This window comes from Ochotona princeps, chromosome 1 (assembly GCF_030435755.1).
Source record: "Ochotona princeps isolate mOchPri1 chromosome 1, mOchPri1.hap1, whole genome shotgun sequence".
NCBI lineage: Eukaryota > Metazoa > Chordata > Mammalia > Lagomorpha > Ochotonidae > Ochotona > Ochotona princeps.
Genome location: NC_080832.1, coordinates 31,114,598 through 31,258,776, shown reverse-complemented (window position 1 = coordinate 31,258,776; position 144,179 = coordinate 31,114,598). Strand labels below are relative to the sequence as shown.

Sequence of the window (144,179 nt, the reverse complement as noted above, 5' to 3'; positions counted from 1 at the left end):
AGAAACTTCTGGAACAGTTTCAGATGAAGCACTTGATGGATAGTCTCACTCTTGGCATATTTCATTTGCAGCACAGACAAGCTTCTCTTTGATTATTATCTGTTCTAATCCCTCTCAGTTGTGGATGTAATGGAAACTGAACTTGTAAATAAGAAAACATCACATCAGACTTTTATCATACTGATCTAAGGAGAATTTCTTTTTTGTCATGGCATAAGTAAAAAGTCTTGTTTCAACTGTGACACTCGTGTCATTTTTTAACCAAATATTGCATCTGCACTGAAGATGTAATGAGAAGGACCCAGAGCTACTTGGAATCCAGCATGCATCTAGAAGATACTGTGTTCTGCAAGCCACATTAATCCTGTTGAACAAAACAGTGGCAGAAATATTGGGACATCTGTCGTTGCATGAAAGGAAAGAAGGATTTGGCTTAACACATTTTGAAATATTTCCCAGGTTTTTGGAAGCATTTCTGTTTTTCCATGTGTGATGACTCCATTACTTTAATGTAGCCAAAATGCAGTACTTGAAGGAAGCAACACTGGGAGTTGCCTATGCCTATAGGAATTCAGATCTTACATGTTTTTATGTTCTCACATACAAGTTAAAACGTGGGTCAAACCAAGAGAGCAATTATTACCAACCCATTACATTTCTGGGCTGCTAATTTTTGGTGTGTCCAAGTATTCAGCTAACAATGGTGAGGTTGTATGAAATGGTGGCTAGAAGAGTTTTCCAACATGTAAAACAATAATGTCCATTTTTTCAGTTAGTTGCACATGTTACCTTATATGATACAGAGTCTATACACTCCTGGAAAAACTAAAATGTTTTAAAAATATCACATAATTATATGATGTGAATATTTTGGATTAAAAGTGGGAACAATAATCTACATTTTGTGCAAATAATTTGGAGTGATTTAATTATTTTTAAGTTAAAATTGCCTTCTTTGAGTACATTGTTTCACATTGGGTGCCTAGCATAATGCTCTGCATGTAGTGTAGTTATAAATGTTCATAAAATGAATAGTATTTATAATATGAGACTTATTTTTTCAGACTTTATTGAAAAATAACATAGAAGTATATATTAGCCCCTACATTCCTGAGCACCTAGGACTATCATTAGAAGATCCACTTAAGTGCAAAATTCATTTGAATGGATACTCTTACTTTCTAGATCCATCTTGGAATTAATATGGTCACTTCTTATAACAATTATTTTCATTATAATGACAATATCTTGCTATTACACAGCATATCTTGGTTTTCAAAAATATCTGCCAGGAAATGCTTCATCTGGAATTCATAGTAAAGGAGGTATTTCTTTATAGAAAAGATAAAATGTTTAGGTAGGTTATGACATTTCTAAAGTCAAGCAATTCATAAATGGAAGACAGAGCAGGATTCTGCACAGGACTGACAATGCATGCTGGACTGATGATGGCTGAACAAGTGGAGGGATGGAGCAATGGATGAGTGGATGGATGAATGGACCAGCTCTACATAGTTTAATCCTACTGATTTTCTATTATGGCAAAAAAGACAGTATCATAATTGAATATTGATATTTCTTTCAAGTTTTTATGATGTTTGTAGACATGCATGAGAAAAATACTTACCATATTTGAACAGCAAGCTTACTTGCACACAGTCATTGGAACCCTATCTTGGCAGTACTTGGAAGTAATATCCTTGGCCGTTAGGAAGAAATAATATCTTAGAAAAGTTCATGCTGTATTTGGCTATTGAAGAGCACACATAAGAATCATTCAGCAGAAAAAGTAATGTGATTTTCCTGGTTATTGAAGACTTATGGAGAAAATAAAGTAGGATAACAAGATAAGAATGAAATATAATAGCATATGAGTAGACACTAAGGCTTTCCCTGAGATAACTGGATAGAATTCAAGAGGTAAATGCGAAAAGACAGATATTCTGAAGATGCTGAACTACAACATTATATTTTCTCTCAACAGATCTTTGCAAATAATTTTAAAATATCTATACTTACATAGCTCAATATACTTACATAGTTCTAGCATTCTTCCAATATTTCCAATATAAAATGCTTTTTAAATCATTCATATCAATTTATATAGCCTTTAGCTTTGGTCGCAACAAAAGCAGTACACAACACGGAATGCCAAGGTGAGCTTGCCTGTGTCAGATGTAAATGCAGCACCCAACCAGCACACGTGAGAACCAGGAAGGGAGGGGGCAGAACCGGCAGGGGAATAAGGGGTGGTTCCCTTGCTGGACAGCTACTCCCACTGGAGAGCATGAGCTGGGATGGGGGTAGAACTGACTAGGCAGGGCTATAACACCTGTGTGCCTCATGTGGACCAGATCAGGGAAAAACCAGGCTGGGCTGATTATTCCTACTGGTGCAAACAGAATTAGAGTGGGTGAGGGTTGTTGGGGCTTAGCCACAGCATCAGCTGGCAGAAGCTGGCACTGGGGGCTAATTCTGTCAAATCAAACCACAGAACCACCTGGAGAGTGCACAATCTGGGAGTGAGAGAGGCCTGGGAGGGAAATAGTGGGCTCCTCCCTCTTGGGGTACCATTCCCACGGGGGGGTGGCACGAAAACTAGGACAGGGGCTGGGGTGGCTAGACAGAGAAGCACCCAACAACATCCATGAGGGCTGGATAGTTGAGCTGGTTAGATGGAACTAAGCTTTAATACACATCAACATGTATGAGAGCCAAATGGGATGTGGGACAGACTGGACTAGTCTGCTACACATACTGGCAAACCAGGGTAGGAGGCAGGTCTGGTGGGGGTTATTGTGGGTCACTCTGACTGGGCTGCAGCTCCCACTGGTTTATGCGAGGGCCGAGTATGTGCTGGGCAGAACCAGGCTGGACTGCAAGACCCGCTGGTTCCAGTGCAAGTCGGGGCTGAAAACAGAACCAACCCAGCAATTGCAACCACCAGTTGATCGGGGCAATGGACTGTGGTGGGCCTTGTACTTGCTAATACATACAAGAATCTGGTCTGGGAACACCTCAGACAAAGTTTCTTTGGGGATCTCCCCAATCGAAATGCGCTGGACTCAGAACCCTAACCAAGAAAAGACAGAGGACCGAACAAGTCAATCAACCATCTCAGCTATATGTTGGCAGCGAAATACTGGGCAAATGGAGACTCTATGATGGACTATATTAATCAGTGGACTCTACAAAGACCTCATCGTGCTTGGAGTGGAGAGATTTACAGTGACTTATGACTGGAGAACTATTAAAACCACTTGAGCAAGAATCTCAGAGCACGCCCCACATCCGGGACCTGGGGTGGGTGGGAGACCGGGTGGGGCTTCTCCCTCAATATCCCCCTTTACTTCATTCAGATACATGAAGGAAACCAAAATGGAAATAATAGTCTTACCCACTTTTCTATAGCCCTTGAACCTTTTTACCCTAATTAGCTATGTAAAGATTGTCAAAAATATAATAAAAAATGAAAAAATAAAATCCTACTTATTCTATTGAGTATTTAACATACACCAAACACTGTATCAAGATCTATTTTATCAGCATCTTGTGAGCAAGCCCAGTGTCTAGCATGCAGTGTACAGATCATAAACGCTTTCTGAGTAAATACAAGTAAAATGAGCAATGGTTGAAACTATATACACCAAAACATCTGAGTCATAATCTAAATTCAGTCATATTTATTTCTCAATTTAAATTTCTTTTTATCAATTTTTATTTAAAAGGGAGGAGGAAGAGAGAAACAGAGGAGAGAATTTTCCATTCTCTTGTTCACCTACATAATTTTCTGAACAGCAGAGTCAGCCAGTCTGAAGTCAATAAGCTGAAAGCTCAGATTTCCTACTCGTGCGTTACAGACTCACCTACTTGAGAAATCACCTGACGCCTACCGGGGTGAGTGATAGCAGGATTCTGGGTCAAAAACAGCCTTGATTTAATCCAGGGACTCTGATATGGGATGCAGGTGTCAAATTCCTGCCATAGCTTCCATGTGTGTATTTACTCTTACTATTTAAACTTGCTTGGATGTTTCTACACACCCAAAACTGGATTTTGAAATTTCCTTGTTTAAATTTTTTTTGTATACGTTTGTAACAAGTTACTATAAACTTAGTGACTTGAAGCAATGCCTTTCAGGATTTCCCAATTCCCTAGCCCAAAACCTAAATCACTCCAAATGGCTCCTCTGCTCATTATTTCAGAATGCTGAAAGCAAGGTATTCCTGGGGTGGGCTCTTAATTGTAATTATAGAGCAATCATTTCTATATAACTGTATTCAGTAGTTGAATCTAGCATCTGGAATGTCTCTGACATTTGTTAGGCCCCCAGTTAATATACATTACATAGATTAATAATAATCAGTATTCCTGTTAGAATGAGGTAATGGAGTATATCATGAGCCTCTTCCACAGGCACATAATGAGAATTGGATATTTTTATCTCCTTATATAAGAGCACTTCACTTGATTTAAAACCACATAAGTCTATTTTTACCACATGAGGGATAGGATGTGTTCTAGGATGACAGGCTTCAACACTGTAAACAGAAAACTGGTCTATCAGCGACACCCGCAGAAATAAATCAGCCTTGGAAAAAATCTATACCATGTCATTTAAATGTCTGCATATGAAGACATATTTCAAATTTCCATAGTCTCCCTGAGTCATCTCTTTCAATACATGGCTAATGCTCCCTGTTCTAGAAGCGCTAGTTTTGAATATATTAGCTATCCCTAATACATCAGGCATTCCTGATGTGGCTCTTTTCCACTGTAATAGTCATGCGAAATGTAATTAGTTCAACTTTAAATCCTTATCCAAAATTTAAGGGTTGTATGTTTTTAAAAAATGAAAAGCAATGACCTCAATAAGTGGGTGGGCATTAGGTTGGGAAGGATTAAGAGCAGGAATAATGACTTCCCTCAGGTACCAAAAAGTGCTTATGCCATAGAGTTAAAAAAATCAGCTGAGTAAAGAACATGAGGTGCTCCGCGCAGTTGCCTAATGGCTAAAGTCCTCGCCTTGCATGCACTAGGTTCATGTCCCGGCCACCCTGCTTCCCATCCAGCTCCCTTCTTGAGGCCTGGGAAATCAGTAGAGGATGGCCCAAAACCATGGGACCCTGCATCTGCTTCATGCGGGAGACCCAGAAGAAACTCTTGCTTCCTGGCTTCTACCAGCTCAGCTCTGGCCATTGCGGCAACTTAGGGAGTGGAAGATCTTCCTATCTGTCTCTCCTCCTCTCTGTGTATTTGACTTTCCAATAAAAATAAAAAATAAAAATATTTTCTTAAAAAAGAACATGCCATGAGTTTTGCATTTCTGCGCCAAATACAGCATCACATTTCCTTAGGCTCTTGCAATGCATTTAAAACCAAAAATGTTTCAAATACTTGAAAACAGAAATGGCAAAAATGTTGGGTAGTGATTAAAATCATCCTTGGGACTTTCACTTTCCATATATTAATTCCTGATTTAAGTGCTGACTCTGTTTCACTTGTTTATTTATTTTTTTTTTAAAGATTTATTTGATTACAAAGTCAGATATACAGAGAGGAGGAGAGACAGAGAGGAAGATCTTCCATCCAATGATTCACTCCCCAAGTGAGCTGCAACAGGCCGGTGCGCGCCGATCCGAAGCTGGGAACCTGGAACCTCCTCCAGGTCTCCCACGCGGGTGCAGGGTCCCAAGGCTTTGGGCCATCCTCAACTGCTTTCCCAGGCCACAAGCAGGGAGCTGGATGGGAAGTGGAGCTGCCGGGATTAGAACCGGCACCCATATGGGATCCCGGGGCGTTCAAGGCAAGGACTTTAGCCGCTAGGCCACGCCGCCGGGCCCCACTTGTTTATTTTTAAGCTTTATTTATTTTTATTGGAAAGGCAGATTTACAGAAAGAAGGGGAGACAGAGAGAAAGATGTTTCATTTGCTGATTCACTCCTGAAATTGCTGAAATGGCCAGTGCTGAGCTGATCTGAAGCCAGGAGCCAGGTGCTTCTTCCAGATCTCCCACATAGGTGCAGAGTCAGAGCTTTGAACCATCCTCCATTGCTTACCCACATGACAATCAGGGATCTGGATGAAACAGCTAGGACACAAACCAGCAAGTGTATGGGATCCTGGTGCTTGTATATGGAGGATTAGCCAATTGAACCACAGTACCAGCCTCCTCCTCCTCCCCATCGCTCACCCCGGTTCTGCTTCTGGTTTAGCCTCCTGTATACTACTCTTGGAAGACACGAAATAAATTGTGACTCAAATATACAAGTCTCTACTGCCCAAATGAGACACAAAGATGAACTCCTTGTCCCTGTCTTTGCTCTGGCTTTATGTCAGAGTCAGCAAATGTGTGGAAAATCTCTCTCTGTTTTTCTGTCTGTATTTCTGTCTCTGTTTTTCAATAAAATGAAAGTAAGTAAATAAAATTTACTACTGTACTAATTTGATGCATCTACCTAGCAGTAAATTTGGGCATTTTGAGCAACAAGGTTATCACTGCGGCATTTACTGTAAAAACTAAAGGCTATGAGCTTAGATGAAGGTTTTAAAGTTGTTCTGTCTGGTTTTAAAATGGCTGCACAGATAGTGCTTCCCAGAGGCACATAAAAGTTTGTTATTCTCTTTAGTATCCAAATGGTAATTTCCAAACCAGCCTGAACCACTGGAATTAGGTGGATCTTGAGTTCTCTTCAGTTTGAAATTGTTGTTTTGTGTTTGAACCTTTGGGTGCTTTGTAAAGAGAAAGCATTGATGAACTCAAAGAAAATCATACGTGCTTAAAAGCAATGATAAACATTGATCCATATTTTTTAGAAGAAAACCAAATTCAGTTATCCAACTAGTAATGCTTAGCACTTCAGCCAAGCAAGCTGATCTTGAGGATTTAGAAAAATAGACAAATGGGCTTTTCTAAGATAGATGTATCTTATACAATGAAAGACAAATACTCTTCAAATGACATGGGTTGGATTTCTCATGTATTGTGCTTTGATTCACTTCTTATTTGGAATCTTTTTGGGTCAAATGTACTGACTATCATCTGCCATTTAACTGTCTTCTCTATAGACATTCTTACGTCCAACAGCTACTGTCTTTAGCTTTATGTGGTTGTTCTAAGACCATGCCATGCCTTTAAAGGAAATACTCTCCCTGTCTTAAAAGAGATAATTTAGGAAAAGTAAAAAAAAAAAAATACAGACTCCCTGAAAATGGAATATGGACTACTTTTACTCAGAACTTCAAAAAAAAATGTGATTCTTTTTCATTCCAAAGGACACAGACAACATTAGTGTTTGTACTGTAAATGCATAAACTGACTGCCAATCATCCAACCTGGACATCAGTACCATCAAACCACTTGTTTCTGTTGTTGATTAGCTTTTTTGTTTTGTATTTGATTCCTTATTGTCACATTGTACAGTTGAAACTTGTCTTCATTGCCTATAAGACATTAATCTTAAAGCCCCAATTACTCTTTAGTTTCCTGTTTAGCAATCATAGATTGAGCAGCAGAATCATAACTGAGCAGTGGGCAATGTTTTTTAGAAGAATTATTATGCAATAAACAGAAAGACTAAGCAGCAATTATTCAATAGAGGCATGACATAATAAATTACAAATGAATAAGGGTAAGTAATTCTATCATAAAATGCCTTTAAAAACATGAGGTTCAGAATCAAATGCAATTCAACAAGATGAAAATTATTCAACAGGAAGGCAGTTGACATGTTGATTAAGCTGCTACTTAGGATATCCACACTCTTACTAGACTGTCTTAAGCTCTGGTTTCCCTCACAATTTTAGTTTCCCACTGGCACACATCCTGGGAAGACTGCAGTTGAGGGTTCAAGTGGTTGGGTTTCTGTCACCCAAGTGGGAGACCAGAACTGAATTGCTGGCTTCCAGACTCAGCTTCAAGTCAGGAGCTTTTGAAGTAATTTGTGGAATCAACAAAATAATGAGATCTTTCTCTCTGTCTCTCTCTCTCTCTCCTTTGCAAACAAAATTAAATGAATGAATGAATGAATAACATTTTTAGAGAAGGACAACATTAAAATTGAAGCCAACTGCTACAGGTGCTTGAATGACTAGTAATGAAAAATGATGCAGAAGCCATGGGGGAGCAAGAAATGTCACTGGTGTGATGAGCTCATAAGCATCATCAAGCCTTAGCTGCAATGGCACTCCTTCTTGGTGATTTCATGTGACCCACCAATTTCCCAGAGAAGCCAAAAATCTACTCCCCTCGTGCTTTATCTTTGTGCCATACTTCATGTGTAATTTATCTAGTTCAATTACAGCATTGTTTTGCAACTCTATCTATCTCATCTATAAGACTATGAATTATTTTTAGTTAGGAGTTTTTCTGTTCAAATGAGCAACCCCCAGATTACAACACTTTTTATGCCCAGTATTCAGTAAATGTTGGTTACAGTGATTCAGTAGAGGTAGACTTATTAAGAAGTAAGTTTTCAGAAAGAAAATTTTGAAAAAAGAGCTATAACAAATTTTAATCAGGTTAATAGACAGCAAATTAATTTCATTGTAGTAGCAATGTGGACTCTTACTGTATTACAAGTCATTATTCTAGTCTCCGAGTGTAATTATATGTTCTCTCAACACTATTTGTATAATTGTGCTATTGTTTCCAAATCTCCCATATAGTGCAAGCACACGGATACCAAGATTGTGGTACTCATGTACCTGAAGGGGACTGCAGAGGTCCATGGAAATGGAGTAAATGGAATTAAACAATTTATTTTGCTGTAAAAAAATCGAAATCTATAAATAGATTTTTCGTAATGTGTTTTTATAAACTTTTTGAAGGTTGTTTTGTTCATGCTGAGCGGCTACGCAACACCCAACATATACAGTAAGAGCGTAGAGAGAATGCAAGGAAGAGGAATAAGAAAGAAACAGCTGGAAAGTCCAAAGATAAAAATTTAAGACTGGATTTTTAAAATACCACAAAAGAAGGTCTCCCTCACCCCCTCTTTTTTTTTCCTCTGGAGTTGGAAGGATCTTGTCCAAATAAGACACTCAGACGTGCAAGAGTTTCCAGGTTGCCAGTGCTTGAGCCAAGAGAGAACCTGAGAGTATCTCAGGTGCCAAACAGCCATCTGACTCACGTCAAAACAGAAAGCTGGACTCCACACATAAAAATGTGCTGGCAAGCACTGCCAGTGACCTTTAAGAATCCATCATTACAAATAGACATTCAACCAAGAGGAAATGACCCTAAGCTGGGCCGTTCCTCACTACATGGTGTGGAGGCGGGAGTGCAGTTAAGAGCAGCACAATTCTTGTTTTTAAGCTGCCGGCCCAAACCTTCCAGTATTTTCCATAGCTTTACTGCAAAATATAACAGTAGGCTTAACAGGATGTGAACACTTCCTCCACGTCTTGAGACCGTTTCCCTCTTACGCTACTTGGCTGCTCAATCTGTTGTCCTCATATGCAAACCTGTGTGATTTACGTAAATTGTTTTAACGGGAACATATCAAGGGCAAATATTAGACTTCTTTCTTCCTGTATCCCTGCATTTTTCCCTTATCCATGTGCAGCTGGCAGTGCACTATGGAGCAGAAATGATGCCTGGACTGTATTAGCTCAGTGTGGGTAAACACAGCTGATCAGCAGTCTTCCTCCTGTGCTCAGCCTTCTCCTTCCTTTTTCCAAGTTTAGGGTCCAGCTGTGTTACTTCTGGCAGCTCTTTCGTGGAAGCTCACAAAGAGTGGGTGTCAGACATCAAACGATACCTAGCCAGACTTTTACAATCAGATGGAAACGCTACTCCTCTGGCAACTCTTAATGCTGCTTATCCACAAGCTTCCTGAATTTTGCTTCTGAATAGTTCATGGAAATTGACAACCACCGATTCTCTTTAAATGAAGACATACACATGTACACTGGCTTCAAACACCCATAGCTTTCGGCAAAAAGCATGTTTGACTTGTCCTGGAATAAGGAGGATGACGAGGTGGGGAAAGCAACTTGCGTTATTTCATAGGATATTATTACTTAATAATTTTAAACATTGCCTATTTTCACTTCTTATGTACATAATATATGCTTACTTAGTATTTGTTTTAGAGTAGGGATATTGATAACATCTGATGTGCAATTTATGATAAAGACCATAAAATGGGGCAAGAAGAGGACATTATTTTGTAAGCCGGATAATTCAACAAAGACAATTTATAATACATAAATTATATATCAAATATTGTGTCATCTATACTTTTTAAAATGCACATATGTGTGTTTGTGTATATAGTTCCAAATATAAGAAAAATGTGTGGAATTTGCTTTTCTATGTCTGATTTAATTTGCTTGACATAATGATCTCCAGTCCATCCATTTTGTTGCAGATGTCACTGGTTTTCAAAAAATTAGAATTTATCAGGTCAATGGAAATAATCATTTTTTTCCTAGAAGGCTTTTGCTACAAATATAGGAGGTTAGCTAAATGCAAAGTGAAAGGGCAAATGTGACTCTGCAGGTGAAGAATTAAAGTGAAACTGAGGCCCACCACAATGTCCAATTAGCTAGTCCTCCTCCTTCAATCTCTGGGATCCCATATGGCAGCCAGTTTGTGTCCAGATGTCCCACTTGCTATCCAACTCCCTGCTTGTGGCCCTGGGAAAGCAGTGGAGGACAGGCCAAAGCCTTGAGACCCTGCACCTGCGTCTCCCAAAACCCAGAAGAAGCTTCTGGCTCAGGATTGACTCAGCTCCGGTCATTGCAGCCACTTGAGGAGTGAGCCAGTGGGTGGAAGATCTTTCTCTCTCTGGGTCTCCTCTCTATGAATTTGCCCTTCCAATAACAAATAAATAGATCTTTAAAAAATGAAATGAAGCTGCTCACTAAACCAATTGTGATCATCAGATGACCAACTTCAGATGTAGTGTTCTGTTACTGCTGATGACAAGTAGGGATCTCAATAAATAGGTTTACACATCAATAGTAGTGAGCCTAACAGTATAACTAAAATCCTACTGTCGAAAATACTTTCATGTTTTGAACAAACCTCTATACTATAATACATACAATAGACATTGTATATTTCACTGCAAATAAAATGCTTATGTACATTCCTTTGGATATAATTCTAATTTGTGTGACATTCTAAAAATTATGTCAGCATTTTTCTGTTAAATAATATGTCATGATAATACATTTAAAAATTCCTCATCTTTGCTTTCTACTGTTTTTTATTTCACTTAACAAATCAGCTGTGGATTTGTTTTCAGGAGCATATGAAGTTTATTCAAAAAGATGAGGAAAATGAAAATACAGAATCCTCCCCCAAAAAGTTTGAAACTCACGTAGTTTTTCCAGAATTCATGTAGTATTTTCTTTATCCAGGCATCAGTGGATGGGCATCTGGGTTGATTCCACAGCTTAGCTAGCTATTGTGAATATGCTGCTATAAATATGGGACTGCAGATAAGTGTTTCATATGCTGATTTCATACTGTTTAAACCAATTCTCAGAAGAGGGATGGCTGGGCTTATGGTGCATATATTCTCAGATCACTGAGAAATCTGTTTCCATAGTAGTTGTACTAGTTTACATTCCCACCAGCAGTGCATTGAGCTTTTTTCTTACATCCTAGCCAGCATTTATTCTTTTCTCATTTCATATGATAGCTGTTCCAACATTGGAGAGATGAACCCTCATTTGCATTTCCCTGACAGCCAGTGTCTGTAGAAGTTCATGCTTTGAAAAATACCTCTTCACATTTTTACCATTTCTTAACTGGATTATCGTTTTTTTTTTATTTTGTTGTTGTTGTTATTTTCTTGAGCTCTTTACAGAATCTGGATATTAAATCTTGTCTTTTCATCAAAATGGATTCAGACTGAGAAACATTATATGCAGTGAAGTATGCCAGTCTCCAAAAGATATATATCATATGTTTTCCCTGGTTTGTGTTAACTGAATATAAAACATGTGATCTGTATGCGCAACCTTGACATGTGGGATTTGATTCTTATTGATAGTTGTTTTCTATACTCTCGAAAAACAGCGTGCTCTTTCTGCTTGCTACTTATTGAATTCTTTACCTAATGAAGAGTTAAGCCCATGATTGTGAAGTAAACTGAAATCATAGCATAATAAAAAGCAAAAAATAATAAGTGAGGAGAAAGAGTGGGAGAGTGGGCAGGAGGGAAGATAGAGTGGGACGTATCAAATGCCTCTAAATCTGTGTTGTGAAATACATGAAATTGATTTACTTTATATAAATATAGTAATAACAAAGAGGAAAATATGTTTTACATGAACCCTTTGAAGATCTATAGTTTGCATTGATTTTTAATTATGTACCTTCAAAATTAACTTTAAATTCCATTTTCATAAACTTTTTGAATCATCCTGGTACAATTATTTGACAGTCTTTGTCTTTGGTCTCAGAGTTTGTTCAAGCAATGAAAGCATGTTTTAATGGCTTGATTCAGATGATATTTGCTCCATAGTACTGTTGCTATTGCTCTGTGGACTTCATCCACAATAGACATCACTAAATAAGGAAACTCCTTTTTCCAGCACGGGATAGAACTGAATCAGCGATGGAATTCCAGGTAGTAATGGGAACCTACTTCTTGGTTGTATCACAGAGTTGGAGGAAGTCAATTCTGTTTTCTCTCAATGTTTTATTGTGGTCCCAACTCTCAGGATCACTCTGGAAATTGGTAGGACTTACTTGATAAATACGGCTGTGTCATGATTAGCTGCTATGCTGCCATGGTTCTGTAAGAGAAAAACATGTTTGACCTCTCCAATTTTATGAGTCAGAGAACTTTCCAGAACATTAATAGTATTGGAAAAGACACTGGTCCTGGAACAGCTAATGTCATTACAGAGGGCTCAGTAGCTACAGCAGAAGCACACAATGTTCCTTTTGAGAATTAGCCAGCCAGACCAAATAGAATGGGGCACCTCTCCTTTCTGCAGTTGTATTCCATCCCAAACTGGACAAGTACTCCTGACATATGGTGCTTCCCCCAGAGAAATAATTCTCAAGCCCTGGTTCAGCAACAACACTTCTACCTTCATCCCAGTCCCTGCAATTTCTGTCCTTGACGTTATTAGGAATTCATTATTGTCTGTTAAATGTATATATTTGTAACAACAGCCAAAATGCAGAGATTCTAGTGTACAGAGCTTTTCATTGTACTAATTTGAGGTGAGGGCTAAAAATAGATTGGTTTTGTACATTTCCCTTCCATGGGCCCCATATGCCATTTACGGTCTGAGCCTTAGGAAACCTAACAGGGAAATAAATTCTCCCCATGCTTGTATCTGCCATCTATTGGGTCTCCCATCTAATAAGGATACGTTTTGAACAAAGGTGACATTTTTCTAATAAGCAACTCATTAAGAGGACTTGAAACGGAGAACAGTTCAGAACCTCTAAGTGCTGGCCGCACATCTCTGGAGACCACCTGTATCTGCAGAGCAAGGAGACCTGCAAGCAGGAAGCTCACTGCATGTGACAGCTTCCCTGCTTCTGCCTGCTTTCCTAGAATGTCAGTTGGTTCAATCAGAGACCATCTTGGGCCACTGAGGCCGGCATCCATCTCACCTCCCCCAACCTGGCTTCAAGGCCTGACAAAAATGTTTAACTTGGCTCTTCTTTCCTTTGCAGTTTTGTAGGGTCAAATGTAATTGTTTTTGCTGTAAATCTTATCTTTTAGTACTTGCTAGTTATTTGTGTCTCTCCCAGTAAGTTCTTGTAATTCATTAGTTGATCATCCATAAGAGATGAATTGCTTGTAAACACTTGAGATTGTAGATGTTCACTTCAACACTGTTTTGCTAAACATTACGAATAATGAAGGTCTCGTTTTTAATTGTAATTCCTCCAGCACCACAGGGATCATGCACTAGCATCTATTCCTACACGAAGGTTTTCAATTCTCATTTTCACCACTCTTGAGATGCATTTTTATTTTTGATGAGTGTTTGTTAACTTCATGTTGATGAAAGTTTATTATTTTCACTCTGTTGTGGACTGTGCTCACTGGTTCTGTATTTTAGGAAATATATAATAGAAGTGGAGCGGAGACTGATATGTTCAGATATGGAAACAAAGTGCTGTATGTCTATATGCATACAGACCAAGGTTGGACTTCCAGTAAAAGAATTGAATACACCCTAATGGTATGATGATGGGCTCTCTGACAATGTCCATGCCTATATTGTTGGGAAACACATCAATAACAGCATGATGGACTTGTGACTGTTCATGAAGGATATCCATTGTGAAACTAGAGGGAAACTCAGTGGCGAGGGTAGGGGGAGGATCTTGATGAAGGGCACAGACAATCCCAGAGTGTCAGAAACCAGCTCCAGTTGAATTCAGAGCTCAGGAATGATGCATAAATTGGCCAGAAAGAAGAAGAGACTTGGACCGCTATAGCATGATGCGCACAATGGACAACTCAAAAAAGCTGCCTTCTTTATTTACACAGAAGTCATCACAAGCTTTTGCACAACATTCAATTGTTTCATTTTTACTTCATGGTTAAGAGAATATAAAAGCAATCCTATAAAAACATTATTATTATTTTACTTCAAAGAAAACATTTTCAGCAAACGCTTACTCATTCAAACCTGCATTCACCTGGCTGAAGCCAAGAACTCCACAGTTGGCAGTACATAGGGTTACATAGTGACAGGTGATTTACTTATACACAAAATCCATTTTCGTTAAACCAAAACTAATATTACTTAAAATATCAAGAGTACAGAATTAAAAAGAAAGTTCATAAATGACAGGAATTTATAAGAGTGTATATCACAGATTCTTTATTAAATATTATAATCAGTCATATACTAATTACTATCACCTTCACCTAGTACTGACTCAATTGTTTTTTGTTCTTTTGTTAAACGGCAGTGAAAAGGATCAGGGCAACTCAACCTTCCCACAGAGGGCCTTTACAGGAAACTTCTTTTATCTTATCAAACTATTTTATTTTCCTAAATATAAGTGTCAATGTAAGGTAGAAGTCTTAAACCATTTTTCTTTGGGGGTTCACATTTATCTCCCTTTAGAAGATGCCCCATATACTTCCTATTTTCTGAGGTGAGAAACCAAAATGCATCATTTCAAAATGTGTTGTAACAGTTCAACACTGCACAGTAAACAAACTCTTTGTACCTCCATGATTGCCATTTGTTCCAAGAGATATTATCAAGCCATTTCTTAAGGAAAACATTATTTATATTAGGGCAAGCTCCAGGATCAAGGTGGACACATAACAGGATGGTTGGGGACAATGTGGGTTCAAACGTACTATTGTATGTGTTTAGCTGTGTTTCATTGCCTTCAGTTGCTAAAGACGCTTTTACCAAAACATGATTGATCGGGCCCGGCGGCATGGCCTAGCGGCTAAAGTCCTCGCCTTGAAAGCCCCGGGATCCCATATGGGCGCCGGTTCTAATCCCGGCAGCTCCGCTTCCCATCCAGCTCTCTGCTTGTGGCCTGGGAAAGCAGTTGAGGACGGTCCAATGCATTGGGACACTGCACCCACGTGGGAGACCTGGAGGAGGTTCCGGGTTCCCGGCTTCAGATCGGCTCGCACCGGCCCGTTGTGGCTCACTTGGGGAGTGAATCATCGGACGGAGGATCTTCCTCTCTGTCTCTCCTCCTCTGTGTATATCTGGCTGTAATAAAATGAATAAATCTTAAAAAAAAAACATGATTGATCAATTTGAGGTGTTATACCAGTCACAGGAATCATTTTACATTTATAGAAAAACAACAACATCCTGTGGAGAATTCTCAGATGTATCGTACAGGTGACAGAGTGTCCATAAAACGGGGTGAGATAGCAATGAGGTGATTAGAGATATTCTGCCAAGCCTTGCCAAGCAGTTAGAAACTCCTCGTAGCCTTGCTAACCGAGGTGCTATACTCATTACTCCCCCATGCCATCTGATCCAACTGCTTGGCCCCCCACAACAGAGTCTATGGAACTATATCACAAAACAAAATATTTTTAAATTAAAAAAAAACTCTGGACCCATTCACCCCATCACTCTCTCTTTGACTTTCACTTTAATCTGAGATGACATCCTGTCTTCCAATCAAGTCTGTCCCTGGAGCCTTTACTAAGCCAGTCCTAGTGTGTCTCCTACATCACACATAGATATGTAGCCCTGTCTTGCTGCTGACAAGATGTGTCCATACCCTGTGATCATTTCTTCCTCAACTCCCAGTGTCCTTTTGGAGCTTTAAAAATCAATGTTTGATTCCTAGAAGTCAGAAAGCTGGGACAAAGTATAGTCTCCTTTAGAATACTAGAGAAGAGGCCCTGTGTGGTAGCCTACCAGCTAAAGTCCTCACCTTAAATATGCTGGAATCCCACATGGGTGCCAGTTCTAATCCTGGCAGTCCCGCTTCCCATCCAGCTCCTTGCTTGTAGCCTGGGAAAGCAGTTGAGGACAGCCCAAAGCCTTGGGACGCTACATCCATGCGGGAGACCCAGAGAAAGTTCCTGGCTCCTGACTTCGGATTGGCTCAGCCCCGGCCATTGCAGTCACTTGGGGAGTGAATCATCAGATGGAAGATCTTCCTCTCTGTCTCTCCTCCTCTCTGTATATCTGACTTTATAGTAAAAACAAATAAATCTTAAAAAAAAAAGGAATGGTCAGTGAGTGCCCAAACAAAAAATTGAAGTCCCACTTTTTCATTTTTATATAAAAAGCTATAAACACTTAAGTTCAGTGAAAAAGACATGCTGAAATCCAATATGGACCAAACGCTAAGCCCCTCTCATCAAACAGTGAAGTTGTAATGGCAAAGGAAATTAAAAGAGCCACTTCAGTGAGTACATGAACAGCCTGATTTCTGTTCAGAAAGTTTTATTCTCTGGATGGAAGATCAAATCAGTTACAATTTTCTTTTACATTTAAATCTAACCCAGAACAAAGTCATGATGATTTTCAATGAAGAAGAGTGAAGAAGACATTTTGAAGCTAGAAAAGTTTGGTTCATGAGTTTTAAGGCAAAAAGCTTTGCCCTAACATAAAAGTGCAAGGTAAAGCAGCAAGAGCTATACGAACTACAGTAATTTTTCCAGAGGATCCAACCAAGACTACTAATGAAGGCAGCTGTGCTAAGGACTTTCAGTGTGGAAGAAACAGTCTCTGCTGGAAAAAGATACCACTAAGAACCTTCATAGCTACAGAAACTCAATGTGTGACTTCAAAACTTTGAAGGACAGACTGACTAATGCAGCTTGTTGGGCTAATGCAGCTGGTGACTTTATGTTGAAACTCATGCTTATTTACCATTTTGAAAATCCTAGGACCTTTAAGAATTATAGTAAATCCACTCTGCCTACACTTTATAAATGAAGTAATGGGTCCTGATTCATAGTGCATCTGTTCACAACATGGCCCCTTAAATATTTGAAGTCCACTGTGGATGCCTACATGTTAAAACATACTTTCCCAGTTATTATTGCTTATTGACAGTGCACTGGGTCACCCAAGCAAGCTGATGGAGATGTGAAAGGAGATTATTATTGTTCTCATGCCCCCGAACTAAGTATCATCCATTTTGCAGTATCTAGATTAAAGACCAATATCAGTGTTTAAGTCTTATTATTTAGAAAATATATTTCTTAAGTCTGTAGCTGCCTTTGACAGTCATTCTTCTGATGAATCCGGATAAACCCACATTAAAAGTCTTTGGGAAAGAGTTCACCATTCGAGCTGCAGTTTAGAATAGCCATGATTCATGGTAGGAAGAGTTCAAAACATCAACATTACCAGGAGTTTGGAGAACTAAATTCCAACCTTCATGGATGACTTTGAGATGTTTGAGTTTGTGGATGTCAGGCAAACAGCAAGAGAACCGGAACTAGAAATGGAGCCTGAACACAGCATTCAATTGCTACAGTGTTACAACTCTAAAGATTTATTTGTTTGTTTGGAAAGTCAGATTTTCAGAGAGAGGGATCTTCCATTTGCTGGTTCACTTTCCAAGTGGCCACAGTGGCCAGAGCTGAGCTGATGTGAAACCAAACGCCAGGAACTTCTTCCAGGTCTCCCATGCGGGTGCAGGCTCCCAAGACTTTCAGCTATTCTGTACTTTGCCAGGCCACAGGGAGGGAGCTAGACAGGAAGTAGAGCAGCCAGGACACAAACCAGCACCCATATGGGAGCCCAATGTGTGCAAGATGTGGACTTTAGCCACTAGGCTACCATGTCTGGTCTGGTGTAACTTTAATGAGTAGTTAATTCTTATGGATAAGCAAAGAGCACAGTTTCTTGACATGAAATTTACTCCTGGTAAAAAGGCTGTGAATCTGATGAAATGACATTTAAGTGTCTAGAAAAGTCAATGAGCTTAGTTGACGGAGCAGCAACAGGGCTTGGGAGGAACTGCTTTAGCTTTGAAAGTTCTACTATAGAGACTATGCTACCCAAAAGTGTTGTATGCCACAGAGAAATTTTTCAGGAAGAGAAGAGTCAATTGCAGATGCCAGCTTCACTGTGTCTTATTTTGAAAAAATGCCGCAGTCACACCATTCTTTAGCCTGGGGTGAAGCTCGGGTCAATGAGCAGTCATCAACACTGAACATTTTTATTTTTCTTCAAGAATTTTTCCCATTACCTGCACAAGTTGGCTAAGTGATTCAAGAGGTTCGGCTTCTGGCTTGTCCTGTCTTTTGGAATGCTTTCCTCACTGAGTTTAGCGTGATTTTACATAGCATCAATCATCCTGGTGGGTGGCAGCCATACACACGGGAGCAAGACCTTTCACTAGGTAAAAGACTACAACTTGCTAAAGATGGAGATTGTTAGCATCGTTTAGTGATAAGCCAGTTTTAGTTAAGGGGTATACATGGGATTTTAGACACAATGCTATGAAATATTTGATAGAATGCAAACATAATTTTATTCATTTATTTATTTTTATTTATTTATCTTAAAGGTAGTTACTATGAGAGAGGGAGTGACAGAGACAGAGAAACATTTTTCATCCCGATTCACTCGCCACATGGCTACTGACGTCAGGAGCCAGGAACTTCATCTGGGTCCTCCACCTGAGTGGCAGAACCCCAAGCACTTGGGCCATTTTCTCCTGCTTTCCTAGGAACATTAGTAGGGAGCTGGATTGGAAGTAGATCATCTGGTACTTGAACCAGTGCCCATATGGGAGGTCAGCACTGCAGGTGACTTAACTGAACACACCACAGCACCAGCTGCCCTTGTGAAAAATCAGCAAAGTCTTTCATCTCCGTTTAACGCAATATGTTTCTTTTTGTGTTTTTGTGGTCCAGAAAAGAACCTGCAATTTCTTCGACAAAACATTTGTCATGTTAAATGTACCTTAGGTTCGACTAAGAAGTCCCCACACTGAAGAAGCAAAAGTTGTGGGATATTTTCTTCTGCAGAATCCAATTCTCTGAGAGTTAATCTACTAATATTCAGGCCTTAAGTGTCTCCCACAAAGGAACAGATTAGTTCACCCAGGTCAATTGAGTGGAAGTCAGTGCTACCTATTGTGCACTGAAGATTTTGTAGGAGCTTTTTCAAAGTTAAATGTTTGGTGATCTCAAATCACTGCCTTCTCTAACTATTTAGAAGGTAAAAATAGACCTCACTGACTGGCTACTCTATGCAAATTATTGTATATTGTATATTAGCTCTTTTTTTTCTTTATAAATGTATTTTTTCACTCCATTTTTCCATGTGAAAAGATTCATTAAAAAATACATCAGGGGTTGGATTGGTTTTGTAGTGGAGTGTAGTTTGTCTGTAATACTGACATCCCATGTGGATGCTGATTAGAGTCATAGATGTTCCACTTCCAATCCAGCTGTCTGCTTGTGGCCTAGGAAGACAGTGAGCGATATCCCATGTTCTTGAGCCTCTGAACCCAAGTGGGAGACCGAGAGGAAACTCCAGGCTCCTGGCTTCAGATCAACTCAGCTCTGGCTGTTGCAGCCATTTAAAGAGTGAGCAAGCAGATGGAGGACCTCTGTCTATCCTCCCTCTGCAAAATCTGTCTTCCAGATAAAAATAAATAAATCATATTAAAAATGATTAAATAAAAACAAAATATACAGCAGGCATTAATTCTAAATTAACAGCATAAGTTTTTTTCACACGCATATGATTATAAATTTTTTTCTACTTTACTTACCTAAGCTTCCTACTTAATAAGGATTATATCTGAATTAGAATTAGTAAACAGCACACTGTGTAGTTTTCTATTCATTAAGCAATATTCAGTAAATTCAATATGGTTTTATTATGTCAGACACATGGCAAGCATTCATATTCTTGAGATGGATAGTTTAATCTGTATTTTTTATAAATGGACATGAATAATCCATTGGAATCAGTTTTATTGTTGATTTAATACTTTTTATCTGGGATGGGTAGACACAATTGGCCATGTCATTGCTCTCAATGTGTTTCACTAACATAAACAAGACACTGCAAAGAAGATAGCATTTGAATTCAAAACCATTTATTTGTTACCTATTTTACTCATGACTGTAGTAAGATGAAATTTCTTGGCCTTCTTACATAATTCTAACACAAAATATGAAATTTTGTTATCAGTGCATTCAAGATTTCCTAGATAAACACTCAAATAACTCTCACCAATGTGATCTTATTACAATATTTTAAAGTATTTTATATACTTGAAGTCTTGTGTTGAAGACAAATTTACCTTTTTTAGTGACAAAAGTTCCACAAGATGTCACTGTGCTCCTAACTCATTCAAAAAGACACTAAGATTCAAACAGGCAAACAGGAGACAGTTTGCCTGCCTGCCTTCCTTCCTTCCTTCCGTCTTTCTGATGAATTGGAAATATAAAAACCATTATAAGCCAGTTATATTGATGACAAGGAAACAAATGTTAGTAACTGTTGCTTTAATACGTCAATTCATTTCTTATTTTCGCCACATGATGGCGCATCTTCCTCAATTATAGCTTTGCTGCCTGAGTCCAGCCAAATGACAAATTTAAACAAAAAGTAAAGCTTAGAATCTGACAGGAAATGGCTAGCGTGGATTTATTCATACCTCACTAGGTGGGACACAAAGATTAGTCACTCCTCATCATGGTGTTGAAGATTTCCCTGCACACCCCTCCAAAAAAAAAAAATGTTCTGCACCTTAATTGTCGACAAATGTCTTATTAGAGTTATAAGCCAGTCTAGATATTCCAAAATCCGCCAAGTCCAGCAAAATTATACTTCAACACAATAAACGGCTAAATACTAAAATGAAAATAGATGCGAGACAGCTGAATAGTACCCTATAGCCGTTTTAAGGGGTATAACAGCCGGATCTATATATAAACTAAAATTGAAATATCAATGAGCTAATCACAGGATGTGGCTAAGAACTTGCATTTTTTTCTTTTTTTTTCTCTTAACATATTGGTTATTCAAAACCATGTCAATTCCATAATGGTGTAAATCGTTGTTGATGTTATATCGGGATTCTTAAATGACTGGGGCGATATTCTACCAGTTCTACCTTCAGATCAGAAATGGTCTCCCCAAGAAACTGTTCAACTTATCTGGACAATAAAATGCTGGACTCTATACTTGGCATAAGTTTGCAAGGAAAGAATCCTGATTGAATTTGAACTGTAATATTGCAACAAGGTGGAGGAATCCACCATGGGGGAACGGTATGGGGAGGGGATGGGGGAGGGGATGGGGGAAACCCAGAGCCTATGAAACTGTCACATAATGCAATGTAATTAATTTAAAAAATTGTATCATTTATCAGCACTGTCATTTTGACAATGTAAAATGTCCTAGAAGCTTTGCTTGGAAATCTTGGAAATAGTTATTTTATTTGTTTTCATGTAGTTATTAAAATTTTCTACTCAGTGAATATGTTCCTATTAAAGATGATCAAATGGTGGAATGAAACAGAGAACTCCTTCCATATCTGAGGATTTTTATCAGTCTCTGAGCCCAGGTTCTATTCGACATACATAATGCTGATTTTCGCATTGTTGTGGATTTACACTAGCTTAGAATTCTCTCAAAAAAAAAAAATCTCTGGTTTTATTTCAAATAAATCTACCAGTAAGAATCCACCATCCAAACTATGAAAAACTTAAAAACTGTTTTGGAGGAGCTGACATGAACACTGTCAATCTTTACTTACAGATAGCTGCATTGCAGCACCTTTAGCCATGGTTTCTCTTCATTGTATGAGAAAGAGAATAGAGTAGCAAGTATGTCCATGGGTTTATACAGAAAATAATGGCCTGATCTTATCGTTAATAAGAACAGTGGTGAATACCCAGCGCTATGGCTCAATGACTAAATCCTCACCTTGCAAGCGCTAGGATCCCATATAAGCACCTGTTTGTGCCCAGTCTGTTCTTCCGTGCCAGCTCCCTGTGTATAGCCTGGGAAAGCAGTAGAGAATGACACAAAGCTATGTGACTCTACAACTGTGTGGGAGACCTAGAAGAAGCTCTTAGCTCCTGGCTTTGGATTAGCTCAACTCCGGCCCTTGTGGCCATTTGGCAAGTGAACTAGCAAAAGAAACATCTTTCTGTTTCTCCTCTCCAAAGATCATATCTGTCTTTCCAATAAAAATAAATACATTTTGTAAAAAAAAAAAAAAATGGCCTTGCTACCTTGAGAGGAGTGTGAGTTTAATCAGAATTGTGGGTTTTTTTTTTTTTTTAGATTTATTTATTTTTATTGAAAAGTCAGATATGCAGAGAGGAGGAGAGACGAAAAGGAAGATCTTTTGTCTGCTGATTCACTCCCCAAGTGACTGCAGTGGCCAGAGTTGAGCCAATCTAAAGCCAGGAGCCAGGAGATTCCTCCAGGTCTCCTAAGCGGGTACAGAGTCCCAAGGCTTTGGGCCGTCCTCGACTGCTTTCCCAAGCCACAATGAGGGTGTTGGATGGGAAGTGGGGCTGCCGGGATTAGAACCGGCACCCATATGAGATCCTGGGGTGTTCAAGGCGAGGACTTTAGCCACCAGGCCACCGTGCTGGGCCCTGTGAGTGTTTTTAAAGAACCGGCACAGTGGGTTAGATGTTCTGGTTCACTCATTAGATCGGGCTTCATTCAGTGGGTGTGAAACAGGAGTTAGAATCTTTACTTTCACAAACTGTCCCAGGTGATTCTGACTCAAACCCTGATGTTACAATCACTGATAAGAAATCTATAAGGAAAGATGAAATGACAGATAGAGAGAGAGGCTGAGTTAAAACCTTTAGTGAGGAGGTATTACACAGGGACTAAAACTGTGGATTGATGGATGATGAGTGATGTCTGTAATGAGTTTGAATTTCGGAATGGGCAAGGGATAGGTTCATAGTGACAGTTAACATGGAGAGTGAGCATGGGATTTTAGAACAAGCTGAGTTACACTGATGATATAATAAGTTCAAAGTGAATGTGTATCAGCAAGATATACATCTGAATCAGCCGAACCCAATGTTAAAGCCCATGTGGAAAGCAGAGGCCCAGTGCACTTGAACTTGCCTGGAAGGTGCTGAGTCGCTTCAATGCAAGCTCCAAGAACACATCAGAACCTTTCCGATCAAATAAATAAATAGATCATTGCTTGAGGCTTATGTTCTGTTTTTGGCAGAGAGCCCTTCATTCTAAATTTTCTTTTCATCAAGAGTGCAATTTACATTACAATCTTATTTACCGACGTTGCTGAGTTTGCCAGCCCAGATTTCTGAAGTGGGCAGAAACGATGAAAGATTGGGAAAGAACAGCTGGTGGTGAAAACCAAGGCATGTACAGAGTGTCAGAGATGGTTTTGCAAAACGCAACCGAGAGGCTTGAGAAGTGGGCCTCAGAAGCAACCTGACGCTTCCTCTGACAACTCCTGTGAGAAATGTGTTTATCCAACGACTGTATGCTGCGGACCTTCTCTGTACCACGTAACATATAAGGAACAAGTAAGACATTACTAATACGACCTTTATACTTCATGTCTTCCTGGAATTTATAGGCTAAAAGACAGAAAATATCGATGGAATGTATGGGAATAAATCCATTGGAAAGGGCAAGTGTGTGGTGCCACTGAGCCACGGACAAGGAGTAGCTAATCCAGTTCTGAGAGCTGGCAAATGGCAGGGAGTTGGCTGGTGACAAGGGCTTGACACCTGGAGCTGGCCCCTTCCGCTTGGAGGTGTGGCTGCCCAGGGCTTGGCCAGCTGGCCTCCTGGGGTTTTCAGGTCTTCCCGGTCAAAGTGTTCTGCTTTGAGCTGGCTCCAGAAAACAAGTGGGAACTTTTTGTTCCTTCCCCACTCCTAAGATATCCCATTAGTCAGACAGACACTTTTCTTCTTACAAAAAGAACTTGGGAAGAAATCAAATTCCTTCAGGTATAAGCAATAATTAAATTTTTGACATGTAAGCTTATGGAACCCATGAATACCCATGGCATCACACATACTCAGAATTTCCTCCATTGAGGAGACAGAGCTGGCATTTCAGAAATGGCAAAGTGATCGCAATTCACAAAAACAGAGTCAGAAAGGAGGCAGGTATACAAAGAGGAACTTGCTGGGATCTGCAGGGATTTCCAAATACTCAGTGCAATATTGAGAAGCCCAGGCTAAAATCAAGGGCAAAAGCTACATGGATAGAATGGAGGAAACTGTGCCTCGGGAACACACTTGACTGATTACAGTGCTGACCCTTTACCCAACAGGCAAAATGGAAAATTTACAATTTACTGAGATTTGTTAAAATATTCTTGCTTCTTCCTACAAGAGGGAAATATGAGCCCTTAAGACTAGATATCTCTATTTTTCCACCAACAGAACTTAAAAACAAAGAGCTGGACACCATATTGTATGCAAGTAACTAAAGATAGTTCAGACTGAAAATCAAGAGTATCTATGGTAATACAAACACATTCAGCAGTAGATAAGCTAAATTAAAAAAGTGTTTGATATTCAGTAAGAAACTACTAATAAAAAAATCCTGCAAATAAATTAGAAAATACAATTCAAACTGGGGAGACAACAATTGCAGTTATTCTTTGTTTGGTTAGTCCTCTGTGGTGCCTTGCTTAAATTCTAACTCATCTCAGCCCAAGCTCTGGGAGCCACTCCCAGTCCGTAAGGCTGCAACAACAGCCCTATGTACTGTAGGGCTACAATCTCTTGATGTTAGAATTTGCAGCAGATACGCTAGTGCCCTCTAGTGGCCATCAGCCACCTCAGTCTCACCCAGTTATTTCCAGTGGCTTTCCTTATTTTTAATTAGTATGATAAACTTGTGTTAGGACCAATAGGGAAGTTTAGCCTTTCTAGATATATTCTAGTAAGTAAAGACCACTTATAGAATAGTCGTGGTGCATAAATCTATATTAAATGTGTAAGAAAAAGTCTCACGAAGCAACAATAAAAACCTTAAAGCAATTTGTGTAAAAACTAACTCATAAAAGCCAAGAAAGATGGATTCAGAAGTTTTACTAGCTTTTTAAATAAATATACAGTGATTTTTACTTTTTTGAAAGGCATATACATGGAGAAGGAGGGACAGAGAGAGGTATTCCATCCACTGCTTCCTGCTCAAATGGCCATAAAGGCTGGAACTGAGTCAATCCAGAACCAGAAGCAAGAAGCCAGGAGCTTCTTCCAGGTCTTCCGCATAGGTTCGGGGCCCAAGGATTTGAGTTATATTCCAGTGCTTTCCCAGCCATAAGCAGGGAGCTGGATCAGAAGTGGAGCAGTTGGGACAAGAATCAATGTCCATAGGAGATGCCAGTGCGGCAGGCTGACTTGGCACGCTTCACAGCACCTGCCAGCCCCGTTTCATTAGCTTTGAAGAGAGCAAACTCGTTCAAAGAGGAAAGCAGGCTTGAAATAGCATGTATTTCTTTTTCAGAACTGTGAGACCTAAGAAATACAAGCCAGTGAATATTTTCCAGTCATGTCCAAATGCACTCAAACCTATATAGTTTATTGACTAGGTGCCATTTGCTGAGCAGAATTGGTTCAGTTAAAGGCAAACTTCAGTTAATTCTATCTAAAGGTTGGTATAGACAACAAAGAAAGCCTACATTTGCTGTCAAGTATTGTGTGCCTTAAATGTGTAGCTTGCAGAGGTGGGAAAAAAAAAGTAATGGCTGAGCTCCATATGCCAGGTGTGTAATCTTCCTTATCACATTTAATCCACAAGCAGCTTTATAAAGTTTGAAATTATTATCCCTACTTGACTGATTAGAAGACAGAAACTTATTTAAGTTTTGATCTAGTTTCTATACATAGTTTATAAAGCAATTGGAATTTAGGATTTCCAGAATACTTGCAGTAAAGCATGCTGTCTTCTTAGCTTTTTGGAATTGACACTCGTTTATGAGAGTAGTTTTAAGTATCAAATGAGAATTTTTGTGAAAATGCTTGGTAAGTATCAACATATTGCATAATGTATGACATTTTGGCTTATAATATTGGCTTTCAAAATATTAAAGGGGGCCAGTTCCAATAGCCTAGCAGCTAAAGTCCTTGCCTTGAACATGCTGGGATTCCATATGCATTCCAGCTGTAATCCCGGCAGCCCCATTTCCCACCCAGCTCCCTGTTTGCAGTCTGGGAAAACAATCAAGAATGGCCCAAAACCTTGGGACACTGCACCCGCATGGGAGACCTGGAAGAGTCTCTGAGCTCCCGGCTTCTGATCGGCCCAGTTCTGGCCATTGCAACCACTTGGGGAGTGAACTAATGGAAGGAAGATCTTCCTCTCTGTCTCTCCTCCTCTCTGTATATTTGATTTTCCAATAAAAATAAAATAAATCTTTAAAAATTATTAGAGGCCAAAGTGGACGAATTTGTGCTTGTATACTACATTTATAGATTATTGCCTACACTATTTTTCCAAGTCATTTTTTCACATTTCCCACACCATTTAATAGGAAGACTAGAAAACAAATGTTTTCACTAAATGAGCTTTTAATTGAAGCCATGGAGTGCATATGCTATTGTTAATAAGAGGATAATGAATGGAACTCAGACGAAACAACTTTCACTTAAAGAGTTCCAACTTAGGACCCGGTCTTCCTTATGGCAGAACAATTCAGCTATATGATAATGTCCACACAATTTACTACAAATACCTTACTGCACGATGAAAGACAGAAAATGAGCAAAGTTGTTGTATGTGGAAAAATCTCCGTTATAATGCATCTGATGGGTCTAGCTTTCTAGAATTTTATGTTTCCTTGCTAGTCTGTGAGGCATGTTCATCTTTTCTTGAAGAATAATCTATAGAACTGAAACTTCTCAAATTTTCATGGTCTTATTCACCAATATTTTATAATACTTTATGCAATGGGATTCATTTTAGGATATTCTTTTTTAATTGGATAAGTTCTATTCTATTGTTTGTGAATTGTGCCACTCCAGATAATAGAAAAATAGAATGTCTGTCTGTTGGCAGCTACAACAGGAAATAAGGAGTGGATCGGTGAACCCACAGGGAGAGCTATGTCTATTGGGCTTTGCTTTGCAGTTGTTTGTGAACACCTTGAGAGTTTCAGAAAATTTGTGAAGTTAGCTCATTGTAAAGTTAGTTGAGTGTTCCATAGTTTAATCCCAGAGGAACTGCTATTCAGTTACAATATAGTGCAGTAAATGAGTCTAGGAAATTTGAATACTGAATAACTTCTCTAGCTCTTTCAAATTCATATTTACAGGAACTGTGCACAACTCAAATATTCTCCATGAACACAGGGCTGGCCTGAGAAGAAAGGAGTGCTCTAAGTCTAATAAATTAACTATTAGTCAGTCACAGACTATCAGTTTAACTACGTTAGGTTCGTACACAACATCAAGCAAGGTCTTTTAAGGATAAGGCCCTCTTGCGTTTCACCAATGCCATAACACTAACCTGAGTGCAAGCGGAAGTGATTTCTGTCATTTCCGAATCAAAGCCTTCTTCACTAACAAACCTACTGCAGGTGACACTTGGGCGATAGGGGGAGGAGGGCAAAGGATCCCTCGCAGAAAAAGGTAAGCCCTAAATAAATGAATCACAGACATCAAACTATTAAAAATGAAGTAAAATTTATTGTGTCAATTTGGAGTTCATTTCAGAAGCTAATGAACTAACAGATGCATCTACATTTGCACGTGGATACACACAAACACACACTACACTGACATGAACTAAAAGCATATTTACCAGAAACTTAAAAGTTGTATTCTCTAGGCAGTAGGATTAAGTTTTGTTTTCAAAGTTGCTGTATTTCCTATTTTTTTCTACAAAGATATTACTATGCACTGGGTTTACAGTTGGGGAAAACACGAAATAAATGTTAGATAATTTTAAGTGATTCCTAGTGGAAAGGTCTCTTTCTTTGTTTTGTTTTAGTTGGGGTAATCCTTTCTTACATCCGAAATGCTTCATATCCTTTCTCTGATTTGGATCCCCAGATAGGACACCCATTTCATCTTCAGTCAGAACTGGCACAATGACAGTCATCCAGCCTCCTTTCATGGACACTGAAGAGCAATTCCAAGCTAATTTCTTTTGTTCTAACCACTAAATGAAGAGGTGCTCCAGGAGAAAGAAAATTTACCTGATCACTAACTGTATATACATCTTTATGTAGTTCATCTTATTAACTTTTTATTTTAAAATAATTGTAACGATGATATAAAGAACTCTGGACACATCTCCCACCAACCTCTTTGCAACCATTTTACCATATTTGAACTAATTTTCATTCTCTCAGTTAAAGTAGATGACACACAATAGATGACATATGATATGTAATGGGTAGACAGAGGAACAAAGATATATTCATACATACAGATACACAGATTACACAGATTATAGATAGATAGATAGACAGATGAATTTCCATGAACCATTTTAGAATAACTTGAATGTGTATATCAAAATTCTTCAAAATGTGCAGGATTATTTCTGTAATTCTACTTACAGTAACGTAATCATAAGGAAACAAAGACATGAGGAACTTTTCATTAGAAGAATGTTAATCACCAGCATCTATCATATCAGGAACATAGAGATGGTCTTTATGATTAAATATGCATTTCCTGATCTAATTTTATAGTTGCATATACAGACCGCTTTCAAATGTCGTCTGTAACCTCAAGATAAAGTTGAAAGCTCTTAACACCCTGTCTCTGTTGACTGTATCAGTGTCATGAACTTTTGGATTCCTTGGAATGTGCCTTAGCCTCAACCAGAAAAAGGAAGGAAGGAAGGAAGGGAGGAAGAAACTCAAGATAGCTTCAACCTCACAGGGCCTGAATGAAAACTGGTGCCGTTCAGGCATGTTTGCTCCATCGTTTCTGCAGTGAAGGGTCAAACCAGGTACTACGATAAATGGAAGCTGCTTTCTTGCTCAGAGCTCAACTGTTGCTGCCTGAACAGAAGCAGTTGATGTGCCTTGCCCCACAGTGGCAATAAAAGTCCTTCAAGGGAAAGGAGAAAGAAAGGCGCTTCAGCTTATTTGCAAAGTCTGCTCAATGTAAGTGCAAGTAAGTTAGAAGTAACTGAAATTCTATGGAACACTCAACAAATAAGCATTCTTAACTTCAAATGTGGCATCAGTTCTTCAAAGGAAGACAGATTCACAAGAATCCTGGGAGAGGGAGAATGCCAGCATTCTTCTCTTCTATGAAAACACGAAGCCCTTCCTGGTGGCCATGTTCACTGTTCATATGTAGAACAAGGAAAACAAGCATCTATGGCATCATTTCCAAAGGAAATCATTCAGAATTCCTGAAGGAAAAATAAGCATGAAATTTCAAATAGCCAGTGTTTGGGATTATCATGTTACTCAAAGAAAAAATAGAGAGGAGAAATCATATGATTTGATATCACACTTTACACAATGAAAAGAAGCAAACACTAAAATATGCCTCATAAATTATTCAAACATTTCACCAAGTGCACAAATTGTAAGACTCAAGAAGGAAACACTCTAAACATAATATTTATTTAAATGACAACATAGTCTGTGTTGGGGACACCATGTGAAGAATAGAAAGAACTTCAGAATACAGTTGGAAATGCAATGTTCTTAAATAATTTTACTGACAAGGTAAGTACAATTACGTTTTCTTCTCTCAAGGAGTAAGCCATCACATGAAGTCAACACCATTCAGTTTATTAATATGATCAAAGCAGATTCAGATCAAGAATGGAGAACAGGACAGAAAACAAGATTTTGCTTACCCAAGAGAACAAAAAGTGGTAAGATTTTCAATTAGTGATGCTTTTATGTGTCAAGTTAGTTTATTAACTAAGAAGAAACATCCAGAATAGCAACCATGACTCACAGTCAGCCCACGTGTGAAACACCCAACACATCACTGAGGAACCTTGAAATCCATTCCCCCCTTTACTGCTTGCTCTGTCAGAACTCGGTCTGGCACCTCATGAAGGACCCCTCAGGGCACTGGGCTTGCAGCCAGCTCCATTTGCTCCTCTGCATACAATCGATTGCACCTTGTTTTTGTGTTTTCCATAACTTCTTTCTTTTTGGTGAGTGGCAGAACTCCACTGGCCAGGATGGAGTATGGAAGGGTTGAGGAAGTACTGTGAATGTGAGGGGGGGGGGCATTTGAGAGCTGCAAGAGACTCAGCTAAGCAAGATGTTGCAGTGAGCATTCCCCTAAGTCACCAAGCCAGTGAGTCCATGAGTAGAACAGCAAGGTCCACTGGGACACTTGGAAGGTCACATGCATAGAACAATATTGAAGGAGGCAACTAGAAAGGAGTGCAGCCATATATATATATATGATGAAAGCATTTTTAAAAGAAACATAAAAGTCAAAATTCAAAAAGATCAAGTCATTACAGTGAGCATTTAATAATATGGGATAAGGAAAGAGAAAGAATTCTTTTATTTCCACTGAATAATTCCAATGCGTTTTTAAAGACCAAATTAAGGCTGATTTTGATTTACTTGGACATCTGTATAACACAGGAAGCATTTTGGAGGCAAAAACAAAACATAAGTGACATCTCTCTGATAAGCCATGAAGGAGGCAGGGACAGGAAAGGGGAGTGAGATGAAAACTTTCCACCCCCTTCACAGCCATCTCTTCATGCCCAAGGTGGAAAAAGTCTTTAATCTGTACCTTAAACAACAGGTTCAGAAGATGCAGATCTCAAAAAAAAAAAAAAAAAAAAGCCACCCAGTACAGCAGAATTAGATTAATCATAAGGACTCGGTGATCAGCGTGCTGCTGAGAAACACGAAGCCTGTAAGCAACTTGAGGGAGAAATCTTCGTTCAGAGAAGAGGAAGATGACGTTCCACAGGCCAAAGGCTCAGCTTTATAAGGTCTCTCTATTTCTGGAGGTAATGCTGTCATTCCTTGAATCTGGAAAGAAACAGCAGACAGTGCAAATGAGCAAGTGATTTAATAGCTAGGCAGTAGCCATGCCTGTTCAGCCATCCACACTGCTACAGGTGCTAAGGAGGCAGGGGACACTTGCGAAAGGCTTAAGCCATCAGGAGAATCAGAACTTAGAAATCCAACACTACACATCCAGCTCTATTGCTTTCTGAAGCTCACATCAAATTCCTTTTTTTCTTTTTTTAATTGGAAAGTCAGATAAACACAGAGTAGAAGAGACAGAGAGGATGATCTTTCATCCAAAGACTGACTCCCCAAGTAGCCGCAACGGACGGAGCTGAGCCAATCTGAAGTCAAGAGGCAGGAGCCTCTTCTGGGTCTCCCACATGGGTGCAGGGTCCTCGACTGCCTTCCCAGGCTACAGGCAGGGAGCACGGTGGGAAGCAGGGCTGCCACGATTTGAACCAGGGTCCATATAGGATCTCGGCATGTGCAAGACGAGAACTTTAGCCACTAGGCTACTGTGTCAGGCCTGCTCACATCCAATTCTGTTCCTGCTCACATCTGAATGTTCATTTCAGATGGTGGAATCAGAAATTTTCGGTCAGCCCAAGTAATCACTGAGCAATAATTATGAGGCATATCGAAAGGCACCTGGGCCATCAGATTTACAGACATGTGTCTGTTACGTAGATTGCCATGCTACAGACTTGGTTAAGATGTGACGTCTAAGTTCTCATAGGTTAAAACAATGTAAGGCTTACCGACCACTCTGCATTGTCTGTCTTGGAACATCTCACGTTCACTGGCAGGCTAAGAACAAGCTTGTTAAATGCGAGACCCTCCTTTTTAGTCCATTTAAACTTATTCATTGCATCCATGAAAGAAAGATTTTTGTACTGTTTGGGACTTTTGATAATGAAAGGCCAGGTCCTAAATTAAAAATTAACAATCACAATTACAATCAGAATAAAATTACATGTGTCTAACTTTTCTACATACTAAGAACTTATAATTGCACACTTTTGCACCCATAACCAATCTAGGTAAAGCCCTTATGAACTCAACAACAGTTGCTAGAGGATATAACATGCCAAGGAAGAAGTCTTCTAAGAGAGTTATAATACTTGTTTCGGTAGCAGATGAGTATGACTCAGAAAGCATCCTGTAGCACAATAATGCATCCATCTTTTGTAATCAGTATTCAGATTTTATGGGAAATAAGAGTTAGGCAGATATATTAACAGTATTATAATAATGAAAACACATTTCTACAAGTCTGAGAAGTGTGAACAAGTCTTACACAGCATCATACATAAATAAAAAGGTAATATTTTTATAACACTGTAGTTGAGAATCATAAGTTGTGTTATTCTTATGATTTAATATTGATCAGAATTTTTCTTTGTAAATTCAATTTAAACTCTGAAATGCACTTTTTCTAGGTAGTTAACAAAGTTTATCATATCCGATGATAGAGTCAATTCTAATTTTGCAACAAATATAGAGCAATTTATATATTTTTTCTTTTTTCTTTTTTTTAATTGTTTCCTTCATATATCTGATGTAAACGGAGATTTTAAGGGAGAAGCCCCACCCAGTCTCCCACCCACCACAGGTCCCAGATGTGGGGCATGCTCCGAGGGTCTTGCTCTAGTGGTTTTGATAGTTCAACAGTTTCTGAATTACTGCCACTCGCACCACTCCAAGTATGAAGAGGTCGTTGGAGAAATCCACTGATTGACATAGTCCATCATAGAGTCTCTGTTTGCCCAGTATTTTCATTGCCAGCATATAACTGAGGTGGTTGACTGACTTGTTCGGTCCTCTGTCATTTGATAGTTAGTGTTCTGAGTCCGAAAACTCAATTGCGGAGATCCCCAAAGAAACTTTGCCTGAGGTGAACCCAGACCAGATTCTTGTATGTACTAGCAAGTACAGGGCCCACCACAGTCCATTGCCCCGATCAGCTGCTGGTTGCAATTGCTGGGTTGGTTCTGTTTCCATCTCTGTCTTCCACTGGAACCAACGGGTGTTTGCAGTCCAGCCTGCTTGTGCCCAGAACATACTCAGCCTTCACATAAACCAGTGGGAGCTGCAGCCTAGTCAGAGCAACCCACAATAACCCCCACCAGGCCCGCCCCCTTCCCTGTTTTGCCAGTATGTGTGGCAGACTAGTCCAGTCTGTCCCACATCCCCTTCTGCTCTCATACATGCCAATGGGTATTGAAACCTTGTTCCATCTAACCAGCTCAACTATCTAGCCTTCATGGATGTTGTTGGGTGTCTCTGTCTAGCCACCCCAGCCCCTGTCCTAGTTTTCATGCCCTCCCATGGGGGGTGGTACCCCAAGAGGGAGGAGCCCACTATTTCCCTCCCAGGCCTCTCTCACTCCCAGATTATGAACTCTCCAGGTGGTTCTGTGGTTTAACTTGACAGAACTAGCCCCCAGTGCCAGCTTCTGCCAGCTGATGCTGTGGCTAAGCCCCAACAACCCTCACCCACTCTAATTTTGTTTGCACCAGTAGGAATAATCAGCCCAGCCTGGTTTTTCCCTAACCTGGTCCACATGAGGCACACAGGTGTTGTAGGCCTGCCTAGTCTGGTCTACCCCCATCCCAGCTCATGCTCTCCAGTGGGAGTAGCTGTCCAGCAATGGAACCACCCCTTATTCCCCTGCTGGCTCTGCCCCCTCCCTTGTTGATTCTCACATGTGCTGGTTGGGTGCTGCTGTCACATCTGGCAAGGCAACCTCACCTTGGCATTCCGTGTTGTGCACTGCTTTTGTCGTGACCAAACCTGGTCGACCCACACTCTGTTCCGGTGTTTGGATTTGCCAGTGGATGACGTGAACTGATTCAGCCTGGTCTGCCCCTGACCCATGCCAAATGTATGCCAGTGGGACACTTTCCATGACCTCTTCTGGGCTGTTTCCTTCCATGCTTCTTGCGCTTACCTGTAGGTTATGTGTCCTGCCAGAGGAGTTGCCCAGGCTCCTCCATCAGAACCCCTCCAAGTGCCAGATTTCACGCATACCAGTGGGTCTATGAGCCAGCACTAGTCAGTTCACCTCCTGTCCTAGCAGGAACAGTGGGTTTTCCTAACTGGCCTTCAACCCATTCTGGTTCTTGCTATTGGATGTTTCAGCCCAGCAACGGCTCGTCCACACTCACATATAGCTCAAACATGGCTCAGTTGGGGTTGAGACCTAGCTTATTCCATCCTCCAGAACACCAGAATGTGTTGCAGTCTGACCCGGCCTGGTGTGTCTTGTCCCAGTCCACACTTGTGCCAAGGGAGGCTACAACTGTATCCTGACCAGAGTGCAGCCCCCTTCCAGCTCGTACACCCCTTGGTGGGAACCTCCACCCAGCTAGGGTGTCCCCTTAGCCCCCCAACTGGGCCTGTTCCCAGCCATAGATCATACAAGTCAGTGGTTGCTCTGACTCAGCTTGGCACAGCCCCTCACCTGTCGCGATCCCTGCTTTAGACACTGTGGCTCACCATCTGTGGTTCACGCAGACCAGTTGGTGCAAAAACCTAGCTGGGCATGTCCTGTGCTCCAACCTGGTTTCCAATCTTACTTGTCAGCTAAGGTACAGCAATTTATGTTTATGAATTCAGATTCACCAATGAAAATTTAAGTTTAATGTCTTCAATGGCTGGCATCTTTCCTTGCTCTCCATAAACTGAAAAGCAAATAATGGAAGATAATGTGGCTCCATTTCTTTTTGAGCCACCCTGGATGTGCCACTTCAGTTATAAAGGTTTCATTTTTGGTGTCTTTTCTTGGAGTAGAAGAAAAATAGATGGAAAAATCCAGCCAAGAAACAGTGTCATGCACACAGAACCAAATGAGTTAACTCACAGATTCCGATCAAAACTAATAAAACAAACAAAACTTAATTAGCAGACATCCATTTCTGGCCACATTGGAATAATTTGCACCACATCTATTCTCTTACTATAAAGCACTCATAAACTAAATGAAATAGCCAGTTTTGGACTAGAGCACTGGTAGTACAGAACTATGCTCTCCAAAAAGCAGGGAACAGTGAAATGTTCCAGCACTGTGTTCATCTTAGCTTTTTGCCTGACAGAACCTTCTGGAATATCACACACAAAGGAATATTTTCAAGCAGAAACATGATGATCTCAATGAGCTAAGGGAGACAGAAATCAGAGCTCATGGATCCTGAAGCAGTTGAAAATTTCAAGGTAGAGCAAGAGAGAAGAAAAAAAATTACACATAGAACGTTAAAACATCATGTAAGAATCACCTTAATGTGTGGATGAGTAATGAATGACTATATTTAGAACAAAATTCTACAAGGCTGTGCAAAAAGTCACTGGGAGTTTGATGGCCAAACATTTCCCAGCGCTCATGGAAAGCTGGCAGCTCTTTGAACTCCAGCCAGTCAGCCAGGATGGAATATCTCTGTTGACTATTCAACAAAGAACTGAGAATGGGAAAAACTTAATAAGAAGCTACGTAAGCCCTAAATATTGATCTTAAAAGGGGAAATAAGGCTCTTAAACATAGAAACAACCTGGTACCAATCAAAATAAGATGCATAATGTCCTGTGTCTGTATGTAGTCAAAACTGGAAAAAGTCAATCAATCTGCCAAGACTCAGCAATGAGAGTTGAAAGAATTAGAAGAAAAGGATGTCAAAGCATGAAAATAAACATTAATACATGGTGTAAAATTTTTGCATTGAAAATAAAGACTGAGAAATGAACTTAATAGTAAGTGTAAAACCATTTTACACTCACAGAGGAGAAGCCTCAATATTATTAAGATGCCAACCCCCTCAAACTGACATAGAAAATCAAGACAAGTCAAATAGAACACTAGGGCTTTGTAACAATTACAAACTGACATATATATGTGTGTGTGTGAAAAAATACCAAACCCAGACTATCAAAATAACTATAAAAATAAAAAATATGACGAAGTCTTGCTTCAAGGGCAATACCCATGTGGTATATGTCTAATAATACACATAGTCCAGAGGTAGTCAACATACCCTCATATAATATTCTAATATCTCAGAGTAATTCATTAATAATAGGGTAGCTTTCTTTAATCAAATGATTCTTGAATGACTTGATACTCATGAATCTTCACCATATATCCAAAAAATATTCTAAATGGATCACCAACCTCAATGTAACAGCTAAAACTGCAAAGTAACTAAAAGGGGGTTAATCTTCACAACCTTGGGTGAACCAAGATTTCTCACCTGATGCAACAGGCACTTGTTGTAATGGCTAAGACACCACTCAGGATGCCCTCATCCCATATCAGAGAACTTGGGCTTCAGCCCTGGCTCTGCCCACTAACCCCAGCTTCTTGCTAACGCATACCCTGGTAGGCAGCAGGTGATAGCTCAGATGCTTGAGTTGCTGCTTCCCTTGTGGGAAAACCAGATTGAGTTTCAGACTCCTGGATTCCTCCTGGCTCAACTCCAGCTGTTGTGGGCATCTAGAGAATGAATCCTCCAGTGGATGGAAAATATCTGTCTGCCTCTCTGCCTTTCAGATAGAATAGAATAGAATAGAATAGAATAGAATAGAATAGAATAGAATAGAATAGAATAGAAATCTTTCAAGGTTTACTACTTAATGGTAAGAAAGTGCCAGTCTGAAAGAAAATATAAGCTTATAATACTTGGGAGATCAAAAAAAGATCCCTCTATAAGGTTATCTAATAACAAACTCTTTAAAACAGGGGCTCAACTACAAGATTTTTAAAAATTGAATGGGGTGAAAAGGAAGTATTCAGAATAAAGGAATAAGCTTAATATAAAATACATTTGGGCCCAGCGGCGTGGCCTAGTGGCTAAAGGCCTCGTCTTGAATGTGCTGGGATTCCATATGGACGCCGGTTCTTATCCCGGCAGCTCCACTTCCCATCCAGCTCCCTGCTTGTGACCTGGAGAATTAGTCGAGGACGGCCCAAAGCTTTGGGACCCTGCACCCGTGTGGGAGACCCGGAAGAGGTTCCTGGTTCCTCGCATTGGATCAGCGCGCATCGGCCTTTGCGGTCACTTGGGGAGTGGATCATCAGATGGAGGATCTTCCTCTCTGTCTCTCCTCCTCTCTGTATATCTGAGTTTGTAATAAAAATAAATCTTTAAAGAAAAAAAATATAAAATACATTTAGCACCCAAAAAAGTATAAAAATAAGATGAAAAGGAGAGTTCTGAAAAATTATGAAAGAGTATGCTTAGAAAAAAACTATAAAGAAAAACTATAAATGCAAATTTCATATATATAATACAAGAATTTTTGTCTGAAGTAAAAAAACATATGAATACATGAAAAAACATATGAATATGAATTTTATTGAGATGTTCAGTGCTAAAGTCCATCCAAATCTACTTCTGAATCTTACAAGCAAGAATTCTTCATTCATCCATGAGACTTCATAAGAGAGAGCACAACACAGAAATATTCTCATCAAAGTGCTGTCCAAAGAAATGTGTAGAAATTCTCAAACACGAAAAAAGTTGGGGCAAAAGCTCCAAGAGTCCCTTCTTGATTAAACAGCTGTAGCACACAATTGAGATGTCTCAAATCAAAAGAAAATCATATAATACTTGACGTTATCAATAAGTCAATTTCAGCATGTTTATAAGATAATAAGTATTGTGAGACTAAGGCTTCAGAATTAAATATAAGAGCTAAAATTATTGAAAACTGGAATATGATAATAATGATAATAAATATTTGGAAATGTGGAAAAAGAAGGTTGCAGAAATGGCAATTTGAATGTCCTTGTCATTCAGGAAATAAATTGAAACTTAAATTTTTGTTTTTAAATATTTTTTGAAAGTTAAATTTTCAAACAGTGAATTAAACATATTCATGTCTTTCATGATTGATTTTTTAAGATTTGTTTCTTTTAAAGACCTCTTTTTCAATATTTGAGTGTCTTCATAAAATATTTTCTCACAGTTAAAGCCAACAGCAGATATATTTATTTGAAGTTCAACAAAGTGTAGTTTTACTGCAGCTTATCCTTTTTATAATAAAAACAATCCCATGTTTTTGTATGAAACAGTATCCAATCTATGATCTGTGGAACAATATTTAACCTATTCACCTTTATGACAATGCATTAAAAAATAACTTCCATAACATTCGATTAATGATAGTAAGGATTGTCTCTAACATAATTTGAAGTAACTGCTTTTGCCTTCTGTGTGAACACTTGTGGTGTATAACTACTATTTATAAGGAACATGGGAGATTTTTAAGTAGTAAAAACAAAATATTTCTTCCTGCAAAGACAAGAGAAGTTCTTCTTGATTCTTCTTAAGAAATACTGTTGAGAATTCAGGAATTTCCCATCGCATAGCCGCATGGAAACCACATATTCATGGTTGACATATGGTGTAAAACAGAATGCATGATTTATTGAAACTCATGGTCTATCCTGTTATCTGATCTTTGTGAGATTTTCAGTTTTTCTTAAGCCTTGCCACATATGTGGGAAGCAGAGGAAAATTTTATTCCCCAGAATAGACAATAAAAGATAAAACAGAATTCTATCTATTTTTCTATTAAACTATCCTCCGAATCCTAGGAGTGATCTAGAATGCTTACCACAAAACAAACAGCTAATGAGCTGTGTTATTAAAAGCACAGAAGAGAATATTTAAGATCATATGTTATACATTCCCTTTATTCCTGTATCCTAAAAACACATTAGTAATATTCGTTTAAGCAAAACGGAGAAGTAGTGCCTAAACTGTATCTCTTTTTGATCATCCAGCCAGTACCTTTGGACTTCATTCTCATTTACGTCACTAAGTTGATGAACTAGATTTGAAAGTTTTAGTTAGAAACTAAATATGTACTTTAAAATAGAGGCCCTTTTACAATATTTTTGAAGAATAAATTTAACCATGAAGTTAAATGATTTTTGTTTGTTTGTTTGTTCTGTGGTCCCTGACATCTCAAAACTGGCCTTGTAATGTGAAGCAATTCTGTCTGTCTCTCCAGGTGTTGAACCACCCCCCTCCAGGAGTTCCTGGAGATCAAAGGTATGAACACAGGCAGGGCTCACCAAGGAACAGAATGAGGGCATTTTTGAAAGTGTCACACAAGGGCAGCAAAAAAATAAAACAACCAGGCCATAGAGTATACTTCATTCATCTTATAAAACATGCTGCTTTAATTATCCACTTATTTTTATCCACATATTTGGTTAACACATCTTTGATTAGGAAACATCTCTATTTATCATGTGAAAAAATATTTCAAAAGAAAGAAAAAGTACTTAATTCCAAATAGTAACAAATTAATATCAGTTAAATGTGAGATTACAGTCTAGTGTTTTAATACATTTTATAAACTGCTTTGATTTTGCTAATTGTATTTATTTGCATGCATAATTATTTAGTTTAGATGCCTTTTATCCACATATTTATTAGTTTATACTGAAGCATGTGTGTCTCAGAGGACAGAGTGTGAACTTCAACTCCCCTAGTTACCACATACTCTGTAATGTTGAACTGTTTCTTAATCGTTTCGTTTCTGTTTCTTCCTCCCTAACGTTGAGATTACATGTCCTTTTCTGCCTGTTGGAACTGTATAAAAGTAAATTAAATGAAAGCATGTATGTGAAAATCCTAGTGAAACACAAACCAACTGATATAATCATTTTAATAGTCTTTTGTTAGTTACAGGTTTGGAAAGAACTAAGTAAGACATCTCCACAAGTGACAAATTTAATTTAAAATAAGAGTGTTTTTAATTCACAATGTATGGCCCCTGCAACATAATCAGCCCATATTCATATTCTTCATCAGGTTCTTTCACTTGTCATATCTTCCTAAAGTGTTGAAAACATTGTTCTTAAATATACTGCTTCCAAAATCCCTGTGTGTATTTTGTTTAATTGCATCTTTCTCTTTCATTTTGAAAAACCTTAATCATTAAAACAATCTTTCTTTTATTAAAACAAACCTTCTACTCCCAAGTTTCCACCAGGAATTCTAAATCTTCTCACTCATGTTACTAAGAATAGGTAAATTTTCTTTTAACATTAATATTAATGTAACCCAAAGGAAGTCTCCATGTCTCCTTCAAACATGTTCCCTAACACTATATACACATAATTACTAAGTCGCTATTCCCTTCCCACTTCCCAGAGATATGATCAGTTAACAAATCCTCTGGTGTTCTTTGAAAAAGTAACCAGATTGTAGCCACTCTCAACTCCAGGGCCCACTTTTGGTGCAAGGCATGCTCGTCTGTCAGTTGGATAATCATAATCATCCCGAGTGTTATTATTTCTTTCCAGTCTTGGCCTCTTGCAATGCTTTCTCAACAGCCCATTTGACACACTTATATCCTCAATGATTTTTCTTTCCAAATGAAAACCTTATATTGCCCGTAAAGTCTGGCCCCATATAGTCTCAGACCACCTGAATTTTTCACTCTGCTCCATCCAAACACACCTTTTTGTTGATCTTCAAACCATAGTGGCAATGCAATGGCTCTTCTCTCACGTGCATGCATTTACATTTCTTTCAACAGTTGACTTCTCAGCATGCAGGTCCCTGCTCAAAAATCACCCCCCCACACCGAGGGCTTTCACCATTCTATTGACAACTACACATTTCCTTTATTATTTGAATATTCTTGACAATATCTCTTATGATTGAAATTTTGCATTTGGGAGATGAGCAGCATCTAAGGTGCTGCTTGAAATGCACATCACACACCAGAATGCCTGGGCTTGAAACTGTGCTCTGCTCCTGACTTTGGTCTCTTGCTAATGAGCATTCTGGGAGGTAGCAGTTGATGTTCTTGGGTCCTTGCCACTTTTATGGGAGATCCAAATTGAGGTCTGAGCGCTTGGTTCAACCCCAGCTCTTGGAGGTCCTTGAGGAGTGAGCCAAATGATTAAAGATCTTTCTCTCTGTCTCCCTTTCAAATAAAATAAAAACACAATGAAAGCTGTATGTCTTTATTTTATGTTCCCCACTCTAGAATATAATCTCAACAAATGGTGAAAAATTTTATCTTATCTATGATTTTATCTTAAGTAGTGTCTATTTGATAAGCTGATAAGCGAAGATGACAAAGAGTAAGTAACAGTAGGTCTGAGACTGTTAGCTTGAGAATCATCTGTTTCTAAGATTAACTCTTGGTTGGCATCTGGAAACTCAAATAGGAAATAACTTTGTATTTGTCTATTAATAAAAGTGACTCATTGAACATGCAGTATCTGTATTAAAAAAAAATGCAGCGCATGCTAAAAATCTGGTTTCTATTGGATTTGGGAAGGCGTGCTAGGCCTACTAATCCCCTGTGATACTTTGGAACCTTCCTCAAAAGACTGCATTTCAACACATGAGGTCTTAACTTGATATGTGTGTTATTAAAGATACTATGTGACTCCCCTGGGCAAGGCCTCTCAGAAGCTTGTACTTGGGTTGCTGCTGACCTTACACCACAAACCTTTTACTTTGTCCTTTTGTCTTGTCCTTTTGTCTTTTTTTTGTACCTTTTCACATTAATAATTATTATCAGTGAATATAACTATATGCCGAGTCATTTTATATCTTGTACAAAATCAATGAGCCTCGGGGGGAACCCCAGAGCCTATGAAACTGTCACATAATGCAAAAAAAAATAAATAAAATAAATAAAATAAATAAAATAAAAAAACAAAATCAATGAGCCTAGGAGTGATTTTAATGAATCCTAGCCATAGCAGCCAACAAGTTTACCGGTCTGTGCTTTTGACAGTAATCCAATAGAACAATATATGAGAGAATTGTACAAACATGTTGATTAATTTAATAAAATGCCCACCATTCTCTGCGGCAGATTACCTGCACTATGAAATCCTTACATTACTTACGTGACAGGTCTATAGATCTCCTTAACACCAATGAACTGAAGCTGCTCCATGATGTCCGGAATACTTGCACAACGAGTAAGGTTAATTCTTGGATAATAAAGAAGGTATGAGAGACACATCTCATTTCTGGTGCTTAGTCCTCCCTGAAAATGGAGATATTTTATTTAATATGTGCTTCACCCATTTAGATATTTACAATATCATATTTTCTTTCAATGCTGAAATATAATGATCTTTTAAAAAATTATTTATTCATTTCAGAGGCAGACAGGAATAATTATAAACGGAGAGTTTCCAAATTCTGGTTTACTCCCCAGGTGCCAACACAACCAAGGTGGGCCCAGGGCCAAAGGCAGGTGCTCGGAGTACAACCTAGGTCTGCCATGCAGGTGGCAAACTATTAAGCCAAACAGAGTCATCTGTTTGAGTCATCACCTGCTTTCTTACAGTCTTCCCTGGTAGAAAAATGGAGTCAGACTCTGGAGCTGGTGCTTAAACCCAGACACTCCAGCTTAGCACATGAACATCTTAACTCTTAGGCTAACTGCCTGTTTTGCAAATAGAGTAACATTTAGAGATTCTTGCTAATGCTAATCCGGGGAGGCAGAGGACTATGATTCTTGTACTAGGATTTCTAAATAGATCCCCGGGATCCTGTGGCTTCTGTTTGGCTTAATATTTCGTGATATGCACACCTAAAAAGTCAATCAGTGGATGAAAAATTCCCTGCCTCTCTCTCTCCCTAATATCCATCCTCTCTTTTGATTTAAAAAGAAGAAATAAAAACCTTTAAAGTAAGTAAACTTCTCTTACCCAATATCTCTTTAAATTTCTGCTGATATGATACAGACTTATCAATACTTTAGACATTCTAAAGAATAATAAGGATATTTAGTTAACATGAGGCCAATCAACCAGTTTGACGATATTTTTGTCTGAGTGAACTGTGTTTTCCACAGTCTTGGCATCACGTCTATCAACATGTAGCCACATAGCACAGAAGAAATGTTCAGCACTTTGAAGCTAGATAGTTAATTATCTACTACAAAGTTTTTAAAATGATTGAAGACCCTAAGAAGAACAGAGTCTTGAATTTCTACAACAAATTATCTAGGTTCAATTATGGACCAAAAATTATTAAACATAAAAAATATATAAAATTATGATTTGTCACTGAGGATGGAAAAGTCAGGAGGAATGAACCATGACAAGATGCAGATGCTAGGTTTAGTAGACAGAGACTTAGAAGCAGACATAAAAATGTTTGGAGTTAAAGAAAAATGTGCTCAAATAATTAAGGGCAATATTAAAAATGTCTAACTCTGGAATGGTTCCAGAGAATCATTTTCAAAAATGAGTCAAAGGTATTCTAGAGTGGAGAAAACTGCACAGGATGAACTTGCATGCATATTTGAGATGACACAAGGAAGAAAATAAATGAATTTCAGAGTTTATCAATACAAATTATCCCAACCAAGGAAGAGAGAGAAAAAAAAGTTAAAAAAAAAAAAGATAAATATATCTCAGAGATCTGTGGGACAATATTAAATGTTCCAACACACATATATTTTAGGTTTCCAAGAGAAGAGGAAAGGGAGAAATTGATTTAAAAATTTAAAGATACAATGTCTAAGCTTGTGCTAAATTTAGAGGAAAAGAGGGCTTGGTGCGATTGCTAGTAGCTAAATCATCACCTTGCTATTGTCATTGGGATTCCAGCCAGTTTGAGTCCTGGCTGCTCCACTTCCTTCCAGCTTTATGCTTGTGGCCTAGGAAAGCAGTAGAGGATGGTCCAAAGCCTAGGGAACCTGCACCATGTGGGAGACCCGAAAGAAATTCCTGCCTCTTGGCTTCAGATCAGCTCAGCTCTGGTTGTTGTGGCTCCTTGGGGAGTGAACGTGCAGACAATCTTTCTTTCTGTCTCTCCTCCTCTCTGTAAATCTGACTTTCCAATAAAAATAAATAAATATTTTAAAAATCAGTGGAAAACATTAGTTTGCAGATTCAAACAGCTCAACAAATGCCAAAGAGAAATACAAAGAGAACCATACCTAGACACATCATAGTCACACTGCTGAAAGCCAAAGACAAAGAGAAAATCTTGAAAGCAACAAAAGAAAATGAAACATCACATACAGGCAAAGATACAACTGACACCCAGCATTTTATTATTCATAATTTTAAAAAAACACAAAAATATGCAGGAATCACACAATCAGTTGTTACATGTCAGCTAAGGAATGCGTCCTTTAAAAAGTAAAGATCAAAAACTTCCTGGTACATTCCTGGTCATAAATTAATGTAGTGGCTAATATACAGATTTTTATTATTTGTAGAAACATAATTGCCTACACTTGCTCAAAGCAGTACTAGGCAACAGGAGAAGCTGACCTATTAAAAGGTTGCTATTCATGCCTCAGCAAATATATTTCACATATTTTTCAGCTGCAGTGGCTATTCAGAATTGTACCAATTTATAAGAAGCAAGTTGAGCTTTTGAGCTTTTGTATTCACATTTTAACTCATTACTGGCTACTGGCTGCTCCAATTTAAAAAATGTGAGCATTCTCTGATTCTGAGAGCAATTCCCAATGTGAGACACAGATATGGGGCACATGTCATCATCTAATAGCCCTAGTAGCTGCAGTTCAGATGTATTACACTGAATGGGGTTTCAAGATGGATTCAAATACCCACCACAACAGTCATATTTATTATGTGTTTAATAAAACATCTCGGGCCCAGCGGTGTGGCCTAGTGGCTAAAGTCCTCGCCCTGAATGCACCAGGATCCCATATGGGTGCCAGTTCTAATCCCGGCAGCTCCACTTCCCATCCAGCTCCCTGCTTGTGGTCTGGGAAAGTAGTCGAGGACTGCTCAGTGCTTTGGGATTCTGCACCTGCATGAGAGACCTGGAGGAAGTTTATGGCTCCAGGCTTCGGATTGGCACAGTACTGGCCATTGAGCTCACTTGGGGAGTGAATCATCGGATGGACGATCTTCCTCTCTGTCTCTTAAGGTACATTCATGTTAACATGCAGCTTTAGTTTACTATTTTCATAACTGTCTACTATTTCATTCTATAAATATATTATAATGTACTTATTCATTCTCCATTTGACAAGTAGGTGAGCTGTTCCCAGGTTTTTTTTTTTTATCTTGTACTATATGAATACTTTACATAATGCTTTCCTAAAATACATGTTGCAAACATGGACCAAGAAAAAATTTACACAAGAATAATGGCATGGGAAGAGCTCCAACATTACTAGAAAATATTATGCTTTTACCCAAAGTGGCTTTATAAATTTACATTCCCTTCAGTAGTATATAAGTGTTAGAGTGTCTGTATGTTGAAATTCCAAATTTAAGCATTACCAAATGAAAGGTGCAAGGTAAAAAAAAATCTCATTCTGCTTTATGTTCTCATCATGTCATTTTTCTGAAAAAAAAAAAGTATTGTGCCCTCCATCATCTCTTTTAAAAATATTTATTTTTATTTGAAAGGCAAATTCGTACAGAGAGAGGAGGGGCAGAAAAAGAGATCTTTCATCTGCTGGTTCACTCCCCAAATGGCTGCAACAGCCAGAGCCGAAAGCTAAGAGCTTCCTCCGGGCCTCCTATGTGGGAGGAGGGCCCAAAGGCGAGGCATTCTCTACTGCTTTCCCAGGCCACAAGCAGGGAGCTGGCATGGTGAGTGAAGCAGCCAGGACACAAACCAGTGCCCATATAGAATGATATGTCTCCAAGTGGAGCTGCCACACCAGCACCAAATGTTTCTTTTCTAATTGCATTGTATTTCTGTAAAATGCTTTTGTCTGGTGTTGTTTTCTATCAGGTCTGCTTGAAGCTACTTGTCTTCTGTTACTGAGCAATGGCACTTTTTTCTTTCTTTTCTTTATTTCCTTGGGGTTTTTTTTTGTATGCTGAATAGTGTGGTTTAACAGTGGCTTCTGATAAATAAGATCTTTATAGAAGTTATTTTATCATTAGACAGCATGTATTTTTACATTTTGTGCAAAAAATTCTTTAAGATCATGAAAAAATATTCAGAATTCTTCTTTCAATGTTTTTAAAATTTCTTCTCCACATTTAAATATTCCATCTGTTGGAATTTATTTATTTTGCATTATGTTAGATAAAAAAATTAGGGGGCTCAGGCTGTGGTTTAACAGGGCAAGCCTCAGTCAGTAGTGCTGGTACCCCATATGCACACTTGTTACTGTCTCCACTGCTCCACTTCTGATCCAGCTCCCTGCTAGTGGCTGATAAAAGAAACAGGATAGCTCAGGACCTTGGGCTGCTGGATCCTTCTTTGAAGTGGTTCAGCTCGGACTGTTGCAGCTGTTTGGGGAGTGAATGAGCAAATGGAGGATCTCCCTCTCTCACTTTCTCTCACCTTCTCTCTCTCTCTCTCTCTCTCTCTCTCTCTTTCTCTCTCTCTCTCTCTCTCTCTCTCCTGCCTGTAAATCCTTCAAATAAAAATAAATAAATCCTTTAAACATTTTTTTTATTTTTGTCATATGGATACCAAGTTGTACCAGAACCTTTTAATCAAAAGCCCATCCTTTCCTCTTTATCTGTATGCCCTATCAGAAACCACGTTTCCAGATACAGGATTTGAAGATGGATTTCTAGGACTGTTTTTATGTTCCACTGTTAGAACTCTGGATTCAAATTACCCTGTATTAAAGCTCTTGCATCTTATGGATTATTTCCTATATCATTTTTTGGTACTGTTTTTCCTATTCTTACCTTGTTGCTTTTCTATGTAAACTTTGGAGTAAACTTGCTCCATGTTAGAACTAATAGTGTTGAATTATCACCAAGTTTCAAGTCTTGGAAATATTAAGAAAATATTTAAAATTAGATAAAGGTTTCTTAGTTAGAACATTCATGATCCCAATCATAAAATCCAGCAAATTTATAGATTAACTGGAGTGAAGGAATTTTTTTCGGAGCCCTTTTATCTATTAATGCAGTAATTCTTAATTTTTAGGTGTTCTTTAATGTATTTATAATTTTTCCATAAAGATCAAACAGATGCAAAGTTAGATGTTACTTCTAAATAGCCAGTCATCTTAAATTACATTTATTGAGATAATGTATTATATTCCAAAGTGTAGTTAAGTTTAAATATCAATCCTGGGAGAATTTTGATGCAGAAAATTACAGTAGCACTGATTAATGTATTTTATTTCTTTTTCTTTCAAAACTCATTTTACCATTTTTTATTCTAATACAATGTTGAGTAGAAGCAGTTATAACCAATATCTTTAAATTGAAATATGTTATGTTTTCAATTTGTTGAAATTTGTTAGGTTTTCAATTTGTTAGGTCTTAAATTTGTTAACAACTATCTTTAAATTGACAAATGTTAGTTTTTTTTTGATTTGTTGTTGAAGATATTTCTATCAGCTGTAGGTTATCAGTTTCTTTTCTGAGTTTCTTGTGACCTTTTAGAATTAATAGTGCTAACCTTACAAAATGAGTTTGTGGAAGGTATTCCTTCTTTTTATGATCTTGGAAGAGACCAAGCAAATCATGAATTATCTGTTTCTTGAATCCATGACAGAACCACCCATAAACGTACTTGGAAAAGAGGCCCTGATATCACAGAGTTCATTCTTCCTTTGGAAGTCTGGATTTATCTACGTCCAGACTCAAGTAGACAGGCAGTTAATAACAGTGTACTTTTCAACTGCAGTGAATACAGCTATAGCATCATTAGTTAGCTTGAAGTCTGATAAAATGCTTAAAAAGGCTCTTAATTCAGCTTTATAAAATTTCATGCTGAAGACTGGAGAATTTTATTTCTAAGTTGTTTTTCCTTTTTCTTTCAAAAGTCAAAGTTTATTCCTTCACATCCACACATGAACTTTAATAATAATAAAAAGACTCTTACCCAAGTCATCCCAACTCTATCTTTTGTGTTATAGCGACATTCAGTAATTAGGTTATCACCCTAAAACATAAAAGTAAAAGCTGTCAGATAAAAGCTTTGTGTTTTTATTTACCTAATACATTTGTAGAACATTAGTTAATAGTTGGAAAACTTTCAGAAAATGGCATTTTGACAGTTTATTTATTTTCTAATATAAAAACCGAAGAAATAAGCTCATCTGTGTTCATACCAGATTCCATAATAATTTAGCTTGATGACCAAGGTAAATAGCTCAGTAACCTGGTCACAACTTGTTGATCTAAATGAAATGACAGAAGTTATAGCATGTGTGTTATAATTGGTAAAGCTTGTGATACTGTGATCCCATATGGGAACCACTTCCTGTCCCAGCTGCTCCATTTCAGGTCCTGCTGATAGCCTGGTAAAAAAGAGTGGAAAATAGCCCAAGTGTTTGGGCCCCTGCCAGCCATGTGAGGAAGCTAGGCGAACTTCTGGCTACGTGTGCTAAACTGGCCCATTGCTGGCCACTGTGGCCATGTGGGGAGTAAAGTGAATGAAAACCTTCTCACTCTTAACCTCTCTCTCGGTAATTCTGACATTCAAATAATTAAACAAATTTCTTGAAAAAAGAAAACGATAAAAAATAAACATTTTACATGATTGCTTTGAAGAGATTAAATGAAATAATGCATATCAATTCATTATTAGAAATCAAATACCTAATAAAATGATAGCCATAGAAAATGGTTACTGTGGTAACTTCATTTATATTAAGATCTTTAGTCGTGTTTTATGTTGTTATGACAGAAATATGAAGCAAATAATAATAATTGATATAATATTTTCCTCCTTTTGAACATCACAGCATATGGGAAATGATTTGTATATGACTCCTCTCTAAGGTAAGTAGATGGAGCAGTTCTTGGACCACAGCCAGCCACCCCGGTGCCTGCTCTTTGCCTCACTCTTCTGAGGACTAGAGATCAGTATCTAAGCACACTTAGATCCTACCGCTGGCACACCCGTTAGAAAGATCTGAGATCATTCTGTTTGGAAAATACCATAAGAGAAAGTATAGGCTTTAAAGAATCTTGAAAAGGCCATTGTTTCTCAAATGTCATCTCCTTACTTTGAAGGCATAACAACAAATTATTGCAAGAAATACAGATCTAGACTGTGGACTTAAATGATAGTCATGAGGAAGTCCTCATAACTGTCTTCTTCAGAATTTTTTCAGCATACAACATATTGTGCTATGTATTCTCATCCCACTTCTTGGCCTAAAGGTTTATCCATTTATTTGAAAGAGTTACAAAAGAGAGTCAGAGACAGAGAACTTCCATCTGCTGATTCACTTCCCAAGTGGTGACTGGGCCAGAGCCAGGAGCTTGGAACTCCAGTGGGTGTAGGAGTCCAAGGACCTCAAACATCTTCCAGGGCTTTCCCACGTGCATTGTGGGGAGCTGGACAGGTAGCAGAGCAACTGGAACTTGAAGCTGTCCTCACAAAAGATGCCAGTACTGCAGGTGGTCACTTAATTTGCTGTGCCAACTTTCATCCCATTTCAAACAATATGTCTAGCATCATGTAGAACAATATTGCTATTACTGTCATCTCCTAAATAATATTATAAGCTGACATGGATGAGTGGAGTACGAATAGGAAATTATGTTGGATAAAAGTAGAAAATTGTGATTTAGATTTAATGATCATGGAGCAAAAATTTTGAATGCATGAAATATCACAAACATTTTAAAAAGGTTTTCAGTAGTGTAAGGGATAAGTTTATTGCCAATTTTTGCACCATAACTCCAAGCTTTGATTGAAACTGAATGGCACAGCACAATAGAAAGAACTTTGTTAACTTTGTTAAATGGAAAAATATACTTATTTTCATTTTTACTGAAATAAAATATTTAAACATTATCCTATCTTTTTAAGATGGCACAAGGCAAGCTCTGATTCTACCATTACCAAAATTGCAACTCAAAGAATCTCTGAGAAACAAGTGAAAAAAACATGCTTAGTGTTTAGAATCTGGGAGTTTTGTTTTATGGTTTGTTTTTTCTTTTTTCTCAACTAGTTGAATTGCTTTTGGGGATTTTGGAAAACAGATTAAACACATTCCATCAGGGTTGTGCAACGATCACATTGGGTGGCTTTACTGATGTGAAGATGAATAATTCATTTCACTATTATATTTCAATAGGCTCTTTACTTTCATTAAATAAAAATAATCAAAAGGTGCATACTGGCAAGATTGTTTGTTCTTCCCGTAGATATTGGAACTCCTGGAAATTGAAGTCAAAATCATCATCATAAGCGAGCAGTTTCATTTCAGCCCCCTTGCGAAAATGACGCAGCCTGATGCCTCTGCCAGCCAGATGAGCATGGAGAAGAACAGCAAACACATGGATTCCACTTGGCTTTTCAGCTTCTAGAGCCTGCAGGTACATAGAGGAAGACTAAGACTGGATGAGCCCAGACAAGCACATGTTCGGGCAACTCACATTCAAATGTACTTGGAGGCACAACTGAGAAAAAAAGCCAAAGCAATTTAGTTGAGAACATTAGCTGCCAATTTTGAATTTGGATGGCTCAGTGTTCTCTGTGAAGCAATTCTTGCCAGGAGACAAGAAGGGGAACTGAAGCTCACAAAGACCTGCCAGGTTACTCTTAAACGTTATCTTTGTTGCTTCCTTCTTTGGGGAGGTCAAGAGGAAGCCAGCATCCCAGCAAAAAGATTGCAGTGTATTAATAACCTGAAAATATGAACCTCTTAAAAATGGGAATCATTCCTGCTGTTTCACAAAAGAATGCTTAGGTGGGGCAATGAAATTAACCAGGTTAACCATGGTCCTGGAGCTAACAGATGATGCTGTAGATGGTCCTCTGAGTCAAGGTTTAAATCTCTCAGCAGAGCACAGTCTTTCTTCTACTGCACCAGTCTGTCACACTGTCCACAGCCACAGTATCTTACCATTCATAACCCAGACAGGTTGAAATATTTTGATTCAAGGAAAAAAATCTTGTAAATGGACACAGTCATTATTAAATACTTAAATTTGATTTCTTCTTAGCTGACACCTATTTTTAATGAATTATGGAAAAAATAAATAAGAACAGAAAGTGAACTTGAGAATGGAAAATGGGATTATACAAAGGTAGACATATTAAAGGTTTAATAAAGTATCCAATATTTTAGAAAAGGAAAGGATTAAAGAGGCAAAATATTCCACAAGTTACTCTCGTCTTTGGGATTATACTCCATAGCCTTCATTGAGTTAAAAAGACAATGTTTCTGCTAAAATTACCATATGGCTTCACAATATGCTGACAAAAAAACAATCAATAATTTGCAAGCATACAATTTTTTACACCATACTTTCTACGAGTTTGATTAACCTTTAGATAGGTGTCCACAAACTCAGACCCTGCATACCTCTTCCAGGCATTCCAGAGTGCAGTGACCCTCAGATCGGAATTCAGGCATCCCTGGAGGGATGGTATGGAAAAGGCTCACCCAGAGGCCTGCCTCAATCACTCCAGCATCATGTTTTCTTATATCCGTTGTATGAAACAGCCTCAGTCCAGAACTGTCTATTAAACCTGGAAGAAAAGTACATCACTGAACATGAGTTTGACTTCTTTACAAAAAGGAACGCTCTTATGTTTAGTTGAAATGACATCATTTGTTTTCCTTAAAATCTCACAAATGAAAATATACAAATCTATAAGCAGAGATTAATGGAAGACAACAGTCAGTCCCACTTGCAGGAATTACAAATTGAGTCACCACCGAATCTGCAACCTCGGTGAACACACACATCATGCCACAGGGGACGTGATGACTCATCAGCTGATTTCCCAATTGTCTGACATGACAACAGAATGAAAATTCTAAAGCCACCCCTGAGAATAACTCAAAATAAACTGTTTTTATATTGTTCTGAGCGAAGTTCAATAACATTTACTGAGAATTGAAAATTCACAGGTCCAGAGAACACTATTTACAGAATAAAATTTAGAGTTGACTTGCTTTACACTTAGTCTCCACTGTCTTATTCATTCACTATCCATTCAATCAACAAATAATTATTAAGAATCTCTTATGGGAAGAGATGAAACATGAACAAGTAACTCTTGTTGCTATGATAAATCTGTTATAAGGTGGGAAATGATGAGTCTCAAAACATGTCAAAGGACTCTCTTTTATGATGGTAACTGAAAGTGAGTTTGTGTCCAAAACTTTGAATAGCCAGCTTCAGCAAGGAAAACTTTCTAAGCCATGCACATAACACACCCTTAACTATGTGACATTACCAATTATGTACTCTCATAGTACCAGATAACTTTTCTTTGGATCAACTAGTGTATATATAATTCTCTGCTACCTGATGTGATCATCTTATCATTTCTCTTTCCCACAAATCTATAATTATCATGAACATGGTGTCTGTTTTATACCCACATTATAACTTCAAGCACAGACCCAGCACATAGTTGGCATTCAGCAGTTGCACATGAATCAATATAAAATAATAATCTAAAATTTGTTTTGACAATTACACATAAAAAACAATTTCTGGGTTTTGAAATATTATACAAGTAATTCAAAAATCAAATGTACAATGTCTCTTCACTTTAGTGGCTTATTACACAATGTTTTTTTATCAAGATTTATCCAGTATATTTATGAGTTGTTACAAAAAAGCGCAATATTTTATCATGGTAACTTTTTCATATGTGTAGCTGGAAAAAATTTTCACAAGAATCATATATTTGGTACTAATGTATATCACAAAGCTAAAAAAAATTTATTCTACTTCCTGGATGTTATACCTAGCATGGTCCTGTTAGCTTTTATTATTTTCCAATTAGTAGTCACATGTGCCCAATTGCCTAGCACGTGTTACTACTCACTCTCCAAGTATAATAATGAATAGTATCCTCTCTCACACTAAATGATGTCTTAATTTGGTTGATCAAACACAGGTTAATTTTTTGTAACATTGGTTTTAGTTTTGTTTCAACTCTTTGTCAGAGCTATAAACCTTAAAACAAAAGGAAGGAAGGAACGAAGAGAGAGAGAGAGAGGAAGGAAGGAAGGAAGGACGGAAGGAAGGAAGGAAGGAAGGAAGAAAAGAAAGAAAGAAAGAAAGAAAGAAAGAAAGAAAGAAAGAAAGAAAGAAAGAAAGAAAGAAAGAAAGAAAGAAAGAAAGAAAGAAAAGAAAGAAAGAAAGAAAGAAAGAAAGAAAGAAAGAAAGAAAGAAAGAAAGAAAGAAAGAAAGAAAGAAAGAAAAGAAAAGAAAAGAAAAGAAAAGAAGACAGGAGGCCCAGCGTGATAACCTACTGGCTAAAGTCCTTACCTTGCATGTGACAGGATCACGCATGGATGCCAGTTCATACCCCAGCTGCTCAGTTTCCCTTCCAGCTCCCTGCTTGTTGCCCAGGAAAGCAGTCAAGCATAGACTCTGCACCCATGCAGGAGACCCAGAAGCAGCTCTTGGCTTTTGGCTTCAGCTCAGCTAAGCTCTGGCTGTTGCAGCCACTTGGAGAGTGAACCAGCAAATGGAAGATCTTTCTTTCTCTCCTTCTCTCTCTTAATATGACTTTCCAATAAAAATAAATAATTTTTTTTAAAAAAGAATACATAGGTAAATTATATAAAATGTAAACTCACCTTTCTTATGTGTTGGATTGTCATAATGGACTTCCAATAGCACATAATGTGGATCTAATGGAGTTCCAAGGGATAATCCCACATGAGGTGGATAGGAAAAGCCCTAAATATGGAAAATTTCATGACACAGTGTCCGTGAGAACTCTGTTCCACCCAGAAGCCGACCATTCCATAAGATATTCAACCTTTTAAGACTCCATTAATCTATTCTTGATAAGAGAAAATGATTTACAGACAGCATCCCTTCTATGCAAACAGAAATATACCACCCTTACATCAAAAATAATGTGTAAAGTTTTACTTATAAGTATTAAAACTGTAACTGTGAGAGGAAATATGAGCAATTACTTATGGTACATCTCAGTAACAATTAGCCCCACCTCTCCACCTATGGCCCAGGCAAAAATCACAGTCTCGCAGGTGAGGAAGGCATCGGGCATGTTTGGGTGGTAACACTCGTGTCCGTAGTCCAGGACACTATCATTGAAGCTGCTACTGCACTGATAGAGCAGGATGTGGTGGACCAGGCTCTCATGTCCTCTCTGTATCACTGGCTCAACCTACAAAAACACAAAAGAGGAAGATGTGATGGGGAGAATCCTACCATCCCATCTCACAACAACCACAAAACTAGCATAAATACTCATCAGTTCATTATCATAACATTCTTCTCAATTATACACTTCAAGTATAATTTGTTCTAGAGGTGATGATGGTGGCGGTGATGATGATGAACATAATGGCAACAACAATAATTAAACTCTATAAGTGAGATTAACATCCTGGGACTTAATTACTATTTACACCCTGTGTCTATACTTCAGAGTGATAGTAGGTTTCTCAATTTTTTTTTGTTTGCTTTTGTTTTCCCCCACTTGCTATGTCAAGATATCTTTGCCCAATGGAGCACTGAGCTTGTGACTGTCAAGTGAAAGAAAAAATATGCCATTGTAATAATTTGGGAAAAAATAAGATGGTGGGGGACAGGGACAGGGATAGGGAAGGCAGAGAAGGAAAGGGAAGAGAGGAACCTCTATGCTTTTTTTTTTTTTTTTTAAGATTTTATTATTACTGAAAAGCCGGATATACAGAGAGGAGGAGAGACAGAGAGGAAGATCTTCCATCCGATGTTTCACTCCCCAAGTGAGCCGCAACGGGCCGGTACGCGCCAAACCGATGCAGGGACCAGGAACCTCTTCCAGGTGTCCCACATGGGTGCAGGGTCCCAAAGCTTTGGGCCGTCCTCTCCTGCTTTCCCAGGCCACAAGCAGGGAGCTGGATGGGAAGTGGAGTTGCCGGGATTAGAACCGGCGCCCATATGGGATCCTGGGGCTTTCAAGGCGAGGACTTTAGCCGCTAGACCACGCCGCCGGGCCCAGGAACCTCTATGCTTTTGAACCCGTGTCATGAATATGTGAAATCTACTCACTTTATATAAATAAAGAAGAAATTTAAAATTATGAATGAGTTAATGACATATTAAGACAATTAAAGAAAAACCACAGAGTATAAAATACATCACAGGTCTCTCCAACCCTTCTGCTTTTAGCTCTAACTACACAAATTTAGGCACTACATTTTGAAAACTTCTGTTGCTCTCTGCTTCAGAGATGCATGTTTAAGCAGTGTGTCTTCATCTCTTTTTCTCCTAGCACTTTACATTTTCCATTTTCTCTACTCTGCCTCTCTTTCGTGTTGGAAAAATCGAACCAGCCATAGAGGCCAAGGCTATGCAATGGATAGAGGTTTCCATGATTAGATCAAGGTTCCAAGCTCTTAAATCTAATTTTGTGTTCCAAAGTGAGTCATGCCACACCTTACCCACATGTACAGCAGAGACATCAAAGTCACAACAATAACAGTTTTGCTTGTACTTGTCTCTAGAAGGTCTCAAGCCCTGAGGGCAGAAACTGTTTTTCATTCTTTCTGAAATTGACAGTTATTGTTCAAACATGGTTTCATAATAAACAATGAGTGCACAGACGTGTAACACAGATTTTTTATTAGAGCTTAATTTCCACATCAAGTTTGAATTTTCTAATGAGACTTGACTTGTTCAGGTGCCTTAGCATCCCACTGGGATAAAGGGTACTGCTGATAGTTCCATAGCAAAATATCCAGGCACAGAAGAGATTTTTTTTTTCTTATGGTTTTTTAAGTTCAGGCAGAACCTGAAAATTGATCCAAGTTTACAGGGAGGTTCTAAGAAGAAACTACTGGGTCCAATGAGAGATGGCCATTTCCAAGGCATCAACAGAAACTAAAGACCCACAGGGAAACATAGTGAGAGGCAGCAAAGAGTAATAAGCATGAAGCATGTGTCACTAGCTGGTGCCTGACTAAGGAATTTAAAATAAATTTCATACAAAACCTTTTAAGAGCAAATGTCTTTTCTTAATTGAAAATCTGGAAACTATTACCAAACTACCAAGTTAACAATGTATTCTTAGAATAATTATGGTACATGTCTTTCACTTAACACCTACTTTCTGTCATCAGTCATTCTACGTACCCTACTTAGTATTTACAACCAAGATATAAACTAAATGTTACGTTGTCCATCTTACAGTGGATAAAACAGACACCCAGGGAGACTAGGCACTGCAATACAGAGCTAGAAAGTGGTAGATGAGGATGTGAAATCAAGCTGCCTGACTTCAGAGTTTATGCCATTGTACTTACAACACAGTGCTAGAGTGGCAACAAGGACCCTGGAGATTGATCACCGCAGTCCTATATAAACATGGGGTTTAAAGGCACTGAACAAAGGCTAGGTCTGAGTGCCTACCTATTTATACTGGAGACCAGGCAAAGAGGACCTGTCAGCTGGGAATTACAGGCAGCCTCAGACATAGGAAAATAGCCATCCAGGATTCAAAATACAGGTGATATGAGAGGGATAAGCTTCAACCTGAAGAGTTTTTTCCATAGAGCAAAATACCTCCCCCTGCTCCCAGTTATATCAAGTAATCAAAGCACTGGGAAATTTCAATGAGAAAGGAGGGAAGGAAGGAGGGAAAGAAAGAAAGAGGGAGGGAAAGGAAAGAAAGGTCATCAAAAAGCATCACAAACTGACCATGAAACTGAACCTGGAAAGTGAACAGCCCCAAATATTCAGTTTTTCTTAATGCCATCATCTTTTGCCCTTTTTATTTGACTTATTCTAACTGTATGTTTTAAGATGTGACTCTTTACCTGTTAAAACATGAATAAGCAAATGGAAAACAGCTCTCCGAAAACAACTTTGAACTCATTGAATTAAATATTAAAACAAAAGGTGAGAGATGATGGTGAAATCTAATGAGCCGGAAGTTTTGTGAATTTCCATCGCACTCCTTCCTGCCCACTCTTGTTCCTGGCAATCCCACTTTATGCACCCAACTAAGTCAGAAGTCTCTGTCCATATAAAAGCCTGTTAATCATCTCTAGATTGCCAAGCGGTCAAGTGGCTTAGGAAATGATAGCGACTAGCAGAACATTTTAGCCAGAACTAACAATGTTGATAAATTACTATATGACCATGCTGACATGCTTGTGTCATAAGATAGAAACATTATCTATGCCTTTCTCCCCTCTCCTTGCATGTCTTCATCCTTAATAGGCAGGCAAGTTTTAGTACAATAAAGTGAACCTGTCATTAAAAACAATCAAATTTGAGAAGGGTTTTATTTTATTTTTAAAAGATTTATTTTTACTGCAAAGTCAGATATACAAAAAGGAGGAGAGACAGAGAGGAAGATCTTCCTTCTGATGATTCATTCTGCAAGTGGCCACAAACGCCAGAACTGAGTCGATCTGAAGCCAGGAGCCCGGAGGCTCTTCCAGGTGTCCCACATGGGTGCAGGGTCCCAAAGCTTTAGGCCATCCTCAACGGCTTTCCCAGGCCATAAGCAGGAAGCTGTATAGGAAGCAGGGCTGCTGGGATTAGAATTGGGGCTACCCATATGGGATCCAGGTGCGTGCAAGGCAAGGACTTTAGCAGTTAGGCTACCACATCACGCCCGGAGGTATTTTTTTTTTTTTTTTTTTTTTTTTTTACCTTCTGGTATACCATTCTGAAGAAACTCAGGATTTAAACCAAATCCTGACTTACTGAAGTAATTTCAAGTGGCTGTAGCATGAATCTACTTGGTAGCTAATCCAAGAAAAGACAGCAAGAAGAGGTCACATGTGATAGGGATGAAGAAAAAGAACAAAAACCTGGTGAGAAAAGACTTCAGTGAAATAATCCACCCCTCACTGAAATACTAAATTATGGGCAGCACAATGATCGTACTACCTTCGTCAGCCAGACTCAATTGATCAGCTCAGAGATGGATACCCAACCCATTAGTCATTTCTTGGACTTCTTAAAATTATGCAATATAATCTTTCTTTGCAAGCTGGATGGTAAGAGATTCAAACATTCCTGGGGTTGGTGTTTTCAGCATATGGAAGGGGCAAGTGTTCAGGCAGATATGGTAAAGATATTACACAAAAAGTTACCGGAGATGACAGAGGACAACACTGGCAGAGTCTGAATGTAAGTTGTTCTGGAATCCGGTTGCATCACTATCATTTTGTAGTTTACTTACCTAACCTTTCTTCTTTTTTAAAAAAATTTTTATTGGAAAGATGGATATACAGAGAGGAGGAGAGGCAGAGAGGAAGATCCTCCGGCCGATGATTTACTCCCCAAGTGAGCGCAATGGCCAGTGCTGTGCCCATCCGAAGCCAGGAGCCAGGAGCTCTTCCAGGTCTTCCACGTGGGTGCAGGGTCCGAGGATTTGAGCCATCCTCGACTGCTTTCCCAGGCCACAAGCAGGGAGCTGAATGGGAAGCAGGGCCGCTGGGATACAAACCAGCACCCATATGGGATCCTGGCATGTGCAAGGCGAGGACTTTAACCACTACGCTGTTGCACCTGGCCCCTATCCTTTCTTCTTAAACAATGCATCAACACATCTATTTCTTTCTTCTAACGTTTCCTTGGGTTTCTGTTTTACTTGCAACAAAAATCTTAATTAAAAGTCAAATATAAGTAAGGATGTCTCATAAATGGATCAATATGTGTGCTTTGATGCAGGTGTAACTCCCCAAAAGGGTAATTTCTTTTTTTCTACTTCAAATAAAATTTCAGTATAGCTTATCTCTTGCTTTTATTCTTCTGGCTTATTTATTATTTTTAATCAGACTTGTGCAAGTTAACAATAAGTGTACTGGAGTAAATGCTCTAAGTTGCCTATGCATCCATTATTCACATTCTCTTCTGGATGAGTTACTATAAATCTGTTTTTAGCGTATTCTTATTTGAAAGGAAGAAAGAGGGACAGATATTTCTTCCATGTACTTCTTCACTTTCCGAAAACCCAAAATAGCTGGAGCTGGACCACACCAAAATTAAGATCAGTGCAATTTATCCCAGTCCTCCGCATGGACTATGGGGGCCCAGTTATTTGAGCATTCACCTGTCACTTGCCAGGGTGCATGTTGGCTACAAGCTGCAAAGAGAACCAGAGTTGGAATTTGTAACCCACGAGACTCTGATATTGAATGTGGGTGTCTCAAGCAATGTCTTGCCTTCTTCTTAATCACTTTCAACCAGTGATTGGACAATAAGTGCCAGAAAACATTTATGCCTCTGGCATTGCTAAACAGCAGATATCAAAACAACCCTTAATCTTGCATCAGAAGGGAAAAACCCTAAGGGTAAGTTCTATTCTCCACAAGGTTATATTGAGGCTGGAACTAAAACTGGCTCACACATGTCTTCAAGTTACTCTTGCCAGCCTTACTCTCCCCCTACCCACCCAGTGTTTTCTCTTGATATCTTATTAGTAAATAATTGGATAAATACATATCTCAAAGGACTATATCTGGGACCCAGCCTAAGATAAATAGCATAGTGGAAGAGTAGTTTTGAAACCACCTTCTTGGATGTTGCCATAATCTGAATGCGATCTTCCAAAATTGTTTGTTGAATCTTAATTACAATGCGGTAGTATTAACTGATAGAATATTTGACAGGTGAGTGAATCTTAGCACAGAGCCTTCACAGACTGCAGTATGATTCTCATAAAAGAGTTTGAAGTGTGTTCCTTTCCTTGCCTCCACCTTATTTCAGGTAGACACACAACGCAACAACTGGAAGTAGAGAGCAACCCTCAACAGCCACCAGTGTAGTGTCATGATCTTCAATTCTATTATATGTTTCAAGCATGTGTCTATTCTTCACAAATGTCCAAATCTGAAGTGTGTTGTTACAGGTGTATAAGAACAAAGACAAAAATTTAGTGACTTGTCTTCTGCACCACACTGCAGATCCTTGCCTGATAATCATTCCAAGTCATTACTTTGGAATGTGTTAAGTTGACCAAACGGATAGTGATTCCACACCAGCCTTCCTATAGTTAATGAAATCAATGCATATGTCTCTGATAATCATTGCCAATTGTCATTGGCTCTGTGTTATCTATACAGTCCCACATAGAAGAATCTGGTCAGAGGGGAACCTTCCCTTTATACACTATTTCCATTCCAATTCATTAATGCTGTTTTCTGCATCCTGTAAGACCCAATCCCACACCATTTAAATTTGACTTTATGAAAGGCTAGTCTTTGTTTTCCCTGGGTCCCTGCTCTGATTGTTTTGGCCCTCATCTCTGCTGTTTCTCTGAAATATTTTCAGGAAAGAGTACTGGGTGATTGCTTGAAGCCAAAGCATTCATTTAGAATCTGAGATCTGCCGTTTACTACGTTTTTGTCAAGTCATCACAGGGAACATATTTTCAAAGTCACTATTCTATGTGCATGTGTGTAATTAACAAAATATAATAGAAAAACTAGATCCTGCTTATTATTTTGGAAATGCTTTTTTTCCCAAGAATTCTGCTTGTTGTGATTGTTGTTATTGGAAAGGCAGATTTACAGAAAGGAGAGACAGAAAGAAAGATCTTCCATTTACTGTTTCATTCCTCAGATGGCCACAATGGCCAGAGCTGAGTCAATCTGAAGTCAGGAACCAGGAGTTTGTTTCTGGTCTCCCACATAGGTTCAGGGTCCCAAGGCTTTGGGCCATCATCTACTGCTTTCTCAGGCCATAAGAAGGAAGTTGGGTGGGAAGTGGAGCAGCCAGGAAATAACTCAGTGCACATATGGGATCCTGGCACTTGCAAAATAAAGATTTAGCCATTGAGCCATTCAATCACCGTGCCAGGTCCAACATGTTATTTTTACATACTTATACTTTTTAAAGAAACTTTTTAACTTATTTATCTGAGAGAGAGAAATCCTACTGCTTGTTCATTCCCTAAATATTTCCTGTCTCCTAGAAGCCAAGAGCTAAGAGCTAAGAATTAGAAATCAAGATGGTGGAATAGGGTAAGGACACGTTTAAACAGATGGAGAAATGAAAGAGCATGTTCTAGGAAATAGGAATGGACAAAAGAACAGCAGAGGGGTACCTGGAGACTGACAGACACAAGAAAGCAGTGAACACAATGGAGTGGTGCTGCAGTGACCGATACCCCAGCAGCATTCAGCGAACCCTCGAAGTGTGTACCACATTGGGACCCTGGGTTGATATCGGGTGGCTGTTCTCCATCCCCAAGTACTAAGGTGGTTGGCAGGCTGGATATGGCTTCTCCTCTTCTCCCCACTTTCCCCCATAGGCAGGAAGAAGAAACAGAAAATTTGGAAACAATGATCACACCTACTTTTCCCTAACCCTTGATCCTTCCCACCCTGATCAACTATGTAAACATCCTTTAAAATAAAAACTAAAGAAAAAAAAGAAAAATAACATTGCATTACTAGGACCCCAAAAGCTCTCACTATTGCCACCTCTGCATTTCTTGCTTTTTTTTTTTCTTTTTTGGTAAATGTAATGAAAGTATATTATTGTTTACCTGGTATGATTCAGTGAAGTAATACTTACAACTAAATACCACATTATCTGGCATTTATATAGTTTTCTTCTTTTTACATACATTAACTACCATAAGTAACAGAAAACAATATTTTGCTACCAGTCTTAACGTAATGATTTCCACTTGCATCAATTTTTGGCAAGTGTCAAGATTTCATTCTTTTTATGATTGAATAATATTTCATTGTGTATTCACACCACATTTTCTTTATCCAGTTATTAATTGATAGGCATCTAAGTTGATTCCATATCTTAGTCATTGTGCATTGAGCTGGGAGTGCATGGGAACGCAGATAATTCTTTCAGATGCTGATTTAATTTCCTTTGATATATTTGCCTAATAGATTGCTTTGAACATTGGCCATGGTTCACCATCAATGAATTTAGTCATTTATCCAGCAAAAATTTACTAAAATAGCCAACAATAATAAGTATAAACACTAAGAACATTGTACATATTATCATAATTAAGCCATTTAATTTCAACTTTATTAAGCCATGAGATTGATATAATTCTTCATTATGTAACCAAACAATCTGAGACACACTTAAATCAGCTGAACATATTCACACAGTTCCTGACTAGCAGGGCTGACTAACTTAAATATCATTTTCTGGATAACCATATTGTCTATTTTCTGCATCCATGGAACTACAGTAGAGGTACCAGGGAGGTAGCTGTGGTCAGAAAATGAATTAGAATAAATTACAAAATAATTTTGTACTTTATTCTGACAGTTGTGCATCTAAACATCACTTGATTTATTTCCTTTGATTAGAAAACAAATGACTTTTAAAAATTCACAAGACCGTGCTTGATCCATCCCAGAATTTATGATTAACCATCATTACAACTAAGAAATGTAATCTTTTGTACTTCATAAAAGTAAAACAAATGAAAAGAAGTGGATGGAAGACTTTTGTAGTTTTGAATCATCTCCTTGTTTTTCTCTTTGTGCTTAACATGAGGATTTTATTTGAAAACAAAAAATCTTTATAAGAAAATTTCAGGAAAAGAAAAAGTGAACAATGTCTCCGACTACGGTTGAGTTTAACAGTGGCCTTGGTATCTGGGTTAATCCTCCAACCATGGCAGATGACTTCTATTTCAGGGAGGTCTTCGTTTAGGGTCCCAAACAAAGGAGTTCACCAATCCAAAGCCTTTAAATCCCAGAGGTGTGTTTCTTTATATATATATAATAATGTAATGTTATTACATTATTATATATATAATTTATTATTAATTACATTGTATTATGTGACACAGTTTTATAGGCATGGGATTCTCCCAACCCCTCCCCACACCCTCCCCCCATGGTGGATTCCTCCACCTTGTTGCATTACCACAGTTCAAGATCAGTTGAGATTCTTTCATTGTAAGCATATACAAAGCATAGAGTCCAGCATCTTATTGTCCAGATAAGTTTAATGGCTTCTTGGGGATACCATCTCTGGTCTGAAGGTAGAGCTGGCAGAGTATCATCCCGATCAATTAAAAGCCCCAATGTAACAACAGCAATGATTTATAACGTTATGGAATTAATCAGCATAGTATTGAAAACCAATATGTTAAAACAGAAAAAAAATGCAAGTTCTGAACCACATCCTATGACTTCTTCACTGACATTTCAATTTTAGTTTATATACAGTGGATTCTATACATCTTAAAATAGCTATAGATTACTGTTCAGCTGTCTTGTGTCTATTTTCATTATAATATTTAGCCTTTTATAGCATTGAAGCATACTTTTACTGAACCTGACTTTTTCTACGGGTAGTCTAGACTGGTTCATAACTCCAACAAGAAATAGGTCAACAGTTTAGGTGCAGAACAGTTTTAGGAGGGGTGTGCAGAGAAATCCTCAATACCCTAATGAGAAGTAACTAATATTTCATGTCTTCCTCATACCTTCTAGGGTGATGGAAGATTTCTCCGCTCTCCCACCCCATTATGGAATAATGTAGGGTATTAAAAGTGTATTAGATTTTACAATTCTTTGATGTAGATCATAAGCAGTCTGACTCACATTGATTGTTGGTTCATTGGTTACTTCACAATATCTTATTGCATGTGAGATAGGCTGTTTGAGGTTGAGATAAAATTACATTTTACAGGTACTATTTTTCATATTGACATCATTTCATCTTAAATTAAGGCAAACATGTGGTATCTAACCTTTTGGATTGGCTTATTTCCCTTAGCATGATGGTTTCCAGTTTGGCCCATTTGGCCACAAAGAACTACATTTTGTTTTTAATAGCTGAGTAGTATTCCATGGAGTAGATGAACCATACCTTTCTTATCCAGTCTTCTGTTGATGGGCATTTTGATTGCTTCCATGTTTTTGCAGTTACTGATTGTGCTGCTATGAACACAGGGGTGCATGTCGGTTTCTTATGAAACAGGTGTTTTGGATTTATTCCTGGGAGTGTTATTGCCGGATCATATGGTATGCAGATTTTGAGATGTTTGAGTGTTTTCCATACTGATTTCCATAGAGGCTGTACCAACCTGCAGCCCCACCAGCAGTGGAATAGGGTTAGCTTTTCACCGCATCCTCACCAGCAAGTGTTGTTGGTGTTTCCCTGTATGTGGGCCAATCTTACTGGCATCAGGTGGTACCTCATTGATGTATTAGTTTGGATTTCCCTTATTGCCAGAGAACTTGAGCATTTTTTCATGTGTTTGTTTGCATTTGGGTTTGTTACTTTGTGAAATGTCTGCCCATTTCCCATGCCCATTTCTTGAGTGGCTTGTTTGTTTTGGTATTTTGGTTGCTTTGTGTATTCTGGAAATTAGCCCTCTATCACCTATGTAGTGCGCAAAAGATCTTCTCCCATTCTGTGGGTTGCTTTTTTACTTTGTTAAATTGTTTCCTTTGCTGTGCAGAAGCTTCTTAGTTTGATGAGGTTCCATTTGTTGATTTTAGCGTTGATTGCTATTGCTCTTGGTGTCTTTTTTAGGAAGTCAGGACCTACCCCTAGATCTTGCAGGGTATTTCCAACATTTTCTTCCAAAAGTTTGAAGGTTTCTGGATGTCAGTTTAGGTTTTTCATCCATTTAGATGTGATCTTAGTGTATGGTGATAGATGTGGGTCTAGAGACTCAATACAGAAACTGCTAGAACTTATATGAGAGTTTGGTAGAGAGGCAGGGTACAAAATTAATGAACAAAAATCAACAGCCATAGTGTAAGCAAACATCCCCAAGATGGAAAAAGATCTAACTAGCAAGATACCATTCAAAATAACAGACAAAAGTATGAAGTATCTGGGAATAAATCTAACCAAAAATGTAGGAGACCTTTTTGAAGAAAACTACAAACTACTTAAAAAAGAAATTGAACAAGACCTCAAAAGATGGAGTAACATCCCATGCTCCTGGATAGGTAAAATCAATATCATTAAAATGTCTATACTACCTAAAGCAATATGTACATTCAACGCGATCCCAATCAAATTGCCCAAAACATTCTTCATGGAACTGGAAACAATGATACAAAGGTTCATCTGGAAACACAAAAAACCACGAATAGCTAGACCCAACCTAAAGAATAGAAAGTTAACAGGGGAATCACAGTTTCGGATCTCTGGACATACTATAGGGCGGTGGTTATCAAAACTGCCTGGTACTGGCACAAAGATAGAGAGGAGGATCAACGGAGCAGAAAAGAAGCAACAGAAAGGAACCCACACAGATACAGCCAAATAATCTTTGACAAAAAGACAAATGACAATTCAGGCAAATGGGAAGGTCTGTTCAATAAATGCTGTTGGGACAACTGGTTGATAGCGTGGTGTGTTTCTTGAAAGCAAGGCAAGAGCCTTAAAAAAATTCATTTGTAGGGCCAGTGTAGTGACACAGTGGTTAAGATGCTACCTGCAGCATCAGCATCCCATATGAGCACCAGTTCAAGTCTAAGCCACTATATTTCCAATCCAGCTCCCTACTAATGTGCCTGGAAAAGAAGATGGCCCAAGTACTCGAGCCCCTGCCACTCCTGGGTGGAGACCAAGATGGAGTTCCTGGAACCTGGTTTCAGCCTGATCTAGCCTTAGCCTTTTTGGCCATTTGGGAAGTCAATCAGTGGATGGAAGATTTCTTTCTCTCTGTTTCTTCCTCTCTCTATTGTCACTCTGTCTTGCAAATAAATAAACGCATAGGCGGAGAAAGAGTGAGGGGATGAAGAGCGAAAGAGAGACAAAGACCTTCTAATCTCTGGTTTACTCTCCAAATGCTCACAACAGCCAGGACTGGGCCAGGTTGAAAACAAGATCTGAGAACTCAATGCAGCACTCCCACTTAAAGGGCAGGGGCCCAAATCCTGCTGCCTTCAGGAGTGTGCAGTGGCAGGAAACTGGAACGGAAAGTAGAGTCAGAATTCATACCCTGGCACTCACATTGGAATGTGAGCGTCAGCTAAGCTTGGCTTAGCTGTTATGTCCACTGCCTGCCCCAAAGTGTCTTATCATATTCTGGATTATTATTTTTTGCTTTCATTTGGGTTTTATATGAAAATTTAATATATGAAGAAAGTACTATATCAGTTTGCACATATCCATAACTTGAAATGAATTCATTATTGTACGTGTTTTCCTATTCATCTTGGCATCCACTTTATCCAGTCCCAGTACTCAAACAGCCAACTGAGCCACCACAGTTGCAAATTAAGTGGGTCTCCTGAACAAACTCAGGGTTGTTAGTTTTAACCAGATACTGTCTGCACTTTTGTTCTAAACATACAAACCATAATGCTTAAATCAAACCTAAAATAGCTTTTGTAATATTTTTACAAGAGTTCATTCTTAAGTTTGCAGTCATAAAAATTATACCAAAAATGTTCTACTCGTGAAGGGAACATACACAATGTGTGAGTGATGTATTCCATTACTTCCCCATCAGATAAAAGCAACACTGTAATTCGTAATTCACAACCTGTAAGTGTATCCAAAGAAAAAATTCGCTTCCAAAAACAGCCTGTTTCTTTTTTTGGCAAATGAGAGAAGTTGTAAAAATAAGATCAGATAAACTGAGCTATGGTAATGGATTTGAAACAGAGCTCATCATCTTTTCTCCCCCATAAGGCATTGTTTCTTTTAGACTTCTATTGAAATTCTAACCCCTCACATCAAATAAAGTGCCAAATCTTTCAACCTCTACACCTGTGGCAACCTTTGTTTACACACTCTGCTTACTTCCAAAGCCTCTTTCCCAGAGGAGGCTGCTTTTACTCTCACTACGCTGTCCTAACATGTAGGATGAAATGGCTGACTCTCACCATCTGTATTCTATTGTCTCTATAGTACATTATGCCTCTCCTCCAATTGAACCATACAATCTCTACTTTGGCCCAAAGAAAACACTTCTTAGCTTAGTACTCATTCTCTCTGTGATCTTCTCACAAGCCTCAGAAGATACCAGGAGTGCCTTTGGTCATGGCATTCCAGCCTCCCCATTCAGAAATCTGACAAAATAGAATTTTACACCCATAAGAACATGACTTTTCAGAAGGACAAATAAATCATCTGAACATGTTTCATCTGGCAAGTACTCAGAATCTCCCAAACTGACAAAAACTGTGGCTTTAAATATATTACTAACTTCAGGACAGTGCAATGGCTCAACTGGCTAATCCTCCACCTTGCAGTGCCGACATCTGATATGGGTACCAATTCATGTACCAAGTGCTTCACTTTCAATCCAGCTCCCTACTTAAGACCTGGGAAAGCAGCAGAGGATGGTCCACATTCTTGGAATCCCGCACCCATGTGGGAGACTCAGAAGAAGCTCCTGGCTTGGGATCGCCTCATCTCCAGGCATTGTAGCCATGAATCAGCAGATAGAAGATTTTTTTCTTTGTCTCTCCTTTCTTTTGTAAAATCTGTCTCTCAGATAAATATAAACAAATTTTTTAAAAAAATATATATTGCTTAATTCAGTGAGAAGAAGAAAATTTTTAAATGCAAAAGTATATTAAAGTGCTAAGTAAAAACAGCAGCTAAACAGCTTGTATCAGATACAACCCTACTGTCTTCAGGAATAACGACCCTAGGATGGGCCAAATGGCAGTGAAAGACTGATTTCTCTTTCTATTTCTCCCCCAGGGTCCTTCATTTAAACAGAGCAGAGAGATCCTTTAGGTTTGCTCACCTCTACTGAGATGCTAAACCATAAAAACTCAATTGTAAAGGTAGTCTGTCTCTGATGCAAATCTGGATTATTAAAACTGATCATTTATATTCCCTTAAAATTCATATGTTGGAAACCACACCCCACTATAATTGTGTAAGTGTTAAATTTACATCTAAAAGAAAAGAAACATTATATTCATATAAAGACTTAAACACAAATGCAGCTTTATTTACAGTAGTCTCAAACTTGAAAAAATCAAAATAGCCATCAATAATTCAACAAATAAACAGGTTGTACAACACCTATATAATACACTACTACCCAAAGATTAAAAGATCAAAATATTTAAACAATTCACAATACAGGTGCTGGAATTGTGGTATAGTACATAAGTCTGCCAGCCATGTAGCTGGCACTCCATGTGGGTACCAGACTGGATCCTGATTAATTCACTTCCAATTCAACTCCTTGCTAATGGTCTGATAAAAACAGTGGAAGATCACCCACGTGTTTGTACCCTTCCAAAGTGGGAAACCAAAATGAAGTTTCTGCTTCCTGACTTCAGCCTTGATGGCCAATGTTTCCAACTGGTAAGTGAATCAATGAATGAATGATTTCTGTCTGTCTCTCCCTTTCTTTCTGTTATACTTTCAAACAATGAATACTGAAATGTGTAACAGTCTTAAGAATTTCTAAACAATTATTCTGAGGAAAAGAAACTATACCTCTTCTCTGACAAAAATGCATATACTGATGATGTTATCACAGAAAACCATTACCTATACTTAAAATGTCCGGATGCACTTAGATAGCAGAATGATGCATTTATAACTGTTTTTGGAGGACTATACTATTGTTATGATGTAGGGAAAAACAGTGGAGGTAAGGGGAGCATGGAAGGGAAAAATCCCTGAGCCTAAGGAACTGTCTCATGAAAAATACAAAATAAAGAAAAATAGAGAAACAGAGACTCCAACCCAGGAAAAAATGTAGAAAATTTAAACTAAACTGTAGTGATAAAAGCATATATTGCCCCCAAATGGGAAGATGGAAGGAGTAAAAGAGATTATTACAAAACATTAAGATGAAATTTGGTGAAGATGTCCATTGTATTTACTGTGTATTAATTTCACAGATATACATATAAATGAAAATTTAGTATATTATACACTTTAAAGCCAGGAAATTTATAATTCACCATATCTCAGCAAAGCTGTTTAAAACAAAAGAACACTATCACCATCACTATACTCTCTCTCTCTAAAAGTCTAAAACAAAAATATTGATAATTTCAAGTATTGATGAAACTGCAGAGCAACCAAAACGGTGTATAAAGACAACAAAAAACTGTGAAACCTACCAAAGCTTATTACCCAGATCATGACACAGAAATTCCATCCATATGTAGAAAGATCAGTCAAAAAGTTTATCAAAACAAATGCAATTTTATAAGTTTACTTTGGTGTAAAAAGAATACAAAATTCATATATAGTTTTTTATTTAATGCTCATTTTCTACAAGCTTTTTGAAGACCCCTCATACGTATGGATTGCAATTTTTGCTCCAAATTTATTTCTAGTTCAATGTTCAATTTTCCATGAGCTTTCTTGAAGTACCTTTTTATATATTGAATAGAAATGCATAAACATGCTCACAGAAAGGCATGCACAAACTAGTTTATGATTGCAATAATTAATATAATCAAAACTTAAAATAATCCAAATATCTGTCAACAATCAAATGACATGTAGATGGATTGCAAATATGTACTCAATTGAATGTGGAGATTTCCCCAATTTGCCAACCTTCTGTATTCATGCCCATTTCATTGTGATTTTGCATTTATTCATCATGAGATAATGTCTGTTCACCCATTTCTTGCACATAGGTGAGATTTTTCCATCTTGCAGCCAGAGTATTGGTATGTATACTAATCCCAAAAGAAGCCTAAAGAGGCTTCACAATCTTTGCTGTTTCTTTCAGAATCTTGTCACCATCCTTTGAACAGCTGGTCTCAATTACTAGAAAACAAAATAGCTATAACAAGGGCCGGCTTGTCCCATCAGATGCCTCTGAAACCAGGTTATTCTCAACCAATAGAATGGCTGGCTCCCAATCTCTTGAGAGCTCAGTCATCATTTGAGATACCTCCTCAGCTGCTTGCAGATCTGAGTAAGCCCAGTTATGTACTGGTCATCCTCACCGACCTTCAAGCTATAATAAAGGCTTAGTCATTTAAAGCCCAGAACCTTAAATCTGTTAATTATGAGGTGGTTTAGTACACAGTAACAAAGATTAATTAAACATTGTGGTGTATTCAGACAATGAAATCTAGACCAAGATGAAAATAAATGTGTTGTTTTCTGTATACAATATGCTATTTTGTACACCATATAGAGCTTCTAAAAGAATCCAGGTTAAAAAAAAAAAAAAACAGTATTGCTATCTAGTTTTACCTACAAAAAGTTTAAAACAGACAAAAGGATCACATTAGTCGTTACTTCTGGGGGGTGCCGAAGGGCCATTTTTTAGGAAACTCGTAACATGATTTTGTATGTCAGTTCGCCTTGCAAAAATGCAGTGGGTTATGTAATAGTGCAAACATTATCATGTAAGCATATGCATACATTATTACATAACCCATTGCTTATCCATGAAATTCAATAGAAATATTTTTTTAAAAAAACTGATAAATGGTTGAATAGAAAATTCTCACAAGAGGAAATACAACCACTTCTAGCAGTCCTAGAAAAGTAGCTCAAAGTAATCAGAACTCTTAGTTTCCACTCATCCATGAACACTAACCAAGATGGTTGAGTGGGAATGAGTAGGTATTCACATACTGTTGATTTATAAATTTTAGAAAACAGTAAGGCAAATACATTAATAAAAATGTATGTAATTCCTACTGCTTGCACTTAGAAATCAGGCCTATAAATCACTAATAGCAAGCATATGATTATAAGAAATTAATTGAAACTTTTTTAGAGTAGCAAAACTTAAGTCATGTTGAATGCACATAAATGACGATTGATACATAATAGATGATTATGCCATGTAAATATTAAAACATATCATTAATCTTATTAATAAAGATGATGATTTCAATTAAACATATAGAGCAAATTAAGAATTATTACATGCATTATGCATATTAGGATTAGTATCTATATATTGTATATACATATATTGATCTAAGTTTGTTTATGAAAAAGAAGCAAAATTATCCCAAAAAACTCTATATAATATTGCAAATATTTTCTTGAGTATAAGTTTTTGAAGGATTCAGACATGTTAACATTAGTAACCTTACAGAAGTAGAATTAAGAAAAAAGGGTTACAACAAATTTTTCTTTTAAACATTTTCACCTTTTTGTTTGTTTTATCAGGTACATATCTGATTCACAATGAAAAAGTATTCATGTTAGAAAATAAAGTGTTTTCTTGAGGAAGAGAGTATAGAACCGAAACAATCTTTCAAATGATTATGCATAAGAACCAATTATGATTGCAATTAAAGGCCACCCCAATAGCGTATCATGTTACATATAAATTTTATGTGATTATTAATTCGAGCTAAAAATATTCTGTGAAGTGTTCCAGCATCTGAAACAAACATAACAAAATAATATGACCAAACCAACAATTTGCTGAAAATTTTTAAAAGCTATTTGAGCGAATACTATTACTAAGCATTTTCATTTCTTATTTAGCAATCAAAAAAACTAGTTCAGTAATCTTTAAAAGTTAATTCAACTATGACTCTTTTTTTTTAGAGATGCATTTTATTTGAAAGATAGAGTTCCAGAGAGAAAGGGATAAATCTTCCATCCACTGGTTCACTCCCCAAATGGCCACATTGGCTGGAGCTGAGCTGAGGCTAAGCCAAGAGCCTTTTCTGGGTTTCCCATGCTAGCTCAGATGCCCAACACTTGAGCCATCCTCTGCTGCTTTCCCTGGCCATAAACAGGGAGCTGGGTCAGAAGTTGAGCACCCTGCAGGCGAAGGCTTAGCTTATTATGCCATGGTACCAGCCCCTCAACTATAATGCTAATAAACTCTTAAAATAAGAGCTTGCCTTATATAACAAACATGTCACATTTGGTAGCCCAGTTCTTAAAAGAACTAAGCTTTATCTTAAAGGTGAATTTAGAAATAAATTGTAAAGATAGTGGAAGTAGGGAATTCCAAGTTGTAAAAGAAATGATCAACCATATAAAATCCAGTTGGATATATAAACAGACATCTTAATGTTCTTCCTCTTTTAAGTATTCACCAGAAAAGTCAATAAAATCAAAGCAAGTTTAGTTCTGACTGCTCTAAATCATTGGATAATTACATCCTGGTAATTTAGGGCTTTTTCCAAAAGCCATAAAAACTTTGTAATTATGGATTATTAAAAAATTACACAGTAGAAAGGGATATAAAACCTAAGTATATTTTTCACCTTGAATTTTTAAAATATTTCATATGTTGAAAGAGAAACATAAACAGCTGTAATTTATGACTTAGATTTGAATCTCCATTTCAAGCAATTAACTGGATGTGAAAGGCAGGGTGTGTGTTTGTGTTTTCATTTAACTTCATTTTTGAAAGCCATAAAAAAAAAAAGATTGTCAATGGAAACAGAATTCCTAAATTGTTGAGAAAAGGCCATAACAAAATGGCAACATTTCATGTCTATCATGCTTGCAATCATTTTCAAACAAGGTAACATCTCCATTTTGTCACAAGGAAACTGGGATTCCAAGAAATTCTCTTAATATCTCAGGATCATGCAAGTGTAAAGTCTATGTGACCAGAAAGATGGAAATCTTCAAACTTAGACCCATGCAAAAAAAATTAAGTAACTTAACACCACTACATAGTGCCTATAATGTTTACCTGTAATTAGAGTGTGGGTGTTAGGATCAGACAAGCTATCCCATGTGCCTCACTTTCCTGCTCTGTGATAGTAGATAAAATAGCTAATTTTCCTGAGTTAAGTTTCCATATCTGAACTATAGCTTTAACAGTGAGTAGAGTGAAGTGTTGTTTAGTACATAATGAACAATTAATAGACAGCTGTTTTCTAAATATAATATTCTTTTTTTCTACTTTATTTTTTTGGGATTTACTTTTATTACAGTCAGATATACAAAGAGACAGAGAGAGGAAGACAGACAGAGAGGACGATCTTCCATCTAATGATTAACTCCCCAAGCAACCACAATGGTTGGAACTAAGCCAATCTGAAGCCAGGAGCCTCTTCCAGGTCTCCCACGTGGGTGCAGGGTCCCAAGGCTTTGGGCCATCCTCCACTGACTTCCCAGGCCACAAGCATGTAGCTAGATGGGAAGCAGGGCAGCCAGAATTAGAACTGGCACCCATATAGGATCCCAGCACATGCAAAGCAAGGACTTTAGCTGCTAGGCTATGATGCTGGGCCCTATTTTATTTTTAATTTTATGATACAGTCTGGCTCTGAGATATCCCTTATTCCCTCCCCAAATTCCCTCCCTGCAACTGATTTCCCCCATATTATTAAAATAATTTAGTCCTTCATAAACAGTCATTAAGTTCATCATTCTGCTACTTAAGTGTATCCTGACTTTGAGATACAAAAAATGGCTTAGATTCCAGCATCCTATTATCAAGATATATTCAATAGTTTCACTGGGAGCTCACTTTTGATTTGGAAGTAGAGATGCACACTGCATTGCATTTTCACATCTGGATTTGATAGTCTCTACTACACAGTTACTATAATTCTCTTACATGCAAAGCCATGAAACAAAATCAACAACAAAAATAAAGTTTAAAAAATCACAACACCATAGAGTTAAATAAAATACTTCTGAATAACTAATGTGTAGATCAAGAAATGAAAAAAAAAAAACCTTCTTGGAGAAAATGATGCTACTGTATGATCCATGAGTCAATGAAGAATTTAATAAGAGAAAAGAAACTATTTTGAAGAAATCAAAACTCATGAGCTGCAGCAAAAAACAGTACTGAAAGGACTATTGATCATATAATGCATAAAGGTCGCCTTGTATCAGAGATAACATGTGGTATTTGTTCTTTTGCAATAACTTACTTCGCTGAGCATAATGGTCTTCTAGTTGGGACCATTTGGTTGCAAATGGTGTAATTTATTCTTTGCAATGGCTGAGTAGTAGTCTATGGAGCACTCTTGAAATGACAACAATTCTTTCTGTTTTACATGTATACTTCTGTTAGGGTCACAAAAGGGAAATGTAATCCCACATAGTGAAAAGCAGGTCATAACACTGACTACTTGGATGAGAAACCTGTATTTAATTTCCACTTGAAATGACCAATTTCCCATGGGAGTTATGATGTTAAAATCAGCTACTATATGGAGAAAACCTATATTTTCATGAATTCAAATAAAGATGATTTTAGCAAGTGTACAAAAGATTTTAATGATTAGGAAGAACAAATTCACATCTTTGGAGGGTGGCTTTGAGCCAGCTTTTTTTTTTTTTTTCAAATGTTGGGCAATGAATGCATACTGTCTCCAGAGCTTTATTATCTCCTTGTTTCAATAAAGTGAATAACCATGTAATGTGAACTCTTCTATAAAGAAAATACACATATTATATATATTTAAACTACTAAGACAGCATGACTGACACTGACAAAGAGAACGCACATCATTCCGACAAACTCAACAGTCCTAACACTGGCTTTCTGGTTTCCACATTTCCTGAAAGGGCAACACCCTCCTCTTAGGAACTGCCTGCAGCTTTATGCTAAAGAACTAAACAGTTACATGCATATGTGTGCAATTAAGAAGTAGCCTTGGTTTCTATTTTAGAGTATGACGCAATTTGCCAGAGTTTTAACACTAAGTAAAACTAGTTAAAGCCACACAATAGTTGCATTCAAGATAAAATCAGTAACCCCAATTTAGGTATTAAAGGCCACACTCTGCAGTCCCTTTCAATATTTCACACTAGGGGCTTTGGCATAGTCAAGGCATTCTCTAGTCAAAAAAAAAAAAAAAAAAAAAAAAGCAGTTGCCCTGACAACAAGTCACTGCAGGGATCCCGCTTTCTAACTTGACCTATTAGACTATTGATTTAAAGTTAAGCCAGCAGCTGCCGGTTCGTTCTAACACAGACAGATAGTGGTGGTAGCATCAAGCATTCTTTGCCACACATGGAACCAAATGGAGCTCTTGCACAGCCCAATGTGCAGTGCTGGGCTTCAAAATGCCAATACTGAAGCAAGAGTCTAGTGGATGTTATTTTCCACCTAACTGAAAGTCAAGTTTAGAGGGTAAATCATAAAAAATGCTTATGCATGTTTGGTTTTTAAATATCCTATCTATCTTCTGTAGGCAGAAGACCAAGAGGAAAATCATTAGCAATTGGTTTTCTTTTCCTCATATGCAAAATGAGAACAGGAACACTGCCTGCTTCCAGGGATCTGTAACAGCATTCATCACCCACAGAACGGACTGTGTTCTCTACAAACGGTGGTCCTAACCATGGGATTTATTTAGGGGCATAAGCACATGGAGGCTGCCTCCCAGTCAATATTCCCCTGTTCCCCCACCAAACATCTGTCCATTTTGCACTTTCTCCAAATTATTCCTTTCAATATGGCATAGCACTGTATTCATACATGACTTTTCTCTTTCCCCCCTTTAAAGCTCCTACCACATATTTTTATGCAAATACTCACTGGCTAGTTTAGGCCAATGTGTATCATTTGAGTGTGCAATGCTCCCCAGCACCACCACCCAAGTCCGACCCTCCTATCTAGACTGTCAGGTCCTTGGGTGAGAACTATGTTTTACATTGTCCATATCTGACAAAAGACAGCACAGCAAATACTTATTAACTCTTTGTTGTGATTTAGAGTAATGTAAAGGGATGTTTCTAGCTGGCTAAGGTATAAAGTAGGCATACTGAGTACGCTTCAGAAAAATATAAACCAAAGCAACTCTCCTGTATTTGCAGGAGCTCCATAGGCCAACTAAAGACTGATAGGCTGTTAATAACATTTACACGCTTGCTTACAAAATCTTCTTTTAAGATTTTAAATTCCAGGTGTGTGCATTGACACAACAGTTAAAACATTACTTAGATCATGTTTTATTTCTGAGTGCCTGAGTTCAAGTCCTTCTTTCATTTTCAACCCAGCTTCTTGTTAACGCAAACCATGGAGGCAGCAAGTGATGGCTCAAGGGTGTGGGACTCTGCCTGTTAGCCACAACTGAATTTCAGCTGGACTAAACCTCAGGATCCAAGCTTCAGTCAATTCAACCTTTGCTTTTATAGGCATTTAGGGGGTAAGCTGGTAGATGAGAGGTTTGTGTCTCTCCTCTTTTCACTTCTCAACTAAATAGATTTTTAAAAACTAAAATTAAAAAATTAAATTTCACATAGAGCAATGCAGTGAGATTTCATGATGGAAAGATTTCCTTTTACTGGTAGTTAAAGGAATAAATTTTAAAGTCAGCAAGGTGGCCTGCAGGATACAATTTTCAAAGTCAGTCCATTCCATTATGATCATTAATGTATAAAGTTAACTTCAATGTATATGTTTCACTAGAACGTAAATCTTTTCCCCTTCACAGAAGGAAGTCTCCTTTATATCTGAGTTAGTTCAAACTTTATAATGAAATGCAGCTGTGGTTCCTGGAAGCAGCTGGCATTTGCCTCTGTACTCCCACAAAGAAATATGTAATGTCTCAAGGAATAAACTAAGTTAAAATGATACACTGCTTAATTCTTCTTCATGTGCACACAACTAACACAGCAGATTTTAATAGAAGGTGTTCAGTGTGTGTTCAATCTTTACGATATTTGTTGAATAAAATTTCTTTTCACTATGAAAAGTATGTGCTAGTGTTCCTTAATAGTAGGTATGATAAAATCACTTAAAAAGGCAACATCCTGGGAGATTTTAGTTAAGTATAAAACAGTGAGTCTCAGAAACAGGGTTCATAGAAGGGTCACTTGGGGAGCTTTTCTATATAACAACAACCATAATCATCCCATAAAAGCGGGACTTCACCCCTACCTAACAATCTGAGATGATTTGAATGTGCACTCCAGGAGATAAATCAAGAAAAGTCTAACAAGGACTCATTGAAGTGAGACTCAATCATTCATTTTTGATGCATCACTATAATATATTTCTTTTAAAAGATATAGTATTAGGGACCAGTTTTATATAGTACAACAGTTTAAATCACAACCTGTGATCTGCCCATTGAAATCCCAGCTACACTGCTTTCAACCCAGTTCCCTGCTCAACAGCCTGAGAAGGCAATGAAAGGTGGCCCCAGAGCTTGAACCCTTGCCACCCACATGAAAGACCTGGGTGGAGTTCCAGGCTCCTGGTTTCAGCCTAGTCCAGTGTCAACATCATGGCCATTCGGAGAACAAACAGTGGATGATGGATTCTCTCTCGCTCCTCGACTCTGTCCCTCTGCCTTTCAAATAAATGAACTAAATATTTAAAAGATACATTATAAAACTTTATACGTAATTTAAGCTTTGACACAGAAACACATTGAGATTAAATGCACCAAAAGAGTGTTGATACTTTAGAGAACATAACTGTGTAGGCTTATCTAAATTAAGTTGTAAAAAAAAAAAAACTATTATCCAATTCATAATGTATAAAGTTGAATGTAAAATATCTCATTTATTTAAAGTAAGCTTCCTTTACATCTGTGAGTATTTCAAAAGATTTCTGGAAAACCGTATTCATATATAAATGTGGTTTGATGCAAAAATTCTTTGAAATGATGCATAGAAAGGTCTTTAAAAGGTTCATAGAATCTTTTGTGCATTATGAAAAAATTGCATGGATCACAAGATATTTTTGCACCAAAATAAATGTATATTTTAACTTTATTTTCCATAAATTCCTGAAGCATCCTGATATATAATTGCTCGGTCATTATTACAACATTATTAAAAGTTCAAAGTTCAAATGGTGAATAATGCTATCCTACCTTGTTACACATATAGATTTTGCATTGAAAATAGGTATTAAGTTAAAATTGACATGTTATAACCTATAGCAACACACAAAAATTATCATCGCTTTTATAATTTTCAAGATCACTGATGATTACAGGTTACATTATAAATTTACAAATTTTATAGCATATCAATTTTTACAAATGCATTTTATGAATTTCCAGTTTTGTCAATCCCATTACTGAACAAAGTAAGTCATAGAACTTTAAAGGTAAAGGATCACTTAGAGCAATTTCTCAGTTACTCATACTTAAAATGACTAAATTATATTATTAGCATGGATGTAATCTCTCAGGCATTGCATTGTAATGAATTCAACTTTCAGCTCACAATTTAAGACATGACCAGACTCTGGACACACCATCAGATTCTTAACCAATATTGAAAAGCAAACATTTCTACTTTTCTCCTCAAGTCTCTGCTATAGGGCATTTCACTATACGTATTTTGCTACAAATTTAACTATACAATAAAAAGTATAGTATTTTCTCTCACAAGTCTCTTTTTATGGACTAGTTTCATGAGGGTGCATAAAATAGTCCATTAGCATTACTTTCACTTACTATAGGCTTTTAACTTAACTTAAATAGAAGGCTATTGGTTTCCTTCCAACAATCCTTATGATAAACGATGTGTCCAAATAAAGATTAACAGGCTCATTACCTTCTTTCCAGAAATTTTTCCAGTTCCTTTCTCCCTAGTATCATTTCCAAAATTTAACTTCTATCATTTATAGCCACATGTATAATCTTGAACCTAATAATATTAACAAAATTTTAAATGACTTCCTTAGTCACAAATGAAACTTTCCATGTGTCATCCATTGTTAAGAGCATTTTTCAGTTCTTAAGAATAAAAACATCAGGCCAAAGTGAACTCATATTCCATCGAACAAAATCAAAATTAGTTCACAGGATCACTGAATACAAACTTTTGGAAAGTTCTGGAGTGGGTGGGTAAAAGGGTTTTTTTCTGTTCACAGAAACTTTAATCTATGGACCAATATCCTAGGACTCAAAAGTAGCCTGGAATACTATGATATTGTGCACCTCAAATTTTGTTAAACAGGTAGATCTCACTTTAAGAATTAGTACAGAAACAACAACAACAAAAAGAAACATAAGACAATGAAAATATCTGTTTCTTGTGATTGTATTACAAGTGTTTATGTGTGTCTTAATTACTGTGCAATTATGTGTTTTATGAAATGTTGCATTTATCACAAAATTATTTCGCGCCAAAATAAGCTTACCTTTTAATTCCACTTTCCCTGAACTTGTTGAAGTTCCCTCAGATATTGGAAAAAATTGGAAAGCTGGGGCTAGTAAAACTGCATAAAGATCCACTTGCTTTGCTAATATCTAAGTTTTAGTCCTGCTTCACACAAGTTACTTAAGCTTGTTACACCTTACTATGTTCATGTGCAAAATGGTGATAACTAAAATCATGACATAATGAAATTCCAATGAGGATAAGGCATTTAACACAGAAAAAAAATAGGTTAGCATTTTAACTATATCTCCCTGTATGTAATCAAAAGTCATTCTTACTGTTACATCTTAGTCCTGTTGTATCGATAACACCTAAAATTTCCATAAATATTTTGTAGTTGTTTAATAAAAAGGGACTAAATTATATACCAATTTTATAGCCAATAATTACCAATACATTCACTAGGGCATTTCTATTTTGCCATTCAGCCTTTAAAGTACTTCAAAATTATACTGTGCTGGAGATAGAGCTGGTGATAAAAGAAAAACAAGTGTCTTTTGCATATGTTGAAACTGATATCATTTAAAGTCATGGAATAGAAGCTTAAGTAAATGGCTTAAGAATGTGAAAGAACATTTCAGACGCTAGTCACCAGTTGGTTCTTATCCTTCCTTAGACAAGAACAGGAAGAAATAAGCTTAAATTTCATTTGGTTTAGAGTAATGGAAGCAAGCTATGAAATCTAATTCCCAGGGAATATTTTCTTCAAAATAAAACAGAGAGTTATTGTCTACCAATGTTTCAGAGTAATCTTGATGCTAAATATAATGCACTAGATGAAGTTTCAGTCACCCATCTTCATAATCCCCCCAAGGAAAGAAAACAAGCAATATAAGCCTACTTTGCAACAGGTATTCTCACTTGTGTTCATTTAATTGCTACTGAAGATCTATTTTTCCTCCTTTGCAAGTTTTCTGAATGGCATTGAAGTGATGAGACATACCCAGAACACACTATTGTGTGCCTAACTCAGGAGAGCACTGCTCACTCTGACCCTCTTACTATTCAATCTTATTTTAAAATAACATTATGTTCATGGCTTCCTTCATAGGTATCTTGAACTCAAAGTAAATTGAGAATGCAGCTACACTGGCCAAACTATCTAACATATACAAAACATAAACGCACTACAAAAGATTACTGCATTTGATAATGATAACTAACATTAAAGACAAGTACAATTCGAAACCCAAGATCTAAGAAGTCTAGGACATACACTGGTAGTTTATGGAGCAAAGATTTGAATAAAATGGTCTGACCCTTTGGTCAGCCATTAGCAGCCACTAGCAGATGTTTTGAAACACTACAAAGATTTGTGTTTGCATAGTTGGATGTGATTTTCATTCTCTTTCTGTGTCTATAACTAGTAGTTGACAGAGAAACTTAATAACCGTTAAACAACATATTTGTATAAAGCTAAGTGCATGGGAATTTAAAGATTAAACAGCAAATGCTGTAACAGTGAGGCCAGAGAACAGAAACTTCATGAATCTGTTTTTAAAAAGAATCCAATGTTTCTCTTAAGATATCAAACAGCCACAGATATCTGTAGACATTCTGGATCCTTCTAGGTGTTTGCCCACATGTTGGAATGCTCTAGAAAAGAGTAGTGTGACTCAAAATACATGTTTAGGAAGTCCATTCCTGATGGGCTAAAGAAGAGGTTACTTTCAGATTTGAGAAGGAATTTTACCCTGGCACAATGTGAAGCAAGCACATCAGGAACTTGGACCAAAAGATCTCAGCATGGACTATATTTTTTTCTTCATCAAGTCCTAAAGTTTTAGAAGTAGAAAGAGCCAACTAAGATCATCTGTTCCAATTCATTTATGCTTCAAAGAATTTGAGGTCTAGACAAGCCTAAATACTTTATGGTCAGAAAGCTAATTATTGACAGAACAGTAGATCACTTCCATGAAGATATGCTTTTAAAGAAAATTCAATTACCTTGTAATCTCAAGTGATGTTTAAGAGCACGCAATAAGCCAATCTCGAATTTTTTGTGAGGTAGACATAAACTAAAATGATCTAGAATAATGCTTATAACACTGGCCAATCTAAGCCCATAATTTTTGAAATACACTAATCTGAAACAAATAATTACTATGAAGTCAGTCATGCTACCATCTTATTTTTTGAATGGCAGAGTGACAGAGAAAGAACTCCTATGACAGAGATAAAAGAACTTTTATTCTACTGGTTTACTTCCCAAATGACCTCAACAGCCAAGTCTGGCATAGACTGAATTTCTCTTGTGTGTGCCCAACATTATAGTTTCAACCACAGTAAATGTCCAAGCATTTTTATCTCTTCTTTAGCAGATAAATCATAAATACAACTTCAGAGGTAAGTGGATGTAAGTACTAAAGTTACATTTGTAAACTTTGTGCCACAGATTTCCAAAGTCCAGCGTTCTTTTGACTTTATAGTATACCATCTTCCACAAGCTTGATCAAGAATCATCCATTGCATCAACTCATGACAAAAGTCATAAGTGGAATAATAATCCATTGTTATAAAGAATGTAAATATCCAAATAAAATATTTCAGATTACTTAACACAAGTGGAAAGTATTTTCAGTTGTCACAGAGTGAAACTTAACTTATTTCACCATACTACAGAGATCAACAGACCCAAAACTTCACCTCTAGCAAATGTGTTAAATTAATAAAGGATAAAAGGAAAACATCATTGATTTACAAAAAAAAGTATTCCATGGAGTTGGAATGGGCATCGGTGAAAACAAAATGCTGCCACTTAATCAATAGTCAACAGAATCACCTGCCATCTCCAAAGTGCTACACAAAAATGTAGATGAGCACATGATTAAAAAAAAAGTGGACCTAAGATGTGAAGTTAGAGAAAAAATCCTGACAACAAGCTGGAATGCTAGTTCCTTCAGGGGGAAACCTCCACAGCAATTATAAGGCACCTATTTGGGGCAGAGGTGGGGGTGAGAGGGAGATGTGCTGCCAGAGAAGAAAAAATTCTAATAGATTTTAAGTCACAAAATTTGATGCAAAGAATGCTAATATTCCCACAGTTTACTAAAATTAATCCAGAAGCATTACACATTTTTCAGAATAGAAACTGTCATAATTGACATTCTAGAAACACGTTAATGAGAAAGTTCTGTTTGGTGGCGGTGTCTTTGCGTCTAACAAAAAGCAATGTAAACGATAGAGAAATTGGGCAGAAAAGTCCATTTGAAACAGATTGCTGCAAAGGGCCTACCATGCAAAATCCATTTGAGTGAGTATCTCAGAACTCTAAATATACAGCTTTAAGAAGGTTCCACGGCTATTCAATGTCAATTATTCTTAACATGTTCTGATCCCAGGAGACATTTCCCAAATTAAATCATTGAGATTTATGAATGCTACCCATTGAACAGAACAGCAATATTGAATGTCATGGAAAGAATGATATTCAGGTCAACAACAATAACAAAAGCATTAAATAAGCACGACTTTTCCCTTCCTGCATCTATCATTGATGAAGACAATGACGACAGCACTTTCTTGACGTCAACTCTGTATTTCTCCGAAGCAGAAAATTTCCAAGACTGTCTTTCTAAATGAAATAAATGGAAATCTAGGATTTATTTAGAAATGTGATTGTTTGGAAGGGGGATTCGATAGTGGAAGATTTTCTAGCAACCTAGAAAGTTAACAAGATTAATAACATTACCAATTCTGTGCTACTAATAATCTACATCATTGTATTTACTTTATTTAACAGATGTTATGTGCCAATCCCTCATCTAAATACTTCAAAAATACTAAACGTATTTGATTGACGTATCAGCTACAATAACCAGTTTAGGTGGCTGTTACTGTCCTACTTCCAGTTGAGGCACAGAGAGATCAATGATTTGCCTAAAGTAACACTTATCTATGGCAAACCTCACAGCACAATTCTTTATTCTTTCTGGGATTCCTTACTAAATACTAATTTTCAATGAAATTTATATGGAGATCAACACTGGAAACAAATCTGATAATAAAAGTTTAGTAACTGAGAGTTTTCTAAGTGTCAGATGCTGTGATATTTACTGGTAACAATAACAAACTCCCACTTAATGCTTGATCTAAACAGTTCTGTAAGGATGATACTATTTTCATTTAAGTGAGAATATTGGGCTGTGGGTGGCTAACAACTCCCCTGTGGTTATATGACTAACACAAGAGAAGAGTCTCAAACTTGCCCCATGCATTCCATTGCAGAATCCACTCATTGCACTGTGAGGCTTATTGACTCCCTATTATAAAGCTGATCTTTAAGAAAACAGAATCACTTTCTACTTAAAAAGAAGAAGAAAAATTTAGGTTAAAGTCACAATAGTGGCAAAGCTCAAAGAAAGTCATGATGAATATGGTTAGATGGACTGGAAGTGGGCCTCAAGTTGTGACACAGAGATGAGGTGAGAGGGGTGTGGTTTTTATGCAAATTACCAAGAATTTTCCTTTCTATAATTTCCATATCTATCTGATAATACTCACATTTTTTCAGGTTACAATTTTTGATACTGACTTTAAATCAAAACAATCTTTTTACGTGTATTGTAATAAATCCTGTGTATGAGCAAAAATATGTAAAAGGAATTGGGTAATTTCTTAGAGTAAGTTCTAGACTTTTGAGTTCTACTTGAATAATTTATTAAAATGTTATTATAATCTGGTAGAAGGTACAGATTCAGCTGCCTTTAAGAAATGGCCTTAAAACAATTTATGCAACTTAAATTGTCTTGAATTTATTTTCACAATAGAGGACTGCACATGATATTCTATTCGAGTTCCTTTACAAAGAAAATATTTCATAATACTAAACAACTTTTAAAATATTGATAATCTATCTTATTGCATAATACTTAAGTACAAATGGTTTTGAAGTATAGACTCCAGTCATGTGTTCCTCTGAAACAATAAAGTTCGTATGATCACGCCTCTCTGACCTCTGTGCCTCCCTTGAATTTCTCCTTGCTCAAGGTAAAGAATTTTTGTTCTTTGATAGACCACCAAACATGACAAAATGCCCTGAAGCCACTCATTTCACTAAAATCCATGTTAATGCAAATGTCTCAGAAGGCAGCAACATGTGATCCAAAAGTGCTTAATTTAAGCCCATTTATCTGAGTATTAGTTCTAGGAAAGCCAACTAAAAATTCTTAAGTATAAGATTCAAATTTATATTTCCCCTCCACATGTACAAAACAGAAAATAACTTATTACACAGAGGTAAATAACTCACCTACAATCAAACAGTTATAAAGTCTCTGTTTACCAAAAAATATCCTGCAAACATTTCGGACTACCTATTAGCACAAATATTCTCAAACTTCACCACTTTTACCTCTCTATGTAGTTGTGAATCATTCAGTAAACCAAAGGCAGATCTGTGCAACTGGACAAATATTTTAGAAATTAACAAATTTATGTTGATTTATAGAATGTGCTCAGTGTTTCCAATTCTACTGAAATGTTTTGAGGCGGTGGCCAAAACCTTTCCAAGGTCATCAGATGAGGAAACCAGGGAATTGGCTTACCCAGAGTAACTTAGCTGAGAACACACAGTGCATTACAGAGTGGACTTGTGATCAGACCCACATGTTCCCCTCTAGTCGAGTCTAAGAATTTGCTCCTCTCACATCCTCATGGCTTCAGGACAGTCTCGGGGTTGGCAGCTGTGTGGCAAGGTGTGGTCTTCAGAGTGTTTACAAAATTCCTGCTCTAACTCATTCTTTCTTATGTCATGGTCACCATCTCACTAAGATCATATCTTCAGCCTCTTCTGCTAACAATTACCAGACAGAGCCTTTGTAAAAATGGTTATTTGTTCAGTAACTGGGTAAGAAGGTTTTAGAGGACACAACAGGCAGGTAAATGAAATTGCATGCCAGAAACAAACCAGGCTCATTTATTAACAAAATCTGATTTTTTTTTTGGTGAAAGTTTGCTAATTTTCTTTTCTATTTTCAAAGAATAGAATGATTTTTATGTCAATATCCACTGCTTTCAATGAAGCAGATATTCTCAGATAATACTGATGGCAGAGATAACTTTGCTGGGTAGAATTTACTAACATGTGAACATATTTTAATTTTTAGAATAGCAATTCTAATTTTAGAAATGTTACTTGAATAAACAGAGGTATTCAAACAAATCCCCAAACTTTTACATTTGACATTTAAAATTAAGTAATCAGAATATTAGCTATAATTCAAACTCTTAAAATGGTGTGCGGATTAGCCAATTCAGTTCTGTGTTCTCTGAATAAGTTTTATAATTGACAATCATTTTAATTTTTGTTTTCCTAGTTTGTATTTTGAAGACAGCTATTTCTTCCTGTGTCCAGACAAATAAATATAGTCTATGAGTGAATTGCATACCTTTATTACATGATGTTTTTCCTGGAACACAGGAATCTTAAACATTTGGCACCAATATGTTGTACCTTTGTTTGGGATGGGGACCTGTCTTAATAAAAAGGGGGAAAAAACACACAGTTAAATGATATCCAACATAATAAAGAAAAACACCCTTCTACACTCATTTTACAGTCAAACAACCTAAAACAACTTACGTCCTGATTCACCAGGTCAAAATACAGTGATGTTACAGCCAACACATTGGTTTTTTCAGGATTTAATAACCGTAGACTCTTGGTGCCCCGATTGGAATCATGGTACCTGGGCCCTGCTCCTGCCACATCTTCATGATGGTAGGCCCAGATCACTCTTGCTGTGCTGTCCTGCGAATCAGACACGACATCATTACATCTCCTGATAGTACCTACTTTTCTTTCCCCAGAGTTGGAGTTTAAAACACTCTGCTAAAGCAGGAGACAGAAATGAAGAAAATGCCAATATTTTGAGTTCTCAACATGGTCTTTAACATTAGTTGAGCAAATCTTATTAATACATTAAGAATCTGAGTAAATGGTATGCTTTTTCAGAATAAATTAAGAATTAAGGAATTGTTCCAAAACAGAATCAAGGACAATTGATTTACTAATTATGTTTTGATTAATAATAAAAAATAAATGGTTATCATACCAAAATTCTAAATTAGTAACTGGTAATTGCCAAACAAATATCCTTGCTATGTACTACAGACTTTAAATAATTAAGATACATTTTTATACTATGGAATATTTTAGAACAAATGAATAAATATAATTAAAATTACCTTTAGACTCTATTTCATCATAGATTTTTTCCCCCACATATTAGCTCAGTCAGATGTATGCATTTACAGAAAGTTCAAATAAAGATTCTGGTTTGTTTGTGATATTACTGCCAATCCATATTCATTTATGCATTCTGGGAATCTCCAAGGGACTGAAGTGGATACCCGGAGCAAGTACTATTAGGTGAAAGTTTGTTTCCACGGAGCAACCAACAGAAATCACCCAGAGGGTTACAGGGTGGGAAGGTTTGCTGGGATAAAAAGAAATTGCTCGGTCCTCCCACAGAAAAATGAATTTTGCCAGATCTTTGTAAGAAGATCTTGCAAGATAAACAATAAAATGACAGCTACTTAAAGGTTCCCTTTCCTATATTCTGTCTTAATAAATCAAATGACTATAATTATTATTTCAATTGAAATATAATTGCATGGTGTATTATGTGAAGTGATCCATGTCTTTGCATAGGCTCTCTCCTCCTTTTTACTCTTTCTGCTGTATCTTAATTAAAATTACTTCAGATTTGTTTTACTCTATTTCTAAAGCTTTAGGTTTACCAAAGATAAAAGCAACTCATGAAATTTTCTAAAGTATCACATGAATTATATATCCTTTAAGTATTTAATTTGCATATACATGGACATTACTTTTTGTATGAAGTCATAAAATAACAAATCTCATATAGTAGGCCAATAGCAATTATAATTAGCCTACTATTCATCTTGATTTTCGAAATTCACAAAGGTGATTGAGTTACAAATCATAAATTATATCATAATATAATTCTCAGTTGTCTAAAACATTTCCTCACATGTTTACTTAAAACCCATTTTCAAACCTTATAGAGATCTTAAAAACACATTCACAATTAAAATCACTCAAACTTTAAACAGCTCTTCAAAATGTGAAATTCGCACAAAAATGCCTTTATCCAAATGTATTTGGTTCACTTTTGAAGAGATTTCAAAACTATTCTCTCTCCTTATCTCTGCATATCTGCCTTTCCAATAAAAATAAATAAATCTTTAAAGAAAAAAAAAGATTCAAAACTATTCCACGAAGACTATGACATTGTTGTAAAAACATTTAAAAATATTTGTTCTTTTTTTTTCTAAGTGTTATAAAGTATATCACGTATTTTTGCATGCATTTTTCTGGATTTCTTACCGTTATACTCTTGTCATTTGTGTCACATGTATGCAATTCTCTGCTAAATTCAATTATTGTGTGTGTACTATTTTCCATGGCATATTCTAAGTGGTAATCCTGTTGAGTGTCTTTTTTCAGTTCTTTATTTGCATTTGTAAAATAATCCTGGGAAAAACAAATGGGAAAAAAATCAGGGAATTGGTATTGTAGTACAGGAGGGTGAGCAATTGAGGGATGCCCACATCCTGGATCAAAAGGCGTGGTTACAGTCAGGCCTCTGGTTCTTACCAGCTTCCTGTTAATGCGCACCCCCAGAGGCATCAGGCTTTAAAATACTGGCTTTCCTGTCATTCACATGGGAAACTCAGGTGTTATTCCTGGCTGCAGGCTCTGCTTGGCCCAGCGCTAGCTATCGTGGCAATTTGAAGAAAGAACCAACAAATAGGTATTTCATATTTTCTCTCTCTCTCTCTCTCTGTTTCAAATACATAAAATTAAATGGATGAACAATACAATTCATAGGAAGAAAGTGAGAGAGGATAAAAAGGAAGGAAGACTGGGGTGGGTGTCATCATGATGCATTAATTTTTCATACAAGAGAACCTACTGTACCCAGCGACTGAACTTGCAGGCCAACTGATTGCACTCAAGAGACAGTGGATGATGGCCTAAGTTCCTGGGTTCTTGCCACCACAGCCAGCTTGAGTTCCTGGATATTGACTTTGGCCAGGCTTAGTCATGGATGTTGCAAGCATTTTAGGAATGAACTAAAGAATGAAAGCACTCTCTGTTTTTCTCTCTCTAACCTATCATTCTGCCTTTCAACTAAACAAATAAATACCACAGGGAAAAAAAAGTAAAAGAAAAACCAGTATATCCTAAATACAGAGAAAACACATTCAGTGAATTTATAGAACTTCAAAACGAACTATTCTGCACATCTGCATTCATGTCTGTTGCAATACTATTCAAATAGCTAACAAATGGAAATAACCTAGCCACCCACCAACTGAAGAATGCACAAAGGACATGTCATGCACAAACACATCATGGAATACCCTTTCTTCAGCCATAAAAATTATGAAATCTTATTTTTTCCAGCAACTTGGATGCAAGTAGAGACCCTTTTGTTCAATTAAATAATCCAGGCACAGAATGATAAGTACCTTCAGTACCTCACTCATGTGTGAAGTATGAAGATGTTAACCCTAGAGCTGTTGTGAATAGAATGATGCTTACCAGAGGCTGGAGAGAGTAAAAAGGAAGCAGCAAAGGATGGGAAAAGGTTAGCCAGTATTAAATTATACTTTGGAGGAGAAATAAAATCTGGTATTTTATTTATGATAGGATAGCCTACCGATAATGATACCAGGTTGTATACTTTTATGTTTTAAATAATCTATAGAAGAGTATTTTCAATGTTTTCATCACAAAAAAAATGATAAATGAGATTACAAATATGTTCACTATATTGTCAGCCTTACACAAAGTATACATATCAAAATACCATCTGGTGCCACACAAATATTTACATTAGCATATGCAAAGACTGGGACTGGGCAGGAAATTTCACAGCACCTGCTGGCACTAGTGAAATCCAGGGCTGGGAGTAGGCCTGGTAGGGGAACTTCAGGAACTCCCTGGTAGGCCACTGGCTCTCCTACTGGGGAGCTTGTGAGCCAGGGTTGACAGCAGGTCACTGGCACATGTAAGTGGGCAGGCAAGACCTGAGGGCAAGGTGATCAGGGCCAGACCACAGCACCCACCTGCCCATGTACGGGCCAAGATAGAGCATAAATTACACTGGATTGGACTAGGCTGCAACACCCACTAGCAAGAGCTGAGACCAGGGCAAGACAAGCCAGATTGAGATCAGCAACCTCCAACATGCTCAAGACCCAAGGCAGGGAACAGATACCATAGGGGATCTCAAGGGACTTCCTTGTCAAGCTGCTGCTTGAACTGGTGTGAGTGAGAGCTGGGACTGGGGGAACCAATCTGGGCAGGTCTGTGGAACCTGTTTGGGTTAGGTCTGAGGGGACTATGGTTCCACACCCACTGTCACATGCAAGAGGCATAATGGGTATAGGCTGGCCAGTCAGGCACTCAGAATGTTCTGGCAAGCATAAAAACGGGCTGGGAGCAGGCTTGGTAGAAGAACCATGGGTACCCTCTTGTTAGGCTGCAACTTCCACTAGTGAGTACCAGAACCAGTGCTGGTGCCAGGTCGGGCAGAACAAGGGGCAGCACCATTTCACATACGTTTGGGCCAAGTATGGGAGTGGGACAGGCTGAGCTAAACTATAGTACCAATCTGGCACAAGAGCCACATGGGATGTGGGACAGGCTTGGTGGGCTAGGCTGCAGCATATACTGGCAAGAACAAAAACTGGGACTGGCAGTGGGTCTGTTGGGGATTATTGCGGGCTGCTCTGACTAGCCCATAGCACCCATTGGTGTGCATGAGGACTGGGAAGGTAGCAGGCTGGGCTGAGTTATATTGCACTACCCATAGTTCTACATGAGATGGGGCTGGAGTGGAATTAACCAGGCAGCTGCATCCAAAGGTATACTGGTATTTCCCCCACCACAGGGAAAATCACAAGATATGTGCTCTGATCTTGGAGAGCCTTTATTGGTACTGGACCTCTTCAGTTACTGATGTCAATGTAGTGGACAGAACAACCTGATGTACATGAGGGACATAACAGCCAACTCATCTAAGCCAGCAGAAGACTTTGAGTGTCCTGCCCAAGCTTAGTAGCAAATGTCTGGATCTGTGGATGCACTAAAGTGGACTTGGTCAGACAATAGACCTTGGAAATATTTTCTCAACCCTGGTGCAATGAAGCTGATGATGTCTTAGAGCTAAAAAAAAAAAAAAAAAAAAAAAAAAAAGCCAAGCAAAAACAATAACAACGACAACAACAACAAAAAATAGAGCTCAAGTAACACCCTTGGAACATTCTTCTCCATATCAGTGTTCTCTAAGACAGCATCAATTGACCATTCCCAGCCCCAGAGCTATTGTGGTTTGACAGCAAGGAGTTACCCTCCTCTACTTCTCCTCCAGTAGACACAGAAGAAAAGAAAGAACTGAAACATTTGCCCCTCCCTACCATAATCAGAGGCACAAATGGGGGTGTATCCCTCCCAATTTTGTAAACATTATTAAAAACAAAATTTAAAAATCTAAGCAAATTTGTGATCTTCAGAAAAAGGCAACAGATTCATCTTATGAGTTATCAAAGAAGGTAGGGTGAGTGAGCATTTGAAATCACAAGGCACTTTTACTTTCACACACAAATGAAGACAACCTTCAGCACTATTAAGTATCTTGCTCCAAAGAAAAACAACTAGGCAGCAACAGAACCAGAATTAGCCTTCAGGTCAGCACTCTTTCCCCTACTGTGACTGGTGGGGCATCTCTTCATCATTCATAAGAAAAAGAAATTGATTGCAGAGGTGTTTCTTCGTGAACATGAGTGGATTCTGCTTATGAAAAGGAAATTCAATGGGACAATATGCAGAGATGAAATCAGTTGAAGTAAAAGATACAGAAAACCACAAAAACTTTGTGTTTTCTTGATCAGTCACAATTTTTGTCCTAAACATGTTTTATACCATTTTGGGGAGGCAGACAAGTTCAACAGAGAAAGCATGGCCTTTGAAATCAAATGCCTAGTATCTTAATTTCACACAGCTTTACAGAGCTGATGAAGTCAAACTCGGAGAGTTTCAGTTTAACATTAGTAAAATTGGGATAATACAAGCTTTTGTATAAATATCAAAAGATAAAGGAAATATCATAGTAGGACTGCCTATCATAGTTAATATGTATTCAATACCAACTTTCTTCCTTATTTGGGTACTAATATAGCTTTCCTTAAGAAAAAATTTCCTTGTCTTTCACCATGTTGAAAGTAATCAAAATCCTGGTGCTAAATTTCATTACTCATTAAAGACATGAAACTTGTCATATAATTAACTTTACCAATGAAAAAAATTATATTTGAAAACTTGATTACTATGTATGACTGAGAACCTACAATACAAAAAATAAATCCTTAATGGTGTATAAAAGTCACACTCAAATGGTTAATACTTGGAATTTTCATTCCTAATAGCTTTTTAAGATAATTACTCAGAATTGCAAATTTGAAATCCAGGGTTCCTGTTCGAGATATTCTTCAATGTGTTAAGATTGGCAATTACTGGACCCAGTGTGGTGGCCTGGCAGCTAAGGTCCTCACCCTGCAATAGCTGCTGCGATCCCATATAGCCACCAGTTCTAATCCCAGTAGCCCTGCATCCTATCTAGCTCCTTGCTTGTGGCCAGGAAAAGCAGTCAAGGATGGTCCAAAGGCTCTGCACCCATGTGGGAAATCTAGAAGAAGCTCCTGGTTCCTGGCTTCAGATCAGCCACTTGGGGAGTGAACCAGCAGATGGAGTTCATTCTCTCTGTCTCTCCTCCTCTCTGTATATCTGCCTTTCCAATAAAGATGGATAAATCTTGAAAGAGAAAAAAAAAAAGATTGGCAATTACTAATAGCACAGACTCTAACCAACCTTTCTTTCCCCTGGGAACAATAACTACAAGGACACTCTATACATCAGATCCTGTTTCCACATGTTACAGTAATGGGCACTTTTTTTAACATTTTATTATTATTAGTATCATTTTATGATACAATTCCATCGGCTTCTGGCATTTCACTTATCCCCTTCCCAATTCCCTCCCCCCCACCTAGTTCCTCTATATCATTACTAAAATATAGTTCTTCATACACAGTCATATTTCCATCATTGTGGGCATGGACAATGGCAGAGAGTCCAGAATCCTATTGTCAAGATATAGTGAACAGTTTCATTGTAAGTCCATCTTTGTCTGGAAGTGGAAATGCATACTACATTGTATCCTCACATCTGGATGTTAGTCTCCATTTCACAGCTACTGTGCATCCTCTCAAATGAAAAGTCATAATACAAAATCAACAATAGAAAGAAAAATAGAAATTTACAATGCCATGAAGTTAAATGACATGTTACTAGATATGACAGTCTCCATTACACAGTTACTATACATCCCCTTAAGTGAAAAGCCACAAAACAAAATCAACATCAGGGAGCAAAACGAAATTAACAATACCATAAAGTTAAATAACATGCTACTAAATGACTAACGTGTAGCTGAAGAAATGAAAATTAAGAACCTTCTTGAAGAAAATGATGCTATGTATGAGCTACGAGTCATTGAATGATTTAATCAGAAGAGTTTTGAAGAGATGAAACTAACAGAAAACAACAAAACCCATGTGATTCAGTTTCCACTGATTTTTGTTGGTGAAGTGTGTCTCTTCTAGAAAATAAATATATGGGTTTTGTTTTTAATCCAGTCTACTAATCTATGCCATTTGATTTAGCTTAAGCCATTTACATTCAGAGTTAAATATGCATGGATGGTATTTGGTCCTGTCATTTTAGGAATGGGTTGTTTATTGGTTTAGTCACCTGTTGTTATTTTACTGTGATGTTCTTCCTGTTTGCCTTTGGTTTTGTTTGGTGCTATTCCTCCTCTCTGTGAAGAGAAAATCTTGAAGTATCATTTGTAGGGCAGGTTTGGAAGAGGCAAATTCTTTCAACTTTTCTTTACTGTGGTAGAATTTTATTTCATTTTCAAAGACAAAAGAAAGTTTTGCTGGATATGTTATCCTAGGCTGACAATGTTTTTCTTTTAGAATCTGGAATATGTCACTCCATTCTCTTCTTGCCTGTAGAGTTTCCTGTGAGAGATCTCCTGTGAATTCAATTGGCATTACTTTATATGTCAATTGATTTTTTTCACGTGCACCTTTAAGGATCTTTTCATTATATTCAATTGAAGAAAGCTTGAAGATCATGTGTCTTGGTGGAGATCGCTTTTGATCAAGCCTGTTGGGAGTTCTGTGCCCCTCCTGGATGTTGTTTACCAATTCTTTCTCTAGATTAGGAAAATTTTCCTTTATTATTTCATTAAATACATTTGCAAACTCAGCTTCTCTTTCTGCACCTTCTGGGACTCCCATAACTCTTATATTTGGCCTCAATTCTTGAATACTTTTTTTGGCCTGATCCAGCTCTGCTTCCAGTTTTTTGTTTGCTTCCCCCTGGTGACAGGAAATACCTTCCAATTCTGAGATTCTTTCTTCTGCTTGCTTCATTCTATTTTGGAGACTCTCCATTGCACTTTTAATTTGCTCTACTGTGTACTTAGTTTCTGATATATCAGTCTTGATTTGCTTTATTGCTTCCTTAAATTCTTTGAACTCTTGTATGTGCTTCTTACTGTTGATCAGAAGCTTTAAAATGAGTTTTCTGAGAGCTGGCGTGGATTGGCTCATGCCTCGCTGGGTGGGACACAAAGATTAGTCACTCCTCACCATGGTGTTGGGGATTTCCCTGCACCCCCCCAAAAAAAAAAATGTTCTGCACCTTAATTGTCGACAAATGTCTTGTTAGAGTTACAAGCCAGTGTAGATTATCCTAAAATCTGCCAAGATCAGCAAAATTACACTTCAACACAACAAATGGCTAAATACTAAAATGAAATAGACACGAGACAGCTGAATGGTACCGTATAGCCATTTTAAGGTATATAGCAGCCAGTCCTGTATATAAACTAAAATTGAAATGTCAATGAGCTAATCATAGGTTGTGGTTAAGAACTTGCTTTTTTTTTTTTTTTTTTTAACATACTGGTTACTCAAAACCATGTCAATTCCATAATGTTGCAAATTGTTGTTGATGTTATATTAGGACTCTTAATTGACTGGGATGATATTCTACCAGCTCTAACTTCGGACCAGAAATGGTCTCCCCAAGAAACTGTTCAACCCATCTGGACAATAAGTAGCTGGACTCTATGCTTGGTATACATTTGCAAGGAAAGAATCTTGATTGAATTTGAACTGTAATACTGCATCAAGGTGGAGGAATCCACCAGGGGGGAGGAGCGTGGGGGGATTCCTAGAGCCTATGAAACTGTCACATAATGTAAAATAATTAATAAAAAATGAGTTTTCTGAATTCTGTGTGCCCCATTTTCTCGATCTCTTCCTCAGTTAACTCTGAGGTTGGCACAGAGTTGTGTTCCTTTGCAGGGGAGTTTTCAGTAATATTCATTGTGCTTTTGCCTTTTCTTTTGCTCTTGCTCATTGTACTTCTGGTTAGCAGAGTCTTCTCCTTGGGACAGGTTTCTAAGCTCTGTCACCCACAGGTCTACAATGCGATTTTACTTATTGCAGTTGGTACACAGCTCTTTGCTTGCAGCCACTTGTGCCACAACCTCCAGCGAGTTCCAGGTCTGGGTTCTTATGTTAGATTTCCACCATGGCCTCCACAGCCCCAGCTCCTGGCTCACCATTCTCCACCTCCTGTGATACCATGCTGAGGCTGCACCATTGTCTCTGCAACCTTTCTCACACTTTCAGTCGGAGCAGGACCCAGGATTAGAGAGACACCAGGCGTCCTATATACTTAGATTGTTGGTGGTGGTGATCTTGCTGGAACCTGTTGAACGTTAGGTCTGGGTGCTACACGGACCTATTTTGACCCATATGATACCAAAGTCGGTATTATTTTCCTGCGGGATCAGTGCAATCCACAGAACTCAGTGAGTTCTCGCGAGATCAGCACATGCGCAGTTCACTGTTGTCCCCTGCAATCCTAAAGCTATTGCCACAGTGTGCAAAATGGCGCCTAACATACCACTACTAGAGTTCTTGATCTGCTGGCCATCAGGTCTTAGGGTTACCCAGACCTGTCTTGGGTGGAAGTGTAGAATGCCCCATTGCTGCAGTTTACTGAGTCAGAAATGAGTTCACTCCCAGCTTTGTGTATGCTCAGTCCTTTCCTTTGCCTTTCCTCCTTACACAAAATGGCGCCCAATTCAGCTCTAGGGGGCTGACTGGACTGTGAAATCCACCCTGTTCTCACACTGCCCATCTGGGATCTTCTGCTCTGTCTCTGCTCCTGGTCAAATCAAATGGACCAGCAGGACAGACAGTTCTTTATCTGGGTTTGCCTCCCAAGCTCCCAGTGAAAGTCCCTTCCCACCTGGTTGCTGGTGGAGTTCTGGCTGCTGGTGGAGTTCAGATTGCCATTAGTTGAATGCCGCTGGAGTATCAGTCACTGCAACACCACACCGTTGTGTCCACTGCTTTCCTGTGTCTGTCTCCAGGTACCCTTCTGCTGTTGTTCTGTCTCTCCTATTTCCTGGAATATGTCCTCTCTGTTTCATCCTGATTAAATGTTTTTTCTGTACATTTAAATGTGTCCTTACCCTATTCCGCCATCTTGATTCTCCAGTGGACACTTTTCCTCTTCACAAAAAATCTCTGTCTGAACCACACAGAGATTAAGTGTTCTACCCAGGATTATGCAGCTGGTCACCATAAGGGCAGTATCCCAACCCTCCTGGTTTACCTGGAATCTGTGTCCTTCAGTATTCTACTCTAGAGAGGTCACTACTGAGCTGGGACATGTTATTTTATTTTGGCTTTTCTATCTACAAAAACTTGCCACATCACACTTTTTTCTTTGTAAGATTTTTATTTATTTACATGAAAAACAAAGTTACAAAGAGACAGAGGGGAGAGATCTTTCATTGACTGTTTAGTCCTCAAATAATCACAATGGCCAGTTCTGGGCCAGGTTGAAGCCAGAAGCCAATAACTTCATCTGGATCTCCCACATGGGTGCAGGTGCCCAAGCACCTGAGCTGTCTTCAGCTGCTTCCTCAGGTCCATTATCAAGAGCTTCAATGGAGAAAGAAGAGCCAGGACTTGAACTGGCACACACGTGAGATACCAGCATTGCAGCTGGTACCTCAATCCTCTATGCCATGACAGTGGCCCCTACATGAGTTTTTAACGTTACATTTCTCCTGCTAAAGCCTTGGTTTGTCTATAAGTTTATTCTGAAAACCAGGTTATAATTGTGAGGGCAATTGAAGCAAAGCACTTTCATGATACTGCTTTTCATCCCACAGATTTCAATGTGGAAAGGAAATAACAATATGTATGAACAAAGAAACATTTAGATCAACTAATTGTTTCTTTACACTGAATTTGCCCTCATTTCATAATTTTTGCAGTCACGGTTTTTGCAAACAAAAAGAATACATTACAAACGAACCAGTTTAAAGAGCTGAATAATCATCCCAGTCTTGCAAATAAGTTCCCAATACCATTAGTTCTATAAAATATGTATCTGTGGCCAATGTTCCATTCATTTTATTTCCACTAAAAAATACCTACTCCATCTAACTAATCCAACTTTTTCTGTATTTTCAGACAAGTTAAGACAAACGATAAAATTTCAAATATCATAATAGACTGTTCAATCATCTTATATTGAAAATCCATTGAGCTCATCTGGCCTGAGTAAATCCTAACAGCTTCTATGTCAACATTAAGGTTATACGTAGAGTATGATTTTTACTAAGACATAAAATGGCCTAAGCATTTCATTTGAGACGTTTTCAAAAGGAAGAAATAAATTTTTCACTATGTGAGGATGTGAGATCTTAAGAATGAGGGGAACCCATTGGCTGTAAAGACCTGAGGGTAAATTGCTTGAAATTGTTTGCCAGAAATTCTCAGTTGTGTTTTGACATAGACATATTTCAAGTGAAGATTAACAAACAAATAAGGGTTGGTGATAAGACAACCATGAATTAGGCATCAGTTTTTGTTCAAAAGGTTGAAGATGAAGTAAATGAAGAATTTACAGTAAAAGGAATTGCATCATGGAGAGCTCCTTAAATAATAATTGAGTAGCTTTGAATAATTTTATGTTATTGCACAGTATAAAAAACAAACTTTACACCGGTTTGTAGGAGAAAAAAGGCAACTATCAATTATCTGAAATTTCTGGATCACTGTTAAAATTTGTGTTCAAACTTAGGGAAAACACAGCTGGATTTTATTAAAACTAAAATTTTAAAAAGTAAGATAGCAGAAAATATAAATCAAACATCAATGCAATGAAACAAAAAAGGAAAAAATTCTACAAACACTAAAAGATAAATGATATTATCGATAGCTATTGTTCTTTGCAGGTCAAGCTATCCCTTGCAATGCCAGCATCCCATATCAGAATGCCCATTTGAATCCCAGATTCAAACCAATTCCTTGTTAATGCACCTACTTCTAGCCCCACCCTCCGCTGCCTGGATGATTTCGATGGATTTCCTGGCTCCTGGTTCCAGCACTAGCTGTTGGCAGCCACCTGCAAAGTGCACCAACAGGTGCAAAATTTGTCTCTCTCTCTGAGATTTTTTCTTTGTCACCCTGTCTCTTAAATAAATAAAAATAAAGAGCATAAGCACTTTCATGACCCCCCCCCCAAAAAAATTGGGTGATTCCAATAAGAAACCAAGTTCTTGAAAAATATAAACCAACACAATTTATTCAGGAAAAACAGACAGCTCGCAGTTTATGCATGGCTAAAAATCCCATTCAACAAAGAAATATCTAAACCAAGATAATTACACTTGGTATTTTACCAAATACTTGAGAGAAAGTATCAACTACCTATAAATACTTCTAGAAGCACTTCTTTTTAAATATTTATTTATTTTTATTACAAAGGCAGATTTACAGAGAGAAGCAGAGCGGGAACCGGTATGGTGGTAGACCAGACTAGGCAGGGCTACTGCACCTGTGCGCCGATGCGGACCAGATCAGGGAAAACACAGGCTGGGTTGATTATTCCTACTGGTGCATGGATTAGTATGCCACACAAACAGGCAAACCAGAGTAGGGGGTGGGCCTGGTGGGGTTATTCTGTGTCGCTCCGGCTAGGCTGCAGCTCCCACTGGTTTCTGTAAGGGCCGAGTATACGCTGGGCAGGACCAGGCTGGACCGCAAACACCCATCGGTTCCAGAGGAGGACAGGGATGGAAGCAGCACCAACCCAGCGACTGCAACCACCAACTGATTGGGGTGATGGACTATGGCGGGCCCTACACTTGCTAGTACATACAAGAACCTGGTCTGGGAATACCTCAGACAAAGTTCCATGGGGGATCCCCCCAATCGAACTTTTGGACTCAGAACACTATCCATCAAACGACAAGATGGAACAAGTCAACCAGCCACCTCAGCTATATGTTGGTAATGGAAAAACTGGGCAAACAGAGACGCTATGATGGACTGTGTCGACCAGGGGACTCTCCAGCAACTGCAATCTGCTTGGAGTGAGGAGAGGGGCAGCAATGCAGACCTGTTGAACTATCGGAACCACTTGAGCAAGACCCTAGGAGCGTGCCACACATCTGGGACCTGGGGTGGGTGGGAGTCTGGACAGGGCTTCTCCTTTAAAATCTGCTTTTACATTAGGTTTCTTAAGGAAACAATATGGAACTAATTGTCTTACCCATTTTCCTGTACAGCTTGAACCTTTTTACCCTAATTATGTCAAGATTGTCAGAATAAAATCTTAAAAAAAAGAAGAACTTTCATCCACTGATTCACACCTCAAATAGCTGCAATGTCTGGAATTGAGCTGATCTGAAGCCAGGAGCCAAGAGCTTCTTTTAGGTCTCCCGTACGCTTACAGAAGGCCATGCCTTTGGGCCATCCTTGATTGCTTTCCCAGGCCACAAACAGGGAGATGGATGGGAAGCAGAGCAGCAGGAACACTAACTGGTGCCCATCTGGAAGCTCGGAGCATGCAGAGTAAGGGTTTATCCATTTTGCTGTCCACTAGATCTTAGACAGCACTTCTTAATTCACTTGCCTGACAACAACATTGCCCTGACATCAAAATCAAAACAGGGATTCGGGGCCTTGGGGTTGGGGTTGGGGGCGGATGGCATCCCCCCAAAGAGTGACATCTGTGGGGGGCACCTCTGCCAGGCCAGATCTGTGACTGGGGACTCAGCAGTCCAAAACCACTGCCAAAAGGCCGTGACTGAGTCCTTGGCTTTGGGCGGCAAGTGCACCAAATGGTGCCAGTCTGCCTGCTGCCCGCCCAATGGAGAGCTCTGGGGTTTTTAGGACATGAAATTGCTGCTTAGGAACTCCTACGAATAAGGCCAGCTTTAGTGCACATGAGAGATGAATTCTGGATGATTCCCAGTTACAGGGACCTGAAACTTTTGGGTAAGCGTGGGGACTGAGACCTGATGATTTGGAGGGGAGTGTCCATAAGATCTATTTGAGCCAGACTGAATCACCAGCCAAATTAGGAATCCTGAGATGGGCTGTTAGCATAGAGCATCACTGACTGCCACACACCGGTCCACACCAAAGCTATGGATGGGGCCTGTCTAGCTGGGCACCATGACTTGACTGGGTAGTGGAACGGTGGACTGATCACATTTGGCAGGGTCAAGACACTTACCAGCACGCAAGAGAATTTGGTCCAGGGGTAAACTCTATGGGGCAAGTGTGGGCCTAACCCTGTGGAAATACAAGTCCTGCAGGTTAGCTTGTAAGCTGGGTGGCAAGGGGCTAAGCTAGGAGTGACCATGGCATCTGCCATCACTTATGGGTAAAGGAACCAATGGCATTCTGGACAGGTCAAGGCAGCATCAGAAGAGGAGCATCCTAAAACAGGATATGGAGTGGGCTGAGCTGCAACTGGAAGGGGGCAGACTGGGCAGGGCCAAACAAATTTCACCTCACAAAAAAGAATAGAAATCAGGATGGAGCACATGTCATTCCAACCCAGGCTCTTACAACAACTGGTCTACAGGAGGCATGGGTACTATGCCACAGCATTGAAGGCAAAGGCTGAGACAGGTGAGGGGAACACCTGTGGACCTCATGTGAGCTAGATCAGGGAAGGTCCAGATTGGGCTGACTGTTCCAAATGGTGCAAGCAAAATTAGAGTAGGCAAGGGTTTGTAGGGCTTTGTCACATCATTAGATGGCAGAGACTGGCACCAGGGGCAAATTCTGTTAAGTTAAATGCCAGAACCACCTGGAGAGTGTGCAATCCAGAAGCTGGAGTGGCGTAGTAGGGAGATGGTAGGCACCTCCCTCGTGGGTAACCACTCCCACTGGAGAGCAAGACAACCAGGACAGGGACAGGGGTTGCTAAATAGAAAGGCACCTGCCAGTATGTGTGTGGGCTGGATAGTAGGCTGGTTGGGTCGAACTACGCTTCAATGCACATTGACAAGTACCAGAGCTCAATGGGAGGTGGGACAGACTCAACAAGCCTGCGGTACATACTGGAATGTATGGGAACTAGAGAACTAGGCCTGGTAGGGGTTATGGCGAGTCACCCCAACTAGGCTGCGGCTCCCACTGGCTTGCGTGAGGAGTGAGCATGAAGTGGGTAGGATCGAGCTGGACCACAATACCCATTGGTCCAAGTGGATGACAGGGCTGGAAACAGAACTGACCCAGCAGAGACCGGTCACATTAAGCAGGGCCATGACATTAACAAACACGCTAGAGAACCATATCCGGGGGAAGATTCTGTGGGGGATGTGTGGGCCAAACCCTATGGAAATTCTAGCCCCACAGGTTACTTCAAGAGATGGAGTGGTGATGGACTAAACTAGGTGTGACCATCAATCACAGATTAAAGAACCAACAACAGTCTGGACTGGTAGAGGCAGCAGCACCCGAATGTGCATCCTCAGTGGGGTGTGGGGTGGGCCAGGCTGCAACGTTCACCAGCTCAGGCAAGGCCAAAAGGAAGGCCAGCCTATGCTGGGCACTGGCCTAAAACCCAGTGGCATGTATGAGAACTGGGTCTGGGAGGGGATCAAGGGGAGAAACTTGGGAAACTTGGGAAACTCCCCTGGTGAATCATAGCTCCCACTGGTGAACAGGTGGTCCAGACCTGGGGGTCGGACAAGCTGGGCAAAGTAGCTCCAACAGCTCATCAATGTATGAAAAAGCAATTGAACGGGCGCACCAGCCAGTACTGAACAAACCTTAGCCCACAAATAAGACTAGAAACCAGGATGGAGCACAAGACATGCCCAGCTAGGTTTTTGCACCAACTGGTCTGCGCGAGCCATGGATGCTGAGCCACAGTGTCTAAGGCAGGGGTCGCGACAGGTGAGGGGCTGTGCCAAGCTGAGTCAGAGCAACCACTGACTTGTGTGATCTATGGCTGGGAACAGGCCTGACTGGGGAGCTAAGGAGACACCCTAGCTGGATGGAGGTTCCCACCAAGGGGCACACAAGCTGGAATGGGGGCTGCGTTCTGGTCAGGATACAGTTGTAGTCTCCCTTAGCACAAGTGTGGACTGGGAATGGACACACCAGGCCGGGCCAGACTGCTACACGTTCTGGTGTTCTGGAGGACCAGGGTAGATGTGGGACATACCAAGCTAGGTCTCAACCCCAACTGAGCCATGTTTGAGCTATATGTGAGTGTGGATGAGCCATTGCTGGGCTGAAACATCCAATAGCAAGAACCAGAATGGGTTGAAGGCCAGTTAGGAAAACCCACTGTTCCTGCTAGGACAGGAGGTGAACTGAGCAGTGCTGGCTCAAAGACCCACTGGTATGCGTGAAATCTGGCATTGGAAGGTGTTCTGATGGAGGAGCCTGGGCAACTCCTCTGGCAGGACACATAACCTGCAGGTAAGCACAAAAGAAGCATGGAGGGAAACAGCCCAGAAGAGGTCATGGAAAGTGTCCCACTGGCATACATTTGGCATGGGTCAGGGGCAGACCAGGCTGAATCAGTTCATGTCATCTACTGGCAAATCCACACACTGGAACAGAGCGTGGGTCAACCAGGTTCTGTCACGACAAAAGCAGTGCACAACATGGAATGCCATGGTGAGGTTGCCTGTGCCAGATGTGACAGCAGCACCCAACCAGCACATGTGAGAATCAACAAGGGAGGGGGCAGAGTCAGCAGGGGAATAAGGGCTGGTTCCATTGCTGGACAGCTACTCCCACTGGAGAGCATGAGCTGGGATGGGGGTAGACCAGACTAGGCAGGCCTACAACACCTGTGTGCCTCATGTGGACCAGGTCAGGGAAAAACCAGGCTGGGCTGATTATTCCTACTGGTGCAAACAAAATTAGAGTGGGTGAGGGTTGTTGGGGCTTAGCCACAGCATCAGCTGGCAGAAGCTGGCACTGGGGGCTAGTTCTGTCAAGTTAAACCACAGAACCACCTGGAGAGTTCATAATCTGGGAGTGGGAGTGGCCTGGGAGGGAAATAGTGGGCTCCTCCCTCTTGAGGTACCACACCCCACAGGAGGGCATGAAAACTAGGACAGGGGCTGGGGTGGCTAGATAGACACCCAACAACATCCGTGAAGGCTAGAGAGTTGAGCTGGTTAGATGGAACAAGGTTTCAATACCCATTAACATATATGAGAACAGAAGGGGATGTGGGACAGACTGGACTAATCTTCTGCACATACTGGCAAACCAGGGTAGGGGGCGGGTCTGGTGGGGGTTATTGTGGGTCACTCTGACTAGGCTGCAGCTCCCACTGGTTTATGTGAGGGCTGAGTATGTTCTGGGCACAAGCAGGCTGGACTGCAAACACCCGTTGGTTCCAGTGGAAGACAGGGCTGAAAACAGAACTAACCCAGCAATTGCAGCCACCAGCTGATTGGCACAATGTACTGTGCCAGGCCTTGTGCTTGCTAGTACATACAAGAATCTGGTCTGGGTTCACCTCAGGCAAAGTTTCTTTGGGGATCTCCCCAATCGAGTTTTCGGACTCAGAACACTAACTATCAAATGACAGAGGACCGAACAAGTCAATCAACCACCTCAGCTATAAGTTGGCAATGAAAATACTGGGCAAATGGAGACTCTATGATGGACGATGTCAATCAGTGGATTCTCCAACGACCTCTTCATACTTGGAGTGGTGCGAGTGGCAGCAATTCAGAACTGTTGAACTATCAAAACCACTTGAGCAAGACCCTCGGAGCATGCCCCACATCTGGGACCTGCGGTGGGAGACTGGGTGGGGCTTCTCCCTTAAAATCCCCTTTTACATCAAATATAGGAAGGAAACATTACGGAACTAATTGTCTTGCCCATCTTCCTGTAGTGCTTGAACTTTTTTACCCTAATTATGTCAAGATTGTAAAAAAACAATTAAAAAAAAGAAAATACAGTTAGAAACAAGAGAAAACTAAAATATGCAACCCATGGGAAATATTTACAAGCAGACATTTAGAAAGCAATTTCTTAGATGATAAATAACTCAAACAAGAAAGAGCAAAAATAAGAAAAATAGACAGGTATTTGTCCAAAGAGTCAAATTGTGAGTAAACACTTAAAAAAATGTCCAACATTAGTCAGTATGGAAATCTAAATCATGTATATAGACACAATGTATAGTGTGTATGGTTCAACACACACATGTATATAAAAGAAGAAAATAAAAAATGTTTACAGATGGGTGGAAAAATCCAAGCCTTCATACGTGCCTGCGAAAATTTAAAATAACCCACAGCCACATCTGCCTGAACATGCCCAGTCTCATCTAATCTCAGAAGCTAAGGAGGGCCAGGCCTGGTTAGTGGCGGGAGGGTAGTGTAGTGGTTGTTCATGCAAAATTGCTGTGGAGCTGCTGTCAGCACCCCATGTGGCCATCTGCTCATGTCCTGGCTGTTCCACGTATCTTCCAGTTCCCTGATAATGGCCTCTGAAGAGCAGCAGCAGAGAGGCCAAGTCCTAGTGCCCCATCATCCATGTTGGAGACCTAGACACAGCTCCTGTCATTGTCCTGCCGCAGCCCCAGACAGTGGTTCTCTCGGTAGCTCGAATTTTCAGATAAATATGTGAACTCTGTGCCACGTGAGCCAAACTCAATAAGGCTGTTTTTGTTGTTGATATTAAGATATCAACCTTAAAAATTCTTAAAACAACAATTCCTCTGATGTTATAATTATATCAGTAAAATCCTAATATTGAATTTCTCTTGTTGCTCAACAGACATTGTGCTTTTTGTAATTTTCCACGTTTTCAACTAGTAAATTTATTAGAAAGCAAAAATTAACACCCCCCCAAAATCAAAACATAGTAAAAATACTTGAAGGTTTTGTTTAAAACAGAAATAGTTGGATGAAAATTTGGCAGCAGTGAAGTCACCGCTTTGGACATGTGCCTTTCATATCAGAGTGCCCAGGTTAGAGTCTTGGATTATCTTATGATCTGATTCCTGTTAATGTGCACCCTGAGAGACAGCAGGTATTGGTACTTGGATCCCTGCCTACCACATGGGAGATTTGGACTGAGTTACAATCAGCTGTTGCAGGCATATGGGGAGAGGCTCTGAAGAAAGATATCTACCATTTATTATATATACATAATAAGCAATAATATATAAATAATAAATAATGTGTATATTATATATACTTATATATGTATCTCCCTTTCAAGTAAAAGTAGGTGGAAATATTCTTAGCAAAGAGAATTCAAAATATAAAAGTTAATGGGTATCACATTTAAAATGCAAATCACAACCATGCAAATATGCACAGAACCAGCAGACAGACCTGCTTCGATATTAAAAATCCAATCAGTGCAATTCATCATCTAAAAAGTATTATTTGAAAAGAGTTAGTTTCCCTCTCAATAAACGAACAATAGAAGGGTTCTTACATCAAACTTCACAGTTAATGATGGAAGATTAAATTCTTCCCTATCAAGTTTGGGGAGAAGTCCTAGCAACATGTACAGGATATCCCATGGTTTCCACTAGCAGAAAACTCTCACCGCTGACAGTCTATTTGACATTTAATATCTCTTACTTCTTGCCCCAATTTCCCCTTCCCATTCTTTAAGAACTTAAAGATTTCTGTCCTTGACATGTATTCTTCTTTTCCTCATATTTTGTCCTTTTGGAGTTTCATATTCAACACTTTCAAATCATCACCTTCACTCATTATCACATACCCAAAAGTCTGTTTCATGTGGAAATTTTTCATCATTTCAAATGCAATTAAGTCCAAGTATCCATTTACTCTTTACTTGTAAGACTAGTTTTCCTGGTTTTCTCAAGTCTACTGCCATTCTTCCAGACTTCCATATTCAGAACTATAGACTACTTTAATTTCACCCTTTTTATTCACAGTTCCTGATGCTGCTTCAAGCAAACATTCCTTTGCAAAAGAACTGTTTTTTCTTTCATTTCAGCTCTATCTCAGTTCAGATGCCATCATTTTCAAATTACTGTCAAGGTATTCCTTGAGAAATTGCTTTCTATATGTCAATAGACTTTACTCAACAGTATATAGTGCTAAATTTAGATTCCAAGTCCCTTATAGTTTAGCCTAACCTGGCTTACCCTTACTTCTTAGAATATAACCTGTATTATATATCTATTGTTTCTTTTTAAAATCTCACCCTTTCCCCAGCTTTTTGCTTTGTTCATTTTCCTCTCTTTCAAATCAGAGATATGCATATTTTTTGCTAACTCCATCTAATTTCAGTTTCTTCCCTTTAGGGTTCTTGATTCTACTTCCTACATGAAGTTTCCTTTGATCATAACAACTGGAAGTGATAATTCCTTCTGTGAATATTTGTTCCTCTATTTACAATCCCAAACAGAATGATTATATTTTGCACATCGTTGTGCTTTGTTAACCACATGGTAGTGGTCTAAAAATAGACCAAGACCTGGTGTGGAATATTACGTTATAAGAATATTGTAGTTTAACTTAGCAGCACCAAAATATCCCCCCAGTTGCACCCTTTTTTCTTCCTTCTATATTCAGAAAATATATGGACTGCACCAAAACACAAATTTAATGGTGTCCCTGTTGCAATTAAAAATAGTACCCTGAAAATTTTTAAAAGCACGATTAGGTGAGCGGAAAGAAAAAGACTTACGAAAAAACTGTATCAAATTTCATGTGTTTCAACTATTCTTGCTGGAAAGAAAAAAGTGAACAAAAGGAAAGAGAAGAAAAGGGAAAGAGAAGAGAGAAAGACAGCAAGTCACTCAGAACAAGAACAATCTATCTGAAAGCAGAAAACCAAACCGCTGGGTCTTGAGATTTAGACTTTCCACTCCTCCAAGCAATGCTTAATGAGTTTAAGTTTTCTGACATTTGAATGGAAAAAACATTCAAATGGATAATCAAGTAGGTAATTACTGTGGTACTATCCTTCTCTGGCAAGGCAGGGGAGGGTATGAGGGAGGGAACTACAGAATTATATTGATGCAGTAAAACATTTGCCAATTAAGAATTGAAATACTAGTTAAATCACCCAGAAGTTAACACTCCCCAAAGTATACTACATAGTATTTGTTTTGAGAACAAGAACCAAGCGACACCTTCAACCCACTTCCTGATTCCATTCAACAATTATGATCAGAACCAGCTCTATGTAAATCCGTAGTGAAGGTAATTTCCTAGCCAGGTTCTGGTGCTGCTCAGTGTCCCAAACATTTGAACTGAAAATAAAAATCATTACGCCAATGCATTCTGCTAGTTACGGCCCAATGTCATAACCACTATAAAATGTATTTTATAAAATATATATTCAATATATTTGTACATATAACAAATATAACAGAAAATATGGATAAATAAAAGCTTCAATTAAAATTATTTAAAATGAACTTTATTGAAATAAGGGAGATAAGCATGACACAGGTAATCACAATGCTGTAGAAATTGTATAAATTTTAAAATAAAAATTGGCAAATGTTTTAATAATTATATATTTCTATAATATAATACAGAAGTCACTCTTATTTGTATGTACACAGTTTTAACATTCTACAATGTGAACTGTAAGCAATGTTACTCTATATGAATGGTTTTCTGTGAAGCTCAGTTATATCCCACCTTAACTATCAAACATGGATTCCATAAGAATTACCACTTGAGTAGCTTTTGTTTCTATCTGCCTTGACTTTGTATTTAGATTGTGTATTTAAAAAAAAAAAAAAAAACATTGCTTTATATTCTGGAAAATCCGATTTAATCATCAGGCTCCAGTAATCATGTTCATCTTCATCTGTGTCACAGAAATATTTCCCTCAAGACAAGTTTGCACAAGGTATTTTTCTCCTTTTGAACATTTTATGCTTTCAAAAAATTATGAAATATTTAATTGAGGCTCCAATTGTTGTGTGGTAAGAGTAAAGCAAGCCACCATCAGTAGAAGCAGGTAGTAAGTTGATCCTTATTATTTAGTTAATAGTGTGAGTAATAACTCCCACTTTTAAACTAAGATAACACTCCACAAAAACTAGCTTTGATCACTGACAGGATTGCTACGACCTCTTGTTCAAAAACATTATTACACAGATGTTAAATTGGTTCTCACCCATGGTCAGTCTTTCTCTGTGACATAAAACCTCTGCTACAGAATAGAGCTTTGACTGATGCTGTGTTAAACAGCATGAAGTGAAAACCCTTTTGGGTGTAATAAGAGATATGAATAGATTCAGTTCAGCCTGGAGTGCTGAATGCATGCACAGCTGCAGGGAGCTCCTTAAGAAAAACGCTACCATCTGTCATCATTTTCTTTGACAGGTGCCTGTAGTTTTCTTCTTTCATTCTAAATCTCAATTGCTTTGGTCCTTCAAACATTTCTGTTTGTATTACTAATTTCTACAATAAACATTATGCTGGTTTAATAATACTGATGGCATAATTAGAAATTTCTGTTTTACTAAAGGGAATCTTTGATCTCTAAAAAATTACAGGGCTGTGCAAATATATATAAATGCACTTTTTAGATTTCAATATAAACTGACATCTTCTCTGATCTTAGAAATTTGAGTGTAATTTCAAAACGGGAGAGTACTGCCCTTGAGAAGACACTTTACATGAAAGTGAAACTCCGTGAGCCTAAGCAGGAATCTGTTAAATACCTACAGAATGCCAAAATTGGAAAGTGGAGTTGTGTTCATATACAAAAGAGGCCCACCTGTGCAATCCATTTGTTGTTTAAGGGCTCCCTTCTGAAAAAAATATATATCCTGAATTTTCTCCTATTGCCAGTAAACTCATTTTAGTTTTAGTGTAAAATTTCTTAATACAATACTGAAATTATGGAATTACCAGAGATATGGTATAAAATTTAAAATTTTACTCTTCATCCATTATAGTACACTTCAAAGGATAACACTAATTTGAGTCTACCCTTAAAGTGATACACTATTTTACTTTCATCGTGTCTCAACGTTTTAGTTTCAAAAAATTTAGATTATTTCTCTTTAATTGTCCATGACTCTTCTAAACAAGGTTTAGATTTGGGGAAGAAAGCAAATTCTTCCTTTGCTTTTTCCCCTCCCCTTTATTCCTTCCACTCTTTTTCTTATTCTCTGCTCTCCCCCCTTCCCTCCTTCCTTCCTTCTTCTCACCCGATTTTCCTTTCTTGTTTTTTTTCCCTCCTTCTCCCCATCCTTACTTCCTCCAACACATGTGCTATTGAGTGATTACTCTTCTTCAATCTCTGCTGTGGTGTTGGCCACACATAATGGAGCAGGACAGTAGATGGTATACAGGCTTTTAGTATAACAAAACTATTGAGTATTGGGATAAGGTAGAAAAATTAAAAATAAATCTGAATCATCACATACATGAAAAAATATAGATAGTAATTACCTACCAGAAAATTAAAAAGAGAGAGAGAGAGATTGCAGGAAAAGATCAGAGACTACTGTGTGTTTGGTAATCAGTCACAAAAAGATACCGAAGCTGAGAAATAAAATAGAATTAGGAGCCAAAGACACAAAATATAAAGGAAATCATTTCCAGGAAGAGGGGACAGTTACTAAAAGACAGTTTGGAGTAGTGGTCAGGCTAATCAGTCTGATGAAGCCAATAAAATCCAGTGGGACTGCACGGCCATGCACAAGAGGACAGCAGGATCAGATGGGATCCCAGACATTGTGACATTTTGTGGGTCATTGAAGAGAACTACAAAGAGGTCATATTTTTTTTTAGGGAGATTATCCACAACCTCAAAAAGAGTAATTGTGTCACTCTAATTGCTCTTTTTCTTAGCCAATGAACATTGTCAGTGTTTCCTATTACTCAAGCATCCGGAATTCCAAGAGTTCCAGCCATCCTTGAATTCTGTCACAGTTCTTTCACATGCACTTCTAGGACACTATTCCTAAAAGGGATCCTTAGGCATGAGGGCTATGTCAGTGTGACTCCCCCTGTTGTGAACACTATAGTCTAACATGGTGTTTGCATACTTAACAGCCTCAGCACACTGAACTTCAAAATGATCTAGTACTTGGATTCTTTTCACATGAATTCCCACTTGATACAGTTTTATACACACACAGCTAATGCTTTTAATCAAGTTGGTGATCTTTTACTTTTATTCTCAAGGAATTTTCAACTTTTAGTTTCCTTTTTTTATGTTAGCCTATTACTCCTTTTAGGTGCCCATTTTGAAATTTAATGTAACTAGTATGTTAAAAACATATTTTAACAGGTTTGGGTATTTTTTAAAAAAGATTTATTTTTATTACAAAGCCGGATATACAGAGAGAGGAGGAGAGACAGCGAAGAAGATCTTCCTTCCGATAATTCACTCCCCAAGTGAGCCTCAACGGGCCGGTGAGGGCCGATCCGAAGCCGGGAACAAGGAAGCCTCTTCCGGGTCTCCCACGCGGGTGCAGTGTCCCAATGCATTGGGCCGTCCTCGACTGCTTTCCCAGGCCACAAGCAGGGAGCTGGATGGGAAGTGGAGCTGCCGGGATTAGAACCGGCGCCCATATGGGATCCCGGTGCGTTCAAGGCGAGGACTGTTAGCCGCTAGGCCATGCCGCCGGGCCCAACAGGTTTGCGTATTTAAATATTTATGATTATCAGGACAAATGGTTAGCCTAACAGTTAAGACACAGGTTAAGAGGTCCATATCTCACACCAGAGTGCCTGGGTTTGATTCCTCTGTTGGGCTCCTGAATCAGTTTCCAGCTTTAGCAGACCATGAAAGTCAGGGGTGACGGCGCAAATAACTGAGTTCTCTACACCCATAGGAGACTTATATTGAGCTCCTTCTTCCCAACTTCCAGTCCAGGCATTTGGAGTGCAAACCAAATGAGGGTTTGATCTTTTCATCCCTCTCTCCCTCCTAATAATAATTAATAATATTATGTTCTTATGATAATAACTAAATCAATTTTATGAGCCCGTTTTCTGCAAGAGTATCACAATAATCCCAGCAAAAACATTTGCTATTCTTAAGATATCTCATTTATCTAATGCCCTAATCTACATGTCTGCAAAATCAAATGCAAGAGAAAACATCGTGTCCTTTACAACATTATTGAAATGAGACTAGCCTCTAGTCAATACCAGTGAAGAGCTCAAAAGTACACTGCCTTAAGTGTGTCCTTGAATTTTTCCCAAAATTGTTACCCATCTCCTCCACTTATATACTCAGACATACCTTTCTCCCCAACTCGAAAAGCTAAAATGTTTGTCTTCTGAAATATATAGCCCTGTTCACAGTTCATTCAGTGACTAACCATAATAATAATATCTCACTTTTTTTTAGTAATTTCAAGATGTCATATCACCTGCTAAAAGATTTACAGTCTCTTTAACTTAATCCTCACAAAAACCCAGTAGTTAAATATGGTGATTTTCCTTTTCCCCAGAAGGAAATTGTCACTTAGAGAGGTTCGGGAGCTTGCCAAAAGACACACAATGAAAGAGCCTGGATTCACACCTAGGCCAGAGTATTTCCTGTTCCTAACTTCTCAAAAAATATGCAGCAGGATTTTCTGGAGGATCTGTCAAGCACCTGGAATTGTTTCGGGTACCTACAGAAGACTTGGCAGAACTGCCATAGCCGTCAACCTGCAAATGTTCCATTCATGCCCTAATAAAATATTAATTAAATACCACTCCTTCAACTCTCCCTCCTTCTTCTGCAACTACCGCTTGAGGGCATTCCACTGCTTATTAGCAACTGTAGAAATGTGGAGGGGAGGGAAAAGATGCCTATTTATGCAACCTACTGGGGACAGTACAGCAGGACTTTCCAAACGTGAAGGGAGTCCATTTTGTTACTGTTAATTTCAACAGAAGATTTTAGAGCAGAATAAGGCTCTTGACTTACATACATGCTGAAATTTCATTTCTAATTAAATGAAATAATGTTCCTTTGATGGCCTGAGACCATACATAACGAATAAATCTTAGACTCTGTGTGGGCAGTTATTTGTATGGCCTAAAAATACAGCAGTTGGTACCAGTTACCAAACGCTCTGTAGGTAGGTCAGACATCGTGGCACAGTAGGTTAAGCTGTGGCCTGGAATACCCACATTCCATATCACTGTCTGACAAAGAGTGCCATCTCCACTTCTGATCCAGCTTTCTGCTAATGCCTGTGCTGCAGCAGTGCTGGCTCACATAGTTAGGTTCCTAGCACCCACATGGGCTGCCAGAAGGATTTCCTGGCTCCTGACTGCAGCCTGGTCCAGTTCTGGTTGTTGCAGGCATTTGGACAATGACTCAGAAGATGAAAGATCTCCATGTCTCTCTGCCTCTCCCGTTTCTCTTTCTCCCACTTCTTTTCTCCTTCCCTATTATCTCTCCCTCTCATATCCTTCTCCACACCCTCTCTATCACTCTCACTCTTGCTCTTTCTCCCTCCCTCTCTTCTTGTCCCTTTCCTTTCTTTCAAATAGATATATATATTTTTGCAAATGTTGCAGGGAAGAGAAGGAGAATCTGCCTTCAGATTACTCCACATTTTGAAATACACCTCTATCTCAGTTCAAACACTGCTCCTTTTTTCTAAGCATATACATTTAAGAAAACACTTGGGATCAATAACTTCATAAAATTTACTTCAGACATGCTTTCATGCATTTAAAAACATTTTAATTTTTTATTGCAAAATAACAGCAAATGTCCAAGTATATGTTGCCCCTTGCTTAAAATATCGAATGATCGCTACGCATAGCCTTTGCCTGGACTCTCCATGAATTCTTAAACCCAATGCCTGGAATCCTCAATGTTTCTCTAAGTTGAGTCTCCCAATTTCTATTAAAGATGCTGACCACACAAGAGATCAGTATCCATGAACTTGTCTCCAAGTTAGCAACATCTGAAAAAAAAATCTATGTGAAAGCTTAATTCAATGACCTGCATTGTAGAGTAGCAGGCTAAGCTTCTGCCTGTAACAGCAGCATCCCACAAGGACACTGGCCACTCCACTTCTGATTCAACTCCTTGTTAATGTGTCTGGAAAAGCAGCGGAAGATAGCCCAAGTGTCTGAGTCCATGAGCCTGGATGAAGTGTTAGATTATAAGTTTAATGATGGTTGCATATCCTGCTCACACATATTTTCTGTTTTGGTTTAGCCTCTCAAAGCTCTTAGCTATCTTGTGTTACTGAAGATGAGAAACAACACTAGATACAAGAGAAAACCATTCACACCTACTATTAAGAAACTTCTCTAGATCAAGCTTGAAAGACTCTAGTTGAACTTAGTAAACATTTGTGTGACAATGTCACAGAAATAGAAAACAGCAATGTTAGAAATAGAAATAGAAATAGAAATAGAAATAGAAATAGAAATAGAAATAGAAATAGAAATAGAAATAGAAATAGAAATAGAAATGTTCAGGAACATTTGAAAAAAAATTAATTGTATTTTTCCAGGTAGGCAGCTTTCTAGATTCCAGGTATACTGAGTTAGTTGATGCCCATGCCAGATAATATATTTGGTAGTACATAAAATTTTAAATTGCAAACACTATGGCTAACTTTGAAAGACAATCTTCCAAACTTGGGACGGTTTCCCATCATTACTCAGCATAGCAAATAGCCACGTGATTGCTTCTTATCATTTCCTGCTTCAATTCCCCACACCACTCTTATATTTTTCTGAATTTTTTGTGGTTGTTTATTGATACCCTTCACCAAAATCTGAGCTATCTAATTTCGCTGATTTCATCTCATTCAAGGATAATCCCTATCATCTAAAACATTTGGGTAAACATTCGGTAAATATCGATTGAATGAATGACTGAAAATTCCCATATTCTCTGCATATAGCTGAGTGCTGTATGCACTTAGTGTTTCCCATGCTGTGTATCCTGGAGCCCCCTGATTGTTCTACCAAAATAGAGATGTAAGATATTGGCAGCCCAAGGTAATTGTGAAATTGCATGCATAGCATGTTAAAGGATTCCTTTACAATCCAGAAAATATACTGAGAATACAATGAATGGCCATTTAAACATTTGGGTAAACATATTATCATATTATAGAAATGTGTATCTACAGCACTTATAGTGGGAAAACAGCAGTAAAAGAAATGCAACGATTTTAACCACTGTGTTTTAAGATGTGTTTGTTACACATTTTTTAATCATGTAGGAAGAGATATGTAGTATATTTTTATGTAAGCCATAGATTGCTCACAGGAGAAGAAAGGGCACTAAACTAGATCTAAAAAAAGAAAAGAAAAGAAAACAACAAATCAAGGCTGCTGGTGTGCACCTGAATCGTCTCCAGCAAGCCATGTTAACAGTTACCTACGTTTTAGGTTCCTCGCCTATACAATTTGAGAAGAATGAGGGCAAGAAGTTTGAGGTTCTTAATTCTAGTCTCTTAAAAGGCAGTAAATAAACCATAAAACATTCACATTTAATGTATAAAATCTTCTCACAATTTTTGGTTACATTAATTGAATCATAAATTAAATTTGTTCTACACACTATTTGTTTTTTTATTAATTATTTTGCATTATGTCACAGTTTCATAGGCTCTGGGAATCCCCCACCCCTCCCCACGCCCCTCCCCCCTGGTGGATTCCTCCACCTTGATGCAGTATTACAGTTCAAATTCAGTCAAGATTCTTTCCTTGCAAACGTATACCAAGCATAGAGTCCAGCTACTTATTGTCCAGATTGGTTGAAAAGTTTCTTGGGGAGACCATTTCTGGTCCGAAGTTAGAGCTGGTAGAATATCATCCCAGTCAATTAAGAGTCCCAATATAACATCAACAGCAATTTGCAACATTATGGAATTGACATGGTTTTGAGTAACCAGTATGTTAAAAAAAAAAAAAAAAGCAAGTTCTTAACCACAACCTATGATTAGCTCATTGACATTTCAATTTTAGTTTATATACAGGACCGGCTACTATATACCTTAAAATGGCTATAAGGTACCATTCAGTTTCTACACACTATTTGTATAACACTCAGATGCAACATAGAATCTTATGCTTAATAAAATCATCTACTTGGAATCATTTTTGAAATAGTCTTTGCACAAATGCTGCATGCAGTTTTTATCTATTTTCTAAACACTCCAAAATTTAGCAAGTTAAAAAGATATTACATTTGGAAAAAAACTTCCTAGAGAAATATTTTTTCTATTTAAATATTCTTTGCCAGTGATAATTTTAAAAAATACAGTTTGAGGTACCCATGTAAACTTTTTTTTTATTACATATGGATTAAACATTTTCACCCACCAACAACTTTACAAATCGTGAATCAATCAACCACTTCACTTTCTTGGAAGCGAACTCTGGTTTCTTCAAGATTCCAGAAATAGGCCATTAGGCCACTGGTTGCCCAAAGGCTTGAGCCCTATTTGTCAATTCAGGTGCATTGTTCCTTTTGCTATTAGGTCTTCCCATGTCCTCAGGATAATTACAAAATCTGCTTGGCCAAGGAGAAGCATACAACTGTGGAGCATCTTCCTGGGCTGAACCATTGCAATGGACCATGTGTCCCCGTTATGAATACACAAAGAACGAAGCTTGGAAAGGTCTCTTCATCGACTGGAAGTTGCGGGGAGGCGGGGGAGCATAATCCAAAGAGTTAAAATATCTCTTAACAAAGCACCAGCTGAGCTATGTCAGCCCTGCACACTCTCTTCATCTTCCCCTTACAGGCTTTCAATTTGCTTTCCAAACATTTCTTTGTTGCCATTGGCTGGGGTGCGCTTAAAAGAAGCACATCGTTAACCACAAAGAATGCTCACTGTTTTCTGTGATTGCAAATCAGTTCCAAGCCCTTCCTCAGCAGCCCCGTAGCAATTATCCTGCGGCTGAAGACACTTCTCACAGAAAGGCTTCAAGTTATCATGATAGCCAACAAGGAAGGCTGTGGCAAATGATGACATATGTTTTGGTCTCTATTCACTAGAGATTAATGCCCCCATAGGAAGGGTGATCCATTTTTGTGTAAATTCAACAGACACATCCTACAATGCTGCTCTCTCACTCACACAAACTGGGCATTCATCAACCAGATTACTTGTCTCAAATGGGCACTCTCACTCGCTAAATGGTTCCGGTGGGGGTGGATTTGCTCTGTGTCAAAGAGGGGCAAAGAATAAGGAAAGGACATGAAGCCATCAGGGAAATGAGAGTTGAGCTGATTCATGGAGACAAAATTGTGAGATTCTGAAAAGCTAACGCAAGAGGAATGACAGCCTTCCTCCAACAGTGCTCTGAGCAGAGACAATATAGAAACCAACCTCTGCAGCACCTACCATCTGCTGATCCCATGGGTGACACTGAAACAGGCTTCATTCCACAGCCCCATCACTCCCCTTTTCTCTTCCTCATTTTAATCACCATTTGAGGCACAATCTTCAGACAAATGAGAAGGGAGAATCTTCATAATGCCAGCTTTAAAAGTATCTAACACTGTGCTCAGTGTGGTAGCCTGGTGCCTAAACCCTTCCCTTGCAACCACTGGGATCCCATATGGGTACTTGTTCATGTCCTGATTGCTGCACTTCTCTTCTAGCTCCCTGCTGGTGGCCTGGGAAAGCAGTCCAGGATGGCACAAAGACTTGGGGCCCTGTACTCGCTTGGGAGATCTGGAAGAAGCTCCTGGCTCCTGGCTTAGTTCAGATCAGCTCCAGCTGCTGTGGCCATTTAGGGAGTGAACCAGAGCTTTCTAATAAAATACAAATAAATAAATCTTAAAAAAAAAAAAACAGTAGCTAACACTGCTGCCTGGAGACCAAAAAAAAAATCCAAACTATTTTTTAACTCCATAAACAGGCAAGTATCCTACTGTTCTCTGCAGGTTGTCTCACTAAGTGGAATCCTGGATCAACACTAGCCAATGATTGAAAACTATGGAAAGACCAAGGTTCAGAATGCTTGTTGTGGAAAGGAATAGCAGGCAGAAAGAGAATTTAAAATACAAGGACAATGGGAAAGGTACCAACAGTTCATTAACTCCAGCAGTTGTGTTTGTGTGTGTGAAAGAGAGAGAGAGAGAGAGAGAGAGAGAGGGAGAGAATGGGGGAGAAATAGACACAGAAGAGAAGAATGGTGAATAAATAAACATTGCCTCTCAATTTAATTACTGTTGAGAGAGTAAATGGACATAGAAATGAAAATAGGTATTCCATGTAGTGGTAGGAAAGGGACTGTGACAACCTAGAGAGGACCAATGTGTTACAGATAAGCATATTTTCCTAAGATGGCCTCTACAACGTCTTTTATTATGTGACCAACTTATAATGTGATATCGATATAAGTTTATGTCCCCTCTTAAATAAAGTGGATCTGTGATCCAGACACATGACCTGACTTAAAGCATAAGTTGTCAAAGGTTGCACAGTTTCCACCTAGACCTCTGGATACTTTCACTCTAAAGATAACCCCCTAGTACATGAAGCTCTGTAGTCACATGGAAAAGCCACAATCCCACCCACACGGTGCTAGCTGAGCTCCAAGGCAATAGCCAACATCAACCACTGGTCACACATTCCAGAGAGAGAACCCACATATGCTTTCAATCATCCACCCTGGAGTTGACACAAAGTGGAGTACATTACTATCCCCTTTACTGCCTGTTCAAATTGCTGATCTTGGAGAAAACACTGCCATTGTGCTAAGTGACTGTGTTTTTTGAGTGGTTTGTTGCTTAGAACTGATAGCCAAACATCGGGTAAGGTGCCTCAAATTTGACCCACTTCCTGGCACAGAATTAAATAAGCCTCAAAATAAACGAAGGTTGCCTTTGTGCCTTTTAAGGATTTTTCATCTTAGCTCTTCTCCTCTTGGTCCAGAGTTTAGGTCCCTGTGGAGTAGAACCCACATTGTGTGTGCGCGCAAACCTGAATCATTGTCAATGTTCCATAATCTGATTATTTTTACATAGACACACACAACCTGAAATTTTTGTATTCTCTCAAAACAAAATAACACATAGAAGATCTGATAATTTAGACTTTGCATTCATCTGTATCAAAACTAACTGATAAAAATTCCAATTCCTTCTATCCCTGCCAATGCACTCTATCTTGGCTGTAACACATCTGTCTGTAGTACTCAACTGCACATTACTCTGCTCCATTTTTGTCCTGACCTCTACTTAATTTAGCCAACAATTCTCAAGTTAATTGATTGGTTGGTATTCATGCTTACAGAATAAGCTAGGAGTGAACGTCCTTTGTAAAACAAGGTAAACATAATTAGACCAAAGACTAAAGTCAAAACAATGGTAAAGAAACATTAGGGTTCAAAATTAAAATTAAATAAGAAAAGGTGAAAGAAAATAGTCTGAAAAAGCCACAAGATGTGGTGACTGGTACACTGAGATTGTTATCATAATGCCTAATATGTCCAATTATCAGGGACTGCTCCCTGGGCACTGAGGCCTCAGGAGCAGATACTGCCCCCTTGTTTCACACAGTTTTCTCACACAAGGGACAAAAGTACATGAAATTCACATCCCACTAATTGAATTACACACAAACAGCACTAAGGAACCCAGTTTACATTCCAGGGTAGTTGCTGAAGATTCCATTCTCACATCAGTGTAGGAAGACTCTCCAGTGGTTGTTACATAGAATATTCAACTTTAAGTCTTAGAAAATAAAATCATCTCGCCTGAATAATTCAGCCAGTATTATATATGTTTCTTTTTACTTATAATATTTTGTTTCTTTCCTCTACTTTTCCACTTTCCCAATTAGCATTTTACGATATTTTATACACCCTAAAATGAGTAGAATATTGAAGAAAGTGGACTTGTCTAGCATGTCAGCCAAATTTTTAAAAATGACCATCCTTTCTATATAAAATCAGGTTTTACTTCTTTAAGAATAAGACTGAAAGTGAAAATCCTATTTCTTGATCATTACATATATTGGGAAAGCATGTTTCTAATTTATCTCAATGATATGTATTCAACCGTTTCTTTAAGAAAAGATTCACGTTTCAAAATGAATCTAAACAGCACTTAGGCAATCTGTATGAAGAATCATGAGAAGTGTGAAAACATTCTGCATTTCAACAAAGTCTGATTTGGTGGACCTATTACAGCACACTTAATCAGGATTCTGTATTCAGCCTTTTGTTTGATATCAAATTGGGTGGGCTTCCTAGAAGCACTATGCTTTGGGGAATACATAGTATCATTAACATTCTTAGTATGCCCTGTGCTATCAGATCACCCTAGTAAAATTTCTCATGTTCCGTCAGTAGAACACACAGGCATAATTAAAGGACATGCTACAGTCCCCACCCTAAGAAAGTATAAACACACAAGTCAAACACCTTGTTTTGAATCTTATTTAAGCAAGTTATGGTTGGCTTCCTATCACTGAATTTTGTCACTCAGTTAATGAGTGATGTTTATTTGGAGTCAAGTTGTTTGCTCACAAATAATGTCTGAGATGCATAGCCTGTGCACATGTGGTGTATTCCTCAGCGACTTCAGCAGAGCATAGTTCTCATAAACCTTTACTTTATTGGCAGTTTACAGCACTTACTCAGGGAGGAAACGTTTTCTTCAGCAACAGCCTAGACATTCGGAGAGTTCTAACTTTTCGTTCCTGACACTTTATTTGTAACCAGGAGTTAGGGTTCAAAAGTGAACCTGATGGAAACAGAGCTTACAGGTTGAAACTAAAACTACTGAGTAGTGCACTGTGAAATCCCCTGGGAATATGGATTTAAACACTAGCAAAGTCTGTAGACAATGACAAAACTAGAGTTTTCTTCTGGATGTTTTTGCAAAGAACAATATTTTGGAGGAAGAGTGTTCCCTAATCACAATAAGACAAAGATGTCCATGACAGAAAGAAAGAAAGAAACCTTATTAGCCTTTCCGATTCCTGAAAGGCGCCAGAGACCAGCCACCCTGGCTACACCTTCCCCTTCAAAGCAAACCGGCAGCTGTCAAATGCTTTCCATTGTTAACTACCGCTACCTCTTAATAAGGCGCTTCCCCTGAGGATTTCAACCTCCGGAGGTGTCTAAATGCAGGTTTCTAAAGGGCTCTTTGAGTAACAAAGTCCCTAAGCGACACTTAGGGACGCCTCAAGCACCTAAAGCACCACACAGCTAAAGAGCACCGCGCCCGAGGCTTCCCAAATGTCAGCGAACGGGCAAATGCAAGATTCCCAACCCCAGACTGCAAGGTGTAACAGCTCCTGGCACGCCAGGACCAGAGCGCTCTTGTCTCCTTGTCTTGTTCAGTCCTCTGTGCCGCGCGCCTCTCCTAGTTCATCACGGATGAAGTGAAATGTGCGGCACGTGTGGGATGGGGGGGGGGGTTCTTTAGTAGGGGCTCCAAGAATAGCAAAGTGTTCAGAGATAGAAAACTATTAGGGTTCACTCGGGCTCAGCTTCCCCAACAGAAAATTAAGGTAGTGCCGGGAGAATCCAGGTAAACGCTCCTTGGACCAGGGGCATGCAGGAAAGATCGCTAATGTAAGCACGCTTCGGCCTGGGGGCGTGAGAATGCCGGGAGCTAAACTAAGGTTAGAGAGGTTCCCCAATCACACCGGCTCCCTTCGCATCAGGTTCTGATGGTTGCCCTAGGAGGAGCGCTTACCTGCAGGTAGGGCTGCCCATGGGCCACACCACCCACGACGATGTCCGCAGCAGCCATGGTCCCGGAGGGAGAGAAGCCCAAGCCCACGTAGCCGGCGGTGCGCACCTCGAGGCGAAAGGCGACCCTGCTGCCCCGCTGGCCCCAGCCCAGCCAGTACTTGCCTTCGGGGTCCAGCAGGGTGCGGTGCGGGTAGGTTCTGCCGGAGCCCCCCGCCGCAGCCCCGGGGAGCAGCCCCCAGAGCAGGAGCAGCCGCCAGCCGCACATCTTCGGGGCCAGCCGGCGGGCACCTGGGCTCCTCCACTGCTGAGCGCCCAGCAGGCACGCGGGGCGGCTGCAGCGAGCGGGCGGCCTGGGACCGCCCCCCGGGCTGGCCGCGCTGGCCGGGAGGGGCAGGAGCCGGTTTCCCCGCCCAGGGCCGCCCGCGGGCGGCGCCCTGTCCCGTCTTCTCCGACCGTGGACCCCACAGATCCTGGCTGTGCTTGACCCTTCCCTCCGATCCACCTGCCACCCCCAGGTCCCAACACCACCAGCCCCCGAATGGTGGGAAGGAAAACGAAGGGCTTGGTAGGCACAGATGAGAGAGGCTGGGGGCAGAGGGAAACGAGTCAGGGGAGGGATGTCTGGGGAACCCTGGGGAAATTGGGCAGAGTTCAGCCGGGAATGGTGCAGAGAAATCCCGCTGCCTAGGGTGACCTTAAAGTCCATCCCTGCTCCTATGCCGATGCCCCCACGGACTCTCGCCCCTCCCCAACGCATTTTCCCTCTGTCTTGGTCCGCGCAGCTCTTCCCTTGAGAAGTCCCAGCGGCACAAGGCTTAACTTGCCCGCTTTCGTTTTGGTTTGGTTTAGAGGTTTTAGAGGGGCGCAGCTTCCCCAGACTACCTCGCCAGCAACAGAGAAGGCCACGGTTGATTGCAGTTTGCTGTCGTCTCCTGCCCGTTGAAATTCTGACTCTGTACAGGTTTTAACAAAAGTTTGTTTTGTCTTGTTTGCCTTTACTTCTTACTACCGCATTCCTAACTTCAGACATAACTATAAGCTACCTTCTCCATTCGTTTGTTTTTATAATGTTTCTGAAAAAAATCTAAGATGGCTTACAAAAATATAAACAATACTAAAAAGAAAAACAAACAACTGAATATCACAGATGGAAAATATGAGTAGGCAGACATTGTAGGACTGTCATGATACACTCAAGGAGCAGAATAATGGACTTGTGACTGTTGGTGGAGGACTATACTATTGTAACGATATGGGGGAAACTATGGGGGCAGTTGAGGGTAGAAGGATAAATCTGGGTGCCTATGGAACCGTATCATGCAATTTTTAACTGAAAAAAAGAAAAAACGTGGGGAGATGTATGATTTATCACAAATTTGGAGGCTGTACTCAAACTGAAGTTAGATATTCTTTTTCGCTGAAGCTTGTATTTTTCTTGTGCCCATTTGCTTTTCCCATAACTTTTCCAAAGCTTGCAACATGCAATCAAACTATGTTCTTCTAAGGCACAGTTGGCTGTGTTGGCTGTGTCTGGAAAACAAAAGCTATTTGCACAGTCCCCTTAGGGGTGTTCGGAGAGGCGCCCAGGGAGGGATTTGTTCCAAGAGCAGAGGTAGTCAAGAGTCCAGCATCAGGGAACAGTGATTTTAAAATCTTGGAACAAAGAAAGAAGAGAAGTCATGGAAGAATGGAGATGCATTGGAGAGTGGGAACTACCAACAACTGAGTGCCTGGGCGCCAACAGAATCCACCAAGGTGACATCAGTGGGTAACAACATTCGCTGCTGCGCCTGGGGCTGGAAACCTCAGCGCTGAGTTTCTCCAAGAGCTAGGGACATTTTGGCAAGTGTGGTGCTCCCGACTTCCTCCGTGAAGACAAGGGAGATATGGAGATAGAAGAATGGAGAGAACTGCTAGACTCAGAGTCCAGGAGGGCTCAGCCTTGGCATGTTGCGAAGCACACTTGCTTCTCCCCATCCTGGGCTGCCATGTCAGGAAAGTTAAACTCTCAAATGGTGGTCAAAGGCAGATTTTCTGTTTTGTTGACATTTCTTTGATTCCCAGCATGGAAGAGCCTGAAACATACCTATTTCTCAAAGTTGCTTACGTAAACCCCAGATTCACATCTCTCAGAAAATCTTCTGTTTCCTTATTAAACTATTTCCCATCTACTATTTTTGGTTTACCTTCCATGGCTCTTATCTTACTTGCCCACTGACCACTAAAATCATGAAAATGACATGTAGGACCCTCCGTGAAACACTAACCTATTTCCCATCACTGTGCCTTTTAAGGTGGCGTGCTTTGCCAGGTTTTTCCATTCTTCTCCAACTACCCCACTCCTCCTTTTTCCTTTGAAATACTTTTTGAGACTCCTTCCCATCAGCTGCTATGCAATGAGGCCGATGGAGTGTTCTGACAAGAACTCAATGCATTTTTGACACCATGCTAGTTTTTCTTGAGTAATTACTATTTAATCAGGCACCTTATCTGATTCATTGCTGAGACCCCATTTGCTAGGATGCAAACAGACATGCAGCAGGTGCACAATAGATACTAGAAGGAAGAGTGCCTAGATGTATATTTAGATTCTTCTGGAAAAAAATTTCTGTATAAAATTGCACGATGGGGAGAAAGCTTTGCCCCCACAAATATAATGGGATATTACACTGTGTGTTGAAATTAAGGCAAAACTAGAAAAGCAGATACATGAATACTCAAAAATAATATTTAAATTGTTGATATTGTTTTAGTGAGTAATATCTTTGAAGGTGAAATTGTATTTTTCAATTGTATAATTTATTACATAAATTGTATAATATGCAATAATTATATAATATAATTATTTCATAATTTTATATAATCAAATATTTAATTATTTAGATTTTAATTATTTAAATATTTTAATTAAATACACAAATATGTTGTATTATATAATTGAATATATTTATAATTATATGGTATTATATAAATATGCAATTGCGTTATTGCATAATTCAATGGCTTTGTGTTTAGAGTGTAAGGAACATTAAAACTAATGTAATAATCTAAAGTTGACAAAGAAAAATGACTATCATTATTCATACACAGGAGACCTGGCCCTCCCTGACTTGAACTGTCTTAAGAAAAAAATAGAAATTTTAGCTAAGTGTGCTTTGTAAGCTGCTGAGTTTTCTGAGTCAAAAGCAACAATATTTTTCAGTTGCATAAATGACTCCGTTTCCCTGTTTGAAAATAAGTTACAGTTATTATGAGTCTTAGAGTTGTAAGGAAAGCGATATGACAGCGTAGGTCCATAAAAACATAGGCTGTGTGGCAGAGATGTGAAGGAAAACGATGGTAAGGGATTCCCAAAAGATTGATTTTATACAGAGGAAACGCCCATTTAAAGGGAAGAGTCAGGAAATGTTAAACGTATGAATAAATAAATAAACAACAAAAAGAAAAACTAAATCACCTGGGGATCAGTATCATGACACAATAGGTTAAGCTGCTATCTACAATTCCAGCCTCTCATGTGGCTGCCAGTTCAAATTCAGGCTGCTGCACTTGTGATTCGCATCCGTGCTAATGTGCCTTGCGAAGAAGCGGAAGACTGGCCAAGTCCTTGGGTCCCTGCACCTAACTGAAGGACCCGGATGAAACCCCTGCCTCCTGGTTTGGATCTGGCCTAGTTCTAGTAGTAGCCATGATTTAGGGAGTGAACCAGTGAGTGGAAGATCTCTACATCTCTCACTTTCCCTGTAATTCTGCCTTTCAAATCATCGTAAGTAAATCTTTAAAAAAAAAAAAAATCACCTGAAATACCACTATCCAAAAATAACCGTTGTATGTGTTCAAGAAACATCACTTCAGAGCCCAGTGCCAAAAAAGTGTTGGAGCAACAGCCTGTTGGGCAAAAGTTTGCAAAGAAACAGGTGCATTAATTCTGTGAGACTCCGTTTGAGTTAAGCAGAGTTGCTCTAAACATGCTCATTACAATCACATTTTCTTAAGCCTCTTTTTTTTTCCTGCTGTGCCTTTTTGATGCATGAATAGACAAAAGAGACAGAATAGACAAAACTAGAGACTCTAAAATCTTAACTTCAGGATGTTCAACCGGATTACTCATTCTTAAAATGAATCATTTTTCTCACAATTTTTAAAATGTACTATTTATTTTTATTCCACACCCATTCTGACACACAGCTTGAGATCAGCCAATGTGACTGCACCCATGCTGAGCCTTATCACCTCCAAACCCTCTGATACTAAGGCTTATTTATATTTCTACACTAATTAACTGCAAGAAGCCTGGAGAAGGAGTAAGAAAAAAAAAAAAACACAGGATGGACAGAAGGTGATAAATCAACATGAAGCAGCTTGGTATAAACTAGGATGGTCTAAAATAGGTTATTTCTGCTTCGGAGTGTTATAATTTTCATGACTACCGAGGTGCAACAATAATACTAAATATTTATAAAGTTCCTGTCTTCTGGGAAACTCAAAGAAAAAAAAAATGTTTATGTAAGTGATCTCAACAGTTCTTATGTGTTCAAGTAGGGAAACCAAAGCTTTTTCTCACTTTAGTCTATAAGCTAAGCCACTGTGTTGATAAAGATGGGTTTGAGGTTTAAGTTCATACCATGAGTCAGTTACAGAACAGCCAGAAATGTAACTTCAGTGGTTGTTGTTTTTGTTTTTAACCTACCTGCTCTCTCTCACCTCATCTTCAATAAAAAGCAATAATTTTGGGCCCAGCGGCGTGGCCTAGCGGCTAAAGTCCTCGCCTTGAAAGCCCTGGGATCCCATATGGGCGCCGGTTCTAATCCTGGCAGCTCCACTTCCCATCCAGCTCCCTGCTTGTGGCCTGGGAAAGCAGTCGAGGACGGCCCAATGCATTGGGAGCCTGCACCCGCGTGGGAGACCCGGAAGTGGTTCCAGGTTCCTGGCTTCGGATCGGCGCGCATCGGCCCATTGAGGCTCACTTGGGGAGTGAATCATCGGACGGAAGATTTTCCTCTCTGTCTCTCCTCCTCTGTGTATACCTGGCTGTAATAAAAATGAATAAATCTTTAAAACAAAATTTTAAAACCACTAGATCATCATAATGAAGCATTCTTTTAGTGTTACTGATATTTTTTTTCACATAAGCAAAATGCCACGATCAACTATTTGCTCCATGTTATGTTGGTTGTTTCAGCAATGGATATTTATATTATTGATGGCGGTAGAGTGGATGGAGAAAGTGAAGATACAGATTTTATTATCAGGAGATTGAGATATGTTCAACATGGTGCTTGAGGCTACTTTGAAACTGAATGCCAATTGGCCCTATAGGTTCTTTAAAAAAAAAAATCACAGGACTCAAGCTATTTCCTCTTCACAGGAGTTACATGTCAGTATTAACTGTAAACTGTGATCTAAAACATAATTGCCCTGATGTTTATATATATATAAATATATATATCATGTATATATTTTATATAATATATAAATATATATATATGGAAGAAAAAGACAGTACTCTGTTTCTTTTAATCATCAATTAGAATTTACCTCTAGAGGAAACCATGATGGTATCAATGAATTGGCAGAGAAGAAGTTGATCTGCTCTAAGCACTCATCCAATATTACCCTAAAGCCATATTGCAAAGGGAGTCCCTGGAAGTGTGCTGTTCACTGCATTCATATTGAGCATAACAAATGGAAAAATTTCCTCACATACTGACAATTCTCACTTCTTTGGAGACCAGGTTACAAAAGCTGAGGGTGATTTTTGAAGGGGGAAAAAAGGGAATGAAATATACTCATTACTAATAGAAATGTCAATCTTGGAAGGAACCTTAGACAATCTAATCCATACCTTCCTCTTGCAGATAAAGAAATTAGGTTGAAAATCAGAAATGCAACCCAGGTTTCCCACATGGGTGGCAGAAACCCTACTAGACCATCACAATTTCCTCTCAGGGTACACATCAACAGGAAAGGAAAGTAGGGACCAGAACCAGGAATGAATCCAGGTTCGTTGATGAACTTGGGCATATTGACCTCTAAGTTAAGCACCTATTTCCCTCTTCTTCTTTTTTTTGCTTTTTGCTCTTATTATTATTATTTATTAACTATTATTTTATGATACAATTCCATAGGCTCTCGGATTGCCCTTCTCTCTCTCCCCAAATTGGCTCACACACACACACACACACTGATTTCTCCCATGCTATGACAATAGTATATTTCATCACAAACAGTTGTAAGTTAATTACTTTGGACAGGATGATGGCAGACAGTCCAGCATCCTATTGTCTCAATAAATTTAACAGTTTCATTGGGATTCTATCTTTAATCTGAGAGTAGTGACACATACTGCATTGTATCCTCACATCTGGATATGATAATCTCCTTTACACATTTATTATACATCCCTTTCAACGAAAAGCCACAAAGCAAAATCAACAACAGGAAGAAAAATAGAAACTTACAACGTGAAATTAAATAACATGCCATTGATGACTAATGTGCCACTGAAGAAATGAAAAAAATCAAGTATCTTCTTGAAGAAAACGATGCTACTGTATGACCTATGAGTCAGTGAAGAATTTAATATGAGAAGAAAACTGTCTTGAAGAGATGAAAAAAAAAGGAAGAACAAAATAAAAATCCATGAGATATAGCTTCTGCTGATCTTTATTGATGAGATGTGTCTCCTGTAGGCAATAAATACGAGGATTTTGATTTTTTTTTGGGGGGGGGGGTGTTTTGTTTTTTTATCCAGTCTACTACGCTATGTCATTTGGTTGATGATTTCAGCCTTTTATATTCAGGGTTAATATGAATGGGTGGTAATTGGCTGCTGTCATTTTAGCAATGGGTTGTTCATTGATTTAGTCTTTTGGTGTCATTTTTGCTGGGATGTTCTTTACATTTGCCTTTGGTTTAGGTGAATGCTATTCTTGTCTATCAAGGGAACATCTCTGGTTATCATCTGTAGGGCAGGTCTGGAAGAAGCATATTCTTTGAGCTTTCCTTTGCTGTGGAAGAATTTTATTTCATTTTCAAAGACATAAGAAAGCTTGCTGGGTACATAATTCAACATTTTTTCCCTCTTATCTGGAATATGTCACTCCATTCTCTTCTTGCCTGTAGAGTTTCCTGTGAGAGGTCAGCTGTGAGTCTGATTGCCATTCCTCTATATGTCAGTTGAATTTTTTTTACATACATATTTAAGAATCTTAGCCTTGTATTCCTTTGAAGAGAGCTTGATTATCATGTGTCATGATGAGGATTGTTTTTGGACAACCCTGTTGGGAGTTCTGTGCCCCTCCTGGGTGTTGTTTCCCAATTCTTTCTGCAGAGTAGGGAAATTTTCTCTTATTATTTCATTAAATACATCTGTAAACCCAGCTTCTCTTGCTGCACCTTCTGGGACTCCCATAACTCTTTTTTAAAATTAATTAATTAATGAATTAATAATCTTACATAGTTGTTTAGGGTCAAAGGGTCAAGGGCTACAGGAAAGTGGGTAATACTGTTGTTTCCACACTAATACCATCATTCTCCCCACCCCCCGTATCCAGGGTCAGGGGAGAAATAAAGGGAGAAGCCCTACCCTGCCTCCCACCTATTCTTCATCCCCTAAGTGGGGCATGCTCCGAGGGTCCTGCTCAAGCAGTTTTGATAGTTCAATTGTTCTGAATTGCTGCCAACTCACCGTTCAAAGTATGATGAAATCTATTTAGAATCCACTGGCTGACATAGTCTCTTCATGGTTGGGGTTCTGAGATCAGCAGTTCAGTTGGAGGGATCGCCAAAGAAACTTTGTCTGAGGTGATCCCAGACCTGATTCTTGTGTGAATTTGCCAGTACAGGGTCCGGCACCATCCGTCACCCCAATCAGCTTACGCACATGCTGGCTGTGGCAATTGTTGGCTCAGTTCTGTTTCCAACCCTGTCTTCCACGTGAATCAATGGTTGTTGCAGTCCAGCCCGATCCTGCCTACTTCATACTTGGTCCTCACACAAACTAGTGGGAGTTGCAGCCTAGTTGGGGCTACTCCCCACAACTCCTACCAGGCCTACCCCTTACCCTGGTTCCCATACTTGCCACTATGTTCCACAGACTTTTGTTCAGTCTGTCCCATAACCCATTTAGCTCTCATAAATGTTAATGAGCATTGAAGCCTAGTTCAACCCAACAAACCCTACTATGAAGTCTACACACATACTGGCAGGTACCTTTCTGTCTAGCTACCCTGTCCCTGCCTAGTCCGTCCTACATCTATCCAGGTTCTCCAGAGCACGAGATGGTGCTGGCATCTAGCCTGGCTATGTGTACTCAGTCCCAATTCACACTGTGCCAAGAGAGTTGCAGCCATATCCAGACCAGAATGCAGCCCCCCACTCTGGCCCCCACAGTCTGCCATGGGAACCCCAACACAGCAATGGCGTACATTCACAGCTCCCCAGTTGAGCCTATTCCCAGCCATAGATTATGCATGTGCCAGTGGTTGCTCTGACCAAGTCAGTTTAGTCCCTCACCTGTCTCAGCCTTTGCCTTTAATGCTGTGACCTAGTATCCCTGGCTCATGAAGAGCAGTTGGTGTAAGAGCCTAATTTGGCATGACCTGTGATCCATCCTGATTTCTTTTCTTCCATTGTGAGTTGAGGTTTGCTCGGCCCTGCATGGTCCGCCCCCTTCCAGTTGCATCCTATTTTAGGATGCACATTCAGGTGCTGCTGCCTTGACCTGCCCAGACTGCTATTGGTTCCTTTACCCATAAATGAGGGCAGGTTCCATGGTCACACCTAGCTCAGCCCATCACCACCCCAGTTCACGTGCTAACCAACAGAACTTGTATTCTCACAGGGTTCAGCCCACACTTCCCCCACAGAATCTACCCTTGGACCTGGTTTTCACGCATGCTGGTTAGTGTTTTGACCCTGCTAAATGTGACCTGTCCACTGTTCTGCCACTCAGTCAGGTACTGATACCTAGCCCTACCAGACAGACCTCCATCCATAGCCTTCGTGTGGACAGGTGTGTGGCTGTCAGTGATGCTCTATGCAAACTGCCCATCTCAGAATTCCCATTTGAGCTGGTGAATCAGTCTGGCCAAAATGGATCTTATGGTCTCTCCCCTTCAAACCAGCAAATCTGAGTCCCCGCTTGCCAGAAAGTTCCATGACCCCATTGCTGGGAATCACCCAGAAGTCATCCCTCACCTACACTCACACTGGCTTTATCCAAGGATGTCACTAGGCAACAATTACATATCTAAAAACCCCAGAGCTTGACGCTGGGCAGCCAGCAGGCAAGCCTGCAGGACTCGATTTCACTGCCAAGTGGCAATGACTTTGACCTGAGTCTCCATCGTTGGGTCTGGCCAGGCTGGTGCATGCCCCACAGCCTCCACAATGCAGGGAGCTGCTTTTGCCCCAACCCCACTGCTGAACTTCCCATAACTCTTATATTTGGCTTTTTAGTAGTGTCTCTCAGTTCTTGAATACTTTTTTTAGGTTGGCCAAACTCTGCTTCTAGCTTTTTGTTTGTTTCCCCCAGGTGACAGGAAATACCTTCCAATTCTGATATTCTTTCTTCTGCTTCATTCATTCTATTTTGGAGACTCTCCACTGTACTTTCAATTAGCGCTGCTGTATTAATTTCTGATATATCAGCTTTAATTTGATTAAACCCAGGTTTCTCTTTTTGCACCTTTTGGAACTCCCATGATGCTTATATTTAGCTTTTTAACAGAGTCTTTAAGTTTTGGACACTTTTCTCAGTTTGACTCAGTTCCTCTTCCAGCTTTTTGATTGTTTTACCATTGTGGCAATAAATATCTTTAAATTCTGACATTCTTTCTTCTGCCTCATTCATTTTTTAATGGAGACTTTCAACTAAATTTTTAATTTGCTCTATTGCATCATTCATCTCTAATAACTCAACTTCATTTAATTTCAGTGTTGCTATTTTCTGTGTGACATATTCCTTGAACTCCTGCATGCTTTCTCATTGCTGATAAGATGCTTCATCAGACCAGAGAGGGTATACCTAAGAAGCCGTTGAACTTGACTGGACAATAAGATGCTGGACTCTATGTTTGGTATACGCTTGCAATGGGGAAATCTCAACTGAACTTGAGCTGTGGTTATGCAACAAGGTGGAGGAATCCACCATGGTGGGAGGGTTTGGGGAGGGGTGGGGAGAACCCAAGTATCTATGTAACTGTGTCACATAATACAATGTAATTACTGAAGTTAAATAATAAATAATTAAAAAAAAAGAAATAAAAAAAAAAGAAGTGGTTTAAATTCTGTACCCCCATTTTCTTGATATATTCCTCAGTTAATTCTGAGCTTGGCAAAGGCTTTTACTCCTTTGCAGGGGAGTCTTCATAATATTCTTTGTGTCTCTGACTGTTCTTTTGCTCCTGGTCATTGTACTGCTGGTTAGCAGATTCTTCTCCTTTGGGTAGGTTTCTCAATTGTGACACTCACAGGTCTACAGTTCAATTTTAGTTATTGTGGCTGGTACACAGCTCTTTGTTTGCAGTCACTTGTGACATTCCCTCCAGTAAGTTTCTGGTATGGGTTCCTATGTTAATCTTCCGCCATTCATATGTTAATCTTCCTGACTCACCATTCTCCACCTCCTGTAACATTGTGCTGAGGTTGTACCATTGCCTGTACCAGCTTTCTCCCACTACTGGTTTGAGCAGTCCCCAGGATTAGGGAGACATCAGATGTCCTAAAATAATTAAGTCGGTGGTGGTACTGATCTTTCCAGAACCTGCTGGCCATTAGGTTGGGGGCTATCCAGATGTATTTTGACCCATAGAATGCTTATGTCAGTATCATTTTCCCCTTGGAATTGTGCAATGCACTGAGCTGGAACTAAGTTTGCTCTCAACTCATTGTATGTGCAGTTTCCTGTTGTCCCTCCAGTTTCTAAAGCCTTTGCCGCACTGTACAAATGGCACCCAGTTTGCCACTGGTAGAGTTCTGGATCTGCTGGAGATTAGGCCTGGGATCTATTTTGGATGGAATCTGTAGATACTACATAAGTGCAATCCACTGCACTGGAAATGAGTTTTCTCATTTCCTCAGTGCATGTGCAGTCCCACACCAAAACCTTTGCTTCCCTACACAAAATGGCACGCAATGCAGCTATAGTGAGGCAGGGATAGAGTGGAGGTCTGGGTCGTGAAGTCCACCCTGTTCCTGCACCACTGATTTGGGGCACATTGTTCTGTCTCTGCTCCTAGTTGAATCAGCAGGATGGACAGTTCTTTGCATGGGTTCAGCTCCTGGTGAACTCCACTTCCCACCTGGTTGTTGGTAAAGCTCTGGCCACTGGTGGAGCTCAGTTCATCATTCACTGACTGCCACTAGGTTATTTGGTTGCTGCAACACCACACTGTTGTCTCCACTGATTTCTGATGTCCACCAGTCTCTGTGTGCCTCTCTGCAATTTGCCTGTTCTATCTCCTGAAATGTGCCCTTTCTGTTTCACCCTGGGCAATGATTCTCCATCTGTTTAAATGTGTCCTTACCCTATTCTGCCATCTTGATTTTCTTCCCTTTTATTTCTAAAAATGTTTTTTTTTAATTATAACATTTCTAACAAAAAATCAGAAAGGTTGGTTGCCTAACACAATTAACAATAATACCCTACACTTTCAACACTTTCCTTTTAACAGTTATTTTCTTGCTTGTCTCAAATTTAATACTAGGGCCCAGCGGCTTGGCCTAGCAGCTAAAGTCCTCGCCTTGAAAGCCCCGGGATCCCATATGGGCACCGGTTCTAATCCCAGCAGCTCCACTTCCCATCCAGCTCCCTGCTTGTGGTCTGGGAAAGCAGTTGAGGACGGCCCAATGTATTGGGACACTGCACCCGCGTGGGAGACCCGGAAGAGGTTCCAGGTTCCTGGCTTCAGATTGGCGCGCATCGGCCCGTTGCGGCTCACTTGGGGAGTGAATCATCGGATGGAAGATCTTCCTCTCTGTCTCTCCTCCTCTGTGTATATCTGGCTGTAATAAAATGAATAAATCTTTTTAAAAAATCTAATACTAGTATTGATTTTGCAGTTTTAATTTTCAAAAACTTGAAGTAAAGCCATTGTGAATCTCGTGGTATTATGCACAAGCCATTCCCTAAAAATTACTGCTTGTGTTGTGCTATAGGTCTGCCATTTACATACTTAGATTTCCATATGTTTATATTCACACTTCTATGTCTTTCAATTTAAAGAAAAGTCTAGACTTAGTAAACATGAACTCAAAACTGAATACAAATTTGATTCCAAAACAAGAATGATGAAAGGATTTAGTACAACTTATTTGATTTCAAAATTCCACATGTGGTTTTAGAAGTTAAAGAAATCTGTGCTCTAATGAAAGAACATAGAGACTAGAAATATAACTATAAATATTTAATTATCCTGAAACATAATTGAGGTCATGGCAATAATTACTAGGAATAATAAACAATGAAAACAATTCCCTTAGATGGAAAATTTAAGTAACCAACAAGTATTTTTCATATGGAAACAAGCACGTATAAGACATTCTGGGAATGAATGTTTTACAAAATGTTGAAATCCTGTAATCAATAAATGAAGAAGAAAAATGTGTGCATTTATTTCTTGGCCACAGATTTTACTTCCTCTTATTTCTAAATCTAAATTCCAGTTTCAGTTCTTTGGAAGTTGCCACATTTAAAGATCCACATTGGAAAATTAATTTAGCTTTACATCAATGGAAGTTGGTTTTTCAAAAAAGCACATGTTTTTCTTCAGTTAGATAGTAAAATAAGCATCAGTAGACTTTAAACCATATAATCAGGTTGACTGTCACGTTAGTAATTGGCAAGATAATTGCTGACACTTTACTAACATAGTATTTGCCCAGAAAGGGTCTATCAAAACTCCCCATTATGAAATCAGCATTAGGACCGAAAGCATCAACAATAACAATAGTATAAAAGAACCAGAAGGGTATTGTCTAAATAGTCTGAACCAGTAACAGAAGATCTCAGAACTTTCACAGAAAATGGCAATAAGAGAAGTGCAAAATGTGTAAACTCCATGAAAGGCTTTTTTTTTTTTTCAGAATATTCATTCTCTGAACATTTTGAAGATACTTCATACCCACAATGCCTTTGCACTCTTCACACTTTCTCTTTCTAACTTGTTTATGGAAGTTAACAGTTGATATAACGAGAACCAATGGTGAACTTGAAAAATTTAAATAACAATCAATAATTAATAAGAGTAGAGTATGGAAAAAGCCAAGCACTGTTACTACATACAAATGACCAACGCCATTGCCATCACATCATCATTCATGTATTGAGTATCCCAGATTTATCTCATGAACTATCTAGTTTAATCCTATAGCATCTTCATGCAGTTGATGATGTTTTAATTTCAAGGAAATCGAGAGATAAAACTGGTTTTCAATTTATAAAAATCAGTAACAGCAGGATTACCTCTCAATTGTGAAGGAAGAAATTTCGTGTAAATATTAAATATGTGTTGTTATTATAAACTACAAAGTATTTTTAGAAAGTTTTGACATCTTTTGCCAAATAGTTGTGTTGGAGGTTATTTTTGTTAGCTTTAAATGAACAAGCAAACCATAGAAAATCAATTTTCTATAGATGTTTGAAGTTTTTCTTGAAATATCTTTCTAAAACTTTCTGTGGTTGCTGGGTTTCTAGAATAGCAGCTTTTTTACTGAAGTTGGTTACATGGCAGTAAAAAAAATACAAAACTTTAATTTTGTGTGGAGATAGAATGAGGAGAGGGGAAATGAGTTTGGGTGAAATTGAAGGAAGCTCTCTCTCTCCCTCTCTCTCTCCTCTCTCCATTACACACAGGCACATACATACAGATGCAAACATACAAGTTAAACTAGTTTAGCTATCTTTATTATGGAGAATGGTAATTATAAAATTCATTTTTTCCATTTGTTACAAAAGGAGAAATACATATGTAGAAAATCAAATCTGTGTAACATAAAGAGTGAATGTTTTACAAAGAACAACTAAGGAAAGCAAACGTAGTCATTTTTCAAGTATATAATCAATAATCAAAACCTAGAGCAGTAAGAAGTTATGACAGAAAAAATAGCTTTGATAATTTTTTTCAAATGTAGGCTTATCTTATGATCCCTAGTGATATTGGATAGTGAAGACATTTAGGCAATTCAGAATACAAGTACAGTATTAATGAATGCGTGGGTCTGAACTATTTTGAAAACCAAATTTAAAGTAGAAAAAAATAACACTTTTTATTATTGCTATTACAATGAAAGACTATTAAATAAAAAGAAAATCCAACACAAAGTGGTCCCCCCAAAAATCAGAATTTGAAGGGTGGGCATGCAGCCCAGCTAGTAAGATGTGAGTTAAGATGCCTATGTCCATCAGAGTTTGATTCCCAACTCTGCTACTGTTGCCAAACAACACCCAAAACTGGTTGGAAGTGTTAATACAGAGCCCCCAAACTGGGTCCACTTGTTTGACACTAGGATGGTAGAACAAAATAGGTATTTATTGCAAAGCTCAAAGCAATGGGGCAGGCTGCTATCCTTTAATTCCTTGGTTCCTCAAGGAGTTAAGGGTAATGTTCTTCTGCGTTAGAATTGGGGCTGAGAGATGCATAATCAGCTCATGTCCAAGTTCCTGGCTAGTCAGTGGAGCTTGTGATCCTCCTCAAAGTGGTCAGTGTTGCAGTGCTCTTTAGGCAATTTCTGATGGCAAGGTGGACTTTAGCTGGTCCGGGAGTTACATGAAGGTAGCAGTTATGTTTTGCTCAGATCTAGAATTCCGCTGCACAAATTACCCAGGGCAACACTGGCCATCAATGTTCCTATCTATTAGAGAAGCAGATGACTCCTTGAATCTAAGGGGTTAGAACCTTGTAAGGCCATCTGGATCACTCCCTTGAGTCAGTAAATTTTTGATAAAGGGTGGGCAATGACATTTTGTGTTATGGGGGTCAGTTTCACTACTGCAGTGGTGATGGCTTAAGTATTTGGGTTTTCGTTACCTACATCTGAGTTCTAGATTGAAATTCTGGCTATTGACTTTGGACACAGTCCAACACTGCCATTTGTGGGCATTTGGAGAGTGAATTCGTAAGTGGAAGACCTATTTCTGTGTCCATCAGTTCTCTCTGTCTCTGTGCCTCTTGAAAACATTTAAATTTTTAAAATTATAACTTGAGATATAAACCACCAAGATTCAAACATTATTTTTGTATCTCCAGAGTTTTTTCAACTGCCAAATCAATATTTTTATTTGAAAACTTTAAACATATCTCCTCTTTGAGACAGATTTGTTCATACAGAAAATGCTTCAGAGGCCTCAACATTCAAGGAAAGGGGAGTGAATCATGGAATGCAAGATCTTCTTCTCTGTCTCTCCTCCTCTCTGTATATCTGACTTTACAGTAAAACTAAATAAATCTTTAAAAAAAAGTGTCAGTCCTGTAAGTTTCTTTGGTGCCTGAGGAGGAAAGGAAGAGAGAGAAGAGGCACCAGGCTGAGTGCCCCTGAATGAGTCTAAAAAGGAGAGGTGTAAGAACAGATGAGGCAAGGGCCTTCCCAACAGTATTCCTGTGATCTCAGTCTGCTGGAACTCTGTTTTGTTTTTTTTTTTTTTAATATCCATCAAGAGATCAAGTGTTTGGATGATTCAAGCGGAAAACAAAACGTAGCTACAACTAGTTTTCAGGACAGCTGATCCAACAAACAACTGACTTCAGAAGAGAGGCAAGGCAAGCAAGGGTTAAGCGGTGATAAAAAAAAAAAGTAGAAGCGGGGCAAATTTGATGAGCCAGACTGTAAAAAAAAAAATTGAAGGTTAAAATACAGTTGAAACACTTATATGCATGCATGTATTATTTTTGATTTGTTTAAAAATATTCAATATAGTTTTGAAGGAAAGAAAGATAGCCATCATTTAAGACAAATTTTAGGTAAAGAAAACCAGGAACTTTAAAACCAGAAGATCTACAAAAAAAATATTGTGATTTGTATGGAAAAGGCAGTTTGAAATTAAGAAATAGTGCTTCATAGAAGGAAACATTTACAATATCCATTCTGTAAGTGGAAAATTAATGTTTTCTTTTCCTTTGAAGATTTACTTACTTGTTTAAAAGAAAAAAAAATTAGGAAGCGTGGTAGAAAGAGAAAAAAGATAGTGCACTTCCATCCACTGATTAATTCCCAAATGGCCACAACAATCAGAGCTGGGTCAGTCTGAAGTCAGGAACCAGGAGCCTCTTGCAGGCCTCCCATGTAGATGCAGGAACCCAAGCAGTTGGGCCATTATACCATGCTTTCCTAGGCACATTAGCAAGCAACTGGAATGTAAATGGAGCAGCTGGGACTTGAACCCACTCCCATACGGGATACCCAGTGCTGAAGGCTGAGACTTTATCTTCTACTCCACAGTGCTGGTCTTGGATTGTGTTTATTAATTGATCCTTTTATGAGTAACTTCCAGGAATCACAAATCCCCATATTTTCACAAATGGTTAAAAGTTGTTAAATAAGTGAAGCCAAAGAATTTAGAAGAGCAAACAGAAATAAAGTGTATTGTGAAGCCAAACCTGTCTTAGGGACCATCAAATTTAAATAGCCTTCTGAAAGAACACTTTGTCAATTCACTAGAATTAATCTTTTGATGTATTTTGCCTGTTGGAAGTTTGTGAATTTTTCATTCAGATTGGATTTCAGGATATTACTTCATTAATTTATTCACAAATACATTTAAAGACCGATCAGGTACTTGTTAGGTTCTAAACACTGGAGATACAGCCATGAACGAAAATGCATTTTGTCTCTTCAGAGAGCTTGCATTCTAGGAACTTAAGTAATAATTAATTTCTAGGTAAAGAATCAAAATATAGATAGTTGCAAACCTGATAGCTGTTTCTTAATTTCTTTTGAGTTGAACATGGAATATATTTTTTCTACAGAGTCATCTATACAATACTATTGGTTTCTTATTTTCAGTTCATTCAAAAGAAAAACAAAAGGAACCCCATTCTGAACAAAATTGAAATGCTTCCTTCACATGGGTGGTTAAGAATTGACAAAACATAGAAAATAGAATATTTATACAAAGGAGAATTGCATCAAGATATTCTTCGTAGAACCAAGACACAAATTCAAACCATTAAAACACAGTAATGTTTCCAAGTAACAAACCACAGCAAATTAAGCCTTGAGCATGTTGTTCATCAGATTCAAAATGCTCTTGCCTGTCTTTGTGTGAAATGCCATAGCATGAATGATTAAACTTAGCATATTAATTTATTAGGAAGCAAATTTAGTCAACCAAATGCAAAGTTGCATGTATGTGGAGTGGTGGATGTCGTCCTCAGAGTAGCTGTTGATGATGAAGGTTTTGTTATGTAAACAGTCTCAATCTCATGGCCTTCTCTGTTTGCTCAAATGGATCCGCACATTCACATTGATCTCTAAGCCTTGCTAGTCCAGTGTCATGGTTTTGCCTTACCTGAGTCCTGACACCACTCTCCAGGCCACCGCCACTACAGCACACATCAACACAAAATTCAAAATGTATCTCCAATTGTGAAATGTCAAACATATAGGTTAATCATGTCCAAGGATAGCTATATTTGCTCAGAGAACAACCATACACATGCACCACATCTCTTTAATTTATGCTTGCAAACGCTAAAGCCCAGTGATTGGGTCCATATTTCAAAGCAAAATACACTTTCTAGGAAGACAGTAGAAACTGTAATCCTTCTTTTGCTGTGCATATTTCTCCTTATCTGTTGTGAAGTTCCAACTCTCCTTAAAATTATAATACAATAACCTCTTCATTCTCTCACAGCCACAGTCTACCTGCAAATGAAAATCTTTGATATAACTTACAGCCAGATTTTAATGCATCATTTCACATTCTCAAGCACAGGTTCCTTGCAGTATACATAAGATTACACTGAAAGCATTTTCAACTGCTGTATACTTTAAGTGTGTGCTCCTGATTTAAATAAACCCAGCTCATCAAGAAAGTACCTGTTTCCATGCATGATTCTTTCATCCTTTTATTTTTTGGTCTCTTTTCTCCCTCTTTCTTTTTCTCTCCTTCTTTCTCCATTGCCCTCCCTGTTTGCTTTCACTCTTTGGCTTCTGTAAGTGGAACATGTCTATGGGTAATGAGATAGGACTTCGATTTTAACTTTTGGAAAAGGAAGATCATGAACTTTAGAAGAGGGTGTTTTCTGAAATTGAATCTTACCTCTGCTACCTAATATCTGCGCAATTTCACTGAATTCAGTCAACTTCTCTGTTTCATCTTTGTCATTTAACATGGGAATAAGATCAATAGCTCTCATACGACTATAAGGATTAAATGAGATTTATGTTTGTGACTTCCTTAAAGATTAGCACAAGGAAATGCCACATCAGAGTGTTTTAAACAAACAAATAAATAAACCATAAATTATCTAACAATGCCTTATTCTTCACTCCTGTAAATGATTTCTCTAAAAGAAAAACTTGAGAAATCAATGAACCATTTCTGCTGGTTTTGTTTGCCTCACATACTACACCTGTTCTAGCATATTTTATTTCAAGAAGCTAAAATGGGTTCCATTTTATTCATAAACTTTACACTTGCAAATAAGCATTCTGAAAGTTCCCTGTTTTTCTATTCCATACATAGGTCGTTAATTCAAGGCAGGATTGCTTTTGGAGTTAGATGATTTGGGGAGGCAGGGTAAAACAAGGAAAAAGTGCAGCCAAAGTGACTAAAAGTGAAATACGGGAAGCAGAGAAAAATGTTTAGCAGACCCTATGATTAAAAGCATGCAAAGAGAGCTGTTAACCTCAGCTGACTGCAATAACACAGTAACGAGAAAAATGATCTTCTCCAGCATGCCAGCATGTTTTTTGCCATAAATACAGAGGTGAAGAGTTCCAGGGCAAATAACATCAAAGGCACAGGGAGTGTGATGCGCTGACAGTGCCCCACCAAACTCCCTGGCACACTAACCAAACCTGTAGTTTTGATCCTATGTGTCCATTTTTTTTTTACCAGCTTTGCCAGCTGAGCCTGTAACTGGGGTTACAGACAGTTATCCCTGGGTACCAAAGAGTCCTCCGAAATCAGGCCGACTTCCTATCCCACAGTCTCTTGAGTGAAAACTGCCTGAGGCTCTTGAACTTGACTTGGATGAATAGAGCTTCTCTTAGACTTGCAGAGTGCCCCTGAGGGTTTTGACATCACCCACAAAGCTCGCCCTCAGTAAGCTGCTTCATGGTGACCTCTAACCTAGTAGGAAAATCCAAATCCTGAGAGTCTTCTGAGATAGCTATTCATCTGACTGGAAGTGAAAACACAAGTCTACAAGTACAGGAAATCATTATGGACTTGCTGCTAATGCTGAGAAAATTAAAGTATGAAAGTGTTTAGTTGTGTTCTATGGCTCTATAATTGTTAAGCTCACTAAATCACTATGCAATATCTACTCTCCAACAATAAAATAAAAGGTGCAGTAGATGTAAACAGTAGACAAGGAAAATCCAAAAATATTTGTATTTACATTTATCAGGAAAAGAATAGCACTTTTCTTTGGGATCAAAACAAATGTAATTTCTGAGTGTGGTAGAAAAAGATGGCCCCATACCATCTTTTTGATCATACTTTCCCTGAATATGTAACTCTCTTATACCAGTAACCAGCTTCAGCCTTGCCCTGAATAAGCCTTGAAAGTCATGAATGTAACGGGTGCTTATGAAAAGCACTATTTAGAAAAAGAATGTGCACAAATTAAAAAAAAAAGAAAAAAACTTCCCCACTAAAGTAAGCATCATGTTTCAAAGATTTATTTATTTTAAAGGCAGAATTACAGACAGAGAGAAAGAAGCACACAGACAGAGTGGGAGAGAGAACAAGAGAGAGGGGGGTCTTCCTTCCACTGGTTCAATCCCCGTATGGTCCCAACTGTTGAGCTGGGCCAGTCTCCAAGATCCCAGAGCTTCACCGGCTCTCCCACATGGGTGGCAGAAACCCAAGCACAGGAAACTGGATTGGAAATGGAATAGGCAGGACTCAAACGAGAAGCTATGTGAAATGCTGGTGTCTCGCATGGTGGCTTTACCTGTTATTCCAAAATGCCAATTATTAAAATATTATTTTAATCTTTTTCTTTTTCATTTATTCGAGAGACAGAGACAGAGGGTAAGAGATAGAGAAAAACACCCATCCACTGGTTCACTCTCCAAATGTTCACAACATCCCAAAATGTGGTTGAACCTGAGAGTAACAAATACCAGCCAGATCTCCTGTATGTGTGGTGGGAACCCAGGCAGCTGAGCCGTCACCATTGCTTTGCAGCATCTGCATTAGTAGGCAACTAGAACTAAGAACAAAGCAAGGTATGGAACCCAGGCACTTCTAAGACCTGCCCCAAATTTACCTTGTAATGCCATTTTTTTGAAATACAATTGTGTTTCTGAGCGATCAAGTTATGAAAACTTTACAAGGAACAAATAACCTACTTCTCAATTAAGGTGGTCTGTGTTGTCTTGATTATTGTAGTTTCAAGCAATCATCTGAAATGAAGACTTTTTAGTTCCCCAACATTTTCAAAATTGTTTAGTAACTTATTTAGTAATTTTGTTCTCTGTATGCGCACACACACACAAAGACACATACAGTTTGTTAATTGTTATAATTTTTCGCTAAGGAGAATTTGGGTTTTTTTTGTCTTTTATAACCCTTCTTCTTCATTTATCTATCTATTTATTTATTTATTTAAATGATCTTTCTTAGTTGATTAGGTTACAAAGAGTCAAGGGCTACAGGAAAGTGGGTAATAACATTGTTTCCACACTAATATCATTTTTTCCCCTGTATCTGGGGTCAGGGGAGAAACAAAGGGAAAAGCCCCACCCTGCCTCCCACCCATCCCAGGTCCCCAATGTGAGGCACGCTCTGAGGGTCCTGCTTAAGCAGTTTTGATAGTTCAACAGGTTTGAATTGCTACCAATCTCGCCGTTCCAATCGTGATGAAACCTATTCAGAGTCCACTGGCTGACATAATATCTTCATGGTTGGGGTTCTGAGATCAGCAGTTCAGTTGGAGGGATCTCCAAAGAAACTTTATCTGAGATGATCCCAGACCTGATTCTTGTGTGAATTTGCCAGCCCATCGCCCCAATCAGGTTATGCACATGCTGGTCATTGCGATTGCTGGGTTAGTTCTGTTTCCAGCCCTGTCATCTTCTTGAACCAATGGGTGTTGCAGTCCAGCTCGATCCTACCCACTTCATACTCGGTCCTCAAGGAAACCAGTGGGAGCTGCAGCCTAGTTGGGGCGACTCGCCATAACCCCTTCCAGGCCTGCTCCCTACCCTGGTTCCATGCATGCCAGTATGTACCGCAGGCTTGTTGAGTCTGCCCCACATCCCATTTAGCTCAAGTACTTGTCAATGGGCATTGAAGCCTAGTTCAACCCAACCAACCTACTATCCAGCCCACACATATACTGGCAGGTGCCTTTCTGTCTATCCAGCCCTGCCCCTGTCCTAGTTGTTTTGCTCTCCAGTGGGAGTGGTTACCCACGAGGGAGGTGCCTACCACCTCCCTACTGGGCCACTCCAACTTCTGGATTGCGCACTCTCCAGGTGGTTCTGGCATTTAACTTAACAGACTTGGCCACTGGTGCCAGTCTCTGCCATCTAATGATGTGGCAAAGCTCTACCAACCCTTGCCCACTTTGAGTTTGATTTGCCCCAGTTGGAACAGTCAGCCCAATCAGGCCCTTCCCCAGTGTAACTCACATGAGGCCCACAGGTGTTATAGCCCTGCCTAGTCTGGTCTGTCCCATCCCAACTCATGCTCTCCAGTGGGAGTGGTTGTCCAGCAGGGGAGCCCACATTCCCCTGCCGGCTTTGCCTCACCCCCCTCTCCCCTCCTTGCCCCCTGGTTCTCACGTGTGCTATTTGGATGCTGCAACCACATCTGGTATGGCTCACCTCACCTTGGTAATCTTTAACGTGCACTGATATGTGTTGAGACCAAAAATGGCCTGACCCACACTCAATGCTGGTGCTCAGATTCGCCAGCAGTTGATGTGAACGGGTTCAGCCTGGTCTGTCCCCCACCTATGCCATATGTAAGATGGTGGTATCTTCCTCTCGCCTGGTCTGGGTTGCTCCTTATGGTGGTTCTTGCACTCACCTGTAGGGGCTGTGTTCCGACAGAGGATTTTCCCAAGCTCCTTCTTCAGAACCTCTCGCTGAGGAGAATTTGAAGACAATTACGTTCTTAATACTTAATCCTTGAATGTGAGTGTCTCTCCATCTATTTAGATCTTCTATAACTTTTTTTTGGTGATGCTTTATTGTTTTCAGTGTGCCTATTTTGCTCTTTTTTCAAATATATTTTAATGAGATCATGTGTGAAATTATTCTGTTACTTAATTTTTCAGGGTATTGTTAGTATGATAAGGATGGCCTTGTATCTTATCTTGAAACCAATCTTGTAGATCTTATCAACTCCTAGTAATTTCTTATTGTGGACCCATGGAGTTTTCTTAACACAGAATAACGTCATCTGTGAATAAATACAACTTTACTTTTTCCTTTACAATCTAGATGCCTTTTATTTATTTTTAGAATCTTGCATACAATGTTGAATTGAAGTATTGAGAGTTGGCAACATTGCCTTCTTCCTAAGAAACAATCTTTCACAAGTAAATATGATGTTATGTATAGTGTTCTCATAGTTACCTTTCATTAAGTTGAGGAAGTTTCCTTCCATTTCTAATTTGTTGATTCTTTTTAAGTCATGAATGAGTAGCGGTTTTGTCAAATGTTTTTCTGCACTTATTGGACTGGTAGTGTTTTGTCCAGCTTTATGAGAAAATGATACTTAATGAGAAAATGATTTTAGCTTTTCATTCTAACATGAGATAAGTAGGATATACAAATGATACTGTGTTTTTCACCATCATTATTTGTTCCTTATTCATGGCTTTTATTATTCTTGCTTTTGTTAAAATCTGCCTGATTTTTAAATGTTTGTTTCATTCTTATTTTTTCTGCTTTTTTTTTTACAAATAATTACATTATGTTGTTATTTTAGCAATGATTTAACTCAAAATTTTGAGTGTCCCACTGTGTTCTGTTTTTATCGTTCTTTCAGCTTTCATTCTTAATGTCTTGTTTCTTTCTATACTTTGTAATTTTGAAGTGTGTTCCCATGTCTGTTGAGAATGTAACACACAGCAGCTGTGGAAACCACAGCTTGATGAGTTGTTCAGTCAGAGAGAATGTTTTATTGGTTTCACTGGGCATCCTAAGGCCTCCAACTCAGGACCATTTCAACTAGTTCAGTTGTTTTCTCAATTCTCAAAAAACATGTGAAACCAACTCATTCTTAGGAACACATTTTTCTCCATCAGAACCTTCTTCAATACAGATGACAGTCCCTATTTTTTCCCTGTCTTCTGGGCAGACTTTTTCCTAGTCTCTCTCTCTCTCTGTCTCTCTCCTCTCTCTCTCTATCTCTATCTCTATCTCTCTCTGCTATGAGTGTAGCAATTTTAGAGCTCCTGTAATGGTGTTAAATTTTTATTACAGTTTTTTGTCTCACTGTGTTAAAAAAAAACTGGTATAGTTAGAGGACTAATCCTTAAACATGGGAACTTGTTGTCAAATCTCTTGATTAGTGCTTTCTAATACTATGCTTTTTCAGCTTCTTCCACCTACTTCTCCATATTTCTTGACTGTATATGAAGGGTAGTGTTATATAGGTTCTAAGAAAGTTGTCGATGATCTTTGTTATTATTCACATCCTTGCAAAATTTCCTTTCATGCTGAATCTGGCTATTAGGGTAATTTGTAAATTAGAGTACTTGCTGTCCAGAGTTGGCTCAGTGAGTGCTGTGGCTCCCATTGTAGCCTCTCCTTTCAATTGCTTACTGTA

At 38.8% G+C, this 144,179-nt stretch overlaps 1 protein-coding gene across 1 annotated transcript; it reads right to left on the bottom strand.

The window, feature by feature from the left end:
• Positions 1–31,037: 31,037 nt before the first annotated feature.
• MOXD1 (monooxygenase DBH like 1) lies at positions 31,038–120,538 on the bottom strand. The gene is made up of 12 exons (XM_012927604.3): positions 120,222–120,538; positions 87,484–87,630; positions 85,714–85,881; positions 85,520–85,603; positions 54,190–54,369; positions 53,810–53,912; positions 51,569–51,735; positions 50,379–50,570; positions 48,127–48,186; positions 42,222–42,364; positions 32,101–32,269; positions 31,038–31,360 (listed from the first exon to the last, which is right to left on the bottom strand). The coding sequence occupies exons 1-12, from the start codon at positions 120,483–120,485 to the stop codon at positions 31,196–31,198; spliced, it is 1,842 nt and encodes a 613-aa protein (XP_012783058.2). The 5' UTR covers positions 120,486–120,538; the 3' UTR covers positions 31,038–31,195.
• Between the last annotated feature and the right edge of the window lie 23,641 nt (positions 120,539–144,179).

Excerpts from the sequence above, each read along its gene's own strand:
- MOXD1 (XM_012927604.3), bottom strand. The coding sequence starts at position 120,485 with ATGTGCGGCTGGCGGCTGCTCCTGCTCTGGGGGCTGCTCCCCGGGGCT. Across the intron at positions 85,604-85,713 it reads TTGACCTGGTGAATCAGGAC|GTCCCCATCCCAAACAAAGG; the intron begins GTAAGTTGTTTT and ends TTATTAAGACAG. Across the intron at positions 50,571-51,568 it reads CTCTGGAATGCCTGGAAGAG|GCTCTAGAAGCTGAAAAGCC; the intron begins GTATGCAGGGTC and ends ATGTACCTGCAG.